The following is a 108,086-nucleotide window of genomic DNA, read 5'->3' as shown; positions in this document are numbered from 1 at the left end:
ACACTTTTATGACAGTCAATAAATGTCACCAAAAGATATGCCATTTGTCATTTCTGTTAAGCCTTAGTGTTTTATTGTTTTTCAGCCTAATATAACTTAGTTTTTTCACTTTTATGACATTTTACAATGTTAAGACGCTATCTTGGGTTAACTTATTTTTACACTTGTATGGCAACTGAAGAAAAAAAACTTGCGTTTTGAAATAATAAAGGTTTTTTCATGGTCACAATTTGACCCTAGAACAGGGGTAGGGAACCTATGACTTTAGAGCCAGATGTGGCTCTTTTGATGACTGCACCTGGCTCTCAGATAAATCTTAGCTGACATTGCTCAACATGATAAGTAATTAATAATTCAGCTGGTAATCACAGTGTCAAAAATAACGTTAACAATACAAACCATTCTCATGCATTTTCATCCATCTATCCGGTTTCTACCGCACCTGTTCAAGAAGTCGGATTAATGGTAAGAAGTATTTTATTTATTTTTGGTTAGCCTCAGAATAACAATGTTATTAAAAAGAATAAGAGACGTATTACACTCTAAAAATGTTGATTTTTCTTAAAATGTACGCATGTAGTTGTATTCAGTGTTAAAATAATATATATATATATATATATGGCTCTCACGGAAATACTTTTATAAATATTTGGCTTGTATGGCTCTCTCAACCAAAAAGGTTCCCGACCCCTGCCCTAGAACATAATTTTTTTCCATTGTTGCTCTGCTGTAAGCTTCGATTATGTTTACATTTTTAACTGTTCGATTGTACAGTCGTTTCTCGCCACATCGCGCTTCAAATGTTGTGGCTGCACAACATGGCAGATTTTTGGGGGATATTTTTTTAAAAACGAATTATACAATATTTTTGGTCCTATACTAAGCATTTTCAAGTAAAAGGTTGGCTGAATGAACTAAAAAAATATCCTTACTACAGTAGTATTGGCCACTAGATGAAACCAAATCAATCAATATTATTATTGTTCAGTATTGTGGCCACTGATTGGCTCAGCCTCAGAAAGCATTACTATATTTAATTAAAAGAGCGTAAATGTGACCAAAGTGTGGTATTTAATGTGTAAAATGCGCTAATAATGTTAAACGTTTGTTTATAAGGTTGTAAACAAGTTTGAAAATATTTTATTTATAATGAATGATTCCTGCTTTGCGGAGATCCAGAAATTCATCCATCCATCCATCCATTTTCTACCGCTTATTCCCTTTCGGGGTCGCGGGGGGCGCTGGCGCCTATCTCAGCTACAATCGGGCGGAAGGTGGGGTACACCCTGGACAAGTCGCTACCTCATCGCAGGGCCAACACAGATAGACAGACAACATTCACACTCACATTCACACATTAGGGGCCAATTTAGTGTTGCCAATCAACCTATCCCCAGGTGCATGTCTTTGGAAGTGGGAGGAAGCCGGAGTACCCGGAGCGAACCCACGCATTCACGGGGAGAACATGCAAACTCCACACAGAAAGATCCCAAGCCTGGATTTGAACCCAGGACTGCAGGAACTTCTTATTGTGAGGCAGACGCACTAACCCCGCTGCCACCGTGAAGCCCTCCAGAAATTCATGTCTGGAACCAATTAAAATTTTAAAAAATAAACACGGGACGACAGTAATTTTTAAATGCTTTTATTTGCTCTACGGCGACTTTAAAAGCCTTGAAAGGCGCCTGGTAAAATTAATGTAATTCATTTATTTATGTGGAAGCAAGTTAGTGTTTTTTTGAAGATGTCTTTGTACTTTGTTATTATTTGATTTATTTTTTCAAAAATAAATACAATAAAATGTTATTATTATAAAATAATAAAAACTAAATCAGATACAAATAAATGACTATTTCATAAAACCACATAGTAATTTAAGGAAAAATATCAAAGCTATAGAATAAATTCTATGAATATTATGCAAATGTTTAAATAAGTATGCTGAAGTGCAAATAGAGTACTTAGTAGTTGTGCAAGCAGGCTGAGTTGACTGTTGATGTTTAAGTAGTGTTGTGTCAGATCAGTGTTAAAATAAACATGAAAGCTGTCTGCCTGCAGCACATTCAGCTCCTCTTACACTGCATATTCTTCTGTTACACACATTCTGTACAACACATACTGTTTAACGAGAGAACATGCACAAAATGCATGGGAGTACAGCAGTGGAGGGAGGGGTCAAAACACACACATTAGTGTTTGCAAACGAGTAGCGTAAAGAGAAGAAGAAGAAGGTTGTGAGGAAGAGTGCATATGTCTGTTGTACTTTCTTACCTCACTGCCAGACTCTGGAGAGTTCTCCGTAGTCGTGGTGCTAGAAAAAGATCGTCCATGTCCGGAGTGAAGCATGTCTCCTCTTGTGTCCGTTGCACGGCTCCACTTGGTGTCTCCCTGCCTTCCCCGACCCTGCAGACCCTCCTCCCACTCTTCCTCTCACTGCTTCCTCTCTAGTTAAAGCAAGGTGAGTACAGTATAACCGCACAGGTTCGCACGCTGCAACACAGCGGGGTCATTGTTCGATTCCCGGTCTGGCTGCAGCACAGTCCACCTGTCTTGACAGGCTCCTCAGTCTCTCAGCAACCACGCAAATGCTCGCTTGCTTTCTCTCTGAGCTCCCATCAGACCTGTTGGGCCACATTTCACCTGCCTGCTCCTCTGAACTGAGAGCAGGACTTGCAAAGGGCGGGCCAGGCCCTCCCACCTGGCCTGGAACAGGTGCAGCTGCCAGGACAGGGAGTCTTGCCTCAAGTCACGGGGAAGAACCTTCACAGTATCACTAGTAGATATTTTACAGGTAGAAACTGTAACTCTCCGAGAATGCGCATTGGAATGCTAAGAGGAGATGGAAAGGCACATAATACAGTAGTTAGTACAGTATCACAACATATCATAGCAGGATCCTCATTCACGCAAACAAGTCATGAAATATGATCAAGACTTCCATATTAAAAGTTGTGGGAAATAAAAGCCAAGCTGGTCTCACATACGTGCATAAAAAGTCAAACAAAATGAGCAGGAAACATCATCATCAGAAGAAAAGAAAATAACAACAATAACAATAACACAAATTTGCAATTCCGGTAGCAGTTGTGTGTGAATGCCCAATGTGAGCAAGCCGCCAGACCACCGATAAGCGTGAGTGGAACTGGAATGTTTGAATGTCCAGGGTGAATGTAGTGTGTGGATGTTGGAACGGTTCAAATCAGTTGAGAAATGTGGGATATGCATTAGATGCCCATTGATTGTCAATGGGGAGGAAATTCTGGGAAAATATATATATCTGAAGAATACTGTGTGGGGATGGTTGAAAGGTCAAAATCGGGTTTAAAATTGGCGTTAATTTTGAGAATTTAGGTCATTGTAGATCTATGAATACATCCATTCATTTGATTAGGAATTTCCTGGAAATTTGGGGATTTCGGAAAAAGCGGGAATTTATTCAAATATTGAAACTGGCACAATTGTCCTCGATGATGTGAATGGACTGGTGTTGGAATTTTGGGAATTGGTTAAAAAATGTTGACATAATCACAGTTTGAATTAAGAATGAGTATTTCGTAATTCCCAGAATTGCCATTCTAATACTGAGAATTACTTGCGGTGAGTCACAGCAAACTGAGCCTCCCGTGGATTGCGCAATGACTCGGCTAACTGCTGTCTGCTGTGCAGTGAGACCTTATTGCTATATGAATTACTGTATATTATACATTTCCATAGTTTAGTTTGCTGAGGTATATAATGTACAGTGTATTTTGTCAACAACTGTATGTGTGTAACGTATTTCTGGGAAATTATGGGAAAATATATATATCTGAAGAATACTGTGGGGATGGTTGAAAGGTCAAAATCTTGTTTAAAATTGGCGCTAATTTTGAGAATTTAGGTTATTGTAGAACTATGAATACGTCCATTCATTTGAATAGGAATTTCCTGTAAATTTGGGAATTTCAGGAAAAGCGGGAATTTATTCAAATATTGATACTGGCACAATTGTCCTAGAACAGGGGTCGGCAACCTTTACCACTAAAAGAGCCATTTCAACCCGTTTCTCAAAATGAGGAAGACAATGGGAGCCGCACTTATTCTTGCCAATATCTGCTGGTGGTCACCCAGATGACAAAAATAAGGGCATGCTATGAAGCCATTGCCTTAAACACCTTCTACAACATGTACAAACTGTTTGCCAGTCCAGCAACATGTTGTGAGAGGCTTCCGCAGATGCACGCACACGACTGGAAGGCATACTGGGTGACACAGAGTACACTGACGGTTGTGATATAAACAACTTTAACACTCCTACTAATATGCGCCACATTGTGAACCCACACAAAAGAAGAATGACAAACACATTTCGGGAGAAAATCCTCACAGTAACACAACATAAACGCAACACAACAAATACCCAGAATCCTTTGCATCCATACAATTCCTGACTATGTTATACACCCCGCGAGCACCAAAACCCGCCCACATCACCGCATGTCACTGATGGTTAGTATTTATTTTTCTAATCAGTCTGTTAAATAAATGTTAATCTCTGTGAATAACATCGGCTTTTAAATCATTTAAAAAGAAAAGAAAATATACTGTAAGTAGGTTGTATATATTTATTGAATACGATTAAACTCAAGAGTATGATTAATAATTCAGTGTTAATATTGGAGTAGAAATGATGGTCAACAAGGTCAAAAAAGTTAAGAGTCCCTAGGAAAACGGAAGGTGCAGTAATGAAAATAGTAACCAACTATAAAATAAATACACAATTAAAAAACAACGGCAGCATGTCGACATCATAATAACATATTATAAAAGCCTTTATCTTATGACTCCACATGTGGTTTGTTTCAGTTTGATTGGTGAACTAGTGACTTCTGACCGCTTTCTTGGGATCAAAGTCAACCAAAACCAAAAACTTTACTACTTTCTACATGTATCATATTTGGAGACTAAATATACAAAATACATAAAAGTCTTTTTTTTCTTGTTTTTCCAAATTAAGCTTTACCTTTGACCTATACCCTTATTGTTTAGCAAGTGGAAAGCTCTGAAACCAAGGAACTTGACCTGATGTTTTGGTGCTTGTTTATTAGACTGGAAAAAAAAGACAAGCAAATAAACATAAACACAGATAGTGGGTGTTTATAAGTCATGTACAGTATTGTAAGACACACATGGTTATTTACACACAGTGTGGCTCCCAGCTGTTGGAAGCAATGATTCATTGATGAGGATGATGGCGATGAAGACAAGGGCACATATTATTAATGTCACTCCTACCAACACAGCTCAAATGCATGACAACACACCAGTGTCACCAGTTTGAACATCCAAAATGTTGTCATTGTAGCATATTCCAATCCAATCCAATCCAATCCACTTTATTTATATAGCACATTTAAACAACAATAACGTTTCCAAAGTGCTGCACAGCCATGTTAAAAACAATTGTAAAAAAAATAAATAAATAAATAAAATAATATAAAAAAGTATATATATATGTATATATTATGCTCCACCAATGACTGAATAAAAACAAAAAATAAATAAATATAAAACCAATAAAAACAATATAAAAACAAATATGATTAAAAACTATTTTAAAGGGTAAAATCAATTAAAACAGTAATATAGAAATCAGAGTGTATAAAAAACACAGAGGACAACAGAGAACATATTTCAACTGAATATGGGTTAAAAAATGATTTGCAAATCATTGTATTCCGTTTATATTTACATCTAACACAATTTCCCAACTCATATGGAAACGGGGATTGTACTTGTATAGCGCTTTTCTACCCCTTTTTAAGGAGCCCAAAACGCTTTGACAGTATTTCCACATTCACCCATTCACACACACATTCACACACTGATGGCGTGAGCTGCCATGCAAGGCGCTAACTAGGACCCATCAGGAGCAAGGGTGAAGTGTCTTACCCAAGGACACAATGGACGTGACTAGGATGGTAGAAGGTGGGGATTGAACCAGTAACCCTCAGATTGCTGGCACGGCCACTCTCCCAACTTTGCCAGTAGGGAGGAGACATGAAAAAACTCAGTTTGTTCAAGAAAACCTGCCAGTGAGCAGGTTTTGTTCAAAGAGTAAGTTACCATGGTAACTGACTCTGAGTTTGACTTACATTATCTTTCTTTTTTGGAATGGAAAAACTACAATATCTCTCATTTCATGGTGTATATCCTGTTATTGTATTATCTACCCTTCTTGAGACATTAACAAGGAAAACTACCTTCCATATGAGGACCAGTGAATAAGTTAGGACCAAAATCATGGTCCCAAAACAGAAAACAGTTGCATCTGATTGAGAGCCAAATACTTGAGTCCGTGAACATTGCTCCAAAGTCAGGATTTTTTGTTGATTTAATGTGCATACAAAAGTAAACATTGACAGGTACAAAGGCAGTAATGTATGATAAAACGAGACGGTAAGGACTTTCCTGTTCATACCCCAAAAAAAACTCCACAGGTGAACAGCTGATTTTACGACTTGCGGTCCTGACATAAAAACAACCCGCATCCCATATGTAACCATAGGATGAACAAATACACTACGGTACTAAGACTATAGTGGCCATTAACAGTTAGCTTCTACAGCTGGGTTGCCCAAAGTGCGGCACAGGGGCCATCTGTGGTCCGCGACTCTTTTGTCATCGGCCTTAAGCACCTTACAAAAAACAAAAAATAGAGAACTCATTTGCACCCCTGTTGGTGAAATCTATCCAAATTAGGGTGGTCCCGAAAAGGAGGGATTTTTCAGATTTCAAATTTTTTTTTTTTTTTTTTTTCAAATTGACTGTGTGTCGGGGCTTCACGGTGGAAGAGTGGTTAGTGCGTCTGCCTCACAATACAAAGGTCCTGCAGTCCTGGGTTCAAATCCAGGCTCGGGATCTTTCTGTGTGGAGTTTGCATGTTCTCCCCGTGAATGCGTGGGTTCCCTCCGGGTACTCCGGCTTCCTCCCACTTCCAAAGACATGCAACTGGGGATAGGTTGATTGGCAATACTAAATTGGCCCTAGTGTGTGAATGTGAGTGTGAATGTTGTCTGTCTATCTGTCTTGGCCCTGCGATGAGGTGGCGACTTGTCCAGGGTGTACCCCGCCTTCCGCCCGATTGTAGCTGAGATAGGCGCCAGCACCCCCCGCAACCCCAAAAGGGAATAAGCGGTAGAAAATGGATGGATGGATGTATATCGTATTAATGTTGTAAATACAAATCTTTATATATCGAGAAAGGGTGGTCCGAAGGATGTAGGCATTTTTGCGAGGTCTCAAGGTAACAAATGCAAGAGTGTGTATGTGTGTGTGTGTGTGTGTGTGTGTGTGTGTGTGTGTGTGTGTGTGTGTGTGTGTGTGTGTGTGTGTGTGTGTGTGTGTGTGTGTGTGTGTGTGTGTGTAGGTGTTTGTGTGTGCGTGCGCACGTTTGTAATATTTTGGAGAAGCACAAACGACAATAATCGTGACAAACGGCTGACATTCCTCCTGTGATTAGCCTGCTGCCGCTCCCTTTTAGTAGAGAACATAAGAAGAGGTGATGGACTTCTCTCCATGCACATGTACATTACTGCTGCAGGGCATGTCAAATATGGTGACAAAAACGATGAAGGAGATATTTCTGCAGGGCTGATTGTGTTAATGAGTAACCAGACATCAAACACATGCTCTCTGTGCACTTATGCAATCTGTCAATAACAAGTGGCTGGCTAATGTCACGTGGACAAAATACATACAGAGCCGCACTTAGTCGTTAAGGGGCTCACGGCAAACCTGGTCATTGGGGTCCTCCACATGACAAAAAATACAGTTATCATGTACAAACCCCGTTTCCATATGAGTTGGGAAATTGTGTTAGATGTAAATATAAATGGAATACAATGATTTGCAAATCATTTGCAACCCATATTCAACTGAATGCACTACAAAGACAAGATATTTGATGTTCAAATTGATAAACGTTTTTTTTTTACAAATAATAATTAACTTAGAATTTCATGGCTGCAACATGTGCCAAAGTAGTTGGTAAAGGGCATGTTCACCACTGTGTTACATCACCTTTTCTTTTAACAACACTCAATAAACGTTTGGGAACTGAGGAAACTAATTGTTGAAGATTTGAAAGTGGAAGTCTTTCCCATTCTTGTTTTATGTAGAGCTTCAGTCGTTCAACAGTCAGGGGTCTCTGCTGTCGTATTTTACGCTTAATAATGCGCCACACATTTTCAATGGGAGACAGATCCAGACTGCAGGCGGGCCAGGAAAGTACCGGCACTCTTTTTTTACGAAGCCACGCTGTTGTAACACGTGCTGAATGAGGCTTGGCATCGTCTTGTTGAAAAAAGCAGGGGTGTCCATGAAAAAGACGGCGCTTAGATGGCAGCATATGTTGTTCCAAAACCTGTATGTACCTTTTAGCATTAATGATACCTTCACAGATGTGTAAGTTACCCATGCCTTGGGCACTAATGCTCCGCCATACCATTACAGATGCTGGCTTTTGAACTTTGCGTTGATTAAAGTCTGGATGGTTCGCTTGCCCTTTGGTCCGGATGACACAATGTAGAAAATTTCCAAAAACAATTTGAAATGTGGACTCGTCAGACCACAAAACACTTTTCCACTTTGCATCAGTCCATTTTAGATGATCTCGGGCCCAGAGAAGCCGACGGAGTTTCTGGATGTTGATGATAGATGGCTTTCGCTTTGCATAGCAGAGCTTTAACTTGCACTTTAAGATGTAGCAACAAACTGTATTTAGTGACAGTCGTTTTCTGAAGTGTTCCTGAGCCCATGTGGTGATATCCTTTAGAGATTGATGTCGGTTTTTGATACAGTGCCGTCTGAGGGATCGAAGGTCACTGTCATTCAATGTTGGTTTCCGGTCATGCCGCTTACGTGCAGTGATTTCTCCAGATTCTCTGAACCTTTTGATGATATTATGGACCGTTGATGTTGAAATCCCTAAATTTCTTGCAAATGCACTTTGAGAAACGTTGTTCTTAAAGGCCAACTGAAACCCACTACTACCGACCACGCAGTCTGATAGTTTATATATCAATGAAGAAATATTAACATTGCAACACATGCCAATACGGCTGGTTTAGTTTACTAAATTACAATTTTAAATTTCCCGCAGAGTTTTTTGTTGAAAACGTCGCGGAATGATGACACGTGCGCGTGACGTCTCGAGTTGGAGGGCACATATTAGCGCAGCACCACTAGCGGCTAAAAGTCGTCTCTTCTCATTACGCAATTACACAGTATTTTGGACATCTGTGTTGCTGAATCTTTTGCAATTTGTTCATTTAATAATGGAGAAGTCAAAGAAGAAAGATGTAGGTGGGAAGCTTTAGCCTTTAGCCACACAAATTCACGGTGTTTCCTTGTTTAAAATTCCCGGAGGTGAAGCTTTACTCTGGATCAGAGCGGTCAAGCGGACATGGATCCCAACCACTTGTCAACCAGCAGGTTTCGCCGAGAAAATTGTGGTAAAAAGTAGCCTCTTACCTGACATCAGCGGAACTTCTGTCGTGCTACTGCTGCCGTGACTAATTCCCGTGGACACACCCCTCCGACTATCAGGTACTATTTAATCCCACTAAAACACTAGCAACACAATAGAAAGATAAGGGATTTCCCAGAATTATCCTAAAAACATCTGAATCGCTCACAATATATTTCGCCTTTTTTTTTTAAACTTTCTTTTTTTTCCTTTTATTTCTAGTCCTTCGCTATCAATATCCTCAGCCACAAATCTTTCATCCTCGCTCAAATTAATGGGGGAATTGTCATTTTCTCGGTCCGAATAGCTTTTTTTGTTGGAGGCTCCTATTATAAACAGTGTGAAGATGTGAGGAGCCCTCACACGGGTGACGTCATCGTCTGCAACTTCCGGTAAAGGCAAGGCTTTTTTATTAGCGACCAAAAGTTGCCAACTTTATCGTCGATGTTCTTTACTAAATACTTTCAGCTAAAATATGGCAATATTGCGAAATGATCAAGTATGACACATAGAATGGACCTGCTATCCCCGTTTAAATAAGAAAATCTCATTTCAGTAGGCCTTTAAAATGTTTGACTATTTGCTCACGCAGTTGTGGACAAAGGGGTGTACCTCGCCCCATATATTCTTGTGAAAGACTGAGCATTTTTTGGGAAGCTGTTTTTATACCCAATCATGGCACCCACCTGTTTCCACTTAGCCTGCACACCTGTGGGATGTTCCAAATAAGTGTTTGATGAGCATTCCTCAACTTTATCAGTATTTATTGCCACCTTTCTCAACTTCTTTGTCACGTGTCGCTGGCATCGAATTCTAAAGTTAATGATTATTTGCAAAAAAATAAATGTTTATCAATTTGAACATCCAATATGTTGTCATTGTAGCATATTCAACTGAATATGGGTTAAAAATGATTTGCAAATCATTGTATTCCGTTTATATTTACATCTAACACAATTTCACAACTCATATGGAAACGGGGTTTGTACTTGTATAGCACTTTTCTACCCCTTTTTAAGGAGCCCAAAGCGCTTTGACAGAATTTCCACATTCCCCCATTCACACACACATTCACACACTGATGGAGGGAGCTGCCATGCAAGGCGCTAACCAGGGCCCATCAGGAGCAAGGGTGAAGTGTCTTGCCCAAGGACACAATGGACGTGACTAGGATGGTAGAAGGTGGGGATTGAACCAGTGACCCTCAGATTGCTGGCACAGCCACTCTCCCAACTTTGCCAGTAGGGAGGAGACATGAAAAAACTCAGTTTGTTCAAGAAAACCTGCCAGTGAGCAGGTTTTGTTCAAAGAGTAAGTTACCATGGTAACTAACTCTGAGTTTGACTTACATTATCTTTCTTTTTTGGAATGGAAAAACTACAATTTCTCTCATTTCATGGTGTATATCCTTATATATATATATATATATATATATATATTATTTTTTTTTTTTTTTTTTTTAATATATATTTATATATATATATATATATATGTATGTGTATATATATATATATATATATATATATATATATATATATATATATATATATATATATATATGTGTGTGTATGTATATATACCCAGAATGCCTTTATACTTTTGATGAATTTAAAAGTGCACAAATTAAGACAAAAAGAAACACTTGTTTTAAGTTGAAGAAAACCTTCATAATTGTTTTTTTGAGATGTTTAGGGGCCCATGGAAATCTCAGGGACCATTCATTGGGCAAACACAGGCCACCACTGAGTCCAGAATACATACACTCATGCTATTACTAATAAAAGTGCTTCCAGGTAAAAAAGAAACAAAAGTAACAAAACACAATTACAAGTGGTGACAAATTTAACAGCGACATTCCTTCACAATGATGCATTGTCTCCAAAAGTTCCTGGCATGAGCTCAGAAAGTAGCGAATGTTGCCAACTTAACCTTTTCAAGAAATATAATTTTGGACGCTAGTAAGACTTTTTTCCACATGAGGCCTGCACATAGAACACCCTGCATGTCCGCTTTGTGATATTATTAGGGATGCATGATAAATATCAGAACAATAATTAGTTATAATATGATGATATGTTTGATATATATTAATGTGAATTATATTTATGTAGCACTTTTCTCTAGTGACTCAAAGCGCTTTTACATAGTGAAACCCAATATGACACACAGCAGACAGCAGCTTTATTGTTGTCCTTTCTTAACATGTACAAGACACACAAGAACTGAAATTACATTTCGGCACAGTCCAACTAAGAGCAGACATACGTTACAAGGGGGACAAGACGGGACCGCCAACGCCTCAGTCACTTAAAAAAGGTGAGAAAAAGGTGACATTGGGAAAGGGGGAAGAGTAAAAAAATATATCAGTCTAAGGCTGGACCCATAGGAGGGGTCCAAACTGAGTCCGAGGAAAAAAACCTCACATAGCATGGCACACATAAACATGGTACATGTAATCACAACAACTCGAAACAGAAGGGGGTAGTTGGGGCCCTGGAGGCCGGCTGCCACTATAAAGCGCTACCTAGCCATCCACAACCCCGGAGGAATTAAGCAGTGGTGAAGGCATTGATTTGGGGAGGGGCGTGTGCGTGCATTTGTATGCCCAATTAACTTGGGTGAGATGTTGAAATGTTTTTGTGGACTGGGGCCGATCTCAAGGTTTGACACCAGGTGTTGTTGAAAAACAGGAAGGTCAAAAGCGTCCATATTTGAGGAGTCCTCAGGGGAGTTCTTCAGAACAACCTGTTCTTGATTGCATCAAGGCCAGTTGAGTGAGTCAAATCGTAGATTAAGATGTTGTTTTTCTTCGAACAGTCCGAACAAGGACTTGCCTGCTCTTTGTCCGTGCTGGATCTCTAAAATTCAATTTAATTACTCCTTCTCAGCAAACTTCTCCAAGATGAGATCCATTTTACGATTCAAATCAGAAATAGCTCCAGTCTGTGTTCCCACAGCCCGACCCAATCCCTCCATTGTGTTGAACAGCCTTTGGGCCCTTTGATTGGCTGCCATCGTCTTCCGAATTTGACAATACACCAGAGCAATACCCAGTCCAATCATCAGTTGCGCCGCGATCACAGTTCCAAATAGGTAGATGTCTTCCACATCCTCGATGGAAAGAGCTGAGAGGTACATGGGTCTCCATTTATCCCAGGAGTCTCTCACGTACCCCGCAGCAGTGGTTCCATCAGGGCAGCCAGGCTCCCCCGAACCTCTTTTACTTGTTGAAAAGACTGTGTCAATTGCGTCGAGAGTACAGCTGTTCATATTCATATTTGATGTATTAGATTAAAGGACAGCGCAAAGAAAGAGGCTTCAAAAAGGTTCAGACAAGACAAGGACACCGAAAGCAAGCAGGGAAGAGAGAGTGGGAAAAAATGCAACCGCCCTCACCAAGAGGCAAGATAGAAAATTTAAGTTACATTCAAACCAGTGTGAGTGGCACTGGGAGCAGGTGGGTAAAGTGTCTTGCCCAAGGACACAACAGCAGGGACTAGGATGGCGGAAGCGGGGATCGAACCTGGAACCCTCCGGTTGCTGGCACGGCCACTCTACCGACCAAGCTATACCGCCCCAACCTCTTCATTTTAATAATAATATGAGGAATTAGGATTTCACTCGATAAATCCTAAAATATATCCCTTTGAAAAGTAAATACTCCAGTCAAGCGATATTTACATACTGTGCTGTAGGTGGGTTAGGAGGAGCAACTCGAGCGCAATTTTTCTCCTACTTCTGTCGTAAACTTCCCCTGACCTCATTGGTATCAAACATGGTGTCGATCGTATGGGATTTCTTCAATGTTTCAGAGGAAGACATGTTGAACCTGATTTATGAAAGGTTTGTGTGTACTTAAACACGTGCAAACTTAATAGCAAACGCAAAGCTGATCTACTCCACATGTTGGATTGCGTCTCTTAAAAGGAGCAGGATAAGGCGTGCAATCCATTTTGGGTCTCTGTCTTTATTAATATGCAAAATATATGCTGATCTACCGGCGATGAGGTCGCGACTTGTCAAGGGTGTACCCCGCCTTCCGCCCGAATGCAGCTGAGATTGGCTCCAACACCCCCCGTGACCCTAAAAGGGACAAGCGGTAGATATGGATGGATGCTGATCTACAAAACGGCCACAATACTGGGAAGAGAAAATACAAATATGTTATTTAGCGTGAACAATATATCAACACTCATTGTCGTTTTGCGAGGACAATATAGCGTGTGATTTAGCACATTTGAAAAGTATGTGCAAACTGACACACACTTGTTGCTCGCGGTGCAAAGACAGATGTCTTACGTGTGTGTGTCAACATTTTTGCCAGGTCTGACAGAAAAAAAATATTGGACATGCCGTCTATTCAGCATTATGCTTGTCATGTTTGGTGATCTGGATTATGTTTTTGTTATTTTCTGTTGTTTTGAACTCCATTAGCCCATGTTTTTGGTGCACTCTTGTTTGTTTTGCTTGCCATGGCGACTTATGATGTTCACCTGCCTCTGGTGTTTGGGACACGCACTTGTTTCCAATCAAGAGACTTCTATTTAAACTGCCCTTGCCAGACAGTCGGTCTGGCGGCATTGCCCTTTCATGCCTAGTCCACGCTACTCTGTATATGCTAGTTTTCATGCCATAGTTCATGCTGCTCCTTTCATGATACTTCATGCTGCTAGTTTTCATGCCAAGTAAGTTTTGTTTATTCATGCAACAGTTTAGTGAGTTTTGTTTCTGTCTAAGTTGTGTTTTTGACTTGTGCACTTTTTTGTTTGTTCCTATTTTGATAGTTATTAATGAAAAATGTTCCTACCTTCACGCCTGGTCCAGAGTAGTCCGTTTGCATCCCGGGAGAACAAACCCCGCAGCAAGCCTTGAAAACCCCTACGTCATGACAATCCTTTTGTAAGTTTGCATGTAACTGAAAGCTGAGTGACTTAAGGGGCTGATTAAAACAAATTAAATTGATGCCTTTTGAGGTATTCTGGCATTTTCTTAATGTCGTTCGTTTTTTCATTGACAATATATATTACAAAATAATAACATACAGTATCTTCTGTGTGAAAAAAAAATCCTGAAGTATGCATTTTTTGCAGCCTCTCTCCCATTGAAAGCACCTTCTGCACTAGAAAAAAGGGGGGAGGGAGTGGGTTTTGTTGTAGATACACTTTGGACTGTGTCTACAATGCCCATAAAAAGTGTTAGATTTATTTTTAATGTTTGAAAACATATCAAAACTCCACAGGTAGGAGCAACTGTTTTCACTGCTAATCTCTAGAAAGAGGTTCCGCAGCCCCCATAGCAGAACCTCCAGGTTCTGTAACAGCTTCTTCCCTCAGGCCATAAGACTCTTGAACGTATCATAATTATCCCCTCAATTCCCCTCTAAAATGGTAAATTCGCTGGAATATAAAGACAATATAAGATGCATCCATAAACGTGGATGCATATACAAAAGTGCAATGTATTTATCTGTACAGTAATCTATTTATTTACTGTATATCTGCACCTTATTGCTTTTTCATACTGCGCTACCACGAGCTTATGCAACAAAATTTAGTTCTTATCTGTACTGTAAAGTTCAAATTTGAATGACGATAAAAAGGAAGTCTAAGTCTAATTATAAAATGAATGTGCAGTAAATGATTACATGTCTCCATGGTGATGTCCCGTATATTACACGCAAAATTCTCAATTAAATAAGGCGGTCTGCACCACTTTGGAATTGTACACGCATTTTTAGTAGATTGCATGGAACACGCTCACTAATAGTACACGCGATTTCAGAAATTACACACGCTGTTTAGCGCGTGATGTTTGGATCTTAATAAATCAGGCCCTATATGTGCTATTTGAAAAAACATCACACTTCAACGCAGCAAACCTCGCCAGCCAGCTGAAACACCAGCATGGCTACAATAGCGTTTTGAAAGCCAATCTGAACAATCTGACCCAAAACCAGCCGCCATGAAAGGCGTGCACAAACTATAGTTATAACAACATTTGGAAAAATAATTGATATAAATAAGTTAATCGGTTATCTGTATCGTTCTTGAGAGCAGGAAGTTATCGGTATTGGTATTGGCTTGAAATCAAATACATCATGCATTCCTAGTTTTTAGCATCAACGGATCAACTTACCGTTACTTTACTTACTTTACACCTATTTGCTCTTTTATTGCATTTTTTTGTTAATAGTATTTTAAGAATATGCCGATTCCTGCCCTTTGGACACTCATGTTGTTAGAAGTCACACACTTTTATTTGAAGCCATTAAATAAAGCATAATGGACACGCCATTATAGGGACCTGCATACTACAAGACTTAGTGTCAAAAATAGGACTTTACAGAAATGAGTTATAAAGTTTTTTCCAGGTATTTACTTATTATTTATGCTTCAATCATTTTATGCAACACTTTTGAAGATGTAAAAAAGCAATGCAACTACATTCATAAAATAAATATAAATAGTATTACATAATACAGCTTGCATTAGAATACCTATATGAAAATACAGTTTGGGGTGTAGCGATTTGTTTTATAAACGATTCGATTCAAAATTTGTGGTTGTTGATAGATTCATGGACGATATTATTGTTTTACAATGATTCAATCCGAAAAGAATCAGTGACTTGAAATCGATTCATTAACTTTTTGGCAAAAAAAAAAATCCAGCAGTTTGACTGTGACTGGACACTGCAGGTGACATCTCATATGTTGTTATTATTTATGAATTATATTTGTATAGCACCTTTCTCAAGTGACTCAAAGCGCTTTACATTGTGAAACCCACTATCTAAGTTAGATTTAAAACCAGTGTGGGTAGCACTGGGAGCAGGTGGGTAAAGTGTCTTGCCCAAGGACACAACGGCAGTGACGGATGGTGCAAGCGAGGATCGAACCTGCAACCCTCAAGTTGCTGGCACGGCCGCTATACCAACCGAGCTATACCGCCCCATTTCTATTTCTTGTAACAGAAATAGATATAAATGAATTACAGACACAAACAAGCAAATAAACAAACATTAATAGCTAATGCATTTACGTCTTATTTGGATAAAGTCATGCAACCAACACTTTAAGTTGAAGTAACATTTTCAACATTCAAGAAATTATTTTTCAAGTACAGTAACCAATATTTTAGCAGTAGAGGCACCTGCTACTTTGGCTGTTGTTATTCAAAATAAAATAACATAATATTAATATACAAACCCCGTTTCCATATGAGTTGGGAAATTGTGTTAGATGTAAATATAAACGGAATACAATGATTTGTAAATCATTTTCAAACCATATTCAGTTGAATGCACTACAAAGACAAGATATTTGATGTTAAAACTCATAAACTTTTTTTTTTTTTTTTTGCAAATAATAATTAACTTAGAATTTCATGGCTGCAACACGTGACAAAGTAGTTGGGAAAGGGCATGTTCACCCCTGTGTTACGTCACCTTTTCTTTTAACAACACTCAATAAACGTTTGGGAACTGAGGAAACTAATTGATGAAGCTTTGAAAGTGGAATTCTTTCCCATTCTTGTTTTATGTAGAGCTTCAGTCGTTCAACAGTCCGGGGTCTCCGCTGTCGTATTTTACGCTTCATAATGCGCCACACATTTACGATGGGAGGCAGGTCTGGACTGCAGGCGGGCCAGGAAAGTACCCGCATTCTTTTTTTACAAAGCCACGCTGTTGTAACTCAAGCTGAATGTGGCTTGGCATTGTCTTGCTGAAATAAGCAGAGGCGTCCATGAAAAAGACGGCGCTTAGATGGCAGCATATGTTGTTCCAAAACCTGTATGTACCTTTCAGCATTAATGGTGCCTTCACAGATGTGTAAGTTACCCATGCCTTGGGCACTAATACACCCCCATACCATCACAGATGCTGGCTTTTGAACTTTGCGTCGATAACAGTCTGGATGGTTCACTTCCCCTTTGGTCCGGATGACACGATGTCGAATATTTCCAAAAACAATTTGAAATGTGTACTCGTCAGATCACAGAACACTTTTCCACTTTGCATCAGTCCATCTTAGAAAATCTCGGGCCCAGAGAAGCCGGCGGCGTTTCTGGATGTTGTTGATAAATGGCTTTCGCTTTGCATAGTGGAGGTTTAACTTGCACTTACAGACGTAGCGACAAACTGTATTTAGTGACAGTGGTTTTCTGAAGTGCTCCTGAGCCCATGTAGTGATATCCTTTAGAGATTGATGTCGGTTTTTGATACAGTGCCGTCTGAGGGATCGATTGAAGGTCTTTCAATGTTGGTTTCCGGCCATGCCGCTTACGTGGAGTGATTTCTCCAGATTCTCTGAACCTTTTGATGATATTATGGGCCGAAGATGTTGAAATCCCTAAATTTCTTGCAATTGCGCTTTGAGAAACGTTGTTCTTAAACTGTTTGACTATTTGCCCACGCAGTTGTGTACAAAAGGGTGTACCTCGCCCCATCCTTTCTTGTGAAAGACTGAGCATTTTTTGGGAAGCTGTTTTTATACCCAATCGTGGCACCCACCTGTTCCCAATTAGCCTGCACACCTGTGGGATGTTCCAAATAAGTGTTTGATGAGCATTCCTCAACTTTATCCGTATTTATTGCCACCTTTCCCAACTTCTTTGTCACGTGTTGCTGGCATCAAATTCTGAAGCTAATGATTATTTGCAAAAAAAACAAATGTTTATCAGTTTCAACATCAAATATGTTGTCTTTGTAGCATATTCAATTGAATATGGGTTGAAAAGGATTTGCAAATCATTGTATTCCATTTATATTTACATCTAACACAACTTCCCAACTCATATGGAAACAGGGTTTGTAAAAAAAAAAAAAATACAACCTACATCTCCACAGGTTGAATTAACAGTAGGTTTACCTGCTACTTTTACTGTTGTTTTTTGACGTACAATTAATATAATTACCCCCCAAATATCAGATAAAATATTAAGTACAACTACATCTCTTCAGGTTAAATGGGAAGTGGTTTGACCTGCTACTACTCTCATTTAATAAACAGCTGCAATAGCAGAGAAAAGTCACAAAACACCACAACGCAATAACATTAAAAACCACAACACAACTATTAGCCAGAACACGGCAATACAAAGTCGGAACGGAAGTGACTCATGGAACTTCTTGAGGCGGAACATTGAAAACGTTGTAATGAATTAAGTTGAAAAAGTAAATGAGGTGTGACCATTATTTTAGTCACAAATAACTAAATAGGTTATACTTGTGTAGCGCTTTTCTACCTTCAAGGTACTCAAAGCGCTTTGACAATATTTCCACATTCACCCATTCACACACACATTCACACACTGATGGCTAACCCTGACCCATCAGGAGCAAGGGTGAAGTGCCTTGCTCAAGGGCACAACGGACGTGACTAGGATGGCGGAAGCTGGGGATTGAACCAGGACACCTCAAGTTGCTAGCACAGCCGCTCTACCAACCGACCTACGCTGTCCCCATTAATAACACCATTTAAAATACATATATATTGTCAATAATATATATGTATATGTAATAGCTTGTCCCTATCATTAAAAGTGTAAAGTCTGCCGTTCTTAAATCCATTCATTTCCTTTTTCTAGTAGCAATAAAATCAATCAATTTCCTTTTAAAAGGATGTTGTGTCATGATGTGTTGCCCGGGTCATGTTATGTTTAGTTTGGTATTTCCTTAGTTGTTGTCTCTTTTTGTTTCAGCGCCTTTGTTAGTTTTTTTTAGTTGCCATGGGTGCTGATTTTGTTCACCTGCCTCTGATTTGTGGTCAAGACGATCACCTGCTCCTCGTCACTAATTAGAGAACTTTTTATTCCTGCCTTGCTCCACACTCAGCCTTACAGTCTTGTTCGCTTCATGCAAGCTTTTTGTTTGGTATTTATTTTCATGTAACATTCTACAAACTCCAAAACCAGTGAAGTTGGCAGGTTGTGTAAATCGTAAATAAAAACAGAATACAATGATTTGCAAATCATTTTCAACCTATAATGAAGTGAATGGACTGCAAAGACAAGATGCTTAACCTTCAAACTGGTAAACTGTTATTTTTTGCAAAGATTAGCTCATTTGGAATTTGATGCCTGCAACATGTTTCAAAAAAGCTGGCACATCAAACACTTATTTGGAACATTACACAGATGAACAGGCTAATTGAGAACAGGTGGGTGCCATGATTGATTAAAGGCAGCTTCCATGAAATGCTCAGTCATTCACAAACAAGGATAGGGCGAGAGTCACCACTTTGTGAACACATGCGTGAGCAAATTGTCTAAACAGTTTAAGAACATTTCTCTACAAACTATTGTAAGGAATTTAGGGATTTCACCATCTACTGTCTGTAATATCATTAAAAGGTTCAGACAATCTGAAGAAAATACAATTATATTACGGACCTTCGATCCCTCAAAAAACTGACATCAGTGTGTAAAGGACATCACCACATGGGCCAGGAACACTTCAGAAAACCACTGTCAGTAACTACAGTTTGTCGCTACATGCAAGTTAAAACTCTACTACGCAAGGCGAAAGCCATTTAACAACAACACCCAGAAATGCTGCCAGCTTCGCTGGACCCGAACTCATCTAGGATGGACAGATGCAAAGTGGAAAATAGTTCTGTGGTCTGACGAGTCCATATTTCAAATTCTTTTTGGAAACTGTGCACGTCGCGTCCTCCGGTTCCAAAGAGGAAAAGAACCGTCTGGATTGATATAGGCGCAAAGTTCAAAAGCCAGCATCTGTGATGGTATGGAAGTGTATTAGTGCCCAAAGTATGGGTAACTTATACACCTGTGAAGGCACCATTAATGTTGAAAGTTACATAATATATGTTGCCATCCAAGTCTTTTTCATGGACGCCCCTGCTTATTTCAGCAAGACAATGCCAAGCCACATGTTACAACAGCGTGGCTTCAAAGTAAAAGAGTGCGGGTACAAGACTGGCCTGCCTGTTGTCCAGACCTGTCTCCCATTGAAAATGTGTGGCGCATTATCAATCCTAAAAGACCACAATGTAGACCCTGGACTGTTGAACCACTTAAGCTGTACATCCAGCAAGAATGGAAAATAATTTCACCTGGAAAGCTTCCAAAAAATTGTCTCTTCAGTTCCCAAATGTTTACTGGGTGTTGTGAAAAGGAAAGGCCATGTAACACAGTGGTAAAAATGCACCTGTGCCAACGTATTTGCAATGTGTTGCTGCCATTAAATTCTAACTTAATGATTATTTGCTAAAAAAAATATATGTTTCTCAGTTCAAACATTAAATATCTTGTCTTTGCAGTCTATCCAATTGAATATCAGTTGAAAAGTATTGGCCCTTTTACTTTGTTGTATTTTTTGCCTTTGTCATTGAAATAAATCACCTTCTTGCCTGCATGCTGCTTCCAGGCGTCCTTCTGCATCTTGGGGAGACCATGTGACACAGATCGAACAGTTGGATCAATACCTTTCTTCCACAAGGCAAATTCACCCAGCACTGATCGATGTAGTCGAATCTATGACAGTATCTATTAATGATTACACCTTTATTAAGTATGTATTATATGTACTTCATCACATGTTGATGACATCTTGAGACATCCCAGAAGGCACAAGACTTTAAAACAACGTGGAGAACTAGTTGAATTAGGTCCTGACCTTGAGCAACTCAAACATAACGTTGAAACAACATGCTTTTTGACGTTTAATCAATGTCAGGTTGTGACGTTGATTTGACGTCATTTCCCACCCCACAAAGGGGATACAACGTGAGACACCAACGTTGTCTCACTTTACAAACTATTTTGCAACGTTGTTTCAAAGTCAGTTTTAAAGGACATTTATGTAAAATCAACGTTGTAGGAATGTTTCTGCCTGCCAGGGTGCATGTCGAAGATATGCATGAAGATGAACAAAAATTAGTTGAGTGAGCCAACAGCTGCTGATTACTGCTCACAACACAAAAGTATTCATCTTTCTTCTTTGCAGTCAAGTGTCAAACTAAACATGCGACAGAAGTCTCCGGCAGTAAAAGTCTCAGCCTGGCACGAAGAACCTGCTCTCACACTTCTTGTGTTTACAATCACGGCCATGTGCCTCTGATGATGAGGATGATGATGGACATGTTTGAACGTCACAAGATGTGAAGTCACCCAATCACCGCACTAAATCATGCATGCTTGCAAACGCAGCTTTTTGTCATTTGTATTTTGCTTTACACTGGAAAATATGTATGCGCAACAGTATACTAAATGGTAAATAGGTTTTACTTGTATAACGCTTTTCTACCTTCAAGGTACTCAAAGCGCTTTGACACTATTTCCACATTCATCCATTCACACACACATTCACACACTGATAACGGGAGCTGCCATGCAAGGCCCTAACCACAACCCATCAGGAGCAAGGGTGAAGTGTCTTGCTCAACGACACAACGTGACGAGGTTGGTAGAAGGTAGGAATCGAACCAGGAACCCTCAGGTTGCTGGCACGGTCACTTTCCCAACTGCGCCCCGCCTATCCATACTACTGTATATGTATGCTACTGTATATGTATATGGGCAAGTTGGTGTGGGTAAAGTTTTCTTTTCATTTAAAGGGGAACATTATCACCAAACCTATGTAAGCGTCAATATATACGTTGATGTTGCAGAAAAAAGACCATGTATTTTTTTAACCAATTTTCGAACTCTAAATGGGTGGATTTTGGCAAATTAAACGCATTTCTGTTTATCGGTCTTTTAGCGATGACGTCAGAACGTGACGTCACCGAGGTAACACACCCGCCATTTTCATTTTCACATTACAAACACCGGGTCTCAGCTCTGTTATTTTCCATTTTTTCTACTATTTTTTGGAACCTTGGAGACATCATGCCTCGTCGGTGTGTTGTCGGAGGGTGTAACAACACTAACAGGGAGGGATTCAAGTTGCACCACTGGCAAGAAATCTGCCGCAGACCCCCATTGAAAGTACCAAAGTGTCTTCACATTTGACCGGCGATGCTAAGACAGACATGGCACAGAGATGTATGTATAACATGCAGATGCATTTGCAACGATTAAGTCAACTAAATCACAAAGGTGAGTTTTGTTGATGTTGTTGACTTATGTGCTAATCAGACATATTTGGTCACGGCATGACTGCCAGCTAATCGATGCTAACATGCTATTTACGCTAGCTGTATGCACATTTGAAACTAGATACCCACGTTTAATGCGAAACAAACACTTACCATTCGACGGATTTAAGTTGCTCCAGTGTCACAAGATGCGAAAGTCCTGATCGTTTGGTCCGCACATTTTACTGGCGATGCTAATAAGGCAGCCATGCTATGGGCCACTTCATTAGGTACACCCATGCTATGGCCGAATAGCGTCAATAGCTATTCGCTCAATAGCTTCAATTTCTTCTTCAATTTCGTTTTCGCTATCTGCCTCCATACTCCGACCTGTTGAATCGCTTAAGCCGCTGAAATCCGAGTCTGAATCCGAGCTAACGTCGCTATATCTTGCTGTGGTAACCGCCATGTTGTTTGTATTGGCAGCCCTGTATGACGTCACAGGGAAATGGACAGTCGCATCGCAAATAGGGAAAATCAAGAACTTTAAAGCTTTTTTTAGGGATATTCCGGGAGGTGTAAAATTTGGAAAAAAACTTCAAAAAATAAAACAAGCCACTGGGAACTGATTTTTATTGTTTTTAACCCTTTTGAAATTGTGATAATGTTCCCCTTTAAGTGATTAACTTGGGGCCCAGCGATGAGGCGGAGACTTGTGCTGTACCCCGCTTTCCGCCCGAATGCAGCTGGGATCTTTCCAGCACCCCCTGTGGTCTTTATTGTCATTGCACAAGTACAACGAAACTTTGTTTTCAGCACAAACCCGTTCAAGATTAGACAAACAAACAGTGCACAGGGTTACAGAACAGGAACGCTGATGGGTCGCCATAAGGCGCCCCGGAAAAGATGGGAAAAAGGTAAACGCTGGGGAAGGATGAGTAAAAAAATACAATCTAGCCTGGGCTCTTAAAGGGGCCCAGTCTGGAGTGGGAAAAAACCTCCATAGCAAAGCACATATTACAACATACATCTCGAGATATCTAAAAACAGAGGGAACGTAGTTCAAGGTCATGGTAGTAAGCCGCAGCTCTCAGGCGCTGACCATCCGTTCATCACCCCTACGGGATTTGCGTCGAGGGCGTTGGGTTGGGGGGGGATGGGGTGTGTTTGTGTGGCATATATTTTTGTGGATGTGTGTGTGTGTAAGCCCGTAGTGTGTCTCTGTTCCGCGGCCTTGATGTATTGTACAGTCGCTAGCCCAAAGTCAACAACAACAAGTGTGTGTCCATGAGAGACAAGAAGGGAGTTTTTTGTGTCTTCAGTGCACTGTCCTTCGGGAGAGTCTCGAAGCCAGGGAAACAATCCAAGTTAGAATGTTTTGAATGCGGGTGAAAATAAAATTTGCTTTTCACTCTAAATTGTCTATGACTGGTCCTCAAAACTGCGGGGTAGACAGTCTGATGTAAACCACAGTTCTTCCCGCATCCTCCAATCATTTGTGGCAGCTTTGGGGTACTTTGAAGACTGCCAGCAAGTTCCAATTTGTCGACAAACCAGAGCAACGCTTACTCCAATCAGCAGATGTCCTGTTGTCATAATTCCGAATAGGTGGATATCTTCACGTCCTCGACAGAAAAGGGTCGCCAGGCACGCGGCACTCCTTCTCCCAAGAGTCCGTCGTGTGTCCAGCAACAACCGCTTTGTCGCGACAGCAGGTTCCCCCAAACCCAAGATCTTGTCAATTTTGTTGAGGCCAGTTAAATAGTTTCAATGTTTAGATTTGGAGAGCAGTGCAAAAAGAGGAAACAAGAAAGTTAAGACAAGACAAGACAAAGAAGCAAGCAGGAGAGATAAGGGAGAGGAAAGTGGAGTGTCCACCCTCCATGAGTGCCAAGAGGAGAAATTTACTTTAAATTGTTTTTACAATGTGCAGTACTTTGGAAACAGCCCGTCAATAGTCCCATATAAATAAAGATTTGAATGTACTGTATGTTGCGTGTCAGATGATTGATTACGCATTGTATTTTCTAGTTATCCAATCCAATCCGCTTCATTTATACACACACATTTAAAAAAACAATACAATTTTCACAAAGTGCTGCACAGGGGTAAAAACATACATTTACAAACAGGATAAAACTAAGGACAGTCAATTGTATAAAACATTTAACTATGAAGAAAATAAACAAAAGAAAAGAAAATAGACTAAAATCGCACAACGTCATGCAGGTTTAAAAGCCGAGGACAAAAAGTATGTTTTAAGATGTGATTTAAAACTCATTAAAGGGGATATTGTTTCAAAGTATTGTAGCCACAGCAGAAAATGCACAATCCCCTCTGGATTTTAAACAGGTTTTTGGGACGACAAGAAAAAACTAATCAGCTGACCTCGGAGACCTTGTGGACGTGTACATTTTTAAAGGTTCTGATATTTATTGTGGTGCTAATCCGTTACATACATTTTAAAAATTATTCTAAAATGATCTGTGGGAGCAAGTTTTGTTTTTTAGTGGCAGTTAAAAGACAAGCAGCAGCATTTTGGACTAGCTGCAATAAGCTATGTGTGGCCTGGTTCATCCCAACATAGAGTGAATTGCAGTAGTCCAAACATGATTAAATTAAAACATGGATGACCCAATCAAAGTCGTTACAAGATAAAACTGATTTAATTGTTGCTAAAAGTCTTAGATGATAAAAACTGGAGCTTACGACAGAGTTAATCTACTGTTCCATTTTAAAATCATTGTCCAACCTACAACCAAGGTTTGTGACTTTGGGTTTAAAATAAGGCATCAGGGGGACCAGGACCCAGGGGTTAGCATTCTGGTTTACTTTTTATCACAAATAAAATGATTTCCTTTTTTTAGAGATTAGATAGTTTACCACCAAACATGCTTTTATGTCCTCAAGACAATTTAAAAGTGATTTTAAACTTGTGTCACTTTTCTTTTTTAAAGGGACATATACTTGTGTATCATCAAGATAAAGATGATACAACATATAGTTTGTTAAATTGTGTTCCATGGGCAGGTTGTACACTGAAAACTGAAAACACTTATTAGGGACGGCGTGGCGGGGTGGATATAGTGGCCATGCGCAACCCGAGGGTCCCTGGTTCAATACCCACCTAGTACCAACCTCGTCATGTCCGTTGTGTCCTTGAGCAAGACACTTCACCCTTGCTCCTGATGGGTGCTGGTTAGGGCCTTGCATGGCAGCTCCCTCCATCAGTGTGTGAATGTGTGTGTGAATGGGTAAATGTGGAAGTAGTGTCAAAGCACTTTGAGTACCTTGAAGGTAGAAAAGCGCTACACAAGTACAACCCATTTATTTAATTATAAATCAAGCAATTATAAGGAATTGTATGAATATGTTTTGATAGGACAAAGTAATGTAATGAGTGATGAGGTTTTTTCTGCTCCTTTTTGGACACATTTATGTGTTCTTTTTCTCCAACGATTCTTGTTTAGTTGTGCTTTTTGTGTTAGATATTATCTTGATGGAGACTGATTAAAATGTTTATATTACTGTTTTGTTAAAAATAATATAAATACAAATAAATGTTGTGCACCCATTTTTACAGTTCAAATATGTTATGTAAATGATATACATATAAACATTTTAATTTAGCAATAAAAAGGATTAAAAAATAAGTTTATTTTATTGTGCATTGTTAGTGCGTTCCTTGCCGTTAGAGGGCAGCATTGCGCTAAACTAGTTCTCCATAAAAATGACTTGTTTGTATTGTTCTGCTGCAATAGTAGTGTTTAGTTTACAGTTAAAGCCTAAAGACTTGCACAACCTGTATTGTTGCACTCCTGTATGCAAGGACAGGAAGCAAGTTATAAATGTGACACTGCTGTAGTCACTGATACTTCCAAGTTCCTGCAGTCAATGTGTACTAAAGTTGCTCAAGCACTTCGAGGAATCCCAAGTATGATCACTTTGTTCCACGTTCCTCTTATATATCCGGTGTCGGACGCAAATGTCTTTGTATGGCTTCTGTGATTTTACCACAAGACGACGTCCTCAGCACAGCTTCACATATTACCAGGAGGTCAAAAATGTTGAGATGGCCGCCCCACAGTGTTGTGTTTATCAAGGGCCTGCTAACGGTTCTGACCGCAACACGAATGAACACACATGGGATCAGCTTTGGTGAGTGACCAAAGCCCACTGTGGGTGGTTAAGGAGTGCGATATCATCCCACAGCAGTGTGTGACCAGGCTGGTAATGAGGCTACTGGCTGTTAACGGAGTGTATTGGTATTGCCAAGATTGTGCTTCCTCACTGAGGGCAGTGAGATTTGACACGTTTTCTAATAGATGCAACACTTTATAGTTAACATACTGTACTGCTCATCCAACAAATTGGGTCCTCACAAACAGCGCCTCAATTAGAGAACTATCCACTTTGCAGTAGTACACAATGTAATGGAAAGAAGATACAATATTTCATCTAAAGTGGAAAAAAGTAGTGACCCCAAATCAATCAAAACTAGACACCGTTGAAGAGGTGTAATCAGAGGATGAGTGCAATCATTAAATGTTATTACAAGCTCATCAACCAGATTAAAAAAAAAACAATAAAAATGAACAAGCTCCACGTTTGAAGACAAGAAGTAACTTTATTGAAGTCACAGCAGGATTTACAGTATAAAAGACTTCAAAGTGTACATAGAGGTAGTGGCAGGAATTAGCTTTAAATCCACTCTGCAGCCTACGTGTTCATTAAAGGGAGAAGAAGGAGAGTGCAAATAATTACAGTGATGCGACACTTTGATTGTCAGTTTATCACATTCCATCTGGAAAAGTGAGATGCAATAGGAGCAAAACAAAGCAAAAATAAAGGTAAGAACACTTTGTTTGTTGTGTATACCTGTATGTGAATATTCCCATTTATTCAGAACACTGTACTCTCTGGCCATTGGATATGTCACTGGACTGTTTGGAAGACATTTCATCGGTGCATCTTCGCCACCAGATGGGCCAGCCCCAATCTGAGGGGATGGTGCACCATCCAGTATTTCTAATGTAAAAATGTAGGGGCTCTACCCAACTAAGAATGGTCGCACACTTTTGTGGCACAAAAACGACAATGATTAAGATATAGTGGCGATTATAAATATTATTGATACTGCTACTATTATAAATATATTTTCCATTTTTTAAGTATTGTTACTTGTACATCTCAATTGCTTCGTAAATTTCTATCTTGTGTATTGACAAGTTGGGATAGGGCTGGAGTTGCTCTATTTTCTTTTGTTGGATCGATTAATATTTTGCGTAAGTTTTGAAGAAAAAAATGGGGAAACAATTGGAAGATAGCATTGTGAGGTATGTAGTCAACTGCAGAAAATGTGTGTGTTGTGTTGTTAAAGGCTATTTTTAAAACATGTTTTCAGGAAGAGATGTCAGAACAGTGCTATATGTGGATTGATTGAAACTTTTATTAGTAGATTGCACAGTACAGTACATACTCCGTACAATATAGGCAGTGTGGCAGATCCAAGCCCTCCTGTGTTTAGAGAGGATGGTAGACAGGTACGTCTATTGCCATTAATACAACTGAATCAATACCAACAAGGGTGATTCCATACTAAGAACATCTCCTCTTCTCTCTGTCCATTGTATCTTAACAACTGTCGTTTAGCATCACAAATGAGTGAAACCATTCTTGTGTGGGGGTGGGGAGGATAACTGTTATTTTAAAACGGCACCATCCCCTCAGTCCAGCTGCAATCGATGTTGCGCCTAGAGAATGTTTGTTGTGTACATGGATGTAAGGCAGTTTGTTGAAGCATCACTGTATGACTTCTTAAACAAAATAAAGACTTCAGTAGATATAGAAAAGTATATATTTGTTTTAAATGGGCGTGTACAAAGTCCCTCATTTATTGCTCCGAAAAAACCTCATCAAAGCAAGGATTTTGTTTGTATAAACATGAATAAATAAAAAAAAAACAGATCCTGGCACAATTGCTTCATATATTCAGGTTTGATCTTCATTCATCAAAAATAAATTTCATTTAGGGAGACGATTAAAAAAAAACAAAAAAACACTAGATATAAAAATGTGTGTGAGTAATGTCGTCATGTTGTTCCCGAAGGCAGTACTGTGCAGTGCATTCTTCGAGTTCACCACGCGTCACTGGGAATGTGGACCATCCGGCTAAAACAATATTTACACCACATGTCTCTTAGGAAGCTGCTCAAATAATACTGAAAAATGTCATGGCTACACGATGTGTCCGCACTGTAAATAAGATGAGGGCTGTGCTTGACGTAAACAGCTCACGTATGGAAGGTGTCACACCGGGGCTCCCAGAGTGATGCAAAATTATTTTACTTTACAAGCTGAAGGTGGACAAGATGTTGTCCTGACTTGACGAGCGCTTGTAGCTGGACGTGGAGCTGAAGTACGTCTCACCGTCCGTGCTGATGTCGTCATCATCATCGTCGTCCATATTGTTAAGCAGAGGCGCGGAGGTGCTCTTACGCCTATGAAGGGCAAACATCCAAAATGTCAACACTATTAGTCAGTCTAAAAGAGAGAAATATTTTCCCTCGTTTGAATTTTTCTTTAAAATACCATATTGGCCCAAGGAAAAATAAGTTGCCATGTATCACATGCAAACCAACAGGTTGCCAAATGACTTTAGAAGCCAGTACGTATATATGTGTATTGGTTGTGTACATATACATTATATATATATATATATATATATATATATATATATATATATATATATATATATATATATATATATATATATATATATATACATATATATACATATACAACAAATACACATATATGTATATACACACATGCATATATATATATATATATATATATATATATATTAGGGCTGGGCAACGATTAAAATGTTTAATCAAAGTTAATCGCACTATTTCTCCGATTAATCGCGATTAACTGCATTGTATACGCAAAGCCCAATAATGAATTCAAAAGTAGTGTGTAGTGCACCTTTATTGGAATATTCTCCCACATGAACAAAAGCGTCAAAACTTTTGTTGTGCAAACACAATTTAAATCAGTCCTTGTTAAACAGTAGCAGTTAAACAGCATATTTTATGAAAATCAACTCAAAAAATGTAAATACAAACATTTGAGCTTATTGCCACTGCCAGGGTATTTAAGTTATCCTGTTTGTTATGGAAAATAAATATAATCTACATACAAATCTCTGAGCCACAATCATAACATCTGAACAGGCAATTTCTGAGGTAACAGCAGAAACATTTTATTTATCAGGGATCTTATGTTTAAAAAACCTATATTATAGGTAGTGGGCTGTTTTAGGGAATTTTTGATCAAATTATCTGTAGTAGCAATATTAATAATGTTGTGTTTATTCTGCATAGTGCACTTAAAATAATTATGACCATATCTAGGAATTGATATGATGGGAATTTTCCGATTGTTTGCTTGGTGCTTTGATAAACTGAACGCATCATATACATGGTACTACATTGTGATGTTATGAGCCAGGGAAAAAAAGAACTACCCTACCCAGCATGCAACAGGAGTGACGAGCATGCGCGGTAGCCCGGTAAAGGTTGTGTGTCGCCATGACGGCATCTTGTATGTTGTGATATGCACGCTCTGAAAGTAAACGTTAAGAACTCAGCCAACACTCCTCGTCTGCATTATTGATAAATAGACAGACAAAACACACACTCCGCTGCTTCACAAGCCGCTGGATGTAGCCGGCAAAATATTCCCATGCTAGCTAGCCGGTCTAGCAAGCACGCGTCATTCAGTCCAAAACGGCCCGATCTATCCACATTCAGAATTGTCTGGCGGTCGTAAGTGATCCCAGAGTGACCACACTGTAAGCCAGCCATGAAATTTGCAGAATTGTCCGGTATTTTTGCCAAATGTTCCATCTTTACCAAGAGCTCCTCGACGCCGAAGCCCGTCCGGGCGACGCCATCTTGTTAAGAAAAGGCGTTGACAAAATAAAAGCATGTAAAGAACACACGCAAATGCGCGTTAAAATAATTGTCGGCGTTAATAGATTGATGAATTAACTCGTAATTAACGCATTAATTTGCCCACCCCTAATATATATATATATATATATATATATACACACATACCTTTGCATATACATACACGCACGCACACACAACTCAAGTAAGAGCACCGATACTTTAGAACAGTCCCTCTATATTAGTACGGCGGGCCCCCCTGGGGAGGGTGGGTTGGTGTGCGATGGCAGGGGGGCGCGGGTGACCTTGGATCTTTGTGCTGTACCATATATATATATATATATATATATAAATATATATATATATATATATATATATATATATATATATATATATATATATACACACACACACATACATACGTATATGTATATATGTATGTGTGGGAAAAAAATCACAAGACTACTTCACCTCTACAGAACTGTTTCATGAGGGGTTCTTGTGATTTTTTCCCACACATACATATATTGCGCTCTACCACGGTATCGAGCACTATTCTCTGGATAATCTAATTAAGACATATATATATATATATATAAAAATGTATACACATACATAAATGCATAAATGTATACACAAATATACATACATGCATACACAGACATGCATACATATATATATATACATACATATATATATATACATATATATATATATATATATACACATATATATATATATATATATATATATATATATATATATATATATATATATATATATATATATATATATATATATATATATATATATATATATATATACACATATAGCACATGCAGCACATCGGTTTTGGGCGGGTTCATCAGTCTTTAGTGCTCATTCTTTTAGCACAGCAGTGGTGCAGTTAGTTACTGTGATATTTTTGTGCTTTTTGCTAGCTCAATATATTTCTTAAGAATGCAATGGACAAGCGATGTGTGGTGTGAGACTTTCAGGAAGTATAAACATCGATGTCAATATTTCCTTTCCCCTGGCCTTCTATCTTTCCCTTTCGGCGAATGCAAAGAAGATTAACTAACAAGTTAAAGTGGATTTTATGTTTTATTTTTAATCCCGACCTGGCTGTTAAAGTTAGGAAGTTGTGTGTGATTTGTTTGTTTGATATACAGTACTGTATAGCACTTTATATTGGGTTCAAATTGTACAAACTTTTACTAAAATATGGACTTTTGTCGACGCTAGAGCCCATTACTCGGGACGGCGTGGCGCAGTGGGAGAGTGGCCGTGCGCAACCCGAGGGTCACTGGTTCAAATCCCACCTAGAACCAACCTCGTCACGTCCGTTGTGTCCTGAGCAAGACACTTCACCCTTGCTCCTGATGGGTGCTGGTTGGCGCCTTGCATGGCAGCTCCCTCCATCAGTGTGTGAATGTGTGTGTGAATGGGTAAATGTGGAAGTAGTGTCAAAGCGCTTTGAGTACCTTGAAGGTAGAAAAGCGCTATACAAGTACAACCCATTTATCATTTATTTACTCATGTTTACATTGTATCCTATAATTTGCTTCAATATAAAAACTTTATTTACAAAACCCGTTCAAGAGCCAATACATTCCTAAATCAAGGATCCACTGTGTTACATTAGTAACTTTTACCTTGTCACTTAAAACAAAAGCTAAGATGTCGATGTTTTCATTAAATACCCTAGCATGTATTTACCTATATTGGTTTGGTTTTAGTATCTTTTATGTCCAAAAAGCATCAAAGCTGCTGTGCTGCAGAAAACAGACATAAATGTCTAGCATCAATAAAGATTACCTGTCAAACTGTCTGGCAAAAATGTCAGTCAGGCCTTACCTCTGTATGATGCCCAAAACCTTGTTAATCCTTTGCTTCGTGTAAAGAATTGCAGTGTTTGTTTACCTCATCTCACTGCGCAGAGACTTGAGTTGACTCTGCAGCTGCTCGTTGGTTTCTTGTTGCTCGTCCAAGTCTCTCTGCAGCTTCTTCTTGCTGTGCTCCAGTCTGTCGATTTCCTCCTCCGCCTCGTCCATCTGTCTCTTTAGGGCCTTCAGACGCAGATTTAACTACGACACACACAACGCTGCGATGGTTAAAAGCCTGCCACACATGCCTTAACTAAATGTGTGGTTAAAATAGCGTCATATTCTTGAGATTGTTAACGAACTTGGTTCTTTTGATCTTGCATGGTGTTATGTTCTTCCTCTACTTGCATCACCATATCCTTCACCTTCCTCTCCAGCCTGCGGTTAGATAGTTGGAGGTTGGCTCGTTCCCTGCAACACAAGTAGAGCAAAGTGTCATACTGCTGAATACATTCGACCAATTTTGAAAGCACATGTAAACTATAATCTCGTGGCATTTCCAATTTGGAATGTGTGAGTGGAATGGCCATAGCTGTTGACATTATCCTTATCCGAACGAGAAACTCAAACATTGTATAATCCTCTGTAAACGGTAATCTGTATATATATATATTTTTTAATGCTGTGTTTTTAAATATTCTTGACCTAAAAGGCAACGGTACATATTATATATTTGTTTTGTCAATAGAAATGCTAAAAATTGCAATAAACTGTACTGTTTTGGAGAAACAGTACAGGCACTTTGAAAATAAAACCATGCAACAAAAGGCCATGGAATTGGTGTCATACCTTATCCATCCATCCATCCATTTTCTACCGCTTATTCCCTTTCGGGGCCGCGGGGGGCGCTGGCGCCTATCTCAGCTACAATCGGGCGGAAGGCGGGGTACACCCTGGACAAGTCGCCACCTCATCGCAGGGCCAACACAGATAGACAGACAACATTCACACTCACATTCACACACTAGGGCCAATTTGGTGTTGCCAATCAACCTATCCCCAGGTGCATGTCTTTGGAGGTGGGAGGAAGCCGGAGTACCCGGAGGGAACCCACGCATTCACGGGGAGAACATGCAAACTCCACACAGAAAGATCCCGAGCCCGGATTTGAACCCAGGACTGCAGGACCTTCGTATTGTGAGGCAGACGCACTAACCCCTCTTCCACCGTGAAGCCTGTCATACCTTATCATAAAATATTATAATATATTCATGCACAGTTACTTACTGACTATTATTTTCAAGCAAACTGGCAGTTAAGCCTGATGTTTGGATTTTAACCATTGTTTGAGTCATCTATGAAATGCATTTCTACTGCCTAGTTTCTCTTGTTACATTCTTATTGTTACTGTTATATTTTTATTGTTATTGTTATATTTTCTTTTTTATTTCCATTTATATCTCCATTATTTACTTAAATGTGTTCTCAATTCTGCTGCTGGAATATTTTTTTCCTCAGGGAACTCTCCTGAAGAAATCATTAAAGTACCATCCATCTAACTACTGCTGGTATCTAATTTCAAATATTTATATACCTGTACATATTTAATTGTAGTGTATCAATTATTTGAGAACCTATGACTTAAGCAGGGGTGTCAAAGTCAATTGCACAGGGGGCCAAAACTCAAGGCACGATTTAAATTGCAGGCCGAACATTATAAAACTAGGCTATTCAACTAGCGGCCCGGGGGCCAAATCCGGCCTAGCCGATTTGGTGACATCTCGTGACACCGGACTGGCTCCCGAGTTCAGTTAAAAATGTAGGAGACTATTTTTTCAGTAAATTCCTAAAACACTAGAACGCCTCTGTTGTATAGAGGACCTCTTAAACTTTTCAGTTGACTTTTTTGACAGCTGTGCAGAGGAAATGTACATTTTGGAAATATCAGTGTTTGTGTTCGTTCCTGCTTGAAGAGTCCTTTATTCCGACAGTCTGAGAATCCATAAATGAGTCCTTACTGGTGATTGGAGGAGTGCAAAGAAGACAATTTATAGAGAGAGTGAGAGCAGGTGCAAAAGACATGCCGTTGTGCATGCACATTAAGAGAGAGATGTCTGTAGATGTTTTGGCTTAGTTGTTTGTTTTATTAAAGTGATTGTTGATCAACCATCTCCTTGTCATCCTTTTAACATCCAGGCAAAAGCTACAGAATTTTTTTTAACATACAGTATAAACAAAAACAGCAGAATCCGGGAGACTTGTGTCTTAAATCAGGATGTTGCTTGACAAAGGGAATCTTCCAGAGTTGGCAAATCTGAGGAGGAAAGTTTTCCACCATGCTTTGTTGTAGATACAATTATCACTTTTGACTGCGTTATCGTGCTTTTTTAATGTGTTATTTTTCACAGGCAGAGTTTAATAGTGGTATTCTGTAAATTATTGCTACTCTTGATGGTAATATGCCATCTTTACTGAGAATGGTTAGAACAATGCGTTCTAATAATATCATGGTGGCCTCTCTATTTGGTTGTTAACTGAAGGTTGAGTTGTTAATAATGAATGAGGGTGAAGCCAAGGCTGACTAGATCAACATATTTGTTATTGGCCAAGCGGACTATATATATATAGATTTTTATAAAGTCCCCACGGTCCAGGAGTTTGACACCTGCAACTTAAATGGTATTAAAATAATGTATGTGTGATTTGACTTTAATTAAAGTATGTTATGACTTAATGATCTCTTTAGGCATGTATCCCTTTACAATGATTTGAACAGTACAGAACATTATGGTAGTTTTTTTTTTGTAACAGACGGAATGTAAAAAAGTACATAAACTTAGAAAAGAAATTATAAAGAGTTGATGAATAAGTTTGTATTCACGTTTTAGAATATAACTTTATTACATTCAGAAAAAAAGGAGACACTTCAAGTTAATATTAAATTTATTTATGTGATCAAACAAAACTAAAAATACAGCTTTGGAAGTTCATTATTTTAGGTATTAGTTATTTTATGAAATTTCAAACAACAACACTAGAGATGAGTACTGCTTTCTGTCTTTTTTTTTTCAAGCATTTTTTTTTTCTGGTTAGGGCGTACTTGGGTGAATAAAATAGTTTTCCAAGTGAGTACTTCATTGAACAAAGTCTAAAAAACACTGCTTTAGATGATGTTTTGAATATAAATGTGTAACTATAGATTTTATTCATCATTATACTGAGAAATGATGTGATCAGAATGTGCTACTGTTCCACCAGCTGGTGAATATATTTCTACAAAGATTTTCCTTACAACATTTTTGGAACATCCATCTGAAATGACATACTTATTGAATAATAGGAATGTATAAGTTTACAATTTGAATTAACACTGTTAGCATGAAGACAGGTTTTCCATCACCAATCACCCGCTCTCTGTGTGAACTTTGAACCTCACCTCTCCTCTCCCTCAAGCCGCTCCTCCAGCTCATGAATGCGATCCTCCAGCTGGCCTACCAGACCCACCTTGTTCGTCTTCTGGGAGCCCTCCAGATCAGCCAGTTTGTTCTTCAGGTCTTTGCTCTGCAAAGGTTATGCAGAGAAACATTAAAGACAGCATGTATGTGTATAGGAAATTGAGATGAGAGTCGCTCTAATAGATTGAGAACAATAATGAAAAGACATATGTATGAAATGTGACGTTCTAGTGTGAGTTTGGACAGCACCACTGCAGGGTGGGAGGCTGTGTACCTGTCTCTCCATAGCCAACTTGTCACACTCGGCGTCCTGCCTGCTGGCCCGCTCCTGCAAGAGTTCATTCCTCATCTGGTCCACCTGTCAAGTTCATACACAGTCATCTCTACACAACCTACTCACAATTACTGCGTGACACTGTCTGCAGCAGCCAGGAAATGTGCTAAAACAATTGAGCTGTTGTCAAAACGGCTGTGGAAAAGGTGCTGGGGTTAATTGGCGCGCTGGCTTGTCTTGTTTGGCTGCATTGCACCTTAGTGGAGACCTTCGATGTCACTGCTCAGTGACAAAATTATGGACGGGACAACATGTGGTTGTGACACTAAAAGGTTATGCAATATTGTCCATGCATATTAAAACAAACAATATTTCTCTCAGTTAAATTCAAGCAGTCAGTCATTTGTTCTTAACACATCCATATAGTACTTGAGAGTGTTTTAGTCAGTATTTCTACTAGTCTTGTAGTTTTCAAAATAATAAACAAATCCTGTCTGTCATGCTTTTTCTCCAAGGAAGAACACTACATGCTCAGCTAGCCCAATTGAAAGCAAAGAGAGGTTGAGAACCATTCGAATGGGCGCTGAAGGTTGTTTCTCCATGACGGGATTTTAAGATTGGCGATATTTTATGCCAATTAATGGGTGACAGTGGGGCACTATGATGAGCGATGGGGCTCTATAAAGCCCTGCACCCAGCGCAGTGCTTGAGGGAGCTGATTCAGCAGACTGGAACATGCGGCGAAACTAATCTGCTTTGTGAGAGACGGTGGGAGAGGCAAGGGGAGATTACTCTCATTTAGACAGGAGAGGAGCACCTGGTGCCAGGAGAGACGCAGGTGTTCCTCCTGCTGCCTCCGTTGCAGCCGTGCACACACACAGCTCTCTCCATAGCCATACACCCCCATCACTTACGCTACTATACACACATATTGGAAGACTTGCCTGTATGAACATGTGTGTGTGTGTGTGTCTATATGTGTGCAATCCCTGCAAGCACTCAACCTCTTGTGCTGTTCAAAGCTCAAGTGTTGCCGTGACAACGACCTGAGTCTCGCACTGACCCAATGCCACTCGATAGTCTTTGCCAAGATTTTTTTTGTTAAGTTTAAGAAGATTTGAAGTCTCTACTGAACTACACTAAGTCGCTCAAAACATGCTGCCCATTTATCGTCAGAGCCTGTGAATTCATCCAGTACACTGAAAAGAACTTGCCAAACTCATCATCCTACAGTCCACATGATTAGACTCAATGGGTAGTGTGTTACGCAACATCACTTCATTAGGTACTGTACAATCTAATGAGGTTCAATACAAAAGTTGAGTCAAAATGTCTGCTTTGATTCGGTTTGGTATTTCATTTAGTCTTGTGATATAGACAAGCCTACTACAAACTGAAACATATTATAAATAATTTTGTTGGTAAATAGTACAGTACTAATCAATGCATTCCACTGAACAATGCAAATATATGAAATATAATATTGTAGCCTGTGCTTGTGATGGAGGACTGCCTACTGTAACTACTAAAATGTTTCTTTCTTGAAAATGTTTCTCTACATAGTACGTACTAATTTCAATTGAAAGTTTCTAACTTAGAATTTATTTTTTACCCTCAGGAATAAAAACTAAATAGTGGTATTGTGTTTGCAGTAGTGTAAAACGGCACTTCATCATAATCAGGCACGGGTATTGTTTACATTTGAACCGGTATCAGTACCAAATCGGTACTAAAAAAACGGTGCTCAAAAAAAGCAAAGAACAAACAATGCCTGACATTCAAGTTGAACAGACTCATAATTGAAATATTTTAGTGATGTTAATTAAATGATAACTAATTAATACATATAATCCTTTTACTATTTATTTGACAGTTCATCAAATGACTCATTTAAAAAGGATGATTATTTCTTGTGTCACTTGGATTAATAATGTATTACCTTGTTACAGTATTTCTCAGTAAATATAATTAAAATTGCATTGGTTTTTAGGACGGATTGGGACAAAAATAATGTCTGCATGTAGTCTGCAACCTGAAACCCGCCAGCATAGTGTGGCTTTAATGATCCCTTGTGGCAGGCAGGCTGCCAACCTCAGAGATTGCACAAGACCCTCTTACAAAACCACAACCAGCGTCACATGTATCCCTCATTCACACATTAGTGGCTGCACAAATGATGCTAGTGAATGACATCTGGATATTATTTACAGATCGAGATGGAACAGTAACACAGCTACCGTGAGCTAACATGAACATGAACAGCGGGTCACTGACACAGTTGACCTCTGATAATGGAAATGTGCCGAGTTGTCTACCTGCTCTCGACCTCGGTCTAGCCTGTCCATCAGCTGGTCTCCATTCTGACGCTCCTCATCCAAGTCCAACTCTAACTGAGCAATTCTGTCCTAAAAAAATAATTCAGTTACATATTAAGTCAATTTTATCTTGGTTATTATAAATAATATTATATATAATTAAAAAGGTATACCTCCATGTGTTTGAATTGTCGAGTCTTGTCCTCCTTGGCAAAGGTGTGGGTCTGCACATAGACCTCAAGTTCATGAACCTTTTTCTCCAACAGCTCTTCTCTCAGCGTAGCATCATCTCGCTCCTGCTTACACTGCCGCAGCTCCTCCTGCCGGTGGGACAGCTACAGGCAAAAAGTTTACAACATAAGTATCAATGCAATGATGAAATAATCATCCAATTAAAATGACAAACCTCTTCTCAAATTATATCACTATGCAATATCGTACTGTAGCTAATTCAAATATAATTCTAACAAGTTTACATGACTGTTGGGGCATTATATGCTGTAGCAGCTGGAAAAGCAGAGGCAGAACAGCAAAAGGAAGGATGTCAATTCAGCCAGCACAGCTCTCACAACAATGATATCACAAGGTTGGACGTCCTCCCACTACTTCCTGTGTTGTGCAGCTGGACAAGAACTCATCAGCATAAATATAGGAAGGATAAAAGGAAGAACCTGGATGATGACCTTATCTTTGAGGAGCATTCATGTCAGAGAGACTGTGACTAGGATAGGGCTACAGTAATCAGTTATTTCAGTAATCGAGTAATCTATACATTAGTTTGTTTGATTGAGTAATTGGATAAAACATACTTTATAGCGTCAATGGGAAATGGTTGAAATAAAAACAATGTTTCTGATTGCCATAACCTTCATTCTTTCTCCTAGTAAATGCACATTATCGACATTGAAATTGCACTTTTAACTTGTGTGCATTAATAAAAATCTCATCTGTTCGCCGCCCCACAGATTACGGTACCCACACACCACCGATGTCATGTGCGCACTATTGCAGAAGCCATGCGGAAACTATGTCCGCGCCACTCCATGCATTCCGGTTCTTATAAATGTTTATAGGTTACACTCAATACATTATTAATTGAAGCGATAGAATACAAATCACATTTATTTTCCTAAACAATTATTCAGATTAATCGATGAATCACTGCAGCCCTTGGATAGATAAACAAACGACAAGAGATTGTTCTTTTCCATCCTCAACATTAAGACTTCATAATGCATAAAAAAACAAGTATATGTGTTGTTGACTTACATAAAGATTGTGAATGAGGGACAGCACATCTCGTTCAAAAATTGTGCGTATTTCCAGTATGACTGATCTAATAATATGGTCAGAGTGCAAAAGCGTTACTCCAGTGACGCATAATCTACGGAAATTACCGTAGTTGTTCAAAGCATCCATCCATCCATTTTCTACCGCTTATTCCCTTTTTGGGGTGACGGGGGGCGCTGGCACCTATCTCAGCTACAATTGGGCGGAAGGCGGGGTACACCCTGGACAAGTCGCCACCTCATCACAGGGCCAACACAGATAGACAGACAACATTCACACTCACATTGACACACTTTCAAAGCAGAATATTCAAAATGGCTGACTGAATTTGTGGCATTCTGTGACATTTAGGAGGGTATTTTCACATTATTTGTGGATTGTAAATACAGTTGGATATGGTTTAATGAATACAATAAAACACAAATAAACATAAAAAGTCAACTTGTTTTTCCAACCTACTGGTACTTTAAGCCTTGGCCAACATGTTGATAATGGTTGTTGTTTTCACAATTAACAAGAATTCCTGGAGAGTCTATATGGATAGACGCCAATATTTAATTCCCTCCGAGCTTGGTTTTGAGAACTTGATAAAAATATAAAAATTTCTTCCAGAACTGTGATGACCACTGGAAAACTTTCTCATGAATAGGGTACTTTTGAAAACAATATTTACTCTCATTTATTTGTTCGACCATTACTGTACATAGAATTATAAAACCAGAACATTGTGTTCAACTGGCCTTCTTTTTTAGGTACAGTAAATATTTCAATTAATTCACAAAACATTAGCATGCCAGTCTCCATTCTAACACTTACTATTCACATTCATGTATTTCAAACAAAAACATTCCTAACATTCCAAAGTTCAGACAAGGATGACTTATCAAGTGCAAACAATGCACTATGGTGAATGCATTATGCACAGAGGCCCCATTTTAAGCTGAAAGGAAGATATGATGCTTGTGGGTCAGGTCGGTCGAGATGAGTCAACAACAATGGCTGATGTTGTTGGCCCCGTTAATGATGGCCAGGATTTAACCAACTTCACCATGGATGTTGTTTGCTACATTCAATGACACATAATTAGAATAGTGTATACCTCCTCCTGCAGAGTTTGGCCAGCCAACAGGTATTTGTCAAGCTCTTGGCCTCGCTCTTTCAGTAATTTCTGCAGCTCTGTCAGCTCCCGGCGGTTCTTTTCCTTATAAATATCAATCTGCTCCTGCAGCTCTCGAGTAGACGACTGGGACGCATCCACAATGTCATTCATCTGAGGGGCAAAAAGGGCGAAAAATACATTATACAAAAGATAAGTGGGAAATGAGAAAGTCATTTGTTGGTTTGTTTTGATATAGTGAGTTAAAAAAACATATATTTTAAGGTATATTTTAAGATCAAATATAAGCTTTTTTTCTAATCAATTAAAAAAATATATATATTCAATAATTTCTACCATCTTTGGTAATTGGTGTATGGCTTGTATTTATGTAGCATGTTACACAACCTGGAATGACACCCTAGCCACTTTACGTTTTTCATCACATTTACCCATTCACACAGAGGAATTTTTTTGGACAAATGTAAAAGATAGTTGGAATGATCTCCACTACTTTATATATAGCGATATGTAGCTAAACTCTTCACTTATGGTGCTGCAGTATGCTTAAAATTGCTATTTGGCCCGCTGCCCATTGACACAATTTCACTTCGGCCCTTGGGAACAAAAATGTTGTCACCCCCTGAACTGTAATGTATGTAGAATTAAAATGAGCACTGCAAATCCCCAATTAGTGGCCTGTGTCTAATAGATACCTTTCCTCAATTAATCCTGAAATTCAACTATGTGAAGTTGAAGTACTACACTACCTCTGAACCTTGTCGGGAAACAAGTTGTGAAAATATCTATTATTGAACTTCTGACTAATAATGTGTTCAACTTAGGGCTGGGCGATATTGCTTTTTTTTTTAATATCGCGATATTTTTAGGCCATATCGCGATATACATTACGATATTTTGCCTTGGCCTTGAATGAACATTTGATGCATAAAATCACAGCAGTATGATGATTCTATGTGTCTATATTAAAACATTCTTCTTCATACTGCATTCATATATGCTACTTTTAAACTTTCATGCAGAGAGGGAAATCACAACTAAGTCAATTGAACAAAAGTGTATTTATTAAAGTTATTAAGCAATGACACAAACATTCAAGTCATTTCCAAAACATAAATTGCAAGATTGTCAGAGACATTTTAAGTGTCAAATAAAAATGAGCTGCATAATCGGAAATCAAATAGTATTCGTCCTTCACTATGTGGTATGTTACTAAGGTTATGAAATTCTCTTCATTCTCTAGCGAGTGACTTTACAAGTGATGCTACATATTAGCAGTAATGCTACTTTTTATAGCAACGCTTTTTCCCCCCCCCACACTTGACAAATTACAGTTGTCTGTTCGACATATTCCCACTTGAAGCCGAACCACCACCAGACAATAGAAACCCTGCTGTTTTTATTGGGAATGAAGTCTTACTTCATTTGTTACCAGATCCGCACCTTCATTCTCTCGTACGGCTACGTTAGCCGCTAACGTTAGCCGCGCCGCTACCTCTCTGCCCTGCGAGGGCGTGTATGAGACGTATGACGTGACAGTTTGTGACGTATGTAAGAATGTGCGCCTGCTTGTCTGGGAGAATGAGAGACAGGAAAGAACAAGGAGAGCCTGAAGTGCACGCTCGCAGCTAAAAGTCCTGTGTGAGAACGTATACTCGAATATTACGATATAGTCATTTTCTATATCGCACTGAGACAAACCCGCGATATATCGTATATATCGATATATCGCCCAGCCCTAGTTCAACTAATTATTTTCAAGTACTTGGGGTATTCATGCTTTGCTGCAATTTGCGAGACATATTTTGCCATCAAATAAACAACAAAACATGTTTTGCTGAAGTACTTAGAAATTCAAGAATTTGGAGCCTCCATGTGAACCTGCAACATATAGCATATGCCACCAGAAGATAGTGATGTAAGGACATTTGCCAGAGGAACATTTTCTTCTGAGAACTAATTATTGCCTAGAAAGTCACTTAAACCTGAAAATGATAACAAAAGAAATGTTGTGGCTGGTCAACTTGCCTCTTTCTGAAGTTTCTCCACAGTTAGGTCCAGCAGTCGCCTCTCGTCCTCAATGTCATTCTTCATACTTTTAAACTGCTCCTTCTGATCCTTTTCCTCCTGCAGCCTCACCTCCAACTCTTTGTATTCGATGCTCAGCTTAGACAAATTCCTCTATGGAGGCACACAAATACGTCAGGTGGTTAGAAGGTAGAGTTTGACTTTACCGGATGTACAAAGTACATAAGGGGAGAGCAACTCTACTAACCTGCACATCTTCTAGCCGTAACGTCAAAGCTCGGTTGGCACGAGACATCTCTTCTTCCTGCTCCTTAATCTCACTTAAAGACTCTGCCAGCTGCTTCTTTTCTTTCTGTGAAAGTCAAATAAGAACGCTTTAAGATGAAGGGCGGCTCACAATCCACATGGACTAACTAACGTTAACACGTCACCTCCAATCGTGTGACTCGGTCTCCGAGCTTGCTCTCCTGCAGTTTGGCATCGTCGATGATGCAATTGAGTTTGGCCACTTCGTTTTCCAGCTCTTGTGCCCGCTTGCGCAGCCGCTCTGCCTCTTGATTCAGGCGTCCTGCTTGGCCCTCCAGCGCACCCTTGGCCGCTTCCACTTCAGCCATTTCTCGGACAACGGTTGTGCTGCTCTTCAAGTCCCATGAAAAGCAAACAGTTTCACTTGTGAGGCTTACTGATACCAATTTGATATCACTATGTCATTATGTCAATATGGTTATTGCAATGATCAGGAAATAACAGGAAATTAGCACGTGAACATTAGGGCTGCAGAGATTGATCGATTAGATCAGATTGATATTATGTTGCATTGATTGTTTAGTTAATGAGTGTAACTAACAAAAAATTTATAAAAATCCATACTGCATGGAGTGCCCAGAACTTTAAATACACGGACAGCGTTTTTATACAGCGATTGCACATGAGAGCAGTGGTGTGTGGGTGCTGTAAACTGCGAGGCAGAAAACAGCAGTTCTGTAAAAAAAAAAAACGTATTAGCGCTGTCATATAATGGTTTTATTTTTTATTCAGATTAATTACTTTTGAATTTGGATTAATTATGATTAATCACACGTTATTACTCGCTTGCATGATTCAGATTAATTTAATGGCGAAATGCAATTTTTGGGAATTGTGTCTATTATTCACAATCCTTGTTTAAGAAAAAAAACATTTTTCTTTTTTTATGCATATGTAAATAAACACTAGCAAAAGTCAGCGAACAATTGAGACAATGGGAGTTGCTCAATTCCGCCTATTAAGCGCTCTCAAAAACATTCAAAAGGATCCATTATTGTTGTGTATACATGTCAGTCATGTTAATAACAAGTAATATTTACGTATTTTACACATTTTAAGAATACGACGGCATATCAATTTCATAGACACATCACCATGTTCGCGTTTCCCTTTAACAAAAATAACAGGCCTTATGCAGCATTATTGCTAGTGCTGAACAAGAAATACAAACTTTGACCATAATAAAACTATCACTTACTGTACAATATCTGCTCTCCCTAGAATGCTGACTGATGGGATGTGCATATTTTACTGTTTTGATGAAGAATTTATCATAATCTTCATGAAGGTTTTAAAAAAAGGTCCACTAATGAGCATCTTATCGTGTCTTTCTCACCATTTCTGGATACAAGTCAAATGTCAAAGTTGTTAATTTCTCGATTCATGGCAACAACCTTCTACTATACAAGTGAGAGGCATGATTTATAAATTGCATCTTGCACAAATTTTGTTAATTTTTAACTGCTTTTTAGAGGGGCTTTTTTGCATGTGCATGTTTTACATTTTTATGTAAAGGCATTGTGAGCCACCTCGTACAGAATGTATTTTACGACTTAAAGACAAACACGTGTTTTTGTCTTACATAGGGATTGTGAATGATGGGTACAATTCCCCCCAAAAAGTGCTGATCACCTTAAACTTAAAAAGGAGCCCAATATTTGGTCACAAATGCAATTTTATTCGCAGAATGTCATTTGGGATTTTTTTTTAAAATGTTTTAATTAAATGCACATCATTTATTTGCTCACAACTCTGCAACAGTTTTATATGACGTCCCATTTTGAAGTAAAATTTGTCAGTGCGCACATTAATCAGGCTCTTCAGGCTCTTTGCACTGACATTGACCTGATCGCTGAGCATATAACAACACCTACATTTCACGTACCCATCCATTGTTAAGGCAAAGGAACACGTATGATCAAAATACAATGCGTTATTATTATCAAAAAATACATGATTAACACGATCATTTTTTTGTGATTTGAGTGAGCTTATTTTTTGAGCCCTAGTATTGATTCATGCACACATGTTAAAAGTGCAATTTTAATGTTTATTGTCTATCTGTGTTGGCTCAGCAATGGGGTGGCGACTGAGTGCAGTTGGGATGGCCTCCAGCACCCCACGACCCTGAGAGGGACAAACTGTAGAAAATGGATGGATGGATATGTATTTATTAGAAAACGGAATAAAAATTATTGTTTATTTAAATTAGCCCATAAAATATGAATTGAAGTTAAAATTCTGTTTTATCCAATAACTTGATTAATCAAACAAAATAATCGATAGATTACCCAATAACTAAAAAAAATCGATAGCTGCTGCCCTGGTGGACCGCATATTAAATTTCAGGATTTTTTCCACCTACATTTCATATTTGTCCTCTATTTTACAATGCAAATATTAATGTGTGAAATGCGGTTATTATAAAACTTCATGTTGAGTCCTGGTGATGGACAAATGCTCAAAATGTTGCAAGTGTCAGTTGGAAATACGCTCACAAGAAAATAGCAAGAACATATTTTGAGTGCAGGACTTAATAAGTAGAAGAGGTACAGAAAGTGGTTTCAATGGATGTGACGGCTTTGTTGGAAAGTAGCTGTGCTGAGATTTCATTGGAAGCAACACTTTGCGTCAGTTAGATGGAATGTCAGGAAACCGGTTTGGGAGTTTTCTGTTTATTTCAGCACAGTAAGTTATGCCCACATGTATTCCATCAACTGCCATTAAAAACTCGATAACAGCAGACAACAATCACTACAGACAGGAAACTAATTGAACCAACATGGTAGGTATGTTACTGTTCTGTCACATTGTTTTACACGCAAACATTTATTCTTTCCTTAATTTTTTTTAGGAAACAGGAAATAGGTTACCGCTTATGACAACCAGGACTAACATTTAAAGATAAAATATTTGTGAGATCATTGCAATGTAAGAGACTATGTGAAATGTCATCATTTTTGAGCCCATATTAGTTCTCCTTGAGGCATTAAAAACTCATTTTAATTAGACACAGTGGTGGCATCCAAGTGTGTCAGCGCCTGTATGTGTGCACACACAGACATGAATACTTTCACCACACACACACACATACACACACACACACACACACGATCCTACTTAATGAAATCCAAGACAACAGCTGCAAAAATCAATTTTAATTCAAACGGGTGTACATACAGTATATCTAGATCAAAATGTTTGTAATTAATAACTTTATTACAATATTGTTGTATTATGATATACGTGTGAGCTGCATCATACAAAAATGCATGTGTACTGTTTTGGATACTGTTAATTGTATGTGTTTATATTCTGTATTTTCCGGACCATAAGCCGCAATTTTTTTACCAAAGCTTTGAACCCTGCGGCTCATAAAACGGTGCGGCTAATTTATGGATTTTTGTTCGCTAACGACCATAATGTTCTGTATTCAACAAATACTTTTCCTATTACACCGATAGAAACACTGAAACGGTGTGTTATTGTTTGTGCTATAGCGCCTGTCTTTTGAAAGAGTTCGCTCACTGCAGGTGCTGCAGGTTGAAACGTTCTTACTGTTTTGTGCCTTTAATCGGAAGTGTAACAGTACAGTTTCTTCTCCAAAGGATTCTTAATTCATCACTCCAAGCAACATTTGGAAGTTTTTAACCCCAAAAGGGACAAGCGGTAGAAAATGGATGGATAGATAAACATTTCATACTTACTAGACCGCCTCATGTGTGATGTCTGTAGGAGTGTTTTTATGCAGATTTGTATGTGCTATTGTAAAGCTAGCGTTGTTAGCGTTAGCAACAATGCTAACACATTTACAAGTGTCTGTGGTAGTATTAATAACTTACAAACCCAGTTTCCATATGAGTTGGGAAATTGTGTTGGATGTAAATATAAACGGAATACAATGATTTGCAAGTCAGTTTCAACCCTTATTCAGTTGAATATGCTACAAAGACAACATATTTGAAGTGCAAACTCATAAACATTTTTTTTTGTGGGCAAATAATCATTAACTTTAGAATTTGATGCCAGGAACACGTGACAAAGAAGTTGGGAAAGGTGGCAATAAATACCGTTAAGTTGAGGAATGTTCATCAAACACTTGTTTGGAACATCCCACAGGTGTGCAAGCAAATTTGGAAGAGGTGGGTGCCATGATTGGGTATGAAAACAGCTTCCAAAAAAATGCTCAGTCTTTCACAAGAAAGGATGGGGCGAGGTACACCCCTTTGTCCACAACTTCGTGAGCAAATAGTCAAACAGTTTAAGAACGACCTTTCTCAAAGTGCAATTGCAAGAAATTTAGGAATTTCAACATCTACGGTCCATAATATCCTCAAAAGGTTTAGAGAATCTGGAGAAATCACTCCACGTAAGCGGAGTGGCCGGAAACCAATATTGAATGACCGTGACCTTCGATCCCTCAGACGGCACTGTATCAAAAACCGACATCAATCTCTAAAGGATATCACCACATGGGCTCAGGAACACTTCAGAAAACCACAGTCACAAAATACAGTTGGTCGCTACATCTGTAAGTGCAAGTTAAAGCTCTACAATGCAAAGCGAAAGCCATTTATCAACAACATCCAGAAACGCCCCCGGCTTCTCTGGGCCCGAGATAATCTAAGATGAACTGATGCAAAGTGTCTGACGAGTCCACATTTCAAATTGTTTTTGGAAATATTCGACATTGTGTCATCCGGACCAAAGGGGAAGCGAACCATCCGGACTGTTATCAATGCAAAGTTCAAAAGCCAGCATCTGTGATGGTATGGGGGTGCATTAGTGGCCAAGGCATGGGTAACTTACAAATCTGTGAAGGCACCATTAATGCTGAAAGGTACATACAGGTTTTGGAACAACATATGCTGCCATCCTAGCCCCGTCTTTTTCATGGACACCCCTACTTATTTCAGCAAGACAATGCCAAGCCACATTCAGCACGTGTTACAACAGCGTGGCTTCGTAAAAAAAGAGTGCGGGTACTTTCCTGGCCTGCCTGCAGTCCAGACCTGTCTCCCATCGAAAATGTGTGGTGCATTATGAAGCATAAAATATGACAGCGGAGACCCGCTGAGACAGCGGAAAGAATTCCACTTTCAAAGCTTCAACAATTAGTTTCCTCAGTTCTCAAACGTTTATTGAGTGTTGTTAAAAGAAATGGTGATGTAATACAGTGGTGAACATGCCCTTTCCCAACTACTTTGGCATGTGTTGCAGCCATGAAATTCTAAGTTAATTATTCAACTACTTTGGCATGTGTTGCATCCATGAAATTCTAAGTTAATTATTATTTGCAAAAAAAAAAATAGTTTTTGAGTTTGAACATCAAATATCTTGTCTTTGTAGTGCATTCAACTGAATATGGGTTGAAAATGATTTGCAAATCATTGTATTCCGTTTATATTTACATCTAACACAATTTCCCAACTCATATGGAAACAGGGTTTGTACAATGACATTCTTTTTGTATTGTTTCAGTTTTGTATATTCACCAAAACATCACCGTATTTACTGAGTCTGTTAAGCTAAATGGACAGCTCGCTTCTGCAGCTAGTGGGTCATGACTTTTGTTTTGTTGGATCGGCTATTTTACTGCCGTGTTACATGCACCGTTTGGAAATAATTGAGGTATGTCATTAAACATTTACAATTATTTTTCGTACTGGTATATATCTGTGGCGTGGCTATCCATCCATCCATTTTCTACTGCTTGTCCCTTTTGGGGTCGCGGGGGGCTGGAGCCTATCTCAGCTATGTAAAAATATATTTTTCTTTTCTGTGTGTACCGTGACCATCCATCCATTTTCTACCGCTTGTCCCTTTTGGGGTCGGGGGGGATGCTGGAGCTTATCTCGGCTGCACCGTTGGCACTAAACAGTGCATATATACTGTAATAAGCAACTGTAATTTCCTCTGGAACCTGAAACTAAACAACTCTTTCTTAATATGTAGTACTGTCATTACATTGCCACCATATGTGAATAGACACATTTCTTCTGCAAGAAGAAGGAGGTGACTTGTATTTACATCCTAGTTTCACAGCTGACAGGCCAGTTTTCATTGTCACCACCTTGTACCCCTCAAGTCCTATGCTGACGAAACATGCTGTTCATCACTCAAATAAATAATGACTTTTTCAAGGGAGTATTGCCGCAAACATTCATACACCATTGTGGAAGTAAAGGTGGATGAAGTGCCCAGTCCAATAACACAACCTCAATGACTATGATTGCGTGTTTGTTTGCCGTGCTGCCCTCCATTGATCAGTGTTGATGAGTTACTAAACGCTCCAGGAAGTTAAATTATTATTACAACAAAGCTGTGACAGTGGAAGAAATTAAGTAACTGTAATGGAGAAGGGCTAAAGGGAAAATTTCTTATAATAATACACTACTGAACCCTTGTGCACATAAAGTTCAGCACCAGCGCTTCACTGGCCCACTTCCCACACTCGGTTATCTGTGCTAAAACCGCAAACCACTGACCTCAGTGTTGTGTGACAGGACTGCAGTCTTCATTTAACACTCTGGACTCAAACCGTCAACACAAGATTAGGTTCATTTGTTAGGGAGACATTGTTTGTATGAGTAGTATAGAATAGCATGATCTAATATTGATATTAGCTACATGAGTGTAGAATATACATTATATTTACAATGTTTACTTTAAATAAAGTTTGTTCTTCTCTTCTTCAAAGAGTTAATAATCTATCACGCTTGTTAAAATGTCCTTAACGATTACCCAGAGGGATTAGTACTTTACAGCAGTCACATTATAAGCCCTTTAACAGTGTGGCTTGATATTTGCGGTTTTGAAAGCCTACAAAGCAAGTTGCAATTTAACAGTTCACAAATATACATGTACAAATATTTTGTACAGTTGTATGACTAACTCACTTTCCCTATCCATTAACTTTTCCTCTCCCCTCAGTTTGACTCGGGGCTTCTTGTGTATTCAAAGTGTTTGTTTGAAGTTGCACATTAACTGACTTTGTGCAGTCTTTGAAGCACAGTGTTGTGAAGCGTTAAATCAGGGGTGTCAAAGGTACGGCCCGCAGTCCTTGAGATGAGTTTGCCGAGTATAAAAATGAGCTGCATTTTTTCACAAAAAGAAACTGCTGTTCTGAATAAATCCTCTGGGTGTCACCATAAGAATTCTGTTGGCAAGCAAACAGTTTTCGGCAGGTCTAAATGAAACGTAAACCCTGTGGAAATACATCCTCCACTTTGAACACACTGTACATTGGCACTCTCATTGCCACAAAATGTCTGTGTCAAAAAAAAGAAAAGTGGACGCATAGTGTAACTGATACCGTTTTGAATTAGGTCTGTGTATGTCGCAACGATCCGTTTTTCGTTTGGAACAGAAAAATTATTTAACATAAAAATCCACTTTCCCAGTTTTTTGGTTTGATAATAAAACTAAAACTGAAAACGGATCGTTATTTCATATCAGTTATTCGAATTTATTAATGTGTTTGAAAATCGAAAATGGGAATTTTAAACAATGAGTGAAAAACTGTTTTCCTCGTGTGTTTGGACAGATGAGTGGCTTGCACATGTGCAGTGTCTCTTTTCAGATCCTCATCCGTGTGTGACCCGGAACAGTCATAGAAGAGGACAAAGAACGGTGTCAGTGTCAGGAAAATAATTTTGTCGAGTTGAGGATCTCCCCTCTATTTTTTTAAGGTCTAGAGATATGGAAAGTGACAATTTTATTGATTCTCTATCGAGCAGGCAAACGTCGCTCTTCTTCTGTTGTTGTTCCGGGTCACTCACAGACTAGAATATGGAAAGAGATACTGAGAATAGAGAAATACATTTTAAATAGATAATAAACAGGGCAAATTTCTTTTGATGTTAAATATTTTTTCTATTTTAAGTGAAAAATGGATGGCCGCAACGTACACGGAGCGTATATGATACCGAGAATATTTCTTATTCATTTAGTGTTTTGGTTAACATATGTATGTAACCTAAAGTTTAATGGCTTTGTAGATACACGGAGACAAAGTATATGATATTTTTTTTATTTTCTTGTGTTTTGGAAACTGCAAAAATCTTAAAGTGTTTTGTCAAAAGGATTATTTGTGATGTGTACACTTTTTAGAATGTGCTTGTTCTAATTTTGGCCAAAGTAAATCACAGAAAACAATCTAAAGTTGTCTTTATTTCTAAGTTATTGTGCCATGATTTTACCAGTCCAGCCCACGTGGAAACAGATTTTCCATCATGCGGCCCTTGAGCTAAAATGAGTTTGACAACCCTGTGTTAAATCATGTGGTCGCTCCAACTAATTTGACCTCCAGCATGACAACAAATATTAAACTTCCCTCATTCTGGCTGTAAAGCACCATATTTAGGTAATATCAAAATTAATTTACATCTATACAGTATCATACACAGATGCTATTGTAACAAGTCCAGTACAAAAGACTCACTAGTGGTTGTGTTAGGCTTTTTTTTTTTCTAAACGATTACAAGCTGTTTCCAGTTTTCTCATTTCCTGTTGGCACTCATTGAAAAGCTGTTTAGCCCAAAGCAGGGAGCTTTGAAACACATAATTTCCTCCATTTTTGCAGCAGCAGCAACAACATGCTAACCGATTGTACTTTGCAAATAGAGCCACCATAATACTGTCAGTCTGCAGCACATCCATGAGCAAGAACATTTTTCTTTATATTGTCTTTTTCCTTCCATGCACTGAGACTACGCTTCTTGCACGTCATTACTTTATCTCAGAGCACTTAAGTCATCTTTCATTCACAAATATCGACACTGTACACATCACTGAGGTGGACGTACTTATTTGGAAAATAAGTAAAGCTATCAGCCAGAGATGGAGGAGCTCTATATCAGTGGTTCTCAAATGGGGGTACGCGTACCCTTGGGGGTACTTGAAGGTATGCCAAGGGGTACGTGAGATTTTTTTTAAATATTGTAAAAATAGCAACAATTCAAAAATCCTTAATAAATATATGTATTGAATAATACTTCAACAAAATATGAACATAAGTTCATAAACTGTGAAAAGAAATGCAACAATGCAATATTCAGTGTTGACAGGTAGATTTTTTTGTGGACATGTTCCATAGATATTGATATTAATGATTTCTTTTTCTGTGAAGAAATGTTTAGAATCAGGTTCATGAATCCAGATGGATCTCTATTACAAGAGGGCACTTTAAGTTGATGATTACTTCTATGTGTAGAAATCTTTATTTATAACTCAATCACTTGTTTATTTTTCAACAAGTTTTTAGTTATTTTTTATATCTTTTTTTCCCAAATAATTCAAGAAAGACCACTACAAATGCGCAATATTTTGCACTGTTATACAATTGAATAAATCAGAAACTTATGACATAGTGCCTGTATTTTACCTCTTTATCTCTTTTTTTCAACCAAAAATGTTTTGCTCTTATTAAGGGGTACTTGTATTGAAAAAATATTCATAGGGGGTACATCACTGAAAAAAGGTTGAGAACCACTGCTCTATATGAATGAGGCTGTGTGAGTTTGAGGAAACACAAAAGAAGAAGTAGGATAAATTATTATTTTCATCTAATCTGGCAATGCACTTAACACTGACGTGCGGCATGTAGTGATATAAATGCTGATAAAGGCAGGTTGTTTTTTGTTTATGCAGCTTTGTATCGATCGGAGAATGTGCAGAAGATGTACTCAATGTGGTGACCGGGTGAATAATGGTATGTTTGGAAAAAAAAATGAAATAGTGATATTTATTTTCATATATTTAAACAGTGTACATTAAGAATAAACGATTAATGAACATGTAATCGACATAGCGGTTTTAATTAGTGCGATAAATAACCGCTGGATGCGGAGGTTTTTTTTCTTCTGCGCCGCGCCCCCGCATTTGAGTGACGGACATGTTGGCCGGTCAGAATTGTTTAGCCTTGTGTCTCTTGCCTCCTGGCCAATCAAAAGTGTTTAAGGGAACATAACATTCATGTGCGCTATAGTGCTGGCAGCCAGTACGCTAATAACAAACACCACTTGCTCCTTGAAAAAAGTTTTAATGGTGACTAGGTCTGGACCGATTGTCAATAAGTGAATCAATCGAACAATAAATGAAAATTAAGTCGAAATACTTTGCCAGAATTGACAAACTGCCATGTCTGCGTGTTTTGTTTTCTTAGGCAAACATGTAGAAATAGAACGACGTCTCACCATCTGCATTGCTCTCAGCACCTAAGCACATTTATTTAACAGTAGAGTCCATTGTCTTAATTTTTGTCTTGATGGGCGGAAAGCAAGATGGCTTGCTTACACATACAGGAAGCATGACAGACAGCCTCGCTCCTCCGCTACTCGTGACTCACTAGTGAGATGTTTTGCAAAATAAGAAAAATTAAAAGGAAAATTATGATTACAAAGCCAAATATACCGTTATTTCAGCTTCAAAAAACCCCCACAACATGACGTTTTTTAAACTGGGACGAAATGCACATTAAGATGTTCAATATTTATTTAAGTTAAATTTTTGTGCTTACAGAATTGAGAGTCATTTTTATTTTTTCTTTGTTTATTTATTTAGGCTGACTAAAAGTTATTAACGTTCCAATTATAGTACAACGATGAACAATTCTAAAGTAATTAGTAATAAAAGCGTATATCCTTCTTCCTATCCTACTTCATATAAAGTCTACCGTTATTAAATCCAAAGTTGTACTTTTTCTAGTATCGATAAAATCGATCGATTCCCTTTCAAAACGATCTTGGGTCGATACTTATTTTCAAAACGCAAACTTGTCGAGCACAGATCGATTTACTTGACATCCAGGAATATAAATCGATGTATCGATCGACCTTTACACCCCTAATATCTAGTAGATATTATCAAGACCACCACAAGTAAGTGTTTTAAATGTAGATTAAAATAATCATAGGTCCCCTTTAATGCAGAGGTCTAAAACAAGGGGGCCGGCAGATGTACCATGGGGGGCTGTGAATATTTGGTACATTTTTTTAAATAGATTTTTTTATATTACCCCTGAAATTTTTCCAAAAATGTAAATGTCTTTAAAGACACATGAACATTGAGTCAACACACTGTCATATAGTTAAATGTGAATAAATAATAACATATACCATGAATAAATAATTATATTATATTCATGTTGGCATTTAAAGTACCAGTAGAGTGAAAAAACACAAGTTGACTTTATACGCTTGATTGTGTTTTCATTGTATTCATTAAACCATATTCAGTTGTATTTAAAATTTGCTAAGTATGTGAAAATATTGTTTAAACATTACAAATTCAGTCAGCCATTTTTAATATTTTGGGTCCAAATACCTTGGGCTATTTTCGTAGATTGACGTCACAGTATTAACACTTCTGTACTCTGAACATGTAAATATGGAAATATGCAAAAAATTAGAAAGTAATGTAGAAATAGATATGTTGTCTATCATTTACAATCCCTATATAAAAGACAAGTACACACGTAAATAAATAAACCAATAAAAGGTACATTGACAATGGAGTCTATAGGGGCTCTCCATTTTGCCCACACACTTCTCTAAATAATCATCCAAAACCCGCAAACAATACTCTATTTACATCTCGTGACCTGAATATTAACCAAATATAAGTGATATTGTAAGCGCTAAAGCAGACAAAGTATTTTTAGCATTGATTACCAACTATAGCATTGAGAGCCAACTATAGTTTATGCTGCACTGGACCTCGAGGAGAAACTTTAATGTAATTATGAAATTATCTAGCCATGAATTTATAAGTTGTTCTTCTGTGACATTCAGTTTGTACCCAGAGATGGAGACAAACACACTACAACAGAAGATTGTGTCAGATTTAGCAGCAACTTTTTTAATCAATCGTCATGTGGATTAAAACACATTCTTCATCGAAATTAGAAGTTATGGACATCGTATCAGTTGTCATCGAAGTAAGAGAAGACATTGTACAGTAAGCGGTCATTTTATTATGTTTGGAGTTTGTATTTCTTGTTTAGCACTTTGCAATAATGCTACATGATGATTAGTGTTTCACTAAAACCGGATCTGTTTAGAAGAGCTTCTAAAACGTGTAGCTCACCCTCCTTACATTCAGGATCAAAAATATTAGATTCTGAACCATCTTTTCCTCTAAAGTAATTGTTTTGGCTCCCACAAAGTCTGCATGATTAGCATTGTTGTTGGTAGGGAAGCAATCTGCGGTTCCTACCTCTACGTCACACGACCACGTGACTGGCGAGCTAATTATCTCTTTTAAAAATGGCTCGAGAATCTTCGTGAGATTGATACTATTTTGAGCATATCTATTTACTTGCAAACTTTGTGAGTCTTTCGGTGTCACACATACATTTTTTAGCTTCAACTTGTTTTTCCACTCTACTGGTACTTTAAGATAGCTAGCGAGTAGGGTTCTAGTCGTCAGCAAGTGATTAGCACTGTAGTTGTTAGATAGCGGTTGGCATGCTAGTTGTCAGCTAGCGAGGGGTGCGCTATTTGCCAGCTAACAATCAGCACGCTAGTTGCCAGCTAGCGATTGACGTGCTTGTTGTCAGCTAGCAATTAACACACAACTTCCATCCATCCATCCATCCATTTTCTACCGCTTATTCCCTTTCGGGGTCGCGGGGGGCGCTGGCGCCTCTTTCAGCTACAATCGGGCGGAAGGCGGGGTACACCCTGGACAAGTCGCCACCTCATCGCAGGGCCAACAAAGATAGACAGACAACACTCACACTCACATTCACATTCACATTCACACACTAGGGCCAATTTAGTGTTGCCCATATATATATATATATATATATATATGTATAAAATCAATAGTTTAATTTCCGACAGCACCTATCAAATACACAGTAATAAAAACACAGTTGTTCTACTAACTGTACTGTGCTTGCTGGTTACTATCAATCAATCAATCAATCAATGTTTACTTATATAGCCCTAAATCACAACTTGTCAGCTGTTAAATATTGTTACTATTGTACAATAAGAATTTACCTTTTAGGACCAGTTTAATATAAAATACAATCATTATTTTATATATATATAAGTAGGGGGTCCCTGCTCCTACTTTCCATCAATTGGGGGTCCTTGAGCTGGATAATATTGAAGAGCCGAGCTTTAATGTTTATTTTTCAAGAATGTATTGATTTGCAAGCAGTGCGATTATGGCAAAAGTGACTTAGCAAGGAGATCATGTTTGTTGGCAGATTGTGATCAGATATAGGCCAGTTCTTCGTGCTTCAGACTCTTGTTAGCCAAGGATGGAACTCCCTCAACCCAAAGCTTAAATGTGAAAACAACACATATTACTATGATGTCAGATTTTAAACAATTATAAGAGGACAGCAAAAAATAATAACATTTACCATAAAAAATGGTGTCTTTTGGTGGTTTAAGCTTCAAAAAGGGATCATAGTAAAATAAACACAAATATGTAGTCCAATGCCTTGTTTCACACGACCAACACTTGGCTGCAGGAAAGTGATCTGTACTACTCCTTTTCAGATTCAGCTACTCCAGTGTCGCCAACAAATAAATATCAGAGCTTTTCAAAGCTATTGATATGCCCTCATGCACCATCCATCCATCCATTTTCTACCGCTAAATCCTTTTTTGGGGTCGCTGGCGCCTATCTCAGCTACAATCGGGCGGAAGGCGGGGTACACCCTGGACAAGTCGCCACCTCATCGCAGCCTCATACACCATCAATCGTATTTTTTGCTAAGTCTATCAACATGCAGAAAGTACTTCCACTGTATTCTTCCCCTTCCTCTCTACTGCCACCTGCTTAATAATCAGCTCCTAAAGCAATGCTGGGAATTATAGCACTATCATCAAACACCCAGACTGGAGCAGGCGTCCTTTACTTTCAGGCCCAAGTGGAGTAGGGAAAGGGCTACTCTTCTCTGGGCTGAGCAAGTTTGATGATCAGACAGGGAAACTTCCGTTCACACCCTCTAACAGATGACTCAAGAGGCAGGCAAAGATACGGCCAAGGACGGAGCTCGATGGGAACTAAGCTCCATCTAGGAAGAGGTACAGTATGTGTGTAACGTGTGGATATTATAGGTCGTATTCAATCACATAGCTACTATGCAGCAAACAGAATGCCAATTATCGGAGTACACAAGGGGCCTGTGTCTTACCACTAAAAGCAGATACGAGCACAAAAAAAACAAAAACTCTGTAATGGAATCTACCACTATATGTTATCAAAAATAAGATTTGTCGAGTGAGCTCAAGGATTATCCGTTGGTCACGTTCCCAGACATGCCGGACTATCCAGTGCTCCACGTCATTTTACATGGTAAAACAGATGAAAACTTGGAAAAGCATGGAGGCTTACAACTTCTTTGTGTGTGGCTGGGTCAAGGTAAATTGTTATCAAGACTCTCCCGAATAAACCATTTGTTGCTTTTGCCTGGGTAACGTTGCATTTCATGATTTAACTTTGCGTTTGCAGCCATGTTTGTCGCATTTTTGTTGTTGCAAGCGCCATTACGAGTACACATGGTTTTCCCCGTCTTCATCAAAATATAACTATAGATGTCAACATGGTGTATGTGCTGAAAGCTTCATTTATGATTGTTGCCTTTGTTAAAAGCTTAATTCTTTTAGGTTTTGCTCAAATTTGCTTTCTTTTATTTAGACTTGCCGAGTTGGTGGTTTACGAAACACTCAAAGCAAAAATTTGTTTTAAAAACTCCAAAACAAGATATAATGCAAATAATATCAAGATTCAATGGGAAATATTGAACATTAGAAGCACTGTATATCAAACAAACTTTTAACAAACAGATCACTGCAAACTTGTGCATTCTTCGACTCTGCTTCCTTGAACTGTCCATTCATCCATTTTCTGCCGCTTATTCCCTTTGGGGTTGCAGGGGGCGCTGATGCCTATCTCAGCTACCTTCCTTGAACTGGAGTGCAGGAAACTGTTTTTGTCGTCATTTGTAAAATATTGCACTCTTTCGCCGTCCTTTATTACTCTTCGAGGAACTCTGAATAAATCTTTCCCCTTTACGCAATCTGAAAGGTTCCAACAGCCTAAAGCAAACCAAGCAAAGGGCATTTTTCTTCGAGAAAGGCAAAATATGGCCCAGAACGCTATGGCAACCGACGCTTGTTGGCACGCCACTTCGAGCCTCGCAGAGTTAAAGAGCCGGACGTGACATCAAGTGAATACAACTTATAGTTGAGCGTAAGATAACAATAGCTGCACTTCCATCAAGTAGCACAGTGCAAAGTATGTACACGTATGTACAAAGTTATGAGAATGAAGTGAATCTCCATGAGGCGCCACAACTTGAGCAAACTCTGAGGGAAATATATTCCCAGAAAGAACGTCAGAGTTCAAACCACTGTTATGCCTGACGTCGCACAAGATTTCAGAATATCGCAAAAGACCTCAGACATTTGAAGCCGATCCTCCACCAATCGTAACAGAATAAGCATGGTCAGATAAGGAGGCTGCTGAATTCAAGAGTTTTGGCCTAGAGGAGAAGACTACAGATTTACTATGTCCACAATCTTGAGACTTATGGAGTATTTCGTTAAAAATAACAGTTAGTATTGTGGCCCCACCTGCATCAAATGTTTTTAAAAACCCATGAAATAAGCCATTCTGTTAAAATGTTAATATTTATTATTCTGTTGTTTGGATACCCTACATTAGTTTTGGGCGATACTAGAAATGCGGGTATCGATCCAATACCAAGTGGTCACAGGTTCAGTATCGGCGATACCAATGTTGATACTTCAAATTTTCAGCATTATTGAATGATTAAATTTATTAATCACAATTATAATCAGACAAAAACAGGATAGCCTTATAGCAATATCAAACAATATTTTAATTATTTACTACCACTGGCGGGCTTCACGGTGGCAGAAGGGGTTAGTGCGTCTGCCTCACAATACGAAGTTCCTGCAGTCCTGGGTTCAAATCCAGGCTCGGAATCTTTCTGTGTGGAGTTTGCATGTTCTCCCCGTGAATGCGTGGGTTCCCTCCGGGTACTCCGGCTTCCTCCCACTTCCAAAAACATGCACCTAGGGATAGGTTGATTGGCAACACTAAATTGGCCCTAGTGTTTGAATGTGAGTGTGAATGTTGTCTGTCTATCTGTGTTGGCCCTGCGATGAGGTGGCGACTTATCCAGGGTGTACCCCGCCTTCCGCCCGTTTGTAGCTGAGATAGGCGCCAGCGCCCCCCGCAACCCCAAAAGGGAATAAGCGGAAGAAAATGGATGGACTACCACTGGCTCTGATTTAAATCCTTTAGTTTTTGCCCTTGCAAACCTGTCTCCAGTGACTAATTTTCTGAGTTAGTAAGCAATAACAAAAATAACAAAAATTTAAAATATTGATCTAATCATTGTAGTATCGATCATTTATGGCTATTATACTTGGTATCATTACTGTTGAATTTTTAGTGTTCAACCCACTGTGATCAAGAGCCTTACTTTAACGGTTAGCATGACTTCTTGCATCCTCCTACAGTGTGTAAAGTAAAAAAGTTAAAGTACCAATGATAGTCACACACACACTAGGTGTGGCAAAACTATTCTCTGCATTTGACCCATCACCCTCGATCACCCCTTGGGAGGTGAGGGGAGCAGTGAGCAGCAGCGGTGGCCACTCCCGGAAATCATTTTTGGAGATTTAACCCCCAATTCCAACCCTTGATGCTGAGTGCCAAGCTGGGAGGTAATGGGTCCCATTTTTATAGTTTTTGGTATGACTGGGGCGGGGTTTGAACTCACGACCTACCGATCTGAGGGCGGACACTCTAACCACAAGGCCACTGAGTAGTGTAGAAAGTTTAGCTATTCCTTGTCCTGCATTGATAATGCTACTTGAAACATAGTTTATTCACTGCCACGGAGGTAAGGATTGCTTCCTTAAAAGCAGTTTTACACTCTGGAGGGAGTTTACCTGCTAGCTCGCTAGGGAGGACGCTACAGTGTGTTGAGGACACAATCGTTCGCTTGTTGCTGCCAAATTTGCGGGACAGAGCTTAAATGTGTCATCGACATGTATTCTCCCGATATAACGATAGTATTTGAAGCTCCATCGTCAGCAAAATTTATATTATTTATAATGTCCATCCATCCATTTTTTACCCCTTATATCCTTCAGGGTTAGTTGCGGAGGGCGCTGGAGCCTATCTTAGCTACCATCGGGTGGAAAAGTCGCCACCTCATCACAGGGCCAACACAGATAGACAGACAACATTCACACAATAGGGTCTATTTAGTGTTGCCAATCAACCTATCCCCAGGTGCATGTCTTTGAAGGTGGGAGGAAGCCGCAGTACCCGGAGGGAACCCACACAGTCACGGCGAGAACATACAAACTCCACACAGAAAGATCCCGAGTGCAGGATCGAACCCAGGACTTTCGTATTGTGAGGCAGACACAAACCCCTATTCCACTGTGCTGCCCTATTTATATTGTATATAATTTATCGTAGTTATGTGCTGTAAAACATTTCTGTTTTATAATCTATTGTCAAAGTATTGGATAGGGACACAAACTCAGATCGGATCTGAGGCCGAATAATCGTATCTGGACAGAGGCCGAAAACATTTATGAACACAGATGAAGAATGCAAACACTAGTCTTCCTAACATGGCAAATAAGAAATTAGAAACCTGCTGGATGTCCCGCATTATCAACATTTGTTGACCAATTACTTAAACTGATTGGTGTGAAGCTTGATGTCACACTATTTACGCAGCAGCTATCACTATCCTGCCTACACATCCCACAGTAAATACAAGCCAGATGTGGGTTTACTGTTCTAAACCATGCAGAAATAAACATACTGTGGTTCAGAAGTGCTGGGTGTAACATAATAACCGGTAAAGGTTAATTCTTTACCTTTAGGAGGGGAGACAAAAGCTGAGACCCATTAAAAACAAACAGAAGTTGTAGGGCACCTCACAAAGAGGAGGTGCAACATGAGCCCCCATCATAACTTACAATATCTCACAGGTCAGGTTGGTCGGAGAGGGGTCTGCAGGGTGTACATTCTCCACTTTAATTCCAACATTCCTAGAAGTAAACCAGTTTCTCCACTTGCTGCACCTCATCTTTCCACATTGTTTGCATACCAATGCGTGCTGACACCGAAAGATCCGATTCCAAAAGTGCAGATGTTCTCAATTACAGAGCAGGGAGAGTTTGTGGGGTCAGGGGAGATGGTGCACTCCATGAGTAAATTCACGTCACTTTAAAGGGGAACTGCACTTTTTGGGAATTTTGCCTATCTTTCATAATCCTCATGAGAACAAAGAAGACTCAAGGTTTTATGTTTTGCATTCTAATTTGTAATAATGTTTAGCAATGCAGCTAATGGGAGCAATCCATTCATTCCGCCTCAAAATCACTTTGAAAATGCATCCAAAAACCGGCAACATTCCGTAACCTGTAAAATAACCAAGCTCTTGCAACATTGTTATTATCAGAGCGTACACCCGGAATTCTTTTTTTTAAAGTAACACATCGCCTTGCGATCGCATGCTACGGCATTAGCCGTAAGCTAGCTCCTGGGTCAACAGTTGAATGGTTCATTAGATTGTAATGCAAAACATAATTTAATAAAACACCAATCTGTACTGACTGATAAACATGAAAAAAACATATTACAGTATCTGTAAAGTTTTAGCCACATTTCATGTTTTGTTTGTACAAAGCTAGCTCGACAGCATATGTACTGTAGTTGTAATAACAATCATGATCAATTAATAGTGACCAACTTGATGGACAGTTTGGTCCAGCTGGACTTTTCCAATTGATTTTGGTTAAGCAGACCATATATGCCGGCATAGCTTGGCTCCAAGTTCTACATTTACAGAGCCCAGTGCCACCGACCTCACACTCTCTGCTTCCATCTGCTCCAACGTTTTAGCTTCTCTTCATGTTTGCTTCTATAACCAGTGATCCTCCCTATGTTCAGTTTCAAAAATGTTGTGAATCCTCAATTGTCTAAAAATGTTTGTCTTATCAAGTCTGCCATGATTAGAACACACTCGCATTTGATTCCGGAAGTAGGAACACGCTTTTGTTGCCGGAAGTAGGAAGTGCACTGCTATCGAAACAGAAAATAAATGTGCAGAAGAAGTAAGTTCCGGTCTTAAAATGACCACAATACAGTAAATATTGAACATATGTTACATGAATGATTCTGTTACTACATTATATATCTACTTGCAGTGTGTATATAAAACGTTGACGGAGGGTTTTGAAGTTCGTTTAGAGGGCTTTGTAGGCTACAACGGTGACTCCTGTTAGCCACATCTTTCAAGCATTTTTTCAATCATCTTTAGAATCCTAAAAAACTAAATCATTTTTTTTAGTCGTTAATAATGATTGTGAAAAACATACAAAATTCCAAAAATACTGCAGTTGTGAAGTGAATTACATTTATAGAGCGCGTTTTCTTTCGTGACTCAAAGCGCTTTACATAGTGAAACCCAATATCTATTTTTTTTTTTAAATTTAAACCAGTGTGGGTGGCACTGGAAGCAGGTGGGTAAAGCGTCTTGCCCAAAGACACAACGCCAGTGACTAGGATGGCGGAAGCGGGGACCCTTAGGTTGTTGGCACGGCCGCTCTACCAACTGAGCTATACCGAGATATACAGTTCCCCTTTAAGATGAGTGATGATCTCCAACCTTCAACCAATTCCACACATTTCAGCTTATTTAAAACGGTCAAGTGTAGACACAAATAAGAACCCTTTGCCCCTTTCTGAGGTTTGGTCGCACTACCCTTTTTTTTTCAGCACAGTGACCCACTTTTTGAGACAAGCCCGCCCCCGCTGGTATTATTGTGTGGAACAAACTCATCAATCATTTTAGGCGGAGGTCCACAATTGACCCCATACACCCCACCCCACCCCACTCCACTCTTTCAGGGCAAAGAAAGTAAAGGGAGTGTGGTGCAAACCCGGGAACAGACGCTATATGGATAAGTGATGGCTTGCCACTGCAATTAACTTGTATACAGGGCAATTTAGCGCTCCACTTTCCAGCATTCTGCATGGATCTGCCGGTCACCCACAATAAAGGTGGACAGCACTACAAAGGAGGGGGTACCCCTCAGACTACTAAGTGTATGTGTCCAAATGTAATGCTTTCTTTCACTCAAATACACTTTGTTCTAGGATGCTGGTTGACCTCCAGCTTGTTTCAATCTCAACATCCACCCATCCATCCATTTTGTACTGCATGTCCTTCTCGGGGTCGCGGGGATGCTGGACCCAATCCAGCTGCATTCAGGCGGAAGGGGGCTACACCCTGGACAAGTCACCACCCCATCACAACCAATCTTAACATCCATCCATCCATCTTCTTCTGCTTATCCGAGGTCGGGTTGCAGGGGCAGCAGCCTAAGCAGGGAAGCCCAGACTTCCCTCTCCCCAGCCACTTCGTCCAGCTCCTCCCGGGGATCCCGAGGCAATCCCAGGCCAGCCGGAACAGGTAGTTTTCCCAACGTGTCCTGGGTCTTCCCCGTGGCCTCTCACCGGTCGGACGTGCCCTGAACACCTACCTAGGGAGGTGTTCGGGTGGCATCCTGACCAGATTTTCCTCCCAAATATTGTAAATAATGCTTTCAAGAAATGGCTGGGCACACACTTCTGAGATGTCAGCACCGTTTGAGGAAAAACTGAGGATAGTTGAGAGAAAAAAGGAACATTTCTATCAGCATGAAGTGCCGCCACGCAAAACCCAAAAGAAAACTTTGTAAATCAAGACTACATTTCCTGCAGTTTTGTGCATTTTTACACTACATAAAGTAAACTATAAATATTTTACCTTTACATTTATTTTCATCTACCAATCTATTCTGGCTGTCACAGGATTTTTTTTTCAATAGATAATTTACTAACATTATTATCATTGAAAATGTACCGCATTCCTTTAATTTTCTCAAAAATCAACAGTGCGCCTTATAATCCAGCTTGCCTAATGTAAGTATTAATTCTGGTTGTGCTTACCAACATTGAAGTCATTTTATTTGGAACATGATGTAATGATAACTGTAATAAGTATATGGCAGTCACACATAAGAGACACATGTGGACTGCAAGTTGAAGCCCCTTGTTCAATAAATGATGCGAACAAGTACAAGTAAGCAAGCACGACTTTGGTAAACTGAGAAGTCGCACCACTTGATGGATTTCCGGCGTATTACGGCTACCGTAGTCAGCCGTGCTGTGCTTCCATATACAGGTAATTACAGTAGATGGTGTGTATAAGGACCCCAAAATGGCACCTATTAAGAGACTTATTATCTGGTGTTTTGTTTCAACCTATTATGCAAGACCAACTTTTCTTATTCATTGGTACCTGCTGTTGTGTATTTGGGATCTGCACATGTTCCGAAAATGTGCGCGCATCCACCATTTCCGCACTGTAGTCAATAAGCTCCTTCTTTTTCCCTATCCTCTTGTTGTGGGGCATTCATCTTCTGCTATTGCCATTTCTAATATAAAGTAGGGTACAGTTCTAACTTGTATATGTCAGTAGACTTGCTATGAAAGCTCTAAAAACTACCGTGGCGGGGGGAAGACGCTGTCGAAATGGAGCCACAAAACAGCGCATCCATCAGAAAGTGGCTTGAAAATGGTCTGTAAAATATAATATATGCAACATTTTGAGCAAATAACCACTATAACATGTTATGTAAAATTGTTTTAAATGTAGAAAAAAAAATCATAATATAAATGATAAATGGGTTGTACTTGTATAGCACTTTTCTACCTTCAAGGTACTCAAAGCGCTTTGACACTACTTCCACATTTACCCATTCACACACACATTCACACACTGATGGAGGGAGCTGCCATGCAAGGCGCTAACCAGCATCCGTCAGGAGCAAGGGTGAAGTGTCTTGCTCAGGACACAACGGACGTGACGAGGTTGGTACTAGGTGGGGATTAAACCAGGGACCCTCGGGTTGCGCATGGCCTCTCTTCCACTGCGCCACGCCGTCCCAATATAATATAATATATAATATAATATGACCCCTTTAATGTGCCTTATATTCCAGTTCACCTTTTGTAAAATTTGAAAATAGACCTGCTTCTAATATATACCCTAGAACAGTGGTTCTCAACCTTTTTTCAGTGATGTACCCTCTATGAATATTTTTTTAATTCAAGTACCCTCTAATCAGAGCAAAGCATTTTTGGTTGAAAAAAGGATATAAAGAAGTAAAATACAGCACTATGTCATCAGTTTCTGATGTATTAAATTGTATAACAGTGCAAAATATTGCTCATTTGTAGTGGTCTTTCTTGAACTATTTGGAGAAAAAGATATAAAAATAACTAAAAACTTGTTGAAAAATAAATAAGTGATTCAATTATAAATAAATATATATACACATAGAAGTAATCATCAACTTAAAATGCCCTAATTTGGGGATTGTAATAGAGATCCATCTGGATTCATAAACTTAATTCTAAACATTTCTTCACAAATAAAGAAATATTTAACATCAATATTTATGGAACATGTCCACAAAAAAATCTAGCTGTCAGTATTGAATATTGTGTTGACAGAATAAATTGTAAATTGTATATAATAACGGAACTAATTTTTGTAAGGGCCAATTAACGCAAAGACTTCTTTTTTGACATTTGGGCCGTGTTGGGGCAGGAGGAACTTGGCTGCAGTTTACCTGCTACTGATGAGCCACAAGCAAGCAGGAATGGACAAAGGAAAGTCAACCTTATGGAGATATCAGGTTCAAAGCCATGGCAAGTTATTCTCCCGACAAGAAATTACAATTTTCTATTTTTCGCCGTGAGAAGAGGCGACATCCCTGCAGCAAACACCTGCTGCGCACTCGTTCAGAGTTGGGTAGTGCTTCACTTCCGTGTTCAGATTACTGTTAAGGTGCAGTGATAACATAACCCTTAAAGGCCTACTGACATGAGATTTTCTTAAAATAAACGGGAATGGCAGGTCCATTCTATGTGTCATACTTGATCATTTCGCGATATTGCCATATTTTTACTAAACGGATTTAGTAGAGAAAATCGACGATAAAGTTTGCCACCTTTGGTACTTCCTGAAAAAGCCTCGCCTTTACCGGAAGTCGCAGACGATGACGTCACATGTCGATGGCTCCTCATATATTCACATTGATTTTAATGGGAGTCTCCAACAAAAACAGTTATTCGAACCGAGAAAACGACAATTTCCCAATTAATTTGAGCGAGGATGAAAGATTCGTGTTTGAGGATATTGATAGTGACGGACTAGAAACAAAACAAAAACGCGATAGCATTGGGACGTATTCCGATTTTTTTAAACACATTTACTGGAATAATTCTGGGAAATCCCTTATCTTTCTATTGTGTTGCTAGTGTTTTAGTGAGTTTAATATTACCTGAGAGTCGGAGGGATGTGTCCACGGGTGTGTTGACGCGCAGTGTCTCAGGGGAGTCGACGGCAGCTATGGACGGCACAAGCTCAGCTTTTATCCGGTAAGAACGGACTTTTTAACCACAATTTTCTCACCGAAACCTGCTGGTTGACATTTGGTCTGGATTCATGTCCGCTTGACCGCGCCGTGATCCATAGTAAATTTTCACCTCCGGGAATTTTAATCAAGGAATCACCGTGTGTTTGTGTGAATAAAGGCTAAAACTTCCCAACTCCATCTTTCTACTGTGACTTCTCCAATAATAATTGAACAAATTGCAAAAGATTCAGCATCACAGATGTCCAAAATACTGTGTGATTATGCCGTTAAAGCAGACGACTTTTACCTGTGTGTGTGCTTAGCGCTCACACTTCCAAAAACCCTGTGACGTCACGCGTACACGTCATCATTACACAACCTTTTCAAGACGAAACTCCCGAGAAATTTAAAATTACAATTTAGTAAACTAAAAAAGCCGTATAGACATGTGTTGCAATGTTAATATTTCATCATTGATATATAAACTATCAGACTGCGTGGTGGGTAGTAGTGGGTTTCAGTAGGCCTTTAATTTGTTACTGTGACCGCTTTAGTAAGTAAAATGACATAAAATAAATGAAGGACGGTCGGCAGGATGTAGGCAGGACATCAAAACATGTCAACACACTTTCTCAAACCAATCACACTATTTTCCGGCTTCAAAATAAAAGCACTACACTGTACATCCGGTTTAATTTCATTTAGGGTTTCTCCTTAATGCACGGGCTTCAAATTAGCTGCCACAACTAACAAAATAAAGCAATATAATGTATTGCACCATCCAGTAGAAAGCAAAGGAATCAGACATTCGTGCCTCCGTGCTTTATTCCTAGACACACAACACTTTTTCATTCTCAGCCGACACAATGTGTTCACAGACCATGGGAAAAATTAACACCATAACACACTAACTACACATTAACACCCGCCAATCGCTAGTGGTTGTCTGGAGCAGAGGGAGCGTGTCCGCGGTGTGGACGTACTTTCATATATTCGAAATATACATGCGGACAGCAATCTTCCCAATTTAAATTGACACTGGCGGCTTTTAATGAGAGAAAGGCTCCCAGCAACGCAAAGCAAGTGTGACGCCAGGCACTCTGCAGCTCGATTTGCGTCACGGACATGGTGCGACAGTATCTATTCAAACAGAGTTGAGTCGCCAATAACACCAAAAATAGTTGCTGCATTTGTTCCCAATTGTTTTTATCATAGGAAAAAATTACTAAAAGGGAAGAAAAAAAAAAAAAAAAATTCTCAACAAAGTACATTGTACAATACGCAACAATTTTAAAAAGAGAACAAAACAATAGTATGTAAGAAAAATATATGTTAATACTGTAGTTAATAACAGATTTGTTTTTAATGTATATTCATATTTGTTTGCCTTTTTAAAGAATATATGTGAAGTGAATTATATTTATATAGAACTTTTCTCAAGTGACTCAAAGCACTTTACATTGTGAAACCCAATATCTACGTTACTTTTTTTTTTAAACCAGTGTGGGTGGCACTGAGAGCAGGCGGGTAAAGTGTCTTGGCCAAGGACACAACGGCAGTGACTAGGATGGAGGAAGCGGGGATCGAACCTGCAACCCTGAAGTTGCTGGCACAGCCGCTCTACCAACCGAGCTATACCGCCCCATGTTTTGCTATGATATGGATCATAGCAAATCAAGCAACGACGTCATATCGACGACACCCCCACCCGTACTTGCCAACCCTCCCGATTTTTCCGGGAGACTCCTAAATTTCAGTGCCCCTCCCGAAAATCTCCCGGTGGCAAACATTCTCCTGAATTTCTCCCGATTCCCACCCGGATAACATTATTGGGGGCGTGCCTACTGCCTTTAGCGACCTCTACAACCTGTTGTCACGTCTGCTTTTGCTCCATACAAACAGTGTGTCGACACAGTCACACTATATATACGGCTTGTACACACACATGAGTGAATGCAAGACATACTTGATCAACAGCCATACAGGTCACACTGAGGGTCGCCGTATAAACAACTTTAACACTGTTACAAATATACCCCACAATGTAAACCCACACCAAAAAAGAATGACAAACACATTTCAGGAGAACATCCGCACCGTAACACAACATAAACACAACACAACAAATACCCGGATCCCTTGCAGTACTAACTCTTCCGGGTCGTTACAAGACCTGGATGTGACACACTTACAGACTTTCTAATCGGTAAAACGGTGGAGGGCGGGGCATCAAAATTAAAACGTTAACAAGATTTTGGGGCTGTAAATCTAATTTTGAAATGAGCATATTCCAGCTGAACTACTGTATTCGAAAAGAACATGATTTATTAATGCTTTTTGACATATCAGGGCCATTTAATAATGACTTGACATAAAATTATTAGCTATGGCACCTTTAAGTTATAAATATTTGCCAGTGTTACCATTTCATGTGTAAGCTGTGAATGGGACAATACTTCAAGCACACAAAAGGAAAGCCCCTAATGAGCGAAGATTGTGTTCTATCTTTAAAAGAGAAGAAAACAATGACTTCATCTTCCCAAATGCTTACAAATGCAAGGAACACAGATCCCTGATGACAAACTCCTCTGGGACCGGGGGAGCAGTACCTGTGTTTAACAAAGGAAATGTGGTCAGTCTGCTAGAGCAAATCACTGAGCTGCTGTAATCCCCCTCCCACAGCACCACAGGAAGCTAAGCACAAGCAGAACTTCCAGCCTTTGAGACAAACAGGACGCACGTGAGTCCAACTGAGACATGCTAAAAACAATGTTACTCCACAGTCCTTCTTTGCACCACATCTTAACTCACTTCCTTCTCTTTTTGATTACAACCTAACCAACATCCTCAAAAATTCCTTAGAATAGTGAACTTTTTACGGATAAGGAGTGTTTTATCACTTGTACTGTCATACATTTACTGCAGAAATTGCAGTAAAGGAGGCTGAGAGGGAAAGCTTTAGAGATAAAGTTTTGCCAAAGGAGTAAACACGGAACTTTGTCCTTGACTTTTTTAGTCTATCACAGCTTTTAAATGACTTTGCCACATTGTTTCCAAATTTCAATGGGTAACACTGTTGAACCTCTCTTGAGAAACATTGTATAATGAAGTCCAACTAACAATGCTATCAACAAAGTTTTAGGGATCACATTGTTATTACGATATATATATATATATATATATATATATATATATATATATATATATATATATATATATATATATATATATATATATATATATATATATATATATATATATATATATACATACATATATATATATATATATGTAGGTGTGGGAAAAAAATCACAAGACTACTTCATCTCTACAGATCTGTTTCATGAGGGGTTCCCTCAATCATCAGGAGATTTTAATGGAAGCATTCACATACAATGGTTTATATAGAGCACAGAGTGGGTGGGTACAGGCGGGCGTAGGGTGTGGTGATTGGCTCATGTGTTACCTAGGAGGTGTTTCCGTCTGTGGCGGCATGTTGAAATGATTTCACTGCGCTTGTTGAGGGATGATAGATCAGGATGATATATAATAAACAGTTTCTCTTTTAAGCATAGGTTGCATCTTTTATTACCACTGTTGTAAGGTGTGCTGGATGCAAGAATTTGCCATGTTATTGAATATTCAACATTATTGTCTTTGAGGTTCCAAATGTGTTTGCTGAGTTCTGTAGAATTCTGCAAAGTCTGGTTTCTAAAGGAGGCGTTGTGATTATTCCATCTTGTTTTGAACGTTCCTTCGGTTAATCCTACGTACGTGTCGGATGTGTTAATGTCCTTGCGTGTTACCTTTGCTTGGTAAACGACTGATGTCTGTAAGCACCTTCCGTTGAGAGGGCAATCAGGTTTCTTGCGACAGTTACATTCATTATTGGTTTCAGAGTCGTTTAGTCTGGGGGTAGGCGGTCCTTTTGCAATTGCTTTGTTGTGGTTTGAAATGATTTGTTGCATGTTATTCATACAGCTGTAGCTCAATTTAATGTTGTTCTTGTTGAATATTTTTCTTAGGGTTTTGCCTTTGGGGAAGTGTTTGTCGATCAGAGTGAGGAACTTGCGGCCGATGTTGGTTGAGACGTCTTTGCTGAATGGCGGATTGTACCAGATGATGTTGTTTCGTTTTCTGCTCTTTTTTGGTTGGTTTCCTGGAGTGGGTTCATAGGTGAGGGTGAAGTTGTATCCGCTTTCATCAAGTGCTTTCTGGTACGGGGGGGTTGCTTGGTCGAATTCAGCTTTGCTGGATGACAGCATCGATAGCCTTTTATTAATTCCGGTAGGTATTCTTTTCGTGGTGGTGGGTGGGTGGTTGCTGTCATGGTGCACGTATTGGAGTGTTGTGTTGGGTTTCGTGAATGGTTGGTAGCTGTTATTTCTCAGGTTGAAAGTGACGTCGAGGAATTTGACGGTTTGCTTGTTGGCTTCAATCGTGATCCATAGGCTGTTTTCTTTGAAGATTTGGCATATGCGCTTCTTGGTATTCTCGCTGCTCCTTGGCGAGGCGCGGCACACTGCCAGTCCGTCATCACGGTAAATACCAAGGTTCAGGTTGAGGCTAGCAAGCTGGGTGAGGGGGAAACTCCCAACGAGTTCGCACGTTTCTGCTCCGTCAAAACTCCCCATAGTAACGTCAAATGTTGAATTGTTCTTTTTTTGCCATGGTGTACTGTTGTGGATGAGTATGGAGTTCTTTGCGTGGATGATGATGTTTCTTTCGTTGCCTGTGATTGAGTCGTAGTCCGAGGCGAAGTTTAGTGCTTGGGTCAGTAGGTCTTGCGTGATGGAAGGGTAAAATTCTTCGATGTCGAAGGAGATAAAGTTGTGTTGTTGTTTGTCTTGGATGTTGTTAAACCGTTTGATTACTGCTGCTGTATTTCTCCATTGGTTGAGTGGTGTTTTGTCCTTGATTTTTGCGTTGATTCTGTCCAGGATTATTTTGCTGATTTTTCCTGTTTCGGATTTAGTTGGGTTTATTAGTCGGCATGTTGGGTTATTTGCGAAGTTGGGTTTGTGGTCCTTCAATGTGATGAAGGCTTTTTTGTTGGCTGTGGCGTCCACCCTGTCCTCAATGTCTAGTTCGGTTGCGATCCGCTTGTTTTCCAGGTGGATGTTCTGTAAAGTGTTGGGTTGCGCTTTTTTGTATGATTTGGTGATGCTTTTGTCCAGTAAAGAGTTATGTTCTGGTATGTCCATTCTGTAGAAGTTTGTGGTTTTATCGGCGGCTACGATGAGGTTGCTTGCTTTCTTGATGCGCTCCATGTCATTTTTCAGCTTGGTCATATGCCAAATCTTCAAAGAAAACAGCCTACGGATCACGATTGAAGCCAACAAGCAAACCGTCAACTTCCTCGACGTCACTTTCAACCTGAGAAATAACAGCTACCAACCATTCACGAAACCCAACACAACACTCCAATACGTGCACCATGACAGCAACCACCCACCCACCACCACGAAAAGAATACCTACCGGAATTAATAAAAGGCTATCGATGCTGTCATCCAGCAAAGCTGAATTCGACCAAGCAACCCCCCCGTACCAGAAAGCACTTGATGAAAGCGGATACAACTTCACCTCACCTATGAACCCACTCCAGGAAACCAACCAAAAAAGAGCAGAAAACGAAACATCATCTGGTACAATCCGCCATTCAGCAAAGACGTCTCAACCAACATCGGCCGCAAGTTCCTCACTCTGATCGACAAACACTTCCCCAAAGGCAACACCCTAAGAAAAATATTCAACAAGAACAACATTAAATTGAGCTACAGCTGTATGAATAACATGCAACAAATCATTTCAAACCACAACAAAGCAATTGCAAAAGGACTGCCTACCCCCAGACTAAACGACTCTGAAACCAATAATGAATGTAACTGTCGCAAGAAACCTGATTGCCCTCTCAACGGAAGGTGCTTACAGACATCAGTCGTTTACCAAGCAAAGGTAACACGCAAGGACATTAACACATCCGACACGTACGTAGGATTAACCGAAGGAACGTTCAAAACAAGATGGAATAACCACAACGCTTCCTTTAGAAACCAGACTTTGCAGAATTCTACAGAACTCAGCAAACACATTTGGAACCTCAAAGACAATAATGTTGAATATTCAATAACGTGGCAAATTCTTGCATCCAGCACACCTTACATCAGTGGTAATAAAAGATGCAACCTATGCTTGAAAGAGAAACTGTTTATTATATAGCATCCAGATCTATCATCCCTCAACAAGCGCAGTGAAATAATTTCAACATGCCGCCACAGACGGAAACACCTCCTAGGTAACACATGAGCCAATCACCACACCCTACGCCCGCCTGTACCCACCCACTCTGTGCTCTTTATAAACCATTGTATGTGAATGCTTCCATTAAAATCTCCTGATGATTGAGGGAACCCCTCATGAAACAGATCTGTAGAGATGAAGTAGTCTTGTGATTTTTTCCCACACCTACATATTGCGCTCTACCACGGTATCGAGCACTATTCTCTGGATAATCCAATCAAGACATATATATATATATACATATATATATATATATATATATATATATATACACATATACATATACATACATATATATATATATATATGTTAGGGCTGCAACAACTAATCGATTAAATGGATTAAAATCGATTATAAAAATAGTTGGCGATTAATTTAGTCATCGATTCGTTGGATCTATGCTATGCGCATGTGCTGCGGCTATGTCTCATGACGTGGCAGTGAGCCAGCCAATGATGTGTCATGTGCAGCTCACGTGACCACGCAGTCTCCTTTGCCTGGAAACATTCGAAAAATGGGGGAGGGAAACAGTACGGATAGTTCGACGGAGAAACATCTCGAAGTCAATGCTTCAATGGAGAAAAGTGTACGACCTAAGTCGTCCAAAGTGTCGGAACACTTTACTTTAAAGACTTGAAAAAAGACAGTTTCCTATAAAACGTGCAGCATGGACCTCGCATGGCACGGAAGGACAACATTGATTCAGGAGCACCTGAAGAGGACCCATGGATGAAGGGAAGAACTCACGGTACGTAACTTTTTTAAGTCCGTAGTCCGAGTATATTGATCCGTTGTGTCCGTATTTTTGTGTTTTTAATCTTTTGTTAACGAGGAGATTTTTTTTTTTAAGGAAGCGCAGCAGCAACTGTTGTGTTTTCACTTTCAGAGTATTAGGAACTTTTTGGATAGTACGATGATTTCATTTTCTGTGTTGTTTTGAGTCGCAACAGGCATTCATAAGTTCAGCTTTTTTGTGAGTAACGTTAACGTTATCCCTTTGTTGCAACGCGGGGCTGATAGTGTGGCTCCGGCACATTTGAATCCGTTTTGAGAGAGAAAATGCACGTTTACCAATTTCAAAATAAACGTAACGGACAGAAATATCTCAGGTTGGTTTCATAATGGATCAATGTAGCCGGGCCCAATAAAGCTATATAAATCTATTTAGACTTGAGTGACACTTTAGTATAACTTGAATATCCCCCAGGGATCAATAAAGTACTTTCTATTCTATTCTAAACGTTATGAAGGTGCTGGAATATTTCATGCTCTTATTCAATCAATCAATCAATGTTTACTTATATAGCCCTAAATCACTAGTGTCTCAAAGGGCTGCACAAACCACTACGACATCCTCGGTAGGCCCACATAAGGGCAAGGAAAACTCACACCCAGTGGGACGTCGGTGACAATAATGACCCAGTGGGACGTCGATGACAATGATGACTATGAGAACATGATACTGTGAAAGATCAATCCATAATGGATCCAACACAGTCGCGAGAGTCCAGTCCAGAGCGGATCCAACACAGCAGCGAGAGTCCCGTTCACAGCGGAGCCAGCAGGAAACCATCCCAAGAGGAGGCTGATCAGCAGCGCAGAGATGTCCCCAGCCGATACACAGGCGAGCAGTACATGGCCACCGGATCGGACCGGACTCCCTCCACAAAGGAGAGTGGGACATAGAAGAAAAAGAAAAGAAACGGCAGATCAACTGGTCTAAAAAGGGAGTCTATTTAAAGGCTAGAGCATACAAATGAGTTTTAAGGTGAGACTTAAATGCTTCTACTGAGGTAGCATCTCGAACTGTTACCGGGAGGGCATTCCAGAGTACTGGAGCCCGAAATGAAAAAGCTCTACAGCCCGCAGACTTTTTTGGGCTTTGGGGATCACTAATAAGCCGGAGTCCTTTGAACGCAGATTTCTTGCCGGGACATATGGTACAATACAATCGGCAAGATAGGATGGAGCTAGACCGTGTAGTATTTTATACGCAAGTAGTAAAACCTTAAAGTCACATCTTAAGTGCACAGGAAGCCAGTGCAGGTGAGCCAGTACAGGCGTAATGTGATCAAACTTTCTTGTTCTTGTCAAAAGTCTAGCAGCCGCATTTTGTACCAACTGTAATCTTTTAATGCTAGACATGGGGAGACCCGAAAATAATACGTTACAGTAATCGAGGCGAGACGTAACAAACGCATGGATAATGATCTCGGCGTCTTTAGTGGACAGAATGGAGCGAATTTTAGCGATATTGCGGAGATGAAAGAAGGCCGTTTTAGTAACGCTTTTAATGTGTGCCTCAAAGGAGAGAGTTGGGTCGAAGATAATACCCAGATTCTTTACCGTGTCGCCTTGTTTAATTGTTTGGTTGTCAAATGTTAGAGTTGTATTATTAAATAGAGTTCGGTGTCTAGCAGGACCGATAATCAGCATTTCCGTTTTTTTGGCGTTGAGTTGCAAAAAGTTAGCGGACATCCATTGTTTAATTTCATTAAGACACGCCTCCAGCTGACTACAATCCGGCGTGTTGGTCAGCTTTAGGGGCATGTAGAGTTGGGTGTCATCAGCATAACAGTGAAAGCTAACACCGTATTTGCGTATGATGTCACCTAGCGGCAGCATGTAGATGCTGAAGAGTGCAGGGCCAAGGACCGAACCCTGGGGAACTCCACACGTTACCTTAACGTAGTCCGAGGTCACATTGTTATGGGAGACACACTGCATCCTATCAGTAAGATATGAGTTAAACCAAGACAGGGCTAAGTCTGACATACCAATTCGTGTTTTGATACGTTCTAATAAAATATTATGATCGACAGTATCGAAAGCAGCGCTAAGATCGAGGAGCAGCAACATAGATGACGCATCAGAATCCATCGTTAGCAATAGATCATTAGTCATTTTTGCGAGGGCTGTCTCCGTGGAGTGATTTGCCCTGAAACCGGATTGAAAGGTTTCACATAGATTGTTAGACGCTAAGTGTTCATTTAACTGCTCCGCAACAATTTTTTCGAGGATTTTTTAAATAAAGGGAAGGTGAGACACCGGTCGGTAGTTTACCATGAGGTCAGGATCGAGGTTAGGTCTTTTAAGAAGAGGATGAATAACCGCTTTTTTGAATGCTAGGGGAACAGTGCCCGAGGAAAGTGATAAGTTTATAATATTTAGCACTGATGGACCTAATAACACAAAGAGCTCCTTGATCAGTTTCCCAGGAAGAGGGTCAAGTAAACATGTTGTTTGTTTTATTCCATTTACACGTTGTAACAATTCCTCTAATGTTATTTCCTCAAAACGAGAGAAACTATTTTGGAGGGCAGTATCCGCCGTATATACAATCGTGTCAGTGTTAATAGAACCCTGTTGTAGCTGGGACGCATTGTCTTTAATCTCCTTTCTAATGACTTCAATTTTCTTACTAAAGAATTGCATAAAGTCATCAGCTGAGTGGGTGGAGCTACTGGAAGGAGTCCCTTGTTGGGTTAGCAATGCTACCGTACTAAACAAAAATTTAGGATCGTTTTTATTACGGTGGATGAGATTTGAGTAATAATTAGCTTTAGCTAAGGTAAGCATGCGTTTATAAGTTATTAAACCATCACTAAATGCTTGATGGTGCACCTCAAGTTTAGTCGTGCGCCATTTGCGTTCCAGCTTTCTACATAATAATTTCTGAGCTCTAGTTTCTTCTGTAAACCACAGGGTGCGCTTTTTTGGAGCCTTTTTTAACTTTAGCGGTGCTATGTTATCAATGGTTTCGCGCAGGGCGTCGTTAAAGTTGTTAGTGAGGTTATCAATAGAGCCCACATACTTTGGGAATGGTGCAATTACCGAGGGCAGTAGGTCAGCAAGAGTTGTCGTTGTGGCAGCATTAATGTTGCGGCTGCTATAGCAGTTATTATTATTATTAGTTTGACGAACATGCGTCTGAACCTCGAATTTTATAAGGTAATGATCGGACATTACTTTAGTATACGGGAGTATCGTAACTTTGGAAGCGGTGATACCCCTGACAAGCACTAGGTCTATCGTATTACCGTTGCGATGCGTGGGTTCATTTATTATTTGTGTGAGACCACAGCTATCAATTATAGTCTGGAGCGCTACGCACGGTGGGTCCGATGGGGTATTCATATGGATATTAAAGTCCCCCATTATGATTATATTATCGGCGTGTGTCACTAGATCAGCAACGAACTCTGAGAATTCATTGATAAAGTCTGAACAGGGCCCTGGGGGGCGGTAGATAACAGCCAGGTGTAGAGGGAGCGGTGTGACAGACCTCATAGTAAGCACCTCAAACGATTTATATTTATTATTTATGTTAGGACTAAGGTTAAAGTTTTCGTTGTATATTAGTGCGACCCCCCCACCCCTTTTAAGCGGACGGGCAATATGCGCATGTGTAAAGTTAGGAGGACATGCCTCATTTAGCGCAAAAAAGTTGTTTGGTTTAAGCCAGGTTTCGCTGAGACCGATGACGTTAAGATTGTTGTCTCTGATAATATCATTAACTAACAACGTTTTGGGAGACAATGATCTTATGTTTAAAAAACCTATATTATAGGTAGTGGGCTGTTTTATGGAGTTTTTGATCAAATTATCCGTAGTAGCAATATTAATAATGTTGTGTTTATTATGTCCAGTGCATTTAGTATAGTTACGACCATATCTAGGAATTGATACGACGGGAATTTTCCGATTGTTTGATTGTTGCTTTGATAAACTGCACGCATCATAGTTAGCCACCTCAGTAACGGGGATTTTCCGATTGTTTGTTTGTTGCTTTGATAAACTGCACGCATCATGGTTAGCCACCTCAGTAACGGGGATTTTCCGATTGTTTGTTTGTTGCTTTGATAAACTGCACGCATCATAGTTAGCCACCTCAGTAAAACACATGTCCAACTCTGAAACACTCAAAGCAGAAAAAACTTGTTCTAATTTAACAGACTCCTTACCCAGACCAGTAGTCTCGCATCTTTCATTTAAATCCGTCTTCATGATGGAGGGAAGTGGTGTTCTGTGGGGATAAGCCTTCTGCTTTGTTTTAAGCCCCGCTCGGCATCCGCGTTTCCGATCACACCGCTGGCGTCTGCTCCGTAGACGGCCCCCGCTGCTACTAGACTCCCCTGCTTCACAGGCCGCTGGATGTAGCCGCCGACGTATTCCCATGCTAGTTAGCACGTCTAGCACGCAAGCGTCTATCAGTCCAAAACGGCCCGATATGTCCACATCCAGAAGTGTCTGGCGGTCGTACGTGATCACAGAGTGACCACGATGCGAGCCAGCCATAAAGTTTGTGGAATTGTCCGGTATTTCTGCCAAATGTTCCATCTTTAGCAGCAGCTCCGCAATGTTGCAGACCGTACGCCATCTTGGAATGACATTCAGAGGTAGCCTACAGTGAATCCTTTATTATTCACTACAGAAACGTGTACTATATCTGATCCAGTTCTGATCTGATGAGTTACATTTCTGTGTTGTTATTGGTGTATTCTGCAACTCCAATGTCCATTTATTTAGTTTGTTTTAATGTGGTGGCGTATTTGTCTTTTACGTCACAAATTATTAATTAAATCAACTGTGTATGTATTGAGTTACATGTAATTGATGCTACTATGTACGTTCATTATTATGGTTTTTCTCATTTCAGAAAGAAACAAGCAAGCATTAGCGACTTGGTACAAAGGAAGGTCTGCACACCACGGCAAGCGGCTGCATTGACTGATGCTATCCTTAATATGTTGGTAACTGACATGAAGCTACTATCAATGGTGGAGGATGAAGGTTTTAGACAAATGATTCATGTCCTCAACCCTGGTTACACTCTTTCGTCGAGGAACCATTTTACCAAACTGATGTAGAGGAAGTACGAGCAGACATTCCATGAAGTGTAGACTGACATAAAAGCCACCCAGAGCAAAATTGCTCTCACTACTGATGTGTGGACAAGTGCAGCCACTTTGGCAATACATGCCATTATATTGGAGACTAATGGAACATGAAGTCAATCTGCCTTACGACCACGCCACTAGAGGAAAGACATTCAGCATCCAACATTGCAGAACGGTTGGAATAGGTAATAGCCAGGTTTGAAATTCCCCTAAGAAAAATTATTGCTATTGTGCATGACAATGGTGCACTTTATAAGAAAAATAACATTTTTGTAACACTTGCCTTGTTTTATTTGGCAAGTCGAAAAGACATGGTACCAGTATGCTGTTTTCTTTAATAAAGTATTGGAAAGGATAGAAATGTAGTTTGTCTCTTTTATTAATTATCTTTGCAGTTTAGAAGGAATGCTGTTCATACATATACACACATATACAGTACATACAGGCAGACATACATGTACATATACACGCATACACACAGATATATATCCACAGACAGCTTGTGAAACTAATGGAAAGGTGTAAATAATGTTACTTCAAAAGCCCTGATGCAAACCACATCTTTCAATGCAGTGCTTATCTCCACACTCCTCCCTAACATGGTGTGTTTTTGAATGTGGGAGGATGGAGCTGTGGGGGAGACAGGGATAATGCTTGCTAGCTTACCTGCTTGGCCTCCTCGAAAGAGTTCTGTAGTTGACTCATCTCCTTCTCATACTTGTCCTTCATCTTGTCCATCTCCTGATCATGAATGGCCACTTCCTCCTTAAGGGCTCCTTTGAGAGCAGTCAGTTCCCTCTCCCGCCTCCTTAGGACCTCCTCTTGCTCCTCTTTGGCCAACAGAACATCCTGCAACTCCACTTTCAGTTGCATTATGTCCTACAGAAAAACATTTAGGATTAGTTTTAATGTCTTGTGTATTTACACTTGTAGCTTGGTTTTCGGGTACACAACGAAACAGAAAATAACCCATAATGCACACATTTGATCCGTCACTAGGATTATTTCTTACTTTCCCAATAGACAGTTTAAGTGAACAATTCTTTACCCCTATGATGGCGTCTTTCTCTCCATCTGCAGCTGATGTTTTCGCCGAGTCGAGCTCGTCGTGCATCTCTGACAGCTGGTCTTGCAGGTCTCTGATCTCTGTCTGGTATTGCTCCCTCTCCATCTTCACCTGGAACAATCTGACAAACGACATAAAATGTCAGAGCACACTGCTGGTCTCCATGTGTGCACACACCTGCGCAATTATAATTCACACATACGAATGGCAGCACCTGTGCCTGCTCTGAACATGTGGGCTGCAGCATGATGGGGTTAAAGCCCATTAACAAGGCAGTACTGTAATGTCTAAACTACTTGCGGGTGATAAGTGATGTTAAAATTCCTATAAAGGACAACTCAACAAGGGCATGCAAGTCCATCAGTCCAACCAGTCCAACAATACTGACAGTAATTGAAGTCCACAAATGAAAGGCATGACATTCCTTTTGTACCTTTGCATATTTTTAGCCTGTATTTATGTGTACAGGTATATAGTATATTTATTATTCACATAACTATGCAAGATATGCTTCTAAAACAAAAAAAAAGACAAAGAACTGAGCTTGGTAAAAAGAACACAGAAGATAGTCATTTGCGTCTACTCTACACTATCTTAACATATTGTGCCGTCCAAACTACTGTGGTAACTCAACTTACAAATCATTAGAGATACGAGCTGTCTCTCAGCTTTTGTTATGCTTGAGGTTGCGAGCATACCTTGAATTACAAGCTTTTTTTCTATCAGTTGAAGTAATATTTGTAACAGCGTTGTGCCATTTGAGCAATAACTACTTAATATTTTGTTCCATGTTGTTGTTTGTGCCTTGTTTACACAATAAACAAACATAAGCTTTGATTAAAAAGTTAAATAAATAAATGGGTTGTACTTGTATAGCGCTTTTCTACCTTCAAGGTACTCAAAGCGCTTAGACACTACTTCCACATTTACCCATTCCCACACACATTCACACACTGATGGAGGGAGCTGCCATTCAAGGCGCTAACCAGCACCCATCAGGAGCAAGGGTGAAGTGTCTTGCTCAGGACACAACGGACATGACGAGGTTGGTACTAGGTGGGGATTGAACCAGGGACCCTTGGGTTGCGCACGGCCACCCTTCCACTGCGCCACACCGTCCCCAGTTGTTTTTGTGCATGTTTGAGCACCGCTCAGAGATCGACACAATTATGTGTCGATCACTGAAAATTAAAAAGTTTGTGGTAAGGAAAGGAAACGGAACAGTGAATTAGAGAAACAAACCACTACCAATATGTCCTACTAGTAAGCAGCCTACGAGGCAAGTCAGTCCCGCTGTAGCATCAGACATGCTGCAGCCTCCTTAATGACAACCATTTATCCATAACAATATTAAGAATCTGTTCTGAGTTCCTATTGTTACACCACAAAGACAGTGTCGCCAGATGTCACAAAAAAACATGCAACCACAGGGGATACTAAGGGGACTTGGCAACAATGGATGAAGTAGCCTCGAGGAGAGAAATCTACATGTTTGTAGTGTATGCTATTTTAATGTTTTTCCAATTATATTCCTTGTCTAAAAGCTCATTTGTCATTTTAAAAGGCATGTTACATGTTAAAATAGTGGTGTACTGAGAGGTCAAGGCTTGGAATAAAGTGATTTCAATTAGTTTCATCGGGTGTGGCTGCTTTGAGATTTGAGTGTTTCGAGTTACAAGCTTGTTTGTGGAACAAATTGTGCTCATAAGTTTATGTACCACCGTGTGTGTAAAAAGACAACAGACAAATGACATTAACATTCACTGGAAGGACAACCAGACAGAGAATGGACTTAGGCTGCTTTCAAATAGTGAGTATTTAAAACCTCCATTGAACAGATATATTATTAAAATATTTTGTCTACATTTCCCTCTGTATGTTCCTAATATAATCTCTTGATACAGAATGTTACTTCATCTATCAGGGAGGACTTCAATGCTGACCTCCAATCTTACCCACAAACAAGCACAAAAGGATTGTAAATTAAATTTGTGGCCTATAACCACAAACGGAAAGAGAGAGCTGTAGTATCTGTATACCAAAATAATCTGCCATTATGTTTTCGCTCCTGACCTTGAATAGTAGCCCTTCCCTCATTGATTCTGCAGTTAAATGGTAATATTTAATTTGTGCTTACTCTTCAAGTGTGGTCTGGAGTTCAGCTTCTGTTTTCATCAGTTTTTCCTTCAAGCGTTTGCACTCTGTCGTAGTCTTATCCACTCCCAGCTGCAGCTCCTTCACACCTGCAGTCGCCATGCTGTCCACCTTATAGGTCTGATAAGGTAACATATATGCATGCACATATACTTAATACAAATGTACTTGATAATACTCCTATCTTAGTAAGCAGGTTGCAAAGTCCGATTTAAAATTACCCCCATGTTGTCCAACCCACAGATCAAAGAAAAACATTTCAAATACAGTAGGTAGACAAAATGACAATGTTACCGTGCTTTGTTTCTCGAGTTGTTGTTTCAATTGGGACATTTTTTTCTCCAGTGCAGCGTTCTGCTCCTGCAGGGCTTTGGTTTGTGCAGATAGACCCAAGGACTGGCAGAAGAACATGTTTGAGAATAACATCTAAACATATTTACTTTTCGGTGAAATCTCGTTGGAGGGATTTGAATGAAATTGCATTAGCAGTTTTGCATGGGGGAGAAATAGAAAACATCACATGAGCGTCTAATGCAAAATAAAGAGTTTGGAATGTGCATATCTTTTTTAGGGTCAAATATGTTTGTATTGGTTTGAAATGAGATAAAATGTTAACATTTGAAAAAGTAGGCCCATTGATGTTTTGTTTGGATGATTTTTACTGCTCTTGTTGATAAGAGCTGATAAGCGAAGCATGGTAGAAACTCTAAAACCAAAATTAATAATTTAGTGTTAGTAGATCTGCGGGGATGAAAACTTATGCCTTTGGAAAAACTGAGGCAATAAAAATATCTCACTTTGTCATCTTGAGTGGCTGCAGTGGCTCGTGACTTCAAGGTCTGAATCTTTTCAAAGACAAGGTTGACCTTTCTCTTGGTCGTTTCATCATTATCCTTGCTACTGCAGACAAAAGACACAAAAAGGACCAGTCAGCGGAGGGTAAAACAAAAATCTCTGGCACAGCTTCAGTTTTTTACACAACAAAATTGGCCGAGACCTGTGAACAACAATAATTGCCTTGTAACGATCGCAATGATTAATCGTTTAATTTGATCAGCAAAAAGATTGAATTCATATTCCGCTGCTCTGATTCATCGTTTATGTAGTCTGAACTAATAAAAATTGATGAAATCTGTATTGCATGGAGCACTTGGAACTTCAAAGACGCAAATATTCTTCCACACGGCAAATAGTTTCCACACATGAGATAGGTGTTGTGTGGCAGTGAACAGCGGAGTTTTTATAGAACATTTTTTACTGATGCACATGTGTCAAAAGTGAAATGTCAATGTTGATGCCTCTTCTAGAAAAAAAGAATGAAGGTCATGGTAAGCAGAAATATCTGTGTTTATTTGAATTATGTAGTAACTAAAAATAAAACATCTTGTTAGATGCAAAATACATAGGCAAAATATGTTGTACAACGTTTGCATTGGATCTCACTTGTTTATGCAGAAGTACCTAACATGAAAATTGTTTAGACCATACAAGCGCAGTGGAGGTTTTTTCCAGGAATTCTGGATCTGCCCTAAACACATTTTTGGACCGCCTGTCTGAAAAACCCTAAAATGACAAATGTCTTAAAATTACATTTGCCTCTGCACAGCAAAATAAAATGTTTCTTTCGTGCTGAATTTGGGTGGGTCTTTCCCACCCTTAAAGGCAGCGGAATCAAAAGCATCAGTATGAATAAATCTGGAGTCGAACCATGTTCCCAACACAACAGTGATCTATTATTTCTATAAATTAGGTCATTGACACAGACAGCAGCCCCTCAATCTCCCTTGCCTCCAAACAGATGATTTGAATTACACATCTTTAACCCCTGTTGGTGAATGTTTGTGTTTGTAGCTCTAAGAACGTGGCTCAGTTTCAGCCCCTGTACTTCCATCTGGTATCTTTTCCTTTGTCGTCCGGTGACTCCTGACATTTGTCCTGACACACCCAACCAGTTTCCTGCTCTTTTTTGACAGCACATGCAAAAAAGCTACAGAAAACTGCAAAACTTGATGTTAAAATATCAACATGCGGTGATATTTGATTTTAGTATATTTTCAGACTTTTCATTTACAGGTTCTCACAAACTATGCTAGAAAAATAACGGACTGTAAAGATTGCTTTCCTCAGTTCAACCTTAACCCTACAGTACATACATTCCCTGACAGTCAATGAGTGTCAGATTACAGACTAACACAAAGGCTTCACACTGAAGGTTGAGAGGAAACACTGAGGAGAAAGTGAGATGCCAAGAAAAAAAAAACCTCTACACAGCTGGATTGCATAGCTGGGTGGGTAAAAAGAACACATTCCATCAATTTTATCATAAACAGTCAAACTATGATAAAAAAAAAAGTGTACTCCCACGGAATAACTGATGCAATACCGGTACTTAAAGTGTGGTATTTGTCAAAAGTTGAGTGGCCCAAAAATCCAAACTTGTATTTTTACAGCATCAATCTGTCATGAAAATAGAGAGTAAAGCAAAAAAAGTTTAAGCTGTACTAATAACTCACCCGTCCTTTAGGTAATTAAACAAAATCTGCTTTGCTGTCTCTTCATGTGTTTGTTGTGAAAGCTCTTGCTGACCTTTCAGGAGATCCGGTGTTGCCTGAATGAGACGGGAAATGAGCGAGAGGTCAGAAAATAATTCATGTTCCAAATCAACAACCTTATTTCACAGAAGAGCAGACAATCTGAATGTTTGCCAACGTTTTCATCTTAAGACCCAAATTCATGAAAAAACATACTTTATTATTCATCACCATGACTGACATATACTGACATTGAGAACATAAAATACATAAAGTCACTACAATAACCATAAGTTAAAAAGCTATTTGCCAATAAAAGGTGTTAGGTTACTGAGGGGGTTTTCAAAGTCTAGCACAGTGAGCCAGAGAATATAAATATAGTTAGGGCCTCCCCTACTCCCTACAAACTGATTTTCTGGATTATATTTCAAGGGCTTCTGCTTACCCCTGACTCTTTTTACTCACTCACTGTAGGAACTAAAAACGTATTAAAAGCTTAGCAGGTTTGAGAATGATTATTTTTGTTTTTCACATGCTACTGCGTCCACCCCACAAGTGTGTACAGTAAGTGGGATGATGCTGCAGTGTCAGTAAAACAATTAGGGTTTGTTTGAACTTCAAGAGTTACGGTTCAGATTCCTCGTTGAGATTCTGGTTACTAAAAAGGGGGTTTAAACATTGCCGGTTCGCCGTGCTGCGCCAAAGACCATGTTTGCGCCAAACAAAAAAACTTGGTCATCCATCACTCATCCACAATGAACTCTGTTCACGGTGGGGACACGACAAAAAAAAGCAAACATGTTACATTTTTCGTGACAATCTTGGCGGTTTGAAATGGCCCTCATTAAAAATGTTTTTTATGTGCAAAAAACGACAGCGACCATATTTGCATCGCAATATTTGGGCTAATACCGTGTTAACACCGCCATAATCACATTTTCCTCCCAGACCTTCATGACGTGAACACGGTAACTATACGTAGGTGACGGAGTTAAATCATCAGGCTCATCAAGGAGCTACACAAAAGCACTGTGGTTGATGCAGAGTACAGGGACTCCTCTGGCTTTTGGGGAGATTCGAAGTAATACCGCTGTTGGAGAATTGCTATGAAACGCCATCCATACCTTTTAATATGTATCTCAAATCTTAAACAAAAGTTTGCATGGTGTAAATGAAGGCGATATCTGGAGGGGTTTTTTTTTTCTTAATGAAATGTCCATTCAATAACTCAGTTGTTCTCAACCTTTTTTCAGTGATGTACCCCCTGTGAAAATTTTTTTAACTCAAGTACCCCCTAATAAGAGCAAAGCATTTTTGGTTGAAAACAAGAGATAAAGAAGTAAAATACAGCACTATGTCATCAGTTTCTGATTTATTCAATTGTATAACAGTGCAAAATATTGCTCATTTGTAGTGGTCTTTCTTGAACTATTTGGAAAAAAAGATATAAAAATAAATAAAAACTTGTTGAAAAACAAGTGATTCAATTATAAATAAAGATTTCTACACATAGAAGTAATCATCAATTTAAAGTGCCCTCTTTGGGGATTGTAATAGAGGTCCATCTGGATTCATGAACTTAATTCTAAACGTTTCTTTACAAAAAAAGAAATCTATGACATAAATATTCATGGAACATGTCCACAAAAAATCTAGCTGTCAACACTGAATATTGCATTGTTGCATTTCTTTTCACAGTTTATGAACTTAAATTCATATTTTGTTGAAGTATTTTTCATTGAATATATTCATAAAGGATTTTTGAATTGTTGCTATTTTTAGAGTAGTTTTGAACAATCTTACGTACCACTTGGCATACCTTCAAGTACCCCCAGGGGTACGCGTACCCCCATTTGAGAACCACTGCAATAACTAGACAAAATACGCCCTTTAAAAATAAATTGTGGGAGATATTTTATCTTTGTTGTTCAGGGCATAGTGGGCGGCCATTGTTTTTCGTCAGGCATCGAAAATAGAAATTGAAAACAAAAGAATTTAACAATTCTGGGAGAATTGGAATGTTAGCTCTAGTTACCATCTAAGCCTGATGCCTGGACCTAACAATGGTAAATTACAAGGTTTCTACAACATGCAATTGATTGTTTTGATTGTAATTGAAATAAAAGCCACCACACCTTAAAAATATGTTGCTATTTTGAAATGTTATTTTATTTTGAAAACGTTTTTTTCTTCAGTACTATATTGTATGAATAGACATACTGTATATTGTCTAATATTTATGAATTATTGGCCATTATAACTCTGAAAAACATCTTAGATATCATAGAAATTTTACTTTTTGTTTTATTTTGGAGAAAAAAAAAGTGCATCTGAATCGCCTCTTTTTGCCTATTTTTCATATCTAATTCAAAAGACTGTTTACATATTTGCAAACTAAATTCCAACATTCAGGAAGGGCAGAATGAAGTGAATCCTGTGTTCCTTTTACGATAAGCAGCAAAAATTGAAGAAGAGAGCAAAACAATATAATACAGGAAAATTATTATTACTAATAACTGCTTCATTTTTAAAATATACATAAAACATTAGCGTAGCCTTTTTAACGAAAATATATGCACCTGGGGATAGGTTGATTGGCAACACTAAATTGTCCCTAGTGTGTGAATGTGAGTGTGAATGTTGTCTGTCTATCTGTGTTGGCCCTGTGACGAGATGGCGACTTGTCCAGGGTTAACCCCGCCTTACGCCCGAATGCAGCGGAGATAGGCTCCAGCACCTCTGCGATCCCGAAAAGAACAAGCGGTAGAAAATGGATGGATGGATATGCATCATTGTCAAAATTATACACAATATAGTATATATGATGATGCCATATTGACCACGCCGCCTCAAGGCCCCTAGCCATGCCCCATCACCGCATAAATAGTGGCAGTCTGGGGGAAATCCTGAACTACCAACAACTAATGTTCGTCTGTGGTTGTTGCCTAAACAGACAGGCGCCAAAAAGTGATACAGTAATGGATAACCTAGTTTTCTACTCTTTACAACTTCACTGGTATAAACCAGGCTACAGTAACACCTGGTTTTATGGTTGATTTGGTATTTGTTTTATTTACCTGTACATCAGTGTCTGAACTGGCATTTTTGTCACCAGCAGACTTTGATAAAAACAGTTTGCTTGCTGGAGACACACTGCCCACTTTGTCTTTATTCTTGAGCGTCACAACAGTAAAAGGGCCCTGGGTTTTTTTGTATCCCTGGATGAACCCTACACCGGTAGACATGGTGGTCTGGGGAGAACCGGGTGCACTGGTGGCACGAGACTGTGGCGTGGAGTTGACCATGTACCAGGGGTCCTGATTCCCTGCTGTCCTCTGCAGCCGCAGCTGTGAGGGTCGCAGGACGGGTTCTATGGATGTGCCCCGACGGTGGCTGGAATCATCCAACGGACGTCCAAGAGCACTATCCACACTGTGAGAGCGCTTCCTGTCCTCTGGATTGATTCTGTTTCTTCGTCCGGCCCGTCCCCGCCGATGGTGGCTGCCATCTTTGCTGTCAAACTTCTCAATCAACTCATCAACACCTGGGATGGATCCTGTGTCAATGTCTCTTCCCGACCCCGGGATAAAAGGAATGTAGCGCCGATTTTCGTGGCGGTTGATAGTATCAGCGTACAGCGCCTCCATTTGGTCATCCACTTGGTGCTTACAGGTGGAGGATGACGAGGAGTGGCGAGAGCGAGAAGTTGACAAAAGTACAGGTCCGCTGGAGTCAGACCTTCTTAGTGGAAGGACATCTGGCTCGCGGCGTTTGCGTTCCAGGCTGGAGTTTGTGCTACTCACTGAAGTGGGAGATCTGGATGATCTTTTGTTCCGCTCACTCGTGGCACTGGACGAAGAGGACGGTTGCGGATTACCTTTAGGTGTTGGCTTGGACGGAGGTGGACTCTGGTTGCTGAGACAAACTTTGGACTGCGGCTGAGCCACTTGTGCCTGTGACTTGTTCTTCTGGGTTGAGAACAAAGACTGAGGAGGGGATTTGGGTTTTTGGCATGAAGCATCAGTCAGGGTCGGAGACGGACTTTGTCTTTTGTTCGATTGTGTTGGATCTTTGTTCTGGTCCAGGCTAGAAAGTCTTGTGTGGGACGGCACAGGTACAGTAGATGAAGACTGAGTTCCAGTATCAGCCATAGACATGGGCCTCGAAGGTAGACTGCGGAAGTTTAGAGAGTTAGTCTCTGGGTCATACGGCTGCAGTATCTCAGGATGCCTCTGGAAGTTCAGAAGGTTTTGTGCTCTCCTTGCTTGTGACTCTGAAGAGACATTCTGCATCATCTTCTGAGACCCGTACTCCCTAAAGGGACTCTTGGGTCCACCCTCTTTGTCTCCTCGGAAATCATACTCTTGGTAGTTGTCAATAAAAGAGCCATCTGTGTCAATGTAGCCATTACTATTAGGGTCAATGTCCTGATTGTTCAGAACAACATATGGGTGTCCATCAATACCCTGGACTCGGATGCTGAGACCATATGTACCACCGACATTACTCTGGAGACGGGTAGTGCGAGACGTTTGTGTGTAGCCCTGCTGCGGCCCACTATTGGGAATACCAGTCAGTTGGTATGACTCCATCAGGAAGCCGGCAGGAGGATAAACCTCTCTCCCTGGATCAGCTGGCCTTCCACTAGAAGAATAAGAGAAAGTCTATTAGTTGTGAATAAGATGGTATTGTACACAACAAGGTGCTTCAACGAAATTGTTCAGGGGGTACATTTTTAGAAAGCTAAGGAGCATCAGACAAAAATAAAATGTTTCTGGTTCTGATGAAGCATTAGAGAGTGAATATTTAAATGTTTCCAAATAGTTACCTGTAAGACCTTACACAGCTGTGACTCAAGATAAGGCCCATTGTTTTCAACAGCACTTACTGTATGATCAGGTACACTTTAAAAGAGTGACTAACAGGCTTGGTATGATGCATGGATTGTTTACCTAGAGTGGTATTGAACAATGAGAAATCACGCTGGCATGATTCCAAGTGAAGTATTTGTAAGTTATCATTTGCATAGGAACGATCTCTGAGAAAATTTAGTAATTTACAATAAGGGCTAGGTTGTCAACATGACAGCCAATAAATTTTAAACTGTGTACAAACACTAAAGATGGGAGCTGAATGTTCCTCAGATACACAGTATTTATGCCTTGGAAGGTACTAAGAGACAATGCCATCAGCAGGCAACATGTGTTGCTCTGGACAATAGGCTTTCAGCAAGTTCCTGTTTGCCTTGCTGATAGTGTCCCAATTACCTGATGCTACAATATGACGAGCCTGGAAGAAGGCCTCTGATAAAAATGACAACAAAGGCCAACCAAGGCAGGATATATCACACTTTACTTTTAAAGAGGCACCGTTTTAAAAAATGGGTTCAATGGACCGGGTTGGCAGGAATGGGAGGGATTTTTGTAGTAAAACAGAACCACAAACCCTTGCATTAGGTACACCTGCACAATCTAATTACATATAATGTGTTAGATACAGAGCTCTGCCAAGGTTGCTTTTTCTAATTAATGTTCTAAATGTATTATGATTGAAAACCTTCATGGTAATATTTGGTGTACAATACAAGTATAAATTTTGTTGCACACCACAAAGAACCAAACCACACACATGCACAGAGAAATGCCTGCGCCTGTAAACCGTGACTGCGCTTCGGACTGAGCTTGGGTTTGTCTTACTCATGGGTAGGCCTCGGCCGACAATACATTTTACTGGACGATGTATAGTCCCACAAATAATTGCCGATTCACTATATTATTGTCAGCTTTATTTTGAGACCAAATTAAGCGCTAACTTAATCATAGTATATAGATAATAACATGAAAGTGTTCCTTTAAAACACAATAAACCTTTATTCCTCATGTTTTTTTTCACCAATTGGAATGTCTAGAAATGTCAGTAAACAAACATAAAAATAAAATTGACTCTCAATCTCTGTTTGTTTACGTGTAATGTTAACAAACGTAAGTAAAAAAAAATAAATCAAATTAAAGGCCACACTAAAATGTATGGATTCATCACTGCCTTATGCTACTTCTATGAAGTTTTAAATAAATAGGGATTTTTTGTTTCATCCTGCAAGCTAAACAAATCAACAATGGTAATAAAAACACAGCAGCCAATATTGCTCATGTATTGCACTGCATCATACTGAGAGCTTATTCTCTCTGTTTGATCTCTCATGTAACCTAATTATGTAGTCACATTAATAGAAATGACTCAGTGTGGTTCAGTGCAGTTGTGCAGCACTGCAAACTCCAACTACAATAATAACCATATACAAAAAATATGAATATGCTTCTTGAAATAAGAAAATCAAATGAGCATTATTAGCAAAGACAGATTTTTTAAAACACAAAACAGCTTATTAATCCATGGTATTTTGGAAGTGTACCTAATGTTTAGTGTAATTGTAAGCAAGAAAATGTTCACATGTAAATAGGGACGAAAAAGGATATCTCGATATATGTTTACTTAAACTCGATATTCGATAAATATCGATATATTTTCCCGTGAAAATATTTATATAAAGATATTCACTTTTGAGGGAGATTCATTGAAATGGAAGTGAATAACAACTGTACTGTAAACAGTCAGTGGCACTTTTATTAACCCAGTTAGTCTAGATGGGTATTAACAGCACAGAAAAGAAACTGTTTAAGTAACACAGTAGTATATAAAAAAATAGAAAAACAAAGAATGTATAAATAAATAGAAACATATTCTTTCTACATAAAATAAATAACATAGCTGTGCAAATAATACAAAATGTATCAAACTCAGATAAAGAAATACATTTGCAGGCAGGCACTTTTTAATTCGAAAATGATGACATAATGGGCTTCCACACACGTACGGTTCTGTGGTCCTACTAGACCAAACGTCTCAAGGGCGTTGACTTAATTGTGCGACTATCATCTTGATGTTTGTTTCAAAATGATTCAACTATTTAATGTCAAAATATAAAGAGTAGAAATAATTGACAAAATGTCAGGTTCTGTCTTGTAAAACACCAATAAAAATGAAATGTAGCATTTGGACTGGCTATACTGTAGCAAAAGTCATCACATGTCCACAATCATGTGTGTCCTTAAATGTCTATCCCACGTCTTCCATGTGAAGAGCAGTTTTGATTTGGGCTTACATGGTAAACAACTCAAATGAACTTTTTATCCAAATGTGGCCAAGTAGACGCATCGTGGGTTTCCTGGACGTCGTCTACATTGCTAAAAGAAAAATCTAAGGAAGAGAATCCGTCTGCCATCTTCCACTATTTTTTTTTAATACACAAATCGCCTGCTTGAAAATTCCCTCTTCTCTTCTCTTCTCTTCAAAAACTCTCGTCGTCATTTGGAATGTCTGTTGTGATTTCCCTTCTTGGTTCCATGACCCGCCCTATGTTGCCCCTGTTTGGCATCATAGTTACCAACCAATCATGGATGTTCATATCGTCTTGGAAGGAGGAAGGGGAGGGGTTACGAAAACCCGCCGAGGGGTGTGGGAGAGAACAAGGAACACAACAAATAAGCTGAGTTTGGTCATTTTAACGTTAAATAAATTATATCGATTAGGGCTGGGCAAGATTGGCTTTTATTAATATCTCGATATTTTTATGCCATATCGCGATATACATCTCGATATCTTGCCTTAGCCTTGAATGAACACCTGATGCATATAATTACAGCAGTATGATGATTTTATGTGTCAACATTAAAACATTCTTCTTCATACTGCATTAATATATGCTCATTTCAAACTTTCATGCAGAGAGGGAAATCACAACTAAGTTAATTTACCAAAACTGTATTTATTAAATACTCTTCATTCTCTTGCGGGTAACTTTTTAAATTAAATAACAAATTAGTAATGCTGCTACCTTTTGTAGAAACACTTCCGCTGCATACTTTGCATATTGCTGTTGTCTGCTGAATATCTTCCCGCTTGAAGGCAAACCACCGCCAGATGATGGACCCCCTGCTGTTTTTTGGGCATTTATTGTTCTTCCTCCATTTGTGATCAGTTTCGCACCTTCTCTCTCTTGTAATGTCACTCGCACCGCTCCGCTTGCACGACCTGCCTTAGCTAACGTTAGCCATGCTGCTACCTCTCTGCTCGGCGAGGGCATATGACGCTACACGAGCGACAGTATGTGACGTATGTAAGAAGGTGGGATTGTTTTAAGTCTCTGTGAGAAGGAGAGACGAGAAGGACGGAGAAACGGCTGTAGTGTAATGCCGGCAGCTAAAAGCAACTGCGTGAGAACATATACTTGAATATTACGATATAGTCATTTTCTATATCGCACAGAGGCAAACCCGCGATATATCATTTGTATCAATATATCGCCCAGCCCTAATATAGATATTACAATATTTTCTCAATTCATATCTTGTTTAAAAATACATCGATATATCATACAAACTCGATATATCGCCCAGCCCTACATGTAAATAAACAAAATGGAGCAGAAGTAGGGTTAAATGGGCACTGCTTTTTTTCTACTTCTTTTTTGGACATCAATCGATTGTGCGAGTGTAAACGTGATGGTATTTTGTTGGAACTAAACTATCCCATTTCAATTGCAATTGCAGTGTGTTTGAATTACCATATTTTTTCGGACTATAGAGCGCACCGGATAATAAGGCGCAATAAAGGGATCATATTATGATTTTTTTCCATTAAATTTGAAACACTTACTTGTGGTTTTTTTGGTCAAAATGTTGCATGGATTATGTTTTACAGACCATCTTCAAGTCACTTTCTGACCTTCGCTTCAGGAATGCGCCGTTTTGTGGGCGGTCTTATTTACCTGCCTCCACTTCGACAGCGTCTTCTCCACGTCATCTTTGTAGCGTGTAAGGACAGGAGTCCAAGAAGTCTCAAAAGATGGAGCTAACTGTTTTAATGACATTCAGACTTTACTTAAATCAAAAACAGAGCAGCATCTCCTCATCTGTGGCTCACTAGTGCAACACTAACACCGGAAATGTGTCCCCTAAAAACGTCCGATCAGAACTCTCTAATAACTAAAGTTACTTGGGTGAATTATGTACATGTAAACCCACTACACCGGTAGTTTTTAGCACTTACATAGTGAGACTACTGACAGATATAAGTTAGAACTTTATGCTACTTTATATTTAAAATGGAAACTGCAGAGGATGAGTGCCCCACAACAAGAGGATAGAGAAAGAGAAAGAGAAGGAGCTTATCGACTTTGGTGTTGCCACGGACTACAATGGCTTACCCACGCAAATTTTCACGAGTTTCAGGATCCCAAATACACATCAGCAGGTACCAGAAGGTAAGAAAACTTGGTTTTGCACAATATTGCGAAACAAAACGGCAGATAATATGTCTGCTAATAACCTAGGTGTTATTTTGCAGTCCTTATACACACACACCATAACAATATCATATGTTGAATCACAGTACGTCGAACTACAGTAGCCGTTTTGGTGTTGTTTAGTGGCGTCATCTTGCAGTCTACACGTATCTCTTATGTGTGACTGCTATCTACTGGTCACACCAATCATTACACACTATGTACCAAATATCATAGCTTTGAGGTCAGTAAGCACAACCAGAATAATTCTGTACATTAAGCGCACCGGGTAATAAGGTGCACTGTTGATTTTTGAGAAAATGAAAATAAGTAAGTGCCCCTTATAGTCCGAAAAATACGGTAAGTTAAAGCCATACTGAAGATTAGGTTCCTTCTAAAACTGAGAAAAGGTACAGGTCATGCAGTTGCAGTGAGAAGTAAACCCCAAAAAAGAAACTCAAAGGTGTCCTGAGATGGAGGGTGAGAGCTGTCGATGCCACATGCCTCCAACACACAAGAGCTCATATGCAGACTACATTAGGTTCTTGCCAGTAGCCCCTATGTCAGGGCTATTCAACTGGCGACCCAGGGACCAAATCCACCCCGTGTTCAGTTTAAAGGAGAACTGCACTTTTTTGGGAATTTTGCCAATTGTTCACAATCATTATGAAAGACATGATGACGGATTAGTTTTTATTTTATTTTTTTAAAGCATTGTAACTCATAAAAAACTTAAATTATAGGCCGCTTACAGCTGAGTCATTGGGACGTCTTCTATTCGGCCCATAAAACCCAATAAAAAAACATTCGAAAACTGCTAACAATTCTTCATTAGCATTTTGTGACTTGAAAATAAACCAAGTATTATTAATATTGTTGCTAAAAACGCTAATGCAGATTAACTATTTATAGCGGCGCTGTGATCACGAGGCTGTGTGCCGATGTCAACCGATCAAATCAAAAACTACATTTTTTTTGCACTTTTCATGCACACGCAAATGGCAAACACAAAGTGGTTTACAGGAAAAACAAACAAAACAATAATAGAAAGAAAAAAGAAAACATACACATATATACACGCATACAGCACTATTAACAAAGAAAAAACAAAACATGACATGAAAAAAGAAAACATACACATATATACACGCATACAGCACTATTAACAAAGAAAAAACAAAACATGACAACGCCACCTTTGAGGTGTTCACACTGGAAAATAACTAAAATTAACACACTGAAAAAATGTAATAAAAATGAAATATATACATACTGTATATTAGGGTTTTAACGGTATACAAACATTTTTGTTCAGTACGTAACTCGGTTTAGAGGTCACGGTTCAGTTCATTTTCGGTACAGTAAGAAAACAACAAAATATACATTTTTGGGTTACTTATTTACCAAATTTTTAAAAAATGGCTTTATCCTTTTAACATGGGGAACACTATAATAATTCTGCCCACGTTAATCAAGATTAAACTGTCTCAAGCTGTTGCTCAGATCAAATAAAATTACAAAACTTTTCTTCTACATATAAAAAGTGTAACATTAAACAGTTTCAAGTCAACTCATCATGTTTAATTTATTACAGCATTTGAGAAGCCTGTAGTTATTTTTTGTTGTGTAAGTGTTATATTTTTATCAACATGTGATAGCAGGGACCCTGCCATTCAAAACTAGGCTGCAACATTACTAATGATTAATGTAACTAGAGCTGAATAAATAGTACAATAGCAATAGGGGAGACTATTCATCCCTGAACATCATGGAGTTCATGTAGGCTTTATGATGCAGTTACATTATTATATCAACTATCAGACTCTTCATTTAATGTAATGTCCTTTTTTGCTGCTTCAACACAGAAAAAGGTAAAGTGAAATAACAGACAGACAGGGCTTTGCTGTCTGTAAGACACACACACACATACACACACACACACACACACGCACACCGCAAAATGAGCTAACATTACGCTGAAAGCTAATTAGCCTCCACCTCAAGCCAGGACTGCAAGCGAGCTGAGCTGCAGTTTAAGTTTCTAGAAGGTCAACGGGCTCATAGTGTTGTTACCACTAGTTGACTGGGAGGTGTTTATTATCATTTGGGGAGAGTACGCTGCCTTATGCTCACCTGCTAAACACCTATCTGCTCGCCGCTGAAGCATTGACTACATGCGCTCTGAATACGTACTGCTGATTGGCTGTTACCGCTCTGAATACGCACTGCTGATTGGCTGTTACCGCTCTGTATGTAACCAATCAGATGGTTGTGTGGGTGGGACAATGCTGGGTGCCGAGACAGAGGCAGAAAGCAGAGCAGCTTGTTAAGACTTTAGCTTAGAAACTCGTTCCGTACACCCCCGTACACCCTCGTACACCCTCGTACACCCACGAGCCGAGTGATCCACCGCTGAGAGTTGTGTAAGTTTTTGCTTTCTGTTGCCACATTCATGAGTTTGGGTTTATCTGGGGTTTGGCACGTCGCCCGGTTACACCCCTAATATATATATATATATGAGACACTAGTGATTTAGGGCTATATAAGTAAACATTGATTGATTGATTGATATATATATATATATATATATATATATATACACATATATATATATATACATATATATATATATATATATATACATATATATATATATATATACATATATATATATCTATATATATATATATATATATATTAGGGGTGGGCAAATTAATGCGTTAATTACGAGTTGACTCATCAATTTATTAACGCCGACAATTATTTTATCGCACATTTGCGTATGTTGTTTAAATGCTTTTATTTTGTTAACGCTTTTTCTTAGCAGGATGGCGACGCCCGGACGTGCCTCGACGTCGAGGGGCTCTTGGTAAAGATGGAACATTTGGCAAAAATACCGGACAATTCTGCAAATTTCATGGCTGGCTTACAACGTGGTCACTCCGGGATCACTTACGACCGCCAGACAATTCTGAATGTGGATAGATCGGGCCGTTTTGGACTGAATGACGCGTGCTTGCTAGACCGGCTAGCTAGCATGGGAATACTTTGCGGAGTATGTGTGTTGTCTGTCTATTTAGGAATAATGCAGACGAGGCGTGTTGGCTGAGTTCTTAACGTTTACTTTCAGAGCGTGCATATCGCAACATACAAGATGCCGTCATGGCGACACACAACCTTTACCGGGCTACCGCGCATGCTCGTCACTCCTGTTGCATACTGGGTAGGGTAGTTCTCTTTTTCCCTGGCTCATAACATCACAATATAGTACCATGTGTATGATGCGTTCAGTTTATCAAAGCACCAAGCAAACAATCGGAAAATTCCCATCATATCAATTCCTAGATATGGTCATGATTGTTTTAAGTGCACTACGCAGAATAAATACAACATTATTAATATTGCTACTACGGATAATTTGATCAAAAATTCCCTGAAACAGCCCAATACCTATAATATAGGTTTTTTAAACATAAGATCCCTGATAAAAAAAATGTTTCTGCTGTTACCTCAGAAATTGCCTGTTCAGATGTTATGATTGTGGCTCAGAGATTTGTATGTAGATTATATTTATTTTCCATAACAAACAGGATAACTTAAATACTCTGGCAGTGGCAATAAGCTTAAATGTTTGTATTTACATTTTTTGAGTTGATTTTCATAAAATATGCTATTTAAGTGCTACTGTTTAACAAGGACTGATTTAAATTGTCTTTGCACAACAAATGTTTTGGCGCTTTTGTTCATGTGGGAGAATATTCCAATAAAGGTGCACTACACACTACTTTTGAATTCATTATTGGGCTTTGCGTATACAATGCAGTTAATCGCGATTAATCTGAGAAATAGTGCGATTAACTTTGATTAAATTTTTTAATCGTTGCCCAGCCCTAATATACATATATATATATATATATATATATATATATATATATATATATATATATATATATATATATATATATATATATATATACACACATATATATACATATATACATATATATATACATATATATATATGTATATATATATATATATATACATACATATATATATACATATTAGAGATGCGCGGATAGGCAATTATATCAACCGCAACCGCATCACTAAAGTCGTCATCCACCCGAACCAACATTTCATCAAAGCCAATCCCCCCCTGTTGTTATATATCTAATATAGACGATGCAAGGCATTAGTGAGGTTAGAAAGTGTAACTCCCTCCAAATAGCACAGACACAATGGCTTTCTTGAACTGATTTATTTGAAGGCTTACTTTCAATTCAAATTCACCGTGAAAATTGTAATAAATAAAGCATGTTACAAATGTAAAAATAATAACATGCACAGCATGTGGATCAAACATTTTACCAAGTAAAATACCAACAAATGACAAATACCTTGTTGGCCATACCCGGAAGTAGCTACCTTACATCTCTCGACAGACCAAACGAGACACCTCAAAATAAAAGTATGCCCACATACTGTTTCAATGAGTGCTGCTCGTTTTTCGTATGTGGGTAACAACATTTAACTATTTATAAATGGTTGATTTCTATAGGCTAGTAAGGTAAAGTGTTGTACCTGACAAGTTTGGGCTACCTTGCTTCTGCAGCCTTCATCAGAGGTGTCACGTGAAGTTAGCGTGACGTTGTCTGAGACGTGTTATATGGATTGTACCATCAAGAGTTGTCAGGTATATACATATATATATATATATATACATATACATATACATATATATACATATATATATACATATACATATATATACATATATATATACATATACATATATATACATATATATACATATACATATATATATACATATATATATACATACATATATATATATACACATATATACATATACATATATATACATATACATATATATATACATATACATATATACATATACATATATACATATACATATATACATATATATATATATATATATATATATATATATATATATATATATATATATACATATATGGGGTGTAACGGTACACAAACATTTTGTTTCGGTACGTACCTCGGTTTAGAGATCATAGTTCGGATCATTTTCGGTTATTTATTTAACAAATTTGCTAAATCTTACACCAAAAATATTTTTCTTAGTGGAATATTTGATGTGAAGTAATCGGAAACTGGGATCGGTCAAAAATTCATAATAACATTGATTTTGATTCAGTATTATGTTTTGAGCAATGACAGTTTGAAAGAAAAACAAAACAGCTTTGTTTTATTAGTCAACATTGCAACTTTTTCTAAATAACATTTACCCTTTAAACTTTTTATTTCACTTTTGTTTACGTTTTTGTTTATTTTAATAGTATTTTTAGAATGTGCCGCGGGCCTTTACAACATTAGCTTTGGGCCGCAAATGGCCTCCGGGGCACACTTTTGACACCCCTGCTATAGATAATAAAAAATAAAATCTGATAAATATTTGGGTAAAAAGCAAAACCTGGCGGGGCATGCGCGTTTATCATAACTCTCTCGCTCTTGCTGTCTCTGCCCCTCCCTCACGAATGTTGCTGCGCACACAATTTTTTTTTTTCCGCCCCCCCCTTCTTTACCCTGAACATACATTGAAAATACACGCAACCCTAACTTAAAATGCCGGACATTTGAGGCATTTAAGAAACTCTACCTGGACAGCCCCGCAAAAGAGGACATTTCCGGTGAAAAGAGGAGGTATGGTCAGTCTATCGTAGCCCGGTGTTGTGCCAGTCGCTGCTAGCATGGCGTGTGTTGTTTTTTTTTGGATTGATTGAAACTTTTATTAGTAGATTGCACAGTACAGTACATATTCCGTACAATTGACCACTAAATGGTAACACCCGAATAAGTTTTTCAACTTGTTTAAGTCGGGGTCCACATAAATCAATTCATGGCGCCTCGGTGTGCATTGTTTACACAACAAGCGGTGCGCTACTTAATATGTCTGTGTGAAACTCGTTCGGTACACCTCCGAACCGAACCGAAACCCTAGTACTGAAACGGTTCAATACAAATACACGTACCGTTACACCCCTAATATATATATATATATATATATATATATATATATATATATATATATATATATATATATATATATATATATATGTTATAAAATGAATGTAAAAAAAATTATTAAAATATTATATTAATAAATTAACGCTCAGTGGCCTTGTGGTTAGAGTGTCCGCCCTGAGATCGGTAGGTTGCGAGTTCAAACCCTGCCGAATCATACCAAAGACTATAAAAATGGGACCCATTAGCTACCTGCTTGGCACTCAGCATCAAGGATTGGAATTGGGGGTTAAATCACCAAAAATGATTCCCTGGCACAGCACCGCTGCTGCTCACTGGTCCCCTCACCTCCCAGGGGGTGAACAAGGGGATGGGTCAAATGCAAAGGACACATTTCACCACACCTAGTGTGTGTGTGACAATCATTGTTACTTTAACTTTAACTTAAACTTAATGAAAACTTAACATTGCGATAATAATAATATAAAGATTACTGATTATGATAAAAAACAGCAAAAACAATAAAATAATAAAAAACAGATGACCAGTAAAAAGCCTGATTTAAGAAAATGTGTCTTTAGCCTGGGCTTCACGTTGGCAGAGGGGTTAGTGCGTCTGCCTCACAATACGAAGGTCCAGCAGTCCTGGGTTCAATCCCGGGCTCGGGATCTTTCTGTGTGGAGTTTGCACGTCCTCCCCGTGAATGCGTGGGTTCCCTGCGGGTACCCCCGGCTTCCTCCCACTTCCAAAGACATGCACCTGGGGATAGGTTGATTGGCAACACTAACTTGGCCCTAGTGTGTGAATGTGAGTGTGAATGTTGTCTGTCTGTGTTGGCCCTGCGATGAGGTGGCGACTTGTCCAGGATGTACCCCGCCTTCCGCCCGATTGTAGCTGAGATAGGCCCAGCGCCCCCCACAACCCCAAAAGGGAATAAGCGGTAGAAAATGGATGGATGGATGTCTTTAGCCCATCCATCCATCCATCCATCCATCCATCTTCTTTTGCTTATCCGAGGTTGGGTCGCGGGGGCAGCAGCCTAAACAGGGAAGCACAGACTTCCCTCTCCCCAGCCACTTCGTCCAGCTCTTCCTGGGGGATCCCGAGGCGTTCCCAGGCCAGCCGGGAACATAGTCTTTTCAACGTGTCCTGGGTCTTCCCCATGGCCTCCCTCCGGTTGGACGTGCCCTAAACACCTCCTAGGGAGGCGTTCGGGTGGCATCCTTACCAGATGCCTGAACCACCTCATCTTGCTCCTCTCGATGTGGAGGAGCAGCGGCTTTACTTTGAGCCCCTCCCGGATGGCAGAACTTCTCACCCTATCTCTAAGGGAGAGCCCCGCCACCCGGGGGAGGAAACTCATTTCGGCCACTTGTACCCGTGATTTTGTCCTTTCGGTCATGACCCAAAGCTCATAACCATAGGTGAGGATGGGAACGTAGATAAATGGGTAAATTGAGAGCTTTGCCTTCCGGCTCAGCTCCTTCTTCACCACAACGGATCGATACAGCGTCCGCATTACTGAAGACGCTGCACCGATCCGCCTGTCGATCTCGCGATCCACTCTTCCCTCACTCGTGAACAAGACTTTGAGGTACTTGAACTCCTCCACTTGGGGAGGAGTTGCAGGGTCTCCTCCCCAACCCGGAGATGGCCCTCCACCCTTTTCCGGACGAGAATCATGGACTCGGACTTGGAGGTGCACATTCTCATCCCGGTCGCTTCACACTCGGCTGCGAACTTATCCAGTGGGAGCTGTTGATCCCGGCCAGATGAAGCCATCCGGACCACATCTGCAAAAAGCAGAGACCTAATCCTGCGGCCACCAAACCGTAACCCCTCAACGCCTTCACTTGGCGGAGTCCAACTCTCACTGGAAACGTGTCCGACTTACTGCCGGCAATGCAGACCAAACTCTCTGACACTGATCGTACAGGGAGCGAACCGCCACAATCAGATAGTCCGTTACCCCAAACTCCCATGCACCCTCAAGGACCCTGCCGAGGGTACAGAGCTGGTCCACAGTTCCACGACCAGGACGAAAACCACAATGTTCCTCCTGAATCCGAGGTTAGATTATCCGCCGTAGCCTCCTCTCCAGTTCACTTGAATAGACCTTACCAGGAAGGCTGAGGAGTGTGATCCCACGATAGTTGGAACACATCCTCTGGTTCCCCTTCTTAAAGAGAGGAACCACCAGCCCGGTCTGCCAATCCAGAGGTACCGCCCCCAATGTACACGCGATGCTGCAGAGTCTTGACAACCAAGACAGCCCCACAGCATCCAGAGCCTTAAGGAACTCCGGGCGGATCTCATCCACCCCCGGGGCCTTGCCACCGAGAAGCTTTTTAACTACCTCGGCAACCTCAGCCCCAGAAATAGAAGAACCCACCACAGATTCCCCAGGCACTGCTTCCTCATAGGAAGACGTGATCGTGGGATTGAGGAGGTCTTCGAAGTATTCATTCCACCGATCCACAACATCCGCAGTCGAGATCAGCAGAACATCATCCGCACCATACACGGTGTTGACAGTGCACTGCTACCCCTTCCTGAGGCGGCGGATGGTGGTCCAGAATTGCTTCGAAGCCGTCCGGAAGTCGTTTTCCATGGCTTCCCCGAACTTCTCCCATGTCCGAGTTTTTTCCTCCGCAACCGCTGAAGCTGCACACCGCTTGGCCTGTTGGTACCTGTCCACTGCCTCCGGAGTCCTATGAGCCAAAAGAACCCGATAGGACTCCTTTTTCAGCTTGACGGCATTCCTCACTGTTGGTGTCTATCAACGGGTTCTAGGTTTACCGCTACGACAGGCATCAACTACCTTGCAGCCACAGCTCCAATCAGCGGCCTCGACAATAGAGGTGCGGAACATGGTCCACTCGGACTCAATGTCCAGCACCTCCCTCGTGACATGTTCAAAGTTCTTCTGGAGGTGGGAATTAAACTCTCTCTGACAGGAGACTCTGCCAGACGTTCCCAGCAGACCCTCACAATGCGTTTGGGCCTGCCGGGTCTGTTCGGCATCCTCCCCCACCATCGCAGCCAACTCACCACCAGGTGAATGAATGAATGGGTTGTACTTGTATAGCACTTTTCTACCTTCAAGGTACTCAAAGCGCTTTGACACTACTTCCACATTTACCCATTCACACACACACTGATGGAGGGAGCTGCCATGCAAGGTGCTAACCAGGTGGTGATCGATAGAAAGCTCCGCCCCTCTCTTCACCCGAGTGTCCAATACATGAGGTCGAAAATCCGATGACACAACTACAATGTCGATCTTGGAACTGCGGCTTAGGGTGTCCTGGTGCCAAGTGCACATATGGACACCCTTATGTTTGGACATGGTGTTTGTTATGGACAATCTGTGACGAGCACAAAAGTCCAATAACAAAACACCACTCGGGTTCAGATCCGAGCAGCCATTCTTCCCAATCACGCCTCTCCAGGTTTCACTGTCATTGCCAACATTAGCATTGAAGTCCCCCAGTAGGACAAGGGAATCACCCGGGGGAGCACTTTCCAGTACTCCCTCGAGTGTATCCCAAAGGGTGGGTACTCTGAACTGCTGTTTGGTGCGTAAGCACAAACAACAGTCAGCACCCGTCCCCCCACCTGAAGGTGGAGGAAGCTACCCACTTGTCCACTGGGTTGAACTCCAACGTACAGGCTTTGAGCCGGGGGGCAACAAGAATTGCTACGCCAGCTCGTCGCCTCTCACTGCGTGCAACGCCAATGTGAAAGAGAGTCCATCCCCTCTCGAGAGAACTGGTTCCAGAGCCCTTGCTGTGCGTCGAGGTGAGTCCGACTATATCCAGCCGGAACTTTTCTACCTCACGCACTAGATTAGGCTCCTTCCCCCCCAGCAAGGTGACGTTCCACGTCCCAAGAGCTAGCTTATGTAGCCGAGGATCAGACTGCCAAGTGCCCTGCCTACGGCTGCCGCCCAGCTCACAATGCACCCGACCTCTATGGCCCCTGCTATGAGTGGTGAACCCATTGTAGGGGTGACCCAAGTTGCAGGTCACATAGATAAGAAATTGCAAGGCCATTAAGACATTTAAAAACAAATAATAGAACTTTGAAATGGACCGTGAAGCGACTTTAAAACTGGTGTAATGTGCTCCCGCCCTCGTCAGGACGCGTGCAGCAAAGTTTTGTAGTAATTGTAGACTTTTGATATTATTTTTAGGAAGGACAGAAAGTAAGTCATTACAATAGTCCAAATGACAGGAAATCAAAGCATGCATTAGCACCTCCTTGTTGGCCTGAGAGAGAAACGAGCGAATTCTGGCCATGTTTTTAAGACAATAAAAGACAATGTTTGTAATATTTTTAATATGTGGGATGAAATTCAGCTGCGACTCAAAAATCCAGCCCAGATTTTTTTATAAACCGTGTTGGTTTAAAATCTTGGGATTTTGGTAAAAGTTTCTCTCTCTGGTCGTCAGGGTCTATTACTAAAACCTCTGTTTTGTCCTGGTTGAGCTGTACGGAACATACTGTCAACCATGAGTTGATGCAGTTAAAAAGGGTATATATTGGTCCTGTGTCATCAGGAGACACAGCAATGTACGTGTACGTGCATCATTAGCGTAACTGTGGAAACTGATGCATTTTCTCCTGATGACATCCCCAAGAGGCGGCATATAAAGATTAAAAAGAATGGGACTTAAAATTGAGCATTGATGAACCCCACATCTTATCTCATGGGTTCCCAAGGAACATGCAACCAACTGCGGTCTTGTTTTCTTGCTAGTCACACTTTATTATAAGTCATAAATCATGCCTTTCAATTGGATAGTAGAAGGACAAGGACATATTTTGGGTCGGTACACTTTGACAGTCAATTTAATACCGGAAATGGTGAGAGCGACACAAAAAGACGTTTGGTTCCACTCCCCCTTTCTTCGCGAGCATTATGAGTCATTCTACAGCTAAAGGATAAAATATGAACATCCTTGCAGTCGGCATGCTAATGACAGCAGACATTGTAGAGTAAATGATGTGTTATTGTTAGTCGGCTCTCATGAAGTCTGCAGTGAGCAGTAATCAGTGATGTTGATAAAAAAGCGAACGTTGTGATGCGTTTTTTAAATTAAAAAACTTTGTCTGCAGTGAGGTGGCGACTTGTCCAGGGTGTACGCCGCCTTCTGCCCGATTGAACCTAAGATGGGCAACGGCGCCCCCCGCGACCCCAAAGGGAATAAGCAGTAGAAAATGGATGGATGGATGGATGGATAGACATGCAATGTTTGGTGTGTGAATGTTGTGCAATTTCTATGTGTTCGGTTCAGTTGTGTTCAGTGTAAACACTTTTAGTTTATTGTGTGAATATATTAACACTAAACCTTCTATCTAATGTAGTGGTTCTTAACCTTTTTTCAGTGATGTACCCCCAGTGAACATGTTTTTATTTAAGTACCCCTTAATCAGAGCAAAGCATTTTTGGTTGAAAACAAGAGATAAGGAAGTAAAATACAGCACTAGGTCAACAGTGCAAAATATTGCTCATTTGTAGTGGTCTTTCTTGAACTATTTGGAAAAAAAGATATGAAAATAACTAAAAACGTGTTGAAAAATAAACAAGTGATTCAATTATAAATATAGATTAGTACACATTGAAGTAATCATCAACTTAAAGTGCCCTCTTTGGGAATTGTAATAGAGATTAATCTGGATTCATGAACTTAATTCTAAAAATTTCTTCACAAAAAAAGAAATCTTTAACATCAATATTTATGGAACATGTCCACAAAAAATCTAGCTGTCAACACTGAATATTGCATTGTTGCATTTCTTTTCACAGTTTATGAACTTACATTCATATTTTGTTGAAGTATTATTCAATAAATATATTTATAAAGGATTTTTTAATTGTTGCTATTTTTAGAATATTTTCTAAAAATCTCGCGTACCCCTTGGCATACCTTCAAGTACCCCCAGGGGTACGTGTACCAGTGATCTAATGTATGTAAAATAATCAATGGACATTATATATGTAAAATAGACAATGGACGTTATACTTTCGTTATGTTCATTTCATGTTTGTATTTTATTAAAAACCTAAATGAAAGAAGTAGTGTAAATACATAAAACTAATAAAGGAAAACAATTCAAAAGAAGGAACGTCAATCCTCAAAAAACAGAAGTTCTTTTTATTCGTATTATTAAATGCTGCGCACGCTGGAAACACGTAGCAATGGCAGAATAATGAATTTATTAACGTCGTAGTGGTTTGTGTTGTGGTTTGTGCAGCCCTTTGAGACACTAGTGATTTAGGGCTTTATAAATAATCATTGATTGATTGATTGATAGTGTGAAAGTTAATGTGTTTACTTTGCAATTAAATAAACACAGTCTTGAAGAAATGTAACCTGCAGAGGCACTTTCTGACAAAACATGCGCATTTTGATGTCCGGCCCCTGAGCCGGACATCAAAATACTGCCCTTGAAACTGCCGCCTTCTTCATTATGTAGTTGAATAGCCAGGTTGGTCCAAGTTTATACAAAAGGAAAAATTTAGTATTTGTGGCAATTTGCTGCAAAAATGTTTGTCCATCAATTTGGAATAACCCCACCCTACAGGCAAACGTACACTGCAGTGGACACTTACAGTATGGTATATTTTGGCTACTAGGGCTCCGGCGAAAGAAAAAGACCAAAAGCAAATGTCAACTACAAAGAACAGTCATTTACAACTTAAGAATAATAGTAAAAAAGAGAAGTGTGGTCCTCAGCTTTCTGGAAATGTGACCCCTAGTACAATATAGTCCAATGTAGAGTGCTACAGAGATGCTGTGTTGCCTTCACGGCCCAAAGGTCAACACCAGGCCCGGGTTAGAATGTCAGGTCCCTACTTTGATGTGACAAAGCACATGTTTATCTTCCCATGGGAACTCTCTGCTCTGACATTAGTGATAAGCAGCACTGCGTCACAAAAAGAAAACAAAAGCCCTAAAAGGCGCCATTGTTGTGAATGTTAAATAAAGTTTAGCTGAAAGACCACAGCAATGATTTACACCCAGGGAAGCATATTAGCGCTAAATACAAATACATTACAACAGGAGGAAATATTCTGGGTTAACCAGCGCCACTTTTGAATTGACGCACTTTTTGTGTGCTCATTTCACATTGCTGCTCGTAGCTACAGGTGGCATCAAACTCCATCAGCTTGTTCAAAACCTGACATTTCCTCCATACTCGCTTCCCGTGGCTTAGTCACGCCGTTAAATACAAGGTTTAAAGCAAGTCAAGTGACCTGAAATCTGCTTTTGTCGCCACTTGCTGAGTTTAGCCAAACAAACCGAACATCAGGGAAAAATGTTGCCGACTCACCACAAACAGTCCTGCTGACTTTTCTCTCCAGATATCTGAAGATGAAAATATATATTTACAATATTAATACAGTTAGCAAAGTGCCCCAACCGTAGTTCAGCAACTTATTTATCGCAGTGCAGCTCACTGGGAGAGACAATCTGAGGAGGCGGAGGAGGTCCGCCCCTCCTACGGCCCGCCCCGCCTCCTGAAACAAGCGCGCCGGCCAACCTCCTCCTTGTGAAGCGCCAACACAAACTGGACCAACTGGACCCAGGACACCTTCATTAGCATTCAAAACCAACCAAAGTACAAATCAAGTTTTACATACTGCAAACTTTACACCTCAAAATGTCACCTATATAATATAAAATTTACACCTCAAAATGTCACCTATATAATATAGGTATGTTATACAGAATCATTACCATGAATTGATTAACGTGGACCCCGATTTAAACAAGTTGAAAAACGTATTCGGGTGTTACCATTTAGTGGTCAATTGTACGGAATATGTACTGAACTGTGCAATCTACGAATAAAAGTTTCAACCAATAATCAACCAATCAATACAGGCTATATTGATAGAAGAAGATAACAAGTTTTGCAACGTTAAGACAAACTGTGCACATTAACATCAACAATGCAAGTTTAATTCTTTTCAGACCTATTGATAAAAAACCTAAAAGTTTGCTGTAGGTTCAACTAGTTGCCCTTTTCTGCATGTCTTTAGAGGAGCGCCATCTAGTGGAAAGTAAAGTGTCCTGATTTTAATGCGTTGCATTGAACGTAACGCAAATTTAAAAAAAAAAATCATACAAAGAGATTA

At 39.6% G+C, this 108,086-nt stretch overlaps 2 protein-coding genes across 2 annotated transcripts in view; both read right to left on the bottom strand.

Annotated features, from left to right (window-relative positions):
• Positions 1 to 2,589, bottom strand: part of polr2m (RNA polymerase II subunit M) — a 53,892-nt gene extending 51,303 nt beyond the window's left edge. The window contains exon 1 of the mRNA XM_061893557.1: positions 2,272 to 2,589. Within this exon, the coding sequence (XP_061749541.1) occupies positions 2,272 to 2,346 (75 nt within the window). The 5' untranslated portion in view covers positions 2,347 to 2,589. The remainder of the gene's footprint in view (positions 1 to 2,271) is intronic.
• Positions 2,590 to 27,154: 24,565 nt separating this feature from the next.
• Positions 27,155 to 107,438, bottom strand: cgnl1 (cingulin-like 1). Its single transcript, XM_061881915.1, has 19 exons — positions 107,279 to 107,438; positions 87,642 to 89,208; positions 84,547 to 84,641; positions 82,831 to 82,933; positions 82,328 to 82,429; positions 82,017 to 82,153; positions 79,862 to 80,000; positions 79,480 to 79,692; positions 43,242 to 43,448; positions 43,058 to 43,162; positions 42,811 to 42,963; positions 40,765 to 40,935; positions 38,549 to 38,710; positions 38,376 to 38,465; positions 36,061 to 36,144; positions 35,768 to 35,892; positions 32,694 to 32,802; positions 32,429 to 32,592; positions 27,155 to 29,047 (listed from the first exon to the last, which is right to left on the bottom strand). The coding sequence occupies exons 2-19, from the start codon at positions 89,154 to 89,156 to the stop codon at positions 28,897 to 28,899; spliced, it is 3,825 nt and encodes a 1,274-aa protein (XP_061737899.1). The 5' UTR covers positions 89,157 to 89,208; positions 107,279 to 107,438; the 3' UTR covers positions 27,155 to 28,896.
• Positions 107,439 to 108,086: the final 648 nt, after the last annotated feature.

This window comes from Nerophis ophidion, linkage group LG02 (genome assembly GCF_033978795.1).
Source record: "Nerophis ophidion isolate RoL-2023_Sa linkage group LG02, RoL_Noph_v1.0, whole genome shotgun sequence".
In the NCBI taxonomy this organism is placed as follows: Eukaryota; Metazoa; Chordata; class Actinopteri; order Syngnathiformes; family Syngnathidae; genus Nerophis; species Nerophis ophidion.
The sequence above is the reverse complement of the archived record's forward strand: the minus strand, read 5'-3'. Positions and strand labels throughout refer to the sequence as shown.

Coding starts and splice junctions, on each gene's coding strand:
- cgnl1 (XM_061881915.1), bottom strand. CDS start 89,156: ATGGAGTCATACCAACTGACTGGTATTCCCAATAGTGGGCCGCAGCAG. Junction 82,934..84,546: donor TTTAATTACCTAAAGGACGG/GTGAGTTATTAG, acceptor TTTTGTCTGCAG/TAGCAAGGATAATGATGAAA. Junction 82,430..82,830: donor CAGCCACTCAAGATGACAAA/GTGAGATATTTT, acceptor TTCTTCTGCCAG/TCCTTGGGTCTATCTGCACA.